General features: G+C 42.2%; 5 protein-coding genes across 7 annotated transcripts in view; 1 reads left to right on the top strand and 4 right to left on the bottom strand.

Annotated features, from left to right (window-relative positions):
• LOC310855215 (uncharacterized protein) overlaps positions 1 to 26,435 on the bottom strand; it is a 114,518-nt gene extending 88,083 nt beyond the window's left edge. Inside the window, exons 1-5 of the mRNA XM_083760136.1 lie at positions 26,356 to 26,435; positions 22,491 to 22,598; positions 21,124 to 21,225; positions 20,057 to 20,157; positions 12,706 to 12,798 (exon numbers count right to left, since the gene is read on the bottom strand). Of these exons, the coding sequence (XP_083616262.1) occupies positions 12,706 to 12,798; positions 20,057 to 20,157; positions 21,124 to 21,225; positions 22,491 to 22,591 (397 nt within the window). The 5' untranslated portion in view covers positions 22,592 to 22,598; positions 26,356 to 26,435. The remainder of the gene's footprint in view (positions 1 to 12,705; positions 12,799 to 20,056; positions 20,158 to 21,123; positions 21,226 to 22,490; positions 22,599 to 26,355) is intronic.
• A 49,082-nt stretch (positions 26,436 to 75,517) lies between these two features.
• Positions 75,518 to 103,014, bottom strand: LOC310854988 (homeobox-containing protein 1-like). Of its 3 annotated transcripts, none has more exons than XM_083759794.1 (10): positions 102,836 to 103,014; positions 94,910 to 95,428; positions 93,157 to 93,242; positions 92,961 to 93,071; positions 82,895 to 83,051; positions 81,911 to 81,993; positions 80,526 to 80,621; positions 80,227 to 80,321; positions 79,263 to 79,346; positions 75,518 to 78,750 (listed from the first exon to the last, which is right to left on the bottom strand). In XM_083759794.1, the coding sequence occupies exons 2-10, from the start codon at positions 95,425 to 95,427 to the stop codon at positions 78,370 to 78,372; spliced, it is 1,611 nt and encodes a 536-aa protein (XP_083615920.1). In that variant the 5' UTR covers position 95,428; positions 102,836 to 103,014; the 3' UTR covers positions 75,518 to 78,369. The 3 variants fall into 3 exon arrangements, with proteins under 3 accessions (XP_083615920.1, XP_083615921.1, XP_083615922.1); XM_083759795.1 differs by having other exon boundaries at positions 80,227 to 80,318; XM_083759796.1 differs by having other exon boundaries at positions 80,227 to 80,315.
• A 2,066-nt stretch (positions 103,015 to 105,080) lies between these two features.
• On the bottom strand, positions 105,081 to 115,891 carry tdp1 (tyrosyl-DNA phosphodiesterase 1). Its single transcript, XM_083757605.1, has 16 exons — positions 115,739 to 115,891; positions 113,871 to 114,521; positions 113,368 to 113,411; positions 113,167 to 113,222; positions 112,864 to 112,960; positions 112,416 to 112,450; positions 111,790 to 111,882; positions 110,297 to 110,467; positions 109,557 to 109,635; positions 109,262 to 109,438; positions 107,561 to 107,609; positions 106,787 to 106,853; positions 106,426 to 106,533; positions 106,185 to 106,287; positions 105,557 to 105,662; positions 105,081 to 105,398 (listed from the first exon to the last, which is right to left on the bottom strand). The coding sequence occupies exons 2-16, from the start codon at positions 114,517 to 114,519 to the stop codon at positions 105,325 to 105,327; spliced, it is 1,908 nt and encodes a 635-aa protein (XP_083613731.1). The 5' UTR covers positions 114,520 to 114,521; positions 115,739 to 115,891; the 3' UTR covers positions 105,081 to 105,324.
• Positions 115,892 to 120,162: 4,271 nt separating this feature from the next.
• LOC310854592 (troponin I, fast skeletal muscle-like) lies at positions 120,163 to 122,763 on the top strand (the record flags this gene model as incomplete). Its single annotated transcript, XM_083759268.1, has 6 exons — positions 120,163 to 120,170; positions 120,320 to 120,359; positions 120,746 to 120,874; positions 120,992 to 121,081; positions 121,391 to 121,570; positions 122,665 to 122,763. 6 exons carry the CDS (start codon positions 120,163 to 120,165, stop codon positions 122,761 to 122,763), a joined length of 546 nt encoding a protein of 181 aa, XP_083615394.1.
• Positions 122,764 to 126,174: 3,411 nt separating this feature from the next.
• The window catches only part of mapk8ip1b (mitogen-activated protein kinase 8 interacting protein 1b), a gene marked incomplete at its 5' end in the record, with an annotated part of 53,353 nt that continues 35,348 nt past the window's right edge, over positions 126,175 to 144,179 (bottom strand). Inside the window, 10 exons of the mRNA XM_083793354.1 lie at positions 126,175 to 126,322; positions 126,849 to 126,947; positions 127,395 to 127,465; positions 127,720 to 127,836; positions 128,128 to 128,231; positions 128,960 to 129,132; positions 130,890 to 130,965; positions 133,320 to 134,480; positions 135,994 to 136,075; positions 142,269 to 142,526. Of these exons, the coding sequence (XP_083649480.1) occupies positions 126,250 to 126,322; positions 126,849 to 126,947; positions 127,395 to 127,465; positions 127,720 to 127,836; positions 128,128 to 128,231; positions 128,960 to 129,132; positions 130,890 to 130,965; positions 133,320 to 134,480; positions 135,994 to 136,075; positions 142,269 to 142,526 (2,214 nt within the window). The 3' untranslated portion in view covers positions 126,175 to 126,249. The remainder of the gene's footprint in view (positions 126,323 to 126,848; positions 126,948 to 127,394; positions 127,466 to 127,719; positions 127,837 to 128,127; positions 128,232 to 128,959; positions 129,133 to 130,889; positions 130,966 to 133,319; positions 134,481 to 135,993; positions 136,076 to 142,268; positions 142,527 to 144,179) is intronic.

The raw sequence follows: 144,179 nt of genomic DNA, 5'->3' as shown, positions 1-144,179 counted from the left end.
CTATTAATATTTATACATTTGTAAACATGTGAACACTTTACTTTCAGTATTTAAGTATATTTTTTTAATAAGAATACTTTTGTACTTTTACTCAAGCTAATTTTGACTTTTATTAGTAACATACTCTGTTACTAATCAAAGTCTGGTATTCAAAATGTCATTGTATTTCTATTCTTCATTGTGGTATATGTACTTTTACTTACGTATACAAAATGTGAGTACTGTCTAAAACTCTAAATGAACCAAAGATCATGACATTGGTGGTGTATGCAAAGATGAATCCCTTAAAAGCTGTGTTGCATAAACACAATATTTGCTTACATTGGACCATACATATTGGTCCAAAATATGATTTAAAGGAATACATTATTAAACCATGTGATTCCAAGTGTACTGGTCAACTTGAAAGACAAGATCATCTTGTCTGGGTCACGGCCAAAGCTGTGTGAGCTCTCCGTCGCTCCCTTCCCTTAATTGTCTATGGATTTTTTTTCTTTGATAATCTTGGATCAACCTAATGCTGATGAAGTGTATTCTAGTTGTATTCTTGTACTTATGTTTCCTTTTTTTCACCTAAGTCATTCTGAGAGTTTTGTTTACTGCACAAAATACATTTTCCATATAGGTCACATTCATACCAGAGAGCTTTGCTGCGATTAAAAGAATCCTGCTGCGCATTGTCAGAAAGTGCGCTTCGTTTGGCAGGTGTGAAGGCTCATTCGAATCCTAATGCGCAGCAAATAACCGCATTTTACTCCGCCCAAAAACGTGGGTTTCGCTTCGCTTCGAATCGCACTTGACTACGATTCGGTGCAGGTGTGAATGCAATCCGCAGTAAATAAAGGAAATGAAGCAAACATAATGTGGCGGGTGAGGAGCTGAACACAGTTGGAGACGGAGAAGGCATATTTTACGCAGCGCAAAGATGTCCCGTTACTGTGGATAGACGTGGTCGAATAAGGAGACTGAAGCCCTGATCGAAATGAGGACGTGTACATTAATCAATTGCTTAAGAAAACACATAAAAACACTGCAGTGTATTATAGCCTACATACTATTCTGTCTGTCTGTCTGTCTGTCTGTGCGTGCCGTAAACATGGAGTGCTGTCACTGTGTGGGACTGGGGAGTTATATCAGTGCGCTCATGCAGCGCTGTGCTGCATGCCCAAAAGAACAGTGTGTGGCGGCTGCGTGCGTAGAGAGAGAGAGAGGGGCGGGGGGTCCCAGACAGCACGACACATGCACGTTATGAGTGTAATTTTATCACCATAGATTTCACTGTGTAGGCTATAGTTTATGAATGGAACACATTGATAAAGGTCCCCCCTGCTGCGTTTCCAATTGCTGCGAATGACAGTGTGAAGGCAAACCGCAGCCAATTAAATATGCAAGAATCCCAATTTCCCCGCCCATACGGATCTGAGTCTACCGAAGTATTAGGTGAGAATCTGACCTAAGACAAGGACCCCTGCTACTGAACAAACACTCTATGACTATATAGCAATGATGACTATCACAATATATAGAGGTTTAACTACTAAAAACTTCATCATCATTCTTCATAATTATATACACAGCAATGTGATGCCAGGGTATGAATAAAAAATAGGGAGCATGCTCTCCAGAGAGAGGATGATCAATGATTGGTCTGAAGGGACAGTCGCCATGGGAACATGCTGCCAATAGCGAGGCGGGGAGATAGTGCTGAGCGTCACAGTGTGTGACATGTGTTGATCTATGGAAGCACTCCAGAACTCATCTGTCTTTCCAACGTTCCCTGCTCTGGTTGTTCAACACAAAGAGTTGCTGATTCCAAGAGGCCAAAACAAAGGGATTTTTTTCTCTTTGTTTTTACCAAATGGATTCCCAGATTGCATAGGTGCAGCTACTGTATAGGAGCTTACAGGATGTAGGAGCATACAGGATATACAGTAGGTGCAGTTGACCAGCATTTGGACAAATATGTACAAACATGTGTTTGCACATATATATAAAGATTTCAATCAATCAACCAACTAATCAAAAAAGTCTGATCCACAAAAACACAACAACATGGAAGATTCCGATTCTTCTCTTACAGTGCAATAGCTCAGCTTGCCATGAGTATAGCCCAGTAGAACTATTATAAAAGGGGTACTTGTGTGATAGATAATGGCATTGCGCTATAAAGAGAAGACAGATGTACTGAGTGGGTATGGAGTGGACCCGGGCCCATGTGTCATCTCTAAAGCCACTTCCTGACCGTACAGTACATCACATGGACTATTACTTTCAGCCAGAGGTCAGTCATGCACGCCATCATCTGGCTCTTCTGCAGCGCACTAAGGAGGCTCCACATCGCTTAAGATGTAAAAAAAAAAAAAGAATATATGTGTGAATGGAGAAAGTATAAAGTGAGACGCTGATGTTAGAAGGTTACATCGGAGCTCCGTCTCCTCTGGGCCCAACGGAGAGCCGATGAATAATTCTTATCCATTATGTCAACTTGGATGCAAAGAATCCAAGCGCACTGACAGAGAGACAGAGAGAGAGACAGAGTACTGAGTGGAGGTCCATAAACAACCACCACTGACTGCCGGGCGGACGAGCGAGCAGGAAGAAAAGATGGACGGTGGGAGAGAGAGAGAGATGAAGAGGGAGAGAGGGGGAGAGGGGGAGGGAGAGAGAGAGGTAACAGTGGAGTGGAGTTTAGTCTTAATGGGTTATTTGTCATGAGGTTTGGCCGGTGTGAGCGTCTCTTGGCAACAGGAGGAAATTGCTCAATCAAGAGGTTTTGTGGGTGAACCACCATTCCATTTCCCTCTCATTCTGTTACACGCCGACCATTATGGTATCATATTTAGGGGGAAGAATAGATTTTTCCAAAGATGTTTTGCATATACCGAACACTGCTGATGGACCACAGAACTGCTTCATGACATTATACAGACCCCATCTGCTTTGGGACTGCAGGCGGAGATGAGAGAGATAGCCTGAGAGAACAGGCCGTAAGGTGTGTGTGTGTGTGTGCAGTGAGTGTGTGTGTGTGTGTGTGTGTGTGTGTGTGTGTGTGTGTGTGTGTGTGTGTGTGTGTGTGTGTGTGTGTGTGTGTGTGTGTGTGTGTGTGTGTGTGTGTGTGTGTGTGTGTTTGTGCGTGCGTGCGTGCGTGTGTGTGAACTGAATTGAACTGTGTGAGAACATTCCATGGCAATACAACTATTGCTTATGAGAGATGGACAGACGAGTGGTCAAGAGGTTCAAGTCAATGTTTAATCTATACTATGAAATTAGCAGAGGACAGCAACATTTTACGACAGTGATTTTACGAATGATTTTATTTTATATATTTATTTGTTTGGCTTGTTTCAGTCAGACATTTGAACACTTAAAGCCTCAATACTTAATGAACTTGACCTTTGGCTTGGTACTAGCCGATCTACGAGCTTGGAGCTTGAAGATCTGCCTCGGAATAGTGATGCAAGGGTAGAAAATGTAAAAAAAATAGATCTCTAAAAAGATCTCTAGTAGGGTCCATGTTGAAGACCCCCCTGCTTTAAACATCAAACCCTAACCCCAATTTCAATAATTTCTTTTTCTTTCCGTCTACTTCTAAAACTACTATATTTGCATGGACATTTCGGCCCTCACATCCCTCTCTGTGTACGTAACACAGTCAGTAAGTCAGTGTGTCACACAATGCAAACATACGTAGGAAGCCATGTGGGCTGTAAACTATGTCATCCATCTGGGGCTGCCATCCCCTCCCCATCGACCCGCCCGCCCACACAGCCTGAAATATGCTACAGCTAATTACTATTATTAATTGGAAATTGGAAATCAATGGGTGTGAGTTCAACCCCCGCCATGTAAGTTTGTATATGGGTCAACCGTCTCTCTCCAGATAATTAAGCTTTTTGTTTACTCCCCATGCAGCTATCTTCCTGACGCCAGGAGTTTTCCTGAAACTTTATGCACGCTGTTGGCAGCGTGCAACACACGCACGCGTTTGTCTTACTATACTGGTGACTGTGAGGGCATCAACATTTTAGGATGGTAATTGTATGAATGCCATTTAAAAATAATAATAAAATAATAATAATACTAAAGCCAGCATACATGATACACTCAGCATACACGATCTACAAGCTTGTACGAGCCTGTAGATCGGCTATTTTCAGCGTGCGACACCCGCATGCAAGCACTGGTGGAAAAAGGTACTCAAATATTTTAGTAAAAGTATCCATACTGCAATATAGAAATACTCTATACTCTAAAGTACAAAAGTATCGACATCAAAATTTAGGCTACCTAAAGTAGAAAAAATAAAAGTAATTATTGTGCAGAATGTCCCATTTCACAAGTTTTCAAATAAAATATTTTAAAATCTTTGGAAAATAGAAGATCTACAAGCTCACACTGTGTTGCATCGTGACACATTTTGAGGTTGTAGATGTTCTACTGCATTATGCTATATCCTACTAAATGCGCCATGTCTCTGCGTGCGTGCGTGCGTGCGTGTGTGTATGGTTGTAATACACGTAACTCGAGAACCGTTTGCCCCACTGACTTCATATTCGACATAAGCGTTCCACACCCCCGCAGGGAGTTCAGTGCCCGGACTCGAGTCGGTTGGACACACGGTTCTCCAGAACCAAAACAAATTGGTGCGATTTCCAGCCTCTGAGCCGACGGGCACGTACAGGTCTATAGTAGGCTACATGAACTCTATGGTTTGTAATAATAATCAACATCTACAAAGTAACTAGTAAGTAAAGTTGTCAATCAATTGTAGTGGAATAAACATATTATATTTTGGATCCGAGATACAAGTGAAAGTATTGTAGAATTCTTCTAGCACACACACTCGCACACGCGCACACTCAGCAGATGACACACAGTCGTGCGTACCGACCTCTTTCATCAATTTGTTTTGGTGTTGAGAGGTGGCTTACCACAGAGAAAGTGGCTGCTTGCTTTTCTTTTTGGGTATAAACTATCGGTTAGTCATTTATCAAGGTGCTGCAGATGCACCACGCTGCCAGGCAGCCTGCTGATGAAGATACTTTTGCTCATGCGAGCAGCGTGCTCTCTCTCTAATACACTGCTGAGAGAGAGAGAGAGAGAGAGAGAGAGAAAGAAAGGGAAAGACACTGAACATTGTTGGCCTTTTGTACTTTAAGTTGAAAGCTTTTCTCAAACATCCCACCCCACCAATGGGAAATGGGGACATCTATCATATGAAAGTATAAAGCAGATACGTTTTTACACTCATCTGCTTACAAACTCACTTTTCTTTTTGCATTCCCTCTGTATACTAACCTCTGCTCAAAAACATCTTCTCCTTTGTTGAAGAAGCAAAGGTCTCCAGCTCGAATTAACGACGCAGGGATGTAGCAATTATGTAGTTGAAATGGTTCTCAACCTGTTTCATTTTACCAAATGTACCTATATACTGTACAGTATACAGTAAATCTGTACCCACCCACCTGGACAAGCACTGCTCTACAACAGTATTTATCAAATTGTATTGCTTATTAAGCACTGGTTCCCAAACTTTTCTTTTTTTTAGACCCAAAAGAGGACCCAAGCTATAGTGAAAATAGCAGATCGGCTCATTTCACTGCTTCTTAAACATTTGTTTAATTTATGGAATTTCTTAGATTTTATATTATTTATTTATTCATGAAATTCTGTTGAAAAATCATTAAATGTGTTTTTAATTCATGATAGATTATGAATTTATCAGGATTGTTTTTGGAAAAAATACTTGCGAGTTGCAACTCACACAAATGTGTCCACGATGGGGTGATGGGGTGATGATGAGATGTGAATTTCCTCCACAAAATGTTCTTTGCACATTAACAACAAAACAAAGGATTTCATTGCTTACAGCTAATGACAATAGTCCATTAATGTATGGCAGGAAAACGCCTCAGAAATCAATGGGAAGTGTTGATGAAATAGAATCAATATTGGGTTACTGCATTGTCTTCTTTCTCGCTTCAAATGTTTTTGAGTACTGTTTTGCTGTAAGTGACATTGTGTGTTTGTTTACATGGCTGCCATGTTGGATACGGCTCAAGATCAAGCAGCGCAGATTAATATGAGCCATGCAGGTGCAATGAGTCTTTGATTAGACAGCCCAGATAGATAGACAATTTTGCCCAGATCTAGGCTACTACTGGCTGGTATGGCTCTCCGCAGGCAAGTGGTATGTGCGCCGAATGTGGGCCAGGTCTGGCAATGATGTTTATGTGACGGCACGCAGTCTGTTATTGATTTCAACTCTCATTATTCAAAAATAGTGTGAAGTGAAGTGATTTTGTGTCCATTATTTTTAAAACTAGTGAAATGAATTGCTCAGATATTGGAACTCAGGTTCCATCAACACAACGCCTGTGACATTTCCTGGCTAGCACACTCAAATAAATGGACGATTCAAACCAAGCAATGACATTTTATCCTATTGCGTTCAAAGCTGCACTTTCCTCTTCTACCCTGGATTTGAACGCGTTTTCATGCACCATTTTTACCATTGAGCTAATAGAGTCTGTCTGCTTGCTCAGGGGATACATTTAATCTTGACTATCGGGTCAAAATTCAGATCCTATGAGACATGACCTTTGTCACAATAGTAGAGACAGAGAAAAGATTTTATCCTCCAGGGTGCAACATCACTGGAGTGCCACATCTGGAGTGCCACATCATTCCAGTCCTAGCCTCTTTCCACTGGCTTGAAGTGGCTCCTGTTAATTCCAGGGTGTAATTCAAGGGCCTGGTGCTCACTTATAGAACTCTGCATGGTCAGGCCCCAGAATACTTAACGGACAAGGTCTGTGTTTTATCTTGGCGAATTCCTCATGGATGTTTTTGCTGACAACAGACTGTGATTCAACTTGATTTCAACTTGTGTTTCTTTCTTTGTTGATACTGCTGTTTGTTTGTTTGTATGGATGCACTAAACAAAGTTTTGTTGTTCCATACAGTGACAATAAATTATCTCATCTAATTCCTGCATCTCCTACATGGGCATATAGCCTGCATCTTCCTATACGCGGGCATACAGCAGACTGTATACACGGGCATACAGCAGACTGTATACATATACAGCAGTCATCAGTCAGGCGTCTGCAGTTGGTCCAATCTCGCCTCCTCCTCACTGGCACAAAATAAGACGCAGGCACATTAATCCTGTCCTGGACTCACTTCACTGGCTTCCCTGTTAATTTTAGAAATTATTTTAAGGTTCTTTTATGTGTTTTTTAAATCATTAAATAAATGGGCTGGCTCCGTAGTACCTCGCTGAGCTCATGCTACATCCCAGCCAGGGCTCTGAGGTCTGTGGATAAGTTGCTGTTGTTCCTATAGAACCAGCAGGCAGAGTAGGGGTAATCTCTCAAGACAGAATCTGTCAGCACCGCTGGCCTAAACATATAGTCCTGTTGTTAGTAGGAATAAACACAGAAGCACCCGGGAGGAAGTGGGTTAAGAAAGAGGAAGAGCCAAACCGAGTTCCTGTTACTACACAAAAAAGGAGGTGGTGCCCCAAGAGGCAAAAACAAAGGAGTAAAAAGATATATATTTTTGAGTGGTGGCAGGTGCACACCTATCCAATGACTGGCTTCGTGTGTCTCTATGTGTCTATGTCCAGATACAGTCTGTTTGGGGTATGAACTGCAATACTGCTGGCACTGTTGAGCAGCCTACAGGCCCATTCACACTGAGCACTATAACAATAACAATAAAGGTACATTTACAAAGGTGCTCTGTACAGTTCAGCACAGAGTACAGTACAGTAACTATCACAATAAAAGTACAGTTGCACCGCTCAGTTCACATGGGTGTGATGTTTTTCCTTCTTTTTTTTAACCGAATGGGCTCCCAGGTTGGACTGTGCCTTTTGCGGCCCCCTGCTGCCCCCAGGCTCTGGAACAGCCTGAATGTGCTTTGTGTTTGGTTTGATTTTATTTAAAAATCATTTTTTGGAGTGGTAAAGTATAATGAGACTCAACACAACTCATATCAGAGCCCTGGCATGGCAATGCAGAGTGCATGCAGAGCAGCCAAAACTATCTGATGTTGCAGCCAAAATATCATTAAAAGTTTGTTGCTATAACTTCATTTTGACCAAACACCAGGGCCATGCTGATGCTGCTGGAGCTGTTAATTAGACCTGACACTTCAGCAACAAAGAGTCCATTCATCAGCTTTCTGCGTGCTCTTGCGCACGTGCGTGCGTGCGCACGTGCGTGCCGTGCGTGCGTGCGTCAAGCAGGATAATCAATGATCCCTTGTGTGTGAATACTCATTTTGAGCCTAATGAAGTGCAGGGTTAAACATCCACAGCTGTAAAATGTACTTGTCCTGTTTTTTTTTGTTTTTTTTCTTCCTTTTTTTTTAAAGAGTAGCCACTTATTTCTTTACCCCTTTTTTTCTCCTGATTTATTATGCCAAATTAATACATCCCACCGCTGTTGTGCCATAGTGGTTCATCTGCCAGTGAGGACTGGAGCCTGTGAGTTCAGCCTATAGTTCAGTCCAAACATTAAAAGTTAGACTGACACAGAACTATCTAGTATTTAACACATTCTTATCATGTGTATCGACTGTTTTATAGCTGCAAATTAATTAATTCACCTTTTGGGGATCGATAAAGTCATCTGAGTGTATAACGTGACCTTTCTTAGTTTTGCGCAGCTTTCATTCATTTTCTCCCATCAATGATTATTTGATTAATCATGTTTATGTGTTGTTAACTTGTTTACTTTGCATTACACTTGTGCCCCCGATTGAACCTGAATAACTTTCACCTGACTAGCCAACCTGTCTTGTCTGGATGATGTTTGTGACCATGATCTGCTTTGTATATTGACTATATTGTGCCTTTTCTATCTCATGTTGACCGCCTTACACTTGTGCCCCTGATTGAACCTGAATAACTGTCGCCTGACTGGCCAACCTGTCTTGTCTGGATGATGTTTGTGACCATGATCTGCTTTGTATATTGACTATATTGGAGTTTTTTATTTTTTATATATATATTTTATATATTGTTTTTATAATTTTGTTGTGTTTTGAATGTTCTTTGGTTGTCTTGATTTGGAGTTTTGTTGTTGTGTGTGTTTTAGTTTTTTGTATTTGTTACTCTGTTTTTATTTCTCAATTTACTTCTATATTTGTAAAAAACTATTTTTTTATAAAAAGAACATAAAAAAAAAACTTGTTTACTTTGCAAGCTGTAGCTGATTACCCATTTATTTATTATATCAGATCATCTCTGTCGGTTGGAAATCTCATGATGCCCAAAAACGTTATTGTGATTTTATCCCTGGTGTTTCAGTGAGAAAATCCCTGATGTTTCATGTGTTTTTCTTTTAATCATGACGTCTAGGAAATCAAATTAAAAGTAGCAGATCTATAAGCTCAAAATACGGCGCAAATGCGGATCTGCTACTTTTGATGCATTTGTGTGAAACTGTAGTAGTATCAAGTAGGGCGTTAATTTATGAAACACCCAAAGTTAAAATATGGAGATAAGAGGTTTCTGCCCGACAGCAGAGTAATTAAAGACGATTCCACTGCTATCCTCAGTTCCTCACTGATTAAAATACTGTAAAGTGTTAAAATGAGAAGAATGACAATTGTACAGTTTGAGCACAAGGACAGGAAGAGAAAGTCCTCACACTGTTACATTCTGCTACGTTAGAAAGGTTTTTGACACATTTTGAAAACTTTTGAAAGAAACAATGTTGTGAAATGGAAGAGTCTGCATAATGAGTACATATTTATATTTGGTACTTTACAGTAAGTGTAATTTTGACCCCAACACTTTTGTACTTTTTTTTAGAGAGAGAGAGAGAGAAAGAGAGAGAGAGAGAGAGAGAGAGAGAGAGAGAGAGAGAGAGAGAGAGGGAGAGAGAGAGACTGGACTTTTTCAAAATAAAGGCGCTAGAGTGCCCAGCAGATTTCCACACTCCAAAATCCTCCTCTGAGACACAGAGGAGACAGTGAGTAGATAAACATTACTATGTCATTTTGACCATTTTTTTAAGTTAATTATCTTTGCCCATGAAGCTTTCAGAAGGTTCTCCTTCCATGACCATCATCATCCATCATCATTCTATCATCTCAGAAATGTTTGACATCTGAAACATTGCACAGCACAGCACAGCACAGCAATGCACAGCACAGCACAGTACAGTACAGTACAGTACAGTACAGTACAGTACAGTACAACACAGCACAGCACAGCACAGCACAGCACAGCACAGTACAGTACAGTACAGTACAACACAGCACAGTACAGTACAGTACAACACAGCACGGCACAGCACAGCACAGCAATGCACAGCACAGCACAGTACAGTACAGTACAGTACAGTACAGTACAGTACAGTACAGTACAGTACAGTACAGTACAGTACAGTACAGTACAGTACAGTACAGTACAGTACAACACAGCACAGCACAGCACAGCACAGTACAGAGGACTACAGTACAGTACAGTACAGTACAGTACAGTACAGTACAGTACAGTACAGTACAGTACAGTACAGTACAGTACAGTACAGTACAGTACAGTACAGTACAGTACAGTACAGTACAGTAATAATAATAATTGCTCAAATTTATTTAAAATGTAGGTTGGATTTCTTCCGTGGCCCAGTGGGGATGTGCAAAGTTGCATATACAGTATGCAAGCATGCAAAATTAGCTGTAGGCTACACAGACACACGGACGGACAGGGGCAAAATCATATTCTTGGACACGGCTTCAGCCTGGCAGCTTGGAAACATTTTGGAAATAGCCAATTTACAAGCTCAATAGCTTCGCGTCATACTTGACTAAAGGGAAAAAGAGGGAGACTTGCTCAACTTCAGCAAAACTTTCCCAGACAGAGAGAAAAGCGGAGACGCGTTCAATTCAATCTGACCTCACTCTCTGTGTCATTTGAGAATTCAAATGAGAAAGTGATGAGCACTTAGAGGATGTGAAGAAGGTTATGTTTGATTTTTCAGCCAATCTCTCAAAACAGATTAAAGAATTTTCTATTTAATGGAATGGTTTTCCAGATGCAAAGAATTTGTGCTTATTTCAGTCACTCCAAGACAGACAGAGACAGGTTTAAAGCTCCAATATGAGGAGGACACTTTCCATGGGAATAAAGGAGAAGAGTTTATTAACCAAACCAAACCATTTGCAAAAACATTGAGGGACATGGGTTATTCTTTATTAAAAATTGTATCAAACTTGCGTATGTCCTATTCTAGATTATGTTTCGGGAATCTGGGGGTACTAAAAGTTTTGCCATTGCACATTGAAACAGAAAGTTATATGGGTGTTGTTGAGGAGGACAAGGAAAATAAAATATTCATTCATTCATTCGTTAACTACAAAAAAATTGAGTGACAGCAGTTTCTTCCAGTGGTGAAATGGGGGTGGTGAGTTACGATTTTGTCCCTATCTGGACATAATATCGAACCGCATTGAGTCGTCTAAAGCAGTGGTTCTCAACTTGTGGGTCGGCGGGACCCACATGATTTTGGGGGGTCCCCAGATGACAGTGAAATGATAATTTAAGGACTTTTAACTTTAATATATCAAAAAGAAACAAAATAAAAAATACCATTACTGCATCAAAAGTAACCAAAAACTACTATACAAACTGGTCACAAATTGGCCAAATTTAATAACTTCACCTTTTTATGTCTTGGGATTCATTCATGGAGTGGGGAACTGAGCGGGATGTCAAGATGTGACCTACATGACTCCATGGGTCACTATAGGCCATCTTGTAAGTGAAAGTGTGTTGATCAGTCACTTAGTCACATTAGCTGTGTGAGATGAGAGCCTTTGTCAATGCAAAAGGCTTTGACCTCATCACTAAATGAAGGGAGAAATATGCAGGATTTGGGCCGGAAGGACAAATTCATATAAAACATGAGTGAAGTATTAGAGAAATGCACTGGAGTTCCAGCCAACTGCACTTAAAGATGCTAATCAACATTCTAATGGAGTCTGTGTTTATGTCAGCTCTCCTTTAGAACCACTTAAATAATGTATACTTTGATGAGGGGGGTCACCCACCGCCAGTTGAAATTATTAAACCACAATGTAAAATTTAGAATTTTACTCTTTTTATACTTGCATAATGGGAATAGCCTATATGTGATCTTGTTGTCCCTTTCCCAATGCCAAGCTATTAGTGTGGGACCATACACCATTTTTGACATAAGTCCATTTAGAGTGCACAATTCAAAATGTTAGGCTCCTCTTGAAATGGTATTTGGCAAAAGGTGACATACTGTACTGTTTACAGGCCATTCCCTTTTAACCATGTTAGATTAATTGAAAACACCTGTCCTTGACTCTGGTGACAGATCTTCTAATGGGTGAGGGGGTGGTGTTTTATATTTTTATTATTTATTATTTATTTGTCCCAAATAATATTGAGTCAACAGCACTCAACATAACCAACAAAGGACAAGTGCTTTCAATGAATGTAAAATGGAGTTTGACGTTGCAATGCATTCGTATAGGAATCAAGCAACTTAAAAACTGACCAGGTGCACACACAAAAGCCCAAGTAGACGTTATAGGAACGGTTGTTGTGGGCGCACATTGTTACAGCATCAAAATAAGTTCTGCAAAGTTTGAGAACCACTGATCTAAACATACAGGTTTGCGTGTAAGCTTGCGAGTAATCATGTTATGTATATTACTCACCACTGGAGCAGTCCACTCCACCCCAGCCTGGTTCACACTGGCAGGTATCTGGAGACACACACCGTCCATGAGCACACTCCTCTGTACACAACGCTAAAGAGAAGAGACACACACCATGAGCACACTCCTCTGTACACAACGCTAAAGAGAAGAGACACACACACCATGAGCACACTCCTCTGTACACAACGATAAAGAGAAGAGACACACACACCATGAGCACACTCCTCTGTACACAACGATAAAGAGAAGAGATACACACCATGAGCACACTCCTCTGTACACAACGATAAAGAGAAGAGAGACACACACCATGAGCACACTCCTCTGTACACAACGATAAAGAGAAGAGACACACACACCATGAGCACACTCCTCTGTACACAACGATAAAGAGAAGAGACACACCATGAGCACACTCCTCTGTACACAACGATAAAGAGAAGACACACGCATAAGCACGCACAAACACAAACACACACACACACACTCTCTCTAGCTCGTCCTCAGACGAGCCCTCCATCGTCGTTTCCAGTCATCCCGGTTCTCCATACATCCGGCCAGTTCGTTGGTACTTTGCGCTCCTGCGTCGTTCTTGAGTACATCCACGTAGCCTATGTTAGCGTGGGACGTCCTCGTGACCGGTGACCGTGTGTTGGATCCCACAGCACTAGTTTGCTGGCTGGCAGCTCTTGGTGTCTTTGGCAGTGTCCTGCTAGTCTCATTCTCCTGGCTGCTATTTTCTGGCTCACCCTTGGTAATCCCTCATACAGAGTCTTGTTAGTGACATGTACAGTCATGCTGATGTTGAGTACTGCCCGCAACATTCTGGTGTAGCACCCATCGAGAGACTTCTGCAGGGCATGGCTTCAAGGTCCAGCATTCACTGCCGTATAGGAGAACAGACTCTACCGTTGCGTAGAAGAAGCTGAGTTTGGTTTGACAGGGGAGGTTGGAGTTCCATACACACACACACACACACACACTCCTCCGAAGTTTAATTTAACATTCCTATAATTCAATATACATGAACTGTTAAAACAAAATACAAATCACAAAATAAAGCAGTACTTATTAAAATAATCACATTATTCAAACTTGGCTCCCACAGCGTTTCTGCAGGCTTTTCTTTTTGAGCCGAATGCGAACGAAAATAAAAGCCTGGGTACCGAGGCTAGTTACTATTAGTAAAGCTATTGTACCCAACACTGCTGGGTCAAGGTAGTCAACAGTGCTGGGCCACGGTAAAAAAAAACATTGTAAATAGCTCCTCCCTGATGATACAGTGTAATATTGTTGCATATAATCTGACTGTAAACAGCAACAGAGATAAGAGAGAAGTGACACCATGGCTTTACACCTGATCAGCTGTAATATTTCACTATGACGTGACCTGTTTAGGAGTTTCATACACTATCTGTAGGCCTAATAGAGATGGCTCTGTATCAGGGCATAATAAATGATGTGCTGTTTATTGTGCCTCGTTGTTGTGGCATTATCTTGTGGGGATATCGAGGCACTGCTGCCTGGAAGAAGTACTCACATTGTTTACTTAATGTAACGTATTTTCTGTACTTTAAACTCTCACGGGTCGAGAGAGTATATTCATTCATTTGTATGGTACTACAGTACATGGTACTGCATGGTACTAATCCGGCCGCCGCCCGTATTAGCAATCAACGACAGCCGCAACCTGTCAGCCGCGCCCTTTATAAACGACGCTCACACTTAGCAGTGTCACTCGCTGGTTCACTCCAAGACGCTCGGGCAGCGTATGCCGACAACTTGGCTCTGGATGGTAAGTCCACACTTCTCTCACTAATGGATCCAGCAACACGAACTAATCGTACTGTTTGATTGTTTGTACCGCCACTCAAATCTGTCTTGTATTCCGCTCCATCAGGCTTGTAGGAGTGGGGCTGAAAGCGCACACAGGAGTGTGTGCCCCCATAAATAAGTGTCGCCTGGGAAGCCGCACATACCTGGAAACCCTCCTGGCTCGATTCGGGGACGAGTAGCAGAAGACGGGACCCTCGTACCAACCGGCAGTCCACGACACGTTAAGGTCACAGTAAGACAACTGTTCTCTCACTATCACTCGTTTGGCTAAGAAGAGGCACTTACTGACGCTTGAGAAGCTAAGGATAATAAGAAGAATTGTGAATGAAGAAGAGCACCTTGTTGAAGTTTACTGAAGAGAAGACGTATAGTTAACTGTGTCACGTTAACCCTGAAGACTGTGAAAGAAGAAGATCTTGTTGATTTTTATCAAAGAAAGCATATTCTAGTTAAAGTGTCACATTAACCCTGTGAACGAAGACAGGCCCGTTGTGTTTAGTTAAACCGTTAAAAGACTTTAAGTTGGCGAGAGCCCTGCCTGACACTGGTGAAAGAAGACCGAGGCAGTGATTAGAAAGAAAGACCTGACCACTTAACACGATAGCCAGAAGGAAGGGTGGGCCGCGAACGCCTTCAACATTTTCAAGTGGGACTACTTGATCCAGACATGGTTGAGAACCACTGTATTTTTAAACCTACACTCCACTACATCTCAGAGGCAAATATTGTGCTTTATTTGTTTACAGCATGGGAGTCCTAGGAGGCGAGCTGTCTAGCTGTCACTGGTAAATACTTCATAAAAATAAAACGCTTACCTATTCCACCCAAACAGTCGGCCCATGTGACTCTGAAAGTATTTGATGCAAGAAAAAGGCGAGACAGGCACTGAATATTGATTCTTGTTTGATCTGTGTACTTTGGCCACCCTGGCCAGTGGCCACCCAAACACTGAGGAAGGCCGTCCGTTTCTCTAGAATAGACTGCTGCTGCTGTGCTTGTTCAATAACCCAAGTTCAGAAATTACTCAAGTTAATGTGGATATTCCTTCCTTGAGCAGATCTGAAATGATCACACAACTGTTTTGTCTGTTTGTGCCTCTATGGTCTGTCAAACGCCTGCTATACCGTATGGTGTCACGAAGCCACTACAGAGTGACACAAAGAGTTTGTCCCTCAGGCTATATCAGAATGCTGAACACTGACCAAAATGTCAGGTCAACTGTCTTTCATCAGCAATACTCAGTCACAACAGAGCACACGCCGATTCAACATTCTTTTTCAAGAGCATAATACTCTCTGCACTCTTATTTCTAAAGGTTAGCCAGCGAGAAAAGACGCTTTGCAGGTACAAGGCTAAATGTTAATATAGGGACATTTCACTTTAAAACACTTCTGTGGTCATTTTATCGTCTACTCCAGACAGTAAATTTAATTGCTTGATTCAATATTTCGATATGGTCATTTTATCGTCTACCCCAGACAGTAAATTAAATTGCTTGATTCAATATTTAGATTTTAATTTTTTTATCAAACTCACCACGTAAGTAATTGAAAAAGCACAGACCCCTGACACATTAGAAGGACAATATCAATCACCAGAACCAAGGACATGTGTTTTCAATGAATCAATCATAGTTATTTTTTATATATATTATTTTTATATAGGTTGGGTCTGGTGAAAGGAATATGTACATACAGTATTGAATCAAGCAACTTTAATTGCTTTGGGTGTCCGAGTATAAGTTAGAATTACCCCAGAGGAGTTTAAATGTGAAATACACCTTCAATAGAGGAGCCAAAGACATCCTCTGCTAATCCCTGTGGATAAAAAAAAGAGAGCATTGATTAATCATTAAACCTGTGAGTAAATCCTTTCATCCCCTGGATTGGGACACACACGGTTACAAGAGGGATTACAACAGTATCATCTGGCACAGCACGAATAAAAAATATCAAATTAAAAGTACAGCCGCTTAATTCCTGCTCATCAAGCTGAAACCAGGCTCAATACTCATGAATGTCTTGATCCTCTGTGGTGGATGCTTAGTTATAAAGCCTGTTTTATACTCAGTTGCTGCACCTGTATCGTGCGGCAAAAATAGCCGATCTACAAGCTCACAACGTGTCACATTGTTACCGGCAACGAACAGCTCAACTCAAACCACAGTACTGATCTCGGTTTAAACCTGGACGTCTTCATTATAAGATGGCACCTGAGTTCATGTCTACTCACTGTGTCTCAGAGGACGGTTGTGGACAGTTCAGAAACATGCCTGCCAGTGATGACATCAGGTTTGGTCATTTCGAACAAGAAGCTTCTTTTTTGAAGCTTCTTTTTTTCTTTAAGCTTCTTCTATATTTATATGTAAGGACCATGGCATCTATTTCAGCATGCCAGGAATAGAAAGGCTGTAGTTTCTATTATCTTGGAATAGTCATAGTCATCGATAATGTCAGTGGTACAGAGTAGGCAGGATTCTGAACTGTCCACAGGCCATCAATGAGACACAGAGTGAGTAGACAGAAATGGCTCCATCATATAATGAGCATGAGTGAGGAGTAATAATATTAAGCTACTGTGGTGCAGTGGTAAAGTTTGAAAACATGTTTTTTCAGTCAATTGAGGAGCTTTGCTGTGTATTTTGTAATTTCAAACACAGGAAGTAAAAAGTCAGAGACGGGTGTGTAGGCACACAATTAATTGTGTGACAATCAATCGTCAATTTAAATGTGTAATGGTGACAGCCCTAGTGAAGGGGTAAAGGGGTGCAGGAAAGCAGGTTAAGGGGCAAGGGTGGGGTACCAATGGTTAAAGGTCAAAGTTGTTAGTGTTCACCAACCAGGCAAATTAAATGATGTTGACAACATTCACAACCCAAAGACAAGACAAGACAGGGAATGGATAAAGAAAGAGAGATACTGACAACTGAATGAATACTTGATGAAAAGTGTTTGGGACAGAGATATTATGACAGATGATTTCTACCTGAAGACCAGAGCTTATTGCTAAGTTACAAACACGTCCATCGTGGTATAGACAAAAGAAAATGATTATCGCTGCCTCAATGACACGGTTCAAAATGTTGTGTGCAGTAGCTTATCGTGAGCTCACTCACTGGACCTGCACTGTAACAGAAAGAGGACAAACAAACAAGAAATCTTACACAGTCCAATGACCCCCCCCCCCCATGCATCTTGTTGAAAAGAAGACTTTTCAATGACCTCCATGCTCTGAACATGGCACAAACAAAAGATCTGTCCAATGCACTTAGCGTCAAGCAGCCAGGCAGCCATGCACCTTTAGCTGCAAGCTGTCCAGCCTCAGCAGCCTTGTGGAACGCAATCCTCCTCACACAACAGAGTCAAAGGGCATTTGTCAGAAGGCCTTCAGGACTGTAGAGGTATGCATGTTTACAAGGAACTCTTTAATATGGTTGCTGACTCGCTGCCAGGTGTCAACCTTGTATGTCACTCTTAAAAAACATTACTTTTCAGGAATAGAAGGGAAAAAATAACCTTTGTTCCAATACAAACCCATTGTAACTTCAAACTCCATTATAATCATGATAGATACACCGAAAACACCCGTCCTTGGTTCTGATGACTCATACTGCTCTCCTAATACATGAGGGGGTCATGTTTTTTCAATGACTTTTTTCATTGATTTTATTTTTAGAAATAAATGAAAAGGCTAAATTGAAAAAGGACAGCTTTTTTCCTAATGAATCTATCATGGTTAAAAGAGTTTGAAGTTAGCATGGGTTAATAGGAACGGGGCGTGTCTGATAAAATGAATATAAAATATCTAAATTCTGAATCAAGCTATTTAAAAACTGTCTGGGGTATTCACAAAAGCAGACGATAAAATGACTAAATTTTTTTTAAAGTGAAAGGTCCCTTTAATACTTTCCATTGGTTCAATATTTATAAAACCGACATACACACTTAATAGCGAAGCTAACAACGCTCTATATGTGCGAAAAATGGCTTAATTTAGGGGGAACGAAACAGCTAAAATATAGAGATGCAAGGTTTCTGCCCAACACGAGAATAAAGGAGCACAATACAGTATAGTTCACCCTCAGGCTAAGACATTCTCTTCCTCTTTGTAATAAGGAGAGTCAACAGTGTCCTATAGTGTTTACCATCTAGAGTGGATCTAATTGATTTCATTGGCTGAGCAGCTGTATCAGGCATCACACAACGAGATAATGCTACCACCGTTTTATTCAATATTTCCCATTTTCTTTTGGGGGTTCTCTCTCCTGATTGGATGAAATTGGTGTCCCACCAGAAAATGTATGAAAACTGTTTTTAAAACAACTCAATACTGCCTCATACTGTATTGTGACTATACATTGTGAGAAACTCGCATGTGTCCTGATATTAAAATATTTTTGCCGAAATCCAGCTCAAGTGGAGTTAGGAGGTTTTTGACCAGTGAATGTGGAGATAGTTGTTACTGTATGTCCATCATTGATTAGAGATAGGGTTGTCCCGATCAGATCGGGTGATTGGAAATCGGCTCCGATCTCATGATTTTCAAAAGATCGGAATCGCAGAGAAAATATCAGATTTTTAATTGTCTATTATGTAAATCTCAAAGAAAGATGAGATTTTGTAAATACAGTTGTGTTTATGCTAGTTGTTTTCCTTCTGGTCCCAGTCAGAGATCATCCAACAAAGACTAGTCACACTCAGAGGCGTGAAAGACACCTATGATGAAAATAAAGGAAATGCAACCCCTGATATGCATGATGGCGAGAGAGTTTTATCTTGACTTCAGTTCTATAACTGTATTCACTAACCAATACATCATTATGTTGCTATGATTCCATGCTTTCATAGAAAGAAAAAAAAACACAATGACAGTCATTCTAAGTATAGTCACATTTTGCCTTTCAATAATTGAAAGGCAACACAACAGACTACACTAGAGTGACATACATTAGGATATTTGCTATTGTGATATGGCAAAAGTGTTATATAAAAAAAAAATTATAATCATCAAATCAAATCATCGGAAACGGATCGGGAAAAGAAACATGAGTTTGAGTTAGATCTTTTGACCAAAAGTTTGAGGCACTCAGTGTGTAAATCGTCATGGAATGAAATATTCTGTGGTCTTGAAAGGTTAGTAAAAACACGCTGGCAAAGGCTGCATTAGGCTATGTTTGAACTCCTGCAGTTAACGACCTTTTATTAGTTCAATATTTGTACAACCCAGACGTAAAGGGTGTTCAATAGCACTGAAAAAGATTAAAAACTGAGATAGTGGCACAGCATATTTGGAAGTGTCACATAGTGTACCCTTTCTGGTGTAGGGTACTTGAATAAGAATTCCTTGAGAAATGGGTGGGATGCACACTGCCCCTGGATCTGCGGATGTGTGCACGAACTAAGGGTGAGGTTGCTTCTCGCCCTCAGGGCGTCTTAATGTTATAGTATGGTACACAAATGCATGGTAGACACAAGTTAATGAATAACCAACTATTAAAATCACTGTTACTCACGGACACACAGATCTGCACTTTCATAGAAGCCTGGACAACACTGGGACCGTCTGCGATACATGGTCCTAACTCCCCTCCTGTATGCTGTCTTGTAGCTGATCCTACACACATACACACAAACGCACACACACACACACACACACACCACACACACACACACACACACACACACACACACACACACACACACACACACACCCATCAATTCCAATTAACCTGCTTATTAACAGTACAGCTAGTCAAAGGTTTTGCTAAAAGGATAACACAAAAATCCCCAGGGAGCATATTACTTGCGCAAGCAGTGCGCGGCGCGGAAGTATTCTGGTCGGCTGGATCAGAAGTGGTATGTATGTATGGTGGTCGTGGTAGTCAATCATATTCTATAACTTATAATTGGCTGTTGATGGTGATTGTGATGGCAAAAGGTGATGTATGTACTATGTATAGTATACATTGTATACATGTATGTAATCTGAGACCTATCGTAATTACGTCATCAACAGCCAATTATAAGTTATAGAATATGACCACCATGACCACCACGACCACCATTTTTCGGTCCAGCTGACCACAGTATACTACTTTCAAATAACATACATGTATACAAGTTAAGTATACACTTCTAATTGGCTGTTACCCAACAAATATTGAAACATATCTTAATTACGTCACCATCGTTCTAGTTTCCATTGTGGTCCTATAGTACTCAATTCATCAATACATGAAGTGAATAACAATAAGCTGCCCCAGACTCACTGAGTCACTGTGATGTTCTTACTCCAGTCCTCCCAACGTCATCAAAGTAAAGGTCCCGTCAAGGACATGTGCTTTCTTGTAGCATTTCAGAATAAAAGCAGTGACTCTCTAAAGTGTTGAGCATAAACTTTAATGTGCTCATTAAAACCAACCCACTGGCATGCTGTAGCCACCAACATTAGCATATCACTGCACGCACGCACGCACACGCACACGCACACGCACACGCACACACACACACACACACACACACACACACACACACACACACACACACACACACAATGTCTGTATGGTAGCACAGTACGTACCTGTGTCTGGTGCATTTGAACCAGTTGAGGATGTCCGTACATCTTGTGTAGTACACCTGGTCAAATGGATGGGAGTAGGACTCCTGCACGGTCACTGCATAGCTGCGCGCGCACACACACACACACACACACACACACACACACACACACACACACACGAACAATGATGAGCATGACAACACAACGATAGGATTCTTCATTTAACACAAGCTTTTGTGTTAGCTGCATTAACAAAGCAGTGGATTTGCAGCCTGGATTTCCCCTAACCTGACTCCACCAGATGGAAGGCGCTTGCTGCACATTTGTTTCACAACATACTTCCATCTGGGATTTCTGTAGCCCAATCGCTGATGAAAGTCGTTTTTCAAGCTACTTGGCAGGTCAACGGATGTTTGTCTATCACTGTCCAACCAATCATATTGACGTGTCTACGTGCACATAGCTGCGCCAACAGGAAAATAACCTCGCAAACGATAAAAATAATAACGAATGCCTGATAGCATTAGGTTTAACACTTAAAAACAAACAAAAAATCACAATTGTGCTATTGTGGTCATGTCTTTCCTTGCTTTCAAGAATAGAAGACAATTTTCTAATTTTAAATACAATTGCAACTGGCACTTCTCGTCACACCCAGTCTCGCCAAGATCACGTCCGTAGCTGCTGCTGATTTGACTGACTCCGGTTTCAAACTTTCAACACCAATCCCTTTGCATTCCCAGACAGATGCTGTATTGTGAACTTGTGTACTCAATACCGCCCCCTGTATCTGGCAGAGTCAGGTTACATGTCCCCAACATGCAGGAGGAATCCAACCTTTATTCCGTTTTGATTATCGACGAGCCCTCAACCTTGATTTGTGGTGGGGAGTCCAGTCCATTAGTGGCGACTGTGCACACATGCTGCTGAGTGCTTTGATGTCAAGGAGCGCTGCAGACCACAACTGATCTCAGCTCAGAGGTGAAGGACTAGCCCGTAAGCAGTGGTTGGAGAACCACAATGTAGACATAAAACGTATTATTGGAGTAAAAAGCATACGTTATAAAAGGAAAAACGGACATACCCAATTATTAACCACTTAAACCCTATAGCATCTTCATTGTGGGGAAAGCTTTTCGTAGAACACACAGTATAGCAGATCGACAAGCTCTCAATGTGTCGCAACACGCTGTGCACTTGTCGATCTTGCCATTTTCAGTGAAAGCTTTCCGCACAATAACAGAAAACAGAAAATACACTAGTATAACTAGTACAGGGCCTCCGCTCAACCATACAGGGTTTAAGTGGATAAAGTATTGCAAAATGGACATGCTCATGTAAAGCAAATAATACTCCAGTAGAGTGCTTGAGTAAATGTACTTAGTTACCTCTCCCAGTGGCTGCAGACGTTCGGGTCCTCTGGGTTGAGGGTCCATGCTGCTGCCATCAGGTAGACCACCATGACGCACAGCACCCCACCCACCCCCATTCTATACCTGCACCATTGATAGAGAGACATAGAGACAGACAGAGACAGAGAGAGAGAGAGAGAGAGAGAGAGAGAGAGTGACAGAGAGACATCAGGTAGAGACCACCATGAACCACATAGAGCCAGAGGAGACGGAGAGATTGACAGAATTTTGTTCATCGGGCAAAGAGACTCTGAGCCACTCTGCTACTGTACACATCCAGCCATTTGCATGTCCACTGCTTATTCAAAGTGTGCTGGCATCAGTTACAGTTATAGCAGAGAATCGCACACATCTTTCTCCCAGTGGTTGGAAAAAGTATTGGTATCAAAATGTACTTAAAGTACCAAAAGTAGAAAGTTTTCAAATGTATAACATGTATTAAAATCTTTTGAAAATAGCCGTTGTGACGCATTGTGAGCTTGTAGATCTGCTATTTTCAAATGGCCGAAATGTATATAGGGCTAAAGTGTTATTGCATGTTTTGTGATAATAATCATCAACATCTACAAAGTAAGTTTTCAAATAATTATAGTAGAGTAAAAGTACAATAATATGTAGTGGAGTAGGTACTGAGAACTGGAAAAAAAGTAAAAAAAAAAAAAGAAAAGAATAAAAAAATTGTAAAGTACTTGAGTAAATATAATGAGTTACTTTACACCACTGTCAAAGTGTACTGGCATCAGTAACAGTTCCAGCAGAGTATCCCAGACATCTCTCTCCCTGCCTGGCCACATCTAACTGGGAGATGCCGGGCATTTATAATCCTCCATCATGGTCCATGGTCTGTCCTGTGATCTCTACCCAGCTGCACGTGCCTGGAAAACCTCACTGAGTTCTTACCATGTCATGATGTAACTATATAGTTCAATTAGCGACATATATCGCTCTGTTGCACAGTTGATTATAAAATAGAGTACCAAAGTCCTGACTTCACTCACTTATCCCCTGGGTTGACAAAGTAATTTCTCTAACATTCGGTAATCTTAGAATAACCAGTAAGACGCCTTGAGGGCGAGAAGTGACCTGGCCGTAAAGGACGAGGTCGCTGTGTCAGAAAACGCGACACATGGGTAGGATGCATAAATTACGTCAGACTTCGGTGCTCTAAACAATCCACTTAATACAGCAGCATCAGCTGCCACTCTTAGATCTCCATATATGGAGCTGACCAGTTCTGACATCCCATATGTTGATCTGACCTCATCAAACCCTGTACACTCAAGACACGCTCCATATATGGCCAGACCTCATCAAACCCTGTACACTCAAGACACTGCCCCTGCTCAATTCAATCTTGGAGTTGAATTATGAGTTTTGAATGCAGTTTGTCCATTATGCCACCGAGCTCCCTCAAATATCTTCCAAATCTTTAGACATCTGCCATCTGAGGTTGGGGTTGTGCTACTGAAGTAACTACGGTAGCGACATATATCGCTCGGTGTCACAAAAAAACATGTCTAATTGATATTCCATGTGCGATGAAAAAGCTCTCAAAGACAACTCTTTCAGTTTTAGCACATAAACAAACCCAAAAAAACCTGATTCTGACAATACATAACAAACCCCAGTACAAACTACACTTCAGATTCTTCTTTCTTTTTACAGAGAAAATGATTGGTTGAGGCACTGCACGAGGAAGACTTTGGCGAAATAATCCATTTCATGATGTCCTTGAGTAAGACTTTGAACGCAGGACAGTTACTTACTTACACAGTGGTATTTCTACTTATTGTCTGCGTTGGCTCGAAATCTCATGTCCAAAACGGTTACTTTTCAGGATTCAAATCTAAAAGTAGTAAAAGTTGCATATTTACAAGCTCAAAGCGTATCGTTTCACGCCGGCCCACGTTTCGAGCTTGTGGATCTGCTTTTGTGTGACACTGTAAGTGTGATCAAGTATAGGGCATTCATTTACAAACAATTATATGAAGATAACAGGTTTCTGGAAACTTTCTGCCCGACAGCAACCGTCATATACCCAAGCCACGAATCCGAGTATACTAACTTCCTCCAGGGCTGTTAAACAGTGTCTGTGCTCCATAGTGTCTTCAGTCAGTCGCACTAAAGTCGTAATGAGACGCCTTCAGCAATCATTCTCACACAGGGGAAACTAACATCACAATGTCACTCCTTCTCAGGTACAGTGTGGGTGTTTGGGAGAGGTTTGGCACGTGGCACAGCTGCTACTCAGCGGACTATTCATCATATTCCTGATCGGGTACATGGCTGTCACCGTGCGACACAGTGTGACAGTGTGCAGGAGAAGTCTCCGCAGCAGCAGCACTACCACGACACCATGCAGAGCACACAGGCAGCTGTGTTTAGACAATGTGAGATAATGGAGCCTCAATGGCGATGTTGGGGCCAATTAGACCAGCGGTTCTCACACATTTCCGTGTGAAGGACACCGGAATAAACATGTATATGGTGCCAGGGACACACACCCCCCGGCAAGATTTGTACAGTATTATTACACTTTTTTGTGTTACATGTTCCTGTTGGCAGTGAAGTTTCCTTGGCCCTTAGGAGGAGGGGCTAAGGGGGAAAGCGATCACTGCAGTTAGGTGGAGCAGGGACATGATAAATGTCTAGCCTGACAAAGTCTCAGGGGGGCAAAGAGCAAGTAAGGCCTCGCCTCAAAAGAGGAGAAGGAGAGGAGAAGCTGATCTCAAGGAAGAAGATGGCAGCAGAGTCCAGGGGGCAGAGAAAGGACATCCCCCGCAACACCTGGGGGGATGTGCCAGACAAGACGAGAAGATAACACCTAGCAACTATGACGAGGGCATCGCCAACGTCACCTATAGGATCATCTGGAAGACATATATTCGGAGAAAGCTGGCAAAAAAATGTTACTCTGCCATGGACAAGTTTAAATCATCATACCTTTCCAAGAAATGGACAGTTTTCTAAATATACCCTTTGACACCAAAGTGCATAAATTCAATCATGCCTATGTTGAATTGTTTTGAATCCCCCCTCCCTATTCTGTTACTCATCCCCCTCAGGTGTTTCACCCCCTTTCACACTAGCAGGGGTCTTGTAATGTTAATGTTAATCTTTGTTAAGAAAGAATGGGAATGTGTTATTTTACCTCTACCGTATGTGCTCTAGTTATATGTCAGTAAAAGAAAAGAAAGTAAATAGTACTATCAATGTTCTTATATAGGGTTGCTCATGTTTTCATATGACAATATGTGGTGTAAGTCTAAACATGTTAAATGTAATACACGTTTTAATATAAAATATAGGGATGATGATATTTTAGCCTCCCTAGATCCTTAGAAACAATATTGAGTTTTAATTAGTTTTAATGCCAATAGGAGTTGGCATAAGAATGTTTTCCCCTCACTAAGCAGACAGTGAGTTATTTGGCGCCAGCCATCTTCAAATAAATCAAGGCATGGCAAAAAAAGACAACAGTTACCTCACCACCAGTAACATAAAACCCCTCAGAGCAGAGTGGAGGTCCCAGTTTTTCAGACCGGAGGAGAGAGAAGAGGTACCAGACCGCGGATGATGATGATGACGTTAAACATAGCAGATCCACAAGCTCACACAAGCTAGATCAGCCTTTTTTTGTAAAGGGACTTGGTGTAGACAGAAAAACATCGGCAACTCAACTATGTAACTCAAGTCTGTTTCACTAAGACCTAAAGGCTATAGTTGTTTAAGAACAAGTGTGTAATACAGAGGTACTGTTGGCTTCCCTTTAAATCAAATATTAATATATATTTTTAAAGACAAATCAAACTGAAATCCGTGGATGAAAAATGTTGCTTACCTGGTAGAAAGCTTGTAGTAAGTAAATGATGACTGCAGTTTAGATGAACAGTTACATAGGACAGGGATTCCACCCTGAATATACCTGATGAGAGGAACACACAGAGGAATTCATTCATTTATCAATAAACATGAATCTGACATGATCTAGTGCTGTCATTAATACTGTAGGTCTATGAAGCTGTCTAACCTGCAACACAATGTTATTGCGACGGGAGGTCGCTCTTACTATGAAAACGTTAGTCCGTTAGTTAGTATAGTTAGTCACCCATGTGTCCATATATGGTATCGCGCCACGTGACATCTCGTGACATCATGGAGACACTTAGATCTCCATATATGGATCTGACCTTGTGACATCTCATGACATCACGTGACATCATGGAGAACCTTAGATCTCCATATATGGTTGTCAGTCCATCATATGTCAGTCTGACATCATCACACCCTATACACTCAAGACACGCTATATATGGCCATGAACCCATGACCATGAAATATTGGAGCTGACCTGTTCTGACATTCCATACAGTATGTTGCCATCCCTGCTTCATCTCTCTCTCAGCTAAGTGGTCCTTGGCTTGCTGTAAGGTGCTTTTAATCAGTGGTATTTTTGTACTTAATAAAAGTACAGTATCAATAATGCAAAATAGAAATATTCGGTTACAAGTATAAGTCCGGAATTCAAAATAATAGTTGAGTACAAAAGTATTGGCATCAAAATTATACTAAAAGTACCTGTTGGGGGAAATACTGATATTATCTGTACTATATTGGTTATGACTAATCTCACATGTGTTCATTGGTTTCTCCCCACTGTACTCATTCATACCTATGTGTGTATATATATATATACGTATGCTAGGGAGGGATATTGTATTCACTCCACTGTGTCATCCCGGCTATTATGGTATGGTGTCCACTTAAGAATGTCCATGCCCCAAGGACCCGAGGTCTAGAGGTCTAGAATGTTGTACGGGTCACTGTGTGCCTTTGTTGTCTTGTATTGTGTATTGTCTTGTATTGTATTGTATTGTATTGTATTTGTATGCTGCAGAGCGGGTCCTTGGGGTCAAAGACAAATTTCTCTCTTGGGAGACAAAATAAAGAAGCCTTGAACCTTGAACCTTGAAAAGGTTCATGGGGGTCTTCCTGTCCTAACACAGGAAGACTCTGAGTCGGCCTACGTGGTCTGGTGAGCCGATGGATTGTGGGATCTGGCAGGCCTGTTAATATAATGTTGATTACAAGGACCCGGTATAATGAACTAACAGGCCACAGTGTTCGTTCCCATGCCAAAGATCCCAAGAGGGGCGGAGGGTTTCCGAGAAAGGGGTCGCAGCCCTAAGTTTAACGACATCTCCGCACGCAAGTCTAAATCAGGGGTCCTCAACTAGAAATGATGAAGGTCCACAATTTTTTTTTGAATAAGACCGAGGTCCGGTCCCATGCGCGGCGTCCTTCGGAGAGCGGGGCTCTATGCCCGTTTAGTATGGTCAAGCCAAGCTTATACAAATCAGATCCCCTTCCACCCAACCAATAATGGGGTGCAGAGTGCAGGCCCGGAGTGGAACTCCAAATCAGGCCGGGAGTTATACGCCCTGGCAGGCCACACTGCGCGCGCGCCAGAACTTTGGAGGCCCTTGGGGGACATTTTGGGGGCCTTTGCAGCAATTTCACATGAGAAATGTACCATCTGATGTTATTTATATTATTAACTTAACTTTTTTTTTTTTGGGTGGTCCGCAAAGAGGTGGTCCGCGGTCCGGTCGCGGGCCGCGGTCCGCCAGTTTAGTACCCCTGGTCTAAATATTGGGGAACCATCAATATACCAAAAGTAAAAGTCCTCTTTTTTAAATAGCCGATCTGCAAGCTCACAATGCATCACATCATGGCGCATTGTGAGCTTGTAGATTGTCTATTTTCAAATGGCCAAAATGTATATAGGGCTGAAGTGGTTAGTGTATGTTTTGTAATGATTAATGATTAATAATCTACATTACAAAGTAACTATACTAAAGTTTTCACATAAATGCAGTGGAGATTTTACTCCACTACATTTATGTGAAGACATTTATGTAGTGGAATATTTGGATCTGAAGTAGAAGCAGGAGTAGAAGTAAAAGTATTGGAAATTGTAAATACTCAAGAAAAGTACAAATACCAGTACAGTACTTAAGTAAATGTACTTAGTTACTTTCCACCACTGCTTATAATGTGTAGTTTATGCACTGTGCTGCAATGCAGCTTGACGAAGGTCTTTCTCCCAAAGTGAGTCAGTCCTTTATTGATTAAAAGAAAAAACATTCTGAATTATTGTTTGACTTTTGAGGACAAATCATGCTGTGTCTGAGGTCCAGGGGTAATAGAAAAACATTTCTTTCTGGACAGTTGTTGAACAAATGTACAATCTTCTTCCTCATTAGCATATTCTGTACCAAAGATTAAATCTGAATATTTTGACTATCAGCCAAAAATGGTGACATTTTAATCTGTCTCTGTACCCTTCAACAGAAGTAACGTTGGTGTTTAAAGCAATGGTTCTCAGCATGTGGGTTGGGATCCCCACATGATTTATAAATGCACCATTTAGGTTTGTGATTTTCTTCTACTGTGTCGTGATTGCTTTGTAAGTATGCTTACATACGTGTGTGTGTGTGTGTGTGTGTGTGTGTGTGTGTGCGTGCGTGCGTGCGTGCGTGCGTGCGTGCGTGCGTGCGTGCGTGCGCACAGTGGCTGCTGTTTCTCATAAGCAGCAATTGACAAGGACAGTAAATCAATAGAAACACTGTTGTTGTTTGTCAAACAATATTTTCTCTGTCCTGTCGGATTTCTTTCAGAAGTGCTGTCTAACATGAATTAACCAACATATTCGCTTGCTGTCAGGTGGAAACCCTGTATGTCCGACACCGTTCCTTTCTTATTAATAAGTAAGCCTTGCAGAGTCATGAGGCCCACAGGGCTCCTGTTTCTGTAGCGTGAGGCAGCATGATGTCCAGGTACAGCCCTCTGGCCTGGACATGATGCTATTATGTCGTGGAGACTAAAGCTGGACACATACTACACTCTTACTCTTGTCGGGCTGTCGGGCAAGAATTCAAACTCCACCATCCGAATCAAGAGAGGGTCAGCCAAAAAGCGTATGGAAAACTGGTCTAACCATTTAAAAAATCTTCTTGGTAAGGAGGCCAAACTTCCAGAAGACTGCACTCTTCTGAGTGTACAGGTTTCAGATACGCTGACATACACCCGCCTTCTAATGAGAGCGCAACATCTAGGAAGAGCCACCCATCGACTAATCTAATATACGGCAACCTTCCCCGTGTTTCTTCACTAGTCCGATCCAGAAGAACACAGTTTGCCGGCCACTGCTACAGAGCTGACAATGAGGTTATATCTTCCCTTCTTCTCTGGAGTCCTGCCTCAAAGCAGACCAGAGGTAGAAAACTGTCCTTCCCTGATGTCATCGCTAGGGACACAGGCATCAGTAAGCAGGAACTGGGGATGGCAATGAAGGACCGGGAAGTCTGGCGTAATACTGTGAAATCCACGACCTCGACTGCGGTCGGAAAACGATGATGATAAACAGGTAAACAAAACGACAGTTAGTAAAAACAGAGAGATGTGTTGGGATGAGCTTATCACCTCTTATCACCGCAGCTTAACTGACGTCATATTGTAGTTTTCTAACCATGGTGGTGAGTAGGTTATCACCTAAACTAAAAGTAGGAGTATATGCGTGGGCCTTTACACCCAATCCAACCCTTGATGCTGAGTGACAAGCAGGAAGGCATTGGGTCACATTTTTATAGTCTTGGGTATGACCCGACCAGGGAATCAAACCGCCAACCTCCCAGTCTCAGGGAAGACACTCTAAGCTCAAGGTCACTGAGCTGGTTATACTCCTTTATTATCATTATTATTATTTGAGAAACATTTTAAAATAGTGAAAATAGAGCTCTGATCTTGAGCATATTAACATAAAAAAGTTGAAATATAGAGATACAAGGTTTCTACCCGACAGCACATAACTGTTGCGGTTTTGTACTGAATCGTGGTCTCATGTCTTGACGTGAGAGGAAAACCAGACAGCACTAAAACAATTGTATATGGATATCTTGTAAGAAATCTTGTATCTTGTAACAAATCAAAAGAAATGTTCAGACAAATATTTTATATGACCCTCATGAAAATACATTTTGCCTTATTGCTGCTTGCAGAGTGTAGAAGCTTCAAGATGACTTTCAGAAACAGAGTGGATCTGGTTAGCTTTAGTGGTTCCTATACCATTCAATTCACAATTTATCTGCATTTATCTGACGCCTCCCATCTGGGCGTCACTATCTCACATGAACACATGTGAGATTAGTCATAAACAAACTGCCTCCCCCTGATGGAGGGTAAAGGAACTGGTTGTAATAACGTGTTCCTTCCACGCGCTACTACCCAAAGAAATGAGAATAAGCAGAGTAACCATGGACTCTAGTCAACAGAGGAAAATGGTCACATAAAATCTGAATAAGCAGAGTAACCATGGACTCTAGTCAACAGAGGAAAATGGTCACATAAAGACTCTAGTCAACAGAGTCTCCGCCAGGTCAGGTAGGTTATTCTGGGCCAGCAATGTTGATGGAATATGAAGAATCGGACAGATCCATCTTGATCACATGACTATAAGAGAAAAATAATGTGTACCGATTTGTGTATGTTTGGACTAAAATGTAAATAAACATGTAAATGGTGCATTTATATAGTGCCTTAATTTATCCAAGGCGCTTTACAGAGATTGTGCAGTACATTCACCCATACACACACCCATTCATATAACGATTGCGGAGGAAACCATGCAAGTCACCAACATGCTCATCATATATATATAATATTTTTATATATTTTTTAAGCATTTTGTTCAAAACCAGCCACTCCTGCAAACGTTAGATGTCAATCTTAGCCAATCATAGTAATGTGTACCGATTTGCGTGATGTTTGGACAAAATCTGTAGGAAGTAATGCGAGAAAATGTTTTTTGAAGAAATCGGCATTAGTCAAACTAAAGTATGTTTTGTTGTCAAACATTTTGTTTAAGGGTAAGTCATTGTTGTACTCATTGCTATAGTGTTTGTTCAGTCTCCCTGTCTCTCCAGTACTTTATTAATACCAATTTGATCAGGTTAGAGAACTCAGGATACAGATTACAGAACGGTAATTGGAAGTGACAAAATTCGGAATATTAACCTTTTAACTAAAGGTTAACACTAAAGGTTTTTGTTTTAATTAAAACATATCGCATACCCTACTGTACCTTTAAACTGGTAGTATGGTACAATCATTTTATGAATTTGAATTGAAAATTATTTGACTTTACATGATTTCTTTGTTGTCTCCTTTCCAGCTGGCCTTTGAAAACGACTTATTTTGTTGGTGTGAACCACTCAATACAGTCTTGTTGTTATAGGAAAATATGACATTTTCCAACATTAGCACAGTTTTTATCCGACTACACACCACGCAGTGGGCGTCGCAATCGTGTAATGAGCACTAAGCAGTAAGCACTCAGCAAAGGTCATTCACCTCTGTGTGTCCAATGATGTCGATCTTACTTTTCCCTGTCCACACGATCATGCTGACCCATGCATACAGTATGTAAAACCCTATACTGCCTGCTGACTGCCAATATTCCAATAAAACCCACATAAAGCCATAATCCTTAAGAAATGCAATATTGTTGCTGTCGGGCAGAAGCCTCTTATGTCCACACTGTAACCGTTTGTGTTTTTTCGCACTTGACCATACTACAGCGTCACAGGCATCATCGTCCAGACGGAGTCTCCTGTCCAGGACACTGAGGACAGACTTCAGACGCGTCTCCTCAAGGAGACTCAGATCTGAACACGTTTGATTTGGCGTTGAATTGGGAACACGTAGTGACCGCCCGGCGCTGCCCTTGCTGATGCTGATGTCGACCCCAGGCACGGTTCGGACCAACAACCTTCCACATGAAGGGCGTTTGCTCTATAATGGCTACACTAGGGGGGAGACTACTACAGAGCTACATAAAAGCATCAAAAGTAGCAGATCTGCAAGCTCGAAACGCGTGGCTTTGTGCTGTGTTTCGAGCTCGTCGTTTTGGACATATGAGGTTTCCAGCTGCAGTCAACAGAGATGATATGTGACTCAAAGCTCCATTGAGCAGTCAGTCTCCTGTGGCTGACACTCAGCTCTCCTATGTTCAGTCAGACAACTCAAGGAGGATGTAATATATATATTTATTGAATATAAGATAATCAATGCAATATATTTATTATGGTTTGGCGATGTATTGGATCTGCTTTTTAGGTACTCAGGTCAAGCGCATCAGGAGGATGAATGCAAAACCTTCGGTTAAACTAGCCGGTATGAGATTGGGTGAGCGTGTGATTGGCTGAGTGAATCATGTGGATGAGAGCCTGATGCTGCGGTGGCCCAATTAACGGCCGGCGCGCTGACTGAGGTTCCCTGACTGAACTTGCTCTGCGCATGTCTACGACAGGCGCAAATGCTCATACTGTATGTCTATGCACATTCAGCAGACAGCCTCAAAAGCACCTTTATTAATCTTAACATTTGTACAGTAAATCTTCAGTGATCTTGAACAATGTGATGATAAAGTGAATGCTTAATGCAGTTTATGCTGGTTTAACCCATTAGAAATGGGAAAGCATATCTGTCTCATTCTAGATTTTATGTTTATATACAGTAGGCCTAATAGCAACAGAACTTTTTCTGAAAACTCTCATGCCCCTTTTCCACCGGTTGGGAACCGGTTCGGTTCAGAACCCGTTTTTAGTCCATGAGCCAGACCTCCAGAACTGGAATGTTAATTATCAATTGACTGGGCAATACCATATACCTATATTAAATTGTTTATAGGATCAATATAAGTAAATTAATATATGATATACAGGAGTAGCTTTTTCATATTTATCACACATTTTGTAATTTTCACCTATAGTAGGCCTATATGTGATATAGGTGAATAGGAAAACATTTAATTAATAGTTAGTTATCACCATGAAACTTCCCAAATTGATTACTTACACGAAGACAATGATTTATTGTATTACACATTTTCTGAAATTGCACATTTAAATATGCAAATTAGGCATTATGTAGGAAAATATGCATATTAAAAAGCTACCACTGTAGAAGGGTTATCATATATACATTTACTTATATTGAGAATTTAATATAGGTATGGTTTTGCCCACCAATATACAAGCTCACAGCGCATCACTTTGTACCATGCTGTGTGCTTGTATATCTGCTATTTTACATTTAAAAAAAATCTTGACATAATTCTTAACTTCTGGGGGTCCCTGTCACAAAACATTTTCAGGTAGGGGTCCACGGCCAAATACATAATCTTCAATCTTCAACATACATCTTCAAGACTAACATCGATAAGGTTAAGTATGGGTCGAGAGACATAGTAAAAGTGCGGTTTTGAAGGAAGAGTGTCTTTAATCATGGTTGTGGAGTGCATTCCAGAGGCAGCACCAGAGAAAGCTCCATCCTCGATGGAGGAGGTCTGGGAGGTCAGGGGAACCAGATTATTGAGTGCTTTACAGGTGGTGAGCAGGAGTTTGTAGTGGATTCTTTGTTTGTCAGGAAGCCAATGTGGGTCATGGAGGACATCTGTAACATTCCTATAAAATATACCTTTTCATCTTTTCATTTCAATATATCCGAGGCTTTCTATTATGATGTTGAAGTTTGCAGTCTGTGCAGTGCCACAAGAATGGCCTCTCTCTCTCTCTCTCTCTCTCTCTCTCTCTCTCTCTCTCTCTCTCTGTCTGTCTGTCGGTCTGTCTCTCTCTCTGTGTCTCTCTCTCTAAACGTGTAAATTGCAACTTAGGAAGCAAACCAATTGCATACAAAACCATACAAGGTGTACTATGTGCTATCGGAAATAGTTAGCCTGCCCTACACGAGACAAATTACAGCACTATTTCCTTGTTTTGCACTCACTTCACTTGGCATAAAATCTTTGGGACAATTTATTTTTCTAATGTGTTTACAGGTAGATGCTCTGATTGGTTATGTATCGAGGTCACTCGATACATAACCAGACAGTGCAGGAATAAACATAATCAGTGGTCTTTATTAGGTGGTTGAATGCCATTAGACAGCCTCCTCCTCTCCTGTGTCATAGAGAGGTTTGCTCAGTAAGCAATGCAGCAGTCTGTGAAATCTCCTCATCCTTTTGTCTTGACTCAATCAATAGTCCCACATGGGTTAGGGCTGCATGGACTGTGTGGGGATAAGTTATTGATAGTCACAGCAGTCAGAGCCTGATCAATACATGGATCTGGTTCAGTCCCTTCTCCCTTAAAGACACACCGCTCATGCTGATGGAGGGCCCCCCTGCTCCCTCCTCCCTGCACTAATGTGAGCTCTAATAATTGCCCTGGATAACAGCCCTGGCATTTCTGCAGGTGAATCGAATATCAAGTGGGAGCTATGAACTGACAGTGGTGGAAGAAGTACTCTGAACCAGTGGTTCCCAAACTTCTTTCATGTCAAGGACCCCATGTTTAACCTGAATTATGCCATTTAATGGCATTTCTATATTTGGGACCCCAATGAATATTGTAAAATCAAAGTTAATTTAACTCTCTGGGTTACAGACCCATAAGGGTCCATTTGGTTCCTAACTATAATTTATCTGGGGACCCCCTGGAACATCATCAAGGACCCCTGACCCCACTTTGGGAACCACTGCTCTGAACAATATCATTCTGTAAAGTTTGTTGGCTTGTTTCTATGTTGTAGTTGCTTATTTGGGCTTGCTTCTTATGTTCAAACATTTTCATAAATTAGTACTGTATGTATTTGTTTGTAGATCCCCCAAACTGAAGATATGTTGTGCCAGGACCCCAAACAAGATTTGTGTATTTAAAATGTTTTTCTACAAGCTCACAATGCATTGTGGTGAGAATGCACACGCTCTCACTGCTCTCCCAAACACATCTCTCTTGTTTTCACCTTATCACCTAAAATGGTATGAATAGGCCTTAAGGGTCTATTTGGAATGGTTAAAGGGAACCGTTAAGGAATTTAGCCGTTAGAGAGAATATATAACTGGAATCGTTAAAATCCTACAGCATCACAATGCTATTGCCGTGCAATAGCCTCAAGGTTGAGAAGCGCTGCTCTATTATTGAACTGGATCAGAGTCTTGCCATCTTCACAGGTGAACAGAATATAAAGTGGTAGCTTAAAGCTAGAAGCTACCTGGCAATGATGTACGTATCCATCATCTTTATCTATCCGCTGCTCCAGGTGGTCTGGGAGCTGTTCCATTCACTCTCATTATGGTAGAAAAGGTTTGCATAAACAAACACTAAGTGGATTCTGCAAGTATCTACCTAGAAATCCACGCGTGTGTGTGTGTGTGTGTGTGTGTGTGTGTGTGTGTGTGTGTGTGCACTCTCATTCAAATGCTAAAACAAAACTCAAGTTTGTCTACTTATCCAATCAATACATCAGCTAATTCATCACTCAGTCAAGTCATTGTATTATTTAAAAAGAACACATATTTTCTGAGTCAACGCTCAATCAGCCAATTATCATTATTATTATGATTATTAATCATACTATGATTAATTCCTCCAGGTGAATTGTAATTTAGTGTTATTTTTAGTGTTATTTTATTATCGGGTGGAAACCTTGTACCCTTGGAACCTATCATGTTCCAATGGATCCAATGTAGTTATTATTTAGCTCTTGTTAATATATTTTTTATTGCTTGTTGTGACTTGAACGCTTTCACTATCACTTTCAAACCCTTTTTTTACCCCGTATAAAATTGCTGATCTACAAACTCACAACACGTGATGATGAGACACGTTGTGAGCTTGTGGATCGACTATTTTCACTACTTTTGTGCGACACTGTCCTACAAACGAAGTATGGCATTAATTTATGAAAAGCTATATACATACTGTATATAGGTGTACAGGGATACAAGCGACAATGTTGTACATTAACATCTCATCTCATAGCATATTTTACTTGAAATGTGTCTTCTTAACAGTGTTAATCATTCGTTTACTACCTATTTTCACTGACAAACTAAATAAAAACTAAATAAAAACAAAACTATGATGACTAGAACTATAAGACTAAATATATTGACAATTTTGTCAGCAAATAAAAACTAGACTAAAATGTTAGGGAGGGAGTGGATAAGAGATCCAGTAGAACTAAAAGACAAGTGCATGATTTTATGTTTGCGCCCTGAAAATATATAGCAGATCTACAAGCTCACGTGTTGTGAGCTTGTAGATAGGCTATTTCCAGTGTAAAAATATATCGTTCTATTTTGGCAACCAAAATATTTTGTCGACAAAATCAACTGTAGATTTTGTTGACTAATTTTCTCATATTTAGTTGACTAAAACTAGACCAAACTTTTCAGAATAGGACATTTAATTCAAAAGACTATGACTAAAATGAAATGGTGTCGCTTTTGGGTCCAAAAAAGGTTAGAGACTCCTGTGCTCGGACAGTGGTCCTCAAACTCTTTCAGGCTATGACCCCCTCAATATGATCATATTGGAATTTTTGCTTGATCATTTCTTTGTGTCCTCACCTCCAATTTCACTTGTTTAAATCTGTATCCTGTCTGAGTTCTTTATACTGATTGGATAAAATTGGTATCCTGACCTGACAATGCGTTTTCATGAAAGCAGTGGAGACTTCAGGCAGGAATTCAGCCTCAGAAAAAAATCAATATCTCAAGATAGTGAAGAGAATACAGACAAAATAGAGTCCTGTAGAGTCCTCCACTAGCCTCTTATAGTTATACAGACAGAGGCAGACAGAGAGAGAGACAGACACAGAAAGAGAGACAGAGGCAGACAGAGAGAAACAGAGGGAGAGAGACTGAGACAGAGAGACAAATCTACTTTAGTTACAAATCTGTGTTGCCCTCTAAAAACAATGTTAGACCATATAGATGCACTTTATACATTTTGTACATTGATTGATTGATTGATTGATTGATTGATTGCTTGATTGATTGATTGATTGAATGCTTTATTGGAAGAAATGTGATCAGTACAGGGTACAGTCAGGGGCCCTTAGGAAGTTAGCGCCCTAGGCTGCATCTCACAGGGCCGCCCTTCCCGACTCGAGCAGTTTTCTTTTCACAGAACGAAACACAAAACGAACAGCAATGATGTCCATACCATATAGATCCATACATTATTAGGCTATCTTAATCAATAAGTCCAGCTCCTCAAACGAAAAAGCCTTGGTACCGAGGCTACGTTTGTGCCCCTTCTTCTAGGCAATCTGCCGCCCTAGGCCATTGCCTATGTGGCCTATATATATACCGGCCGGACCTGGGTACAGTCAAGCAGAAAAGTACCGGTAATCAGTACAGGGTACCGTCAAACACATAATCATGACATTGGCGAACAAAGAAGGGGGTTATAAGGAGGTGGGGGTAGTCACTAGACTAAATTTGAAAAAAAGAAGAAAATAATTTTAATTACAGTACAGTAAGTTTACTTTCCACCACCTTAGAACTACTGGTTGTATTGCTGCAGCAGGTGAGAGAGATCTCAGTGACAGGAGATCCTGGACACATGGACTGCAACATGCTCAAGCAGCACACAACCAAAAGAGAATAAATCAAAGAGTATGTTTTGTGTTTGTCATCGTGTCGGGTCACAAAGCACATTTTGTGCAGAAACAGTTTTAAATTCAAATTCGACATAGGAGAACTACATGCCATGCAGAGCTGTAAACCTCTGTAGCCTGAAGAGAATATTCCGTAAGTTCAAGTACCGAAGCAAGGACGAACAGTTAATTTACAAGCTTGTTTCTAAACCAGTGGTTAAAATGCAGAAATGTAGTATAAGCCTATAGGCTTAGACAGAACCATAAAGGCGTTCTGTTGTAATGGTGTTAAAGCCTGTTAACATAATAAGATAAATATCCCCTAGTGTACAGCAACAAAACGTGTTATACTACTCCTACAGGCCAAACATGACATCAAGGCATTTAGAAACATAAATATATCTTTAAATCATCAACCAACCAATCAACCAACCAACCAATCAATCAATCAACCAATCAATCAAGTGACTAACAAGGACAAAACAGGTGTAGATCTGTCTTAAATGTAGCTGACAGAAGAGACAGGTGAGCGGGAGTTTGTAAAGTGTGCTTGCGTTCGTGCGTGCGCTCATGTGTGTGAGGGATGTTGTCGAGACTGAATTTACGAGCACGTTTTAGTGTCTTTAAACATCTTCTTTCTCCCTGTGGATTTATTGCTGCGTGCGTGCGTGCGTGTCTGATCGATGTACCTGCTGCCATACATCCTCCAGCAGTGAGTGAAAGAAAAGCCTTCTAGACACTTTAAACTACTTGCTGATACGTGGTCACATGGTCCCTGTGGGGAGTAGCTCTCCACAGACAAACTGTAGAAAGGTGATACATATGTCACCAAGATTCAATATCATCATAGTAAAAACAACAAAGTCCGTAACAACACAGTAAGAATTTGTCAGGTATGCGGGTACTGAGGGCATTAAGGGCAAGGTTGCATTACAATTTTGAAGGTCGACAAGCTCATTTTCAACTGCTTAACTCTGTCTTCTACCCGGAGCTTAGAAGACAGAGTTTAGACTAGCAAAATGGGTTAGTAAGAGATGGGTCATGGGCACCAGGCCGGGAAGTAGTCGAATTAGTTTGTTTTAGGAAGCTTAGACTTAAGTGACATTGTGATGCTTGCAAACCAGGAGGTGGAAGCATAGTCAAAGGAGGGCTGAATTAGAGCACCCGCAAGAGTCTTGAGAGCAATCAGAGCACTTCTGTTGACAAAAGAGGAAATTCTTCCCAGGTCGGGAGTGGCTTATTGTCGGTATCAGTCAGTAACACACAGTTACAATACTGAGGTGGAGTGCCACCATCAGCTCCCAGTACTTCCCGCACGACTTGCCGCACCCGAGCCTGCTACTCAATACTGAGTTGGTGGTGCTCGGGATCGAACCCATGAACTGGTCCAAAGACGAGAGATCTACCGACTGAGCTACCCGGACACAAATAATAATATTAAATAAAACATTTAAAAATAATCACCAGATCTCTCTGTAGCTTATTGAAATATAAATTAGGATGTGATGTGTATATATTTAACAGAGGTGCTGGTGCTCTAGGCTACAGTTTATCCCAGCTTAGATTATATTAGAGACAGTGTGTACTTTGATCTCCCTTCACAATTAAATTCTGTTCAAACCATCACCACATAATCATATTTAAATAAGCACACTACATTCCTATCAGCAGTTAACCTCTGCTAATTAGGACTTCGTTGCTGTCGGGGGGAACCTTGCGTGTCCAAAACCGTGAATTATGGGTGAGCCGTGGTGTGATTTTATAGCATTTGGTGACATTGTTGTCTGTAGAAGAACATAGTTTTATTTAATGTTCTGGGTCTGGGCTTCAAGGTTAACGTCAACATGTTGCGCCTGAGTGCAAGACCATTTAATAACTGCTGAGTTATAAGCGTCACTTGACTTTTAAAAGCTTTCCAAAAGGAAAGGAAAAGTGTAGGTGAGTGTTCATGAGCTATCCTAATATCAGTGGTTCTCAAAGTGGGGTCTGGGGACCCACAGGGGTCCTTGAAGGGGTTTCAGGGGGAAACAAGCAAAATGAGTAGCATCAAAATCAGTTTAACAACTTTATACATCAGCTATTTGAAAATCTCTGATCTACAAGCGTCACATCTGAAAGAGTATGAGAAATGTTGAATATTCTTTGCAACATCTTTTTTTAAGCTCTTGTTAATACTTTTCATTGGTTCAATATATAGGCTACAGAATATAAAGCCAGCAACAGCAAAAACACCAACAAATAGCTGATCTGTGTGACACGTTGTGAGCTTGTAGATATTCTATTTGTGTTACTTTTGCATGACAGTCGACTTATACGACGATGTAGGGGGTTAATTTAGGCTACGAAAAACAAAACAAAGAAATCTAATCCCTTTAATAACTGACCTGCTTTCCCATATAGCATATTGAGTATGGTGCACTGCTATGAGTCAGACCTACTGAACCTTTACATAAGTCTATGGTGTTAATCCATCTTTACGTATGGACGGACAATGTCGGAAACCTATGTCCAGGAAACAGAAGAAATAACCTGTTTATTATTTTTAGTCATGCACAAGATCATTGGTTCAATATTTATAAAACTTACAGGCACACCTAACCACTTTCACTTTGTTTCATTTTTACCAGCTGACCGGCCAGCTGTTCTTACAACTCTTATTTAAAATTATCCTTAATTATTAATTATTAATTAAATTCTAAATTATCCTATGATTTTTGTAACACCCTTTTTTATTTAGTTTTTTTACCCAGTGCCAATTGCCTAATCTGTAATCCTAGGCGCTACTCTCCCTAGTCTGCCAACCTGGGGAGAGCCCCGAACTGAGCTTGTGCTTCATTCAATGCATGAGGAGTGATCAGCCCGCATCTTATCACCTGACAGGGGGGAGTTTCCCCGGTAGGACATACTGTATTCCAACCAGTTCCTTTCCCCTCCATCAGGGGGAGGCAGTATAGAGACCAGGATTACTGCATGTTTTTTGCGAGGGTAGGCCTAGGGCCTAGGGTAGGTACCCTCGCAAAAAACATGCAGGGGGACACGAGGAGAACATGCAAACTCCAGAGTGAAAGGCCCTTTCGCCAACCCCACCTAGGGTATGGGCCCTCATGACTGTGAGGTGTGAGCTGTGAGGCGACAGTGCTACCAACTGTGCTCTATTGTTACGACTCAAGAGAGTCACAAAGAGAACAGTTATAAAGATTGGTGTAGCACTTGTACAAGGGAATTTGTTTGTGACGCCAGAGAGGTTAAAAATCACACCAGTGTGAACCAAGTGGTGCAACTCCCGTCTATTGGTTCTCTGTATCGTTCCAATTTGTATCGTTCCAATTTCTTCTCTGTATCGTTCCAATTTTTTCTCTGTATCGTTCCAATTTCTTCTCTGTATCGTTCCAATTTCTTCTCTGTATCGTTTGCGTCCAGCAGGTGGCAGCCATGTCACATACTTCTCTCGTTCCAATTTCACGTATGCGCACACCACTCGTGCTCACACAGGTCACAGGTACACACGTACACACGTACACAGGTACATGGACATTGCATGCTGGATGTAGAAGTGGTTGCACCACTTAAAAATAGATAAAGGATAAAGATCAATTCCTGACAGATGCATTGATTCTTCCTCCATCTCTGAGCAACAACTTCTTATTAATAGTAACACAAAATGTTGTGTGATGCCAACTGTAATGTGACAAAGTAGAACAATCATTGACAGAAAAACAAACAAAAAGCACACCAGTGTGAACCAAGTGGTGCAACTCCCGTCTATTGGTTCTCTGTATCGTTCCAATTTGTATCGTTCCAATTTCTTCTCTGTATCGTTCCAATTTCTTCTCTGTATCGTTCCAATTTCTTCTCTGTATCGTTTGCGTCCAGCAGGTGGCAGCCATGTCACATACTTCTCTCGTTCCAATTTCACGCATGCGCACACCACTCTTGCTCACACAGGTACACACATCACAAACAGGTACACAGGTACACGGACATTGCTGGATGTAGAAGTGGTTGCACCACTTAAAAAAGATTAGGTTTCAGTCCTGTGGTGTTAATCGATGTACAAACTGGTAGACATTGTAGGAGGTGAGAGAAGGATCGATGTACAACACACTGCATAATGAGCACAAGCTGCCTGTACCATCGCTACTGGAGAGACACTGCTATTGGCCCTCCTCCTGCCATTATATGTCTGGAGGAGGAGGGTCTATTCTGGAACACATTCATAGTTGATGTGGCCTGAGTCTCACACAAACACGCAGCGCATGTAGGCACGCACACACACAGGCCGCGCATGCGTGCGCACGCACGCACGCACGCACGCACGCACGCTCCACTTCAGTCCTTTGGGTTCCACTTCAGTCCACTTTGGCAATTTCACAATAGCAGATCTACAAGCTCACAACACGTTGCAAAGTGAAACGTTGCAAGCTTTTGGTACTGATATATTGATGCCAATACTTTTGTACTTTTACTTTTAAGTACATTTTGAATATCTGACTTGTACAGACTATTTCTACAATAGGATACTGATACTTTTACTTAAGTAAATAAATTGGAGTACTTCTTCCATCACTTCTTCCATCACACACACGCACGCACGCACACGCACACACACACATGACACATGCACACGCACGCACGCACAGTACACTTCAAGGGTGTTTTTTGAAGAAGGGGTGCGCCAGTTTGTTTGTATTCTCGGCCTCTCTAGGGTGCAGATATGGCCTGGGGGGCTCATGCATCTATGGGTGAGAGATGAGAACAACAAACCAGTAATGAACTGGCATTAACCAAGATTTCTACAACTTTTAATCTAAATTGAAGCACTCAACAGAAATATCCATGTACAGTATGTCTGAAATGACAATATTGTCTGAAAGCAACGGGAAACAATTTACAGATGTGAAAGCTAGGATAGGCACAGCATTGCTAGTACTGCTCAAGAACATATGGTGCTCTAGAGAGATACAGCAACTAATGGCAATGAAGAACCTACGGATGAAGACCAAACAACTACAGTACAGCAGCAGACGAAATTGGACGAAGATGGGGATGGATCAGATACACACTAATATGCAAACCAGTGTCAAATACCATCAGACAGACAGGCTCTGAGGGAAGAGAAACTTAGGCCGGCTCCAAAACACCTAGTGGCGGGATCTCCAGGCAGACACCAACAGAAAAGAATGCAAGCGACCGAGAACTCTGGAGGTTCCTAGTTGACGGCCACTGACCACCCAAATTTAGAATAATTTCACTATACTTCACTATATATATACTATACCAAAATGTGTAATGCCCCTGACATCCATTGAAAGATGTGAATCACTGGTTTCTTTCAAAACGTGTCTGAAAAAACAAAGCAAAAAAAACACGAGACCAAAAGGGGAGGTACTGTAAATGTAATTTTCCCATCAAGTCATGGTACCATCTCAAGATAAGCTTATGCTGAAGGTGCCAAAAACCAATTCTAAGCTGGGAGATACTGCCTTCAGGGTGTATGCCCCATGTGAAGAAAAATTGAAGTTAGATGTCCTTGTTCCGTGTGCTATTCTTGAAAGATTTTCCGATAGGAAACACTCACGTCAGAATAGATTAACCATTTATTGCAACAAATGTTCTCGGAATTTTGTCTCAGCAGCATAACCCCCAATTGGTATACAAGAACAGGCACATACAGTACAGGTATCAAGACAGTTAAAGAGATTAACTTGAGTCATGGGAACTTGAATTCATTTTAACATTAAAGCCATAGAACATTGAATCAGATTAGAGCTATGCAACATTGAATTCTAGTTTACTTTAGAACCATGCGCACAAGAAGTTCAGTTCAACACTCAGTTTGCACATTGAAGTAATCAGCCGGCTGACAACGGATTAGAGCTGATGCATTCAGACTAACGTATCCCCATATGATCTAACGCAGGCTCCATTTTAGCTGACCTCATACTGGAAGAAAACTTATGCACCTGCTTTTTGTAATAATTTGTTTTAAGTTATTTGTGTTTTTGTATCATATCTTTATGTACCTTGTTGTGTATGTCATGTATGTAAAATCATTGTTGTAAATGTTTCAATGAATCAATATAGTGTTTTGTATTCGTTGATGTATTGTGTGTTATTTTTTGTATGCCATGTTGAACTGAATACATAGGACTAGAAAATGGAAACAAGTCCCCAGGACTTTTTTGCGTTATCCTCTTAGCTTTAATGTCTGACTGTGCCGTACGTGCCGTTTACATTTCTGACTAATAAGGTATTCAATAAATCAATCAATCGATGCAGACAGCAGTCAAAGCGTGTCATTAGTCAGTGGGGGTCCATCAAGCTGCCTCCCATCGATTGGAAACTTCAGCCTAGCTGCTGATGAGGCAGAGTTCACCCAAGCTACAACTACAGCATCACTCCACCACCTTCCTTCCAGCAGGCTGGGGTGGGTTTGTCGCTGTCGGGTGAAAACCTTGTATGTACAAAACCGTTCCTTCGTTTCATTAATTCATTTATCACTCCAAACCAATTGAAATTGTGAAAATAGCCAATCTGCTATTTTCCACTACTTTTCTGCAACACTCTTGTATGCTTAAGTATATGGTATTAATCTACGACAAAACAAACGAAAAAAGTTGAAATAATAAGGTCTGCCTGACAGCAATGGTTTTATGTTTTTTTGGTGGGAGAAGTAGGACTAGGACTAGGACTAGGACTATAACACTAAAACTAAACGAAAACTACTTCACTACAACTAATAAAAACTAAACTAGAAATAAGCCTTTTCAGGAAACATAAACTATAGTAAACTAGCAAGCTAACTAGCAATATATGAACTAACTAGCAATATATGATATATGATATGATATGATAGGATATGATATGATGATGATTAGCGCCCCTCACTTCACACGGGTGTGATTCTTTAAACTAAATTTGCGGGAAAAGCAGCGATCACCATGACAGCAGCCACTATGAAAACAAGCATAAATAAGCACTTTTTAAAAAACTACTGTCGCAGCACATGGTCATTTCCATAACTCCAAGGCTGCCAAAAGCCTACACCACACAATTTTAATATGCATATTAATATTAGTTCTGATGACCTTGAATATTCCTTTGAAAGTGCTGACTGATAATGTTTATTCCATAACACTTTGATACACCAAGTAGTGTAAAGTACATTTACTAAAATGTTGCACTTAAACGGATATTTCACTTTCAAACATGTTTGGGGTCAATACATGACCTTTTTTCCATTAATTTTTATTGTATTGTTTTTATTATTTATTTATTTCATTTGTTTTTTCCAAAACAAGTAATAAATAAATAAATGAAAAAGTGCTGGCCATGTCACACATTAGAAGGCCAATATCAGACAATGGGCAGAATTTCCTCTTTTGTCAATAAAAGTGCTCTCAAGACTCTTGCCGGAACTCTTTCAATTAAATTCATTCAATGCCACTTTTACTATGCGTGCACCTCTTGGTTCGCCAACATCTCAATGTCACCAAAAACTAAGACCATGACCCACCTCATTAATTTAGCTAGTATGGGATGGCTCATGGTATAAGTATAACACATGGTTAAGCAATTAATAAAATCACACCTGAGTGAAGTGAGGGGCGCTAATATTATTAAAGATGGAGTGCCACAATCTTTTTATTTTTCCAGTTTTTCATGTGTCTATGAGGTGACAGTACTTCATTAGACACCCTGGAGTCGTTTTTATGTGCAATGGTGTATTAACCTTGTATTTAGGGTTTCTTCCTGGAGGCTGAACCCTTGACAGTCAAACAGGCCTATTTCTATGGTTTTCAACCAGTGGTCCTTGAGGGGGCTCCAGGTGGTCCCCAGCTAAATGATGGAGAGTTGGTACAACCAAATAGACCTGTAACTCTTGAGAGCGTAAAACAGAAACCAACATTTGGTTTCATTTTACGCTCTCAAGAGTTCAATTATTGTTAAACTTCTGCATTACTAAATTAACAAGAAGTCTACACAATTAAAGAATGTAGAAGAATTGTTATTTTGATCAAGTTAGCCTGTTATCTCCCCTATGATACCAACATCAATACAGCATGGGATTGTGGACAAAATCTCATCCAACGACACAAAATTGTCTAAGTCTTAGGTCTGAGAGGCTAAATGTCATCAAATGGTGGTCCGTGGCTCAAATGCCGAATAAATGATGGACCTTGATATGAAAAGGGTTGAAAACCACTGGCCTATTTGATTGTTTTTGTATTGTCTGTTCTCGGTGCATGTATCAGAGGCACCTGAATGTCAAATGACAATATTCATATTCAATATTCATTCACAGGTAGGCCTACTTTACCACCGCACCAACCAAGAGCCCTAGCTTCGCAAGCCCTGCACCCGCGGTGGCTAGTGCCACGGCGCGCTCTTTTCCCGAATGCACAAACGCACGCGCACATACACACACACAGCAAAAATCAAACCCTGTCCTGCATTTAGTTGACAAATAATCAGTAGGCTACAACATGATTTAACTAAAATATAAAAAAATGTAGAGGAGCGCTTTTTTTTGCTATTGACATTACTCTTCATCATGGACAGTTCTCAATAAACAATTCCCACAGTCTGCTAGAGACAGCCAGCTAGCCTGTTTTCGAGAAAGTCCAATACACACAGGCCACACAAAGCAGTTTAAAGCCTCTGATCCTGCTGGCCTTATACATTTATGCAACCATCAGTTATTAGTGTGTTTATGTGAATGACAAGAGGGCGGCCCTACTCTGTGGAGCTGTGCACAGTGACTCTTTACTAATAATGCTGATAGATGTGTGTGTGTGTGTGTGTGTGTGTGTGTGTGTGTGTGTGTGTGTGTGTGTGTGTGTGTGTGTGTGTGTGTGTGTGTGTGTGTGTGTGTGTGTGTGTGTGTGTGTGTGTGTGTGTGTGTGTGTGTGTGTGTGCCAGACAGCCGTCCTCAATCAGGAAGGACAGCAGGAACCTCAATCCTAACAAACCCACAGACCCAACCTGCAGCTTGAACCTTCAGGCCTGATGCAACCATCATCCCGCTCACTTTTAGATCAGTGTTTCTCAAACATTTTTCATGTCAATGACCACCACAATTATTATGTAAAAAAAACAACAACAACACTGTCGGAGGACAATGAACTCTCTGCTAGGGATGGCACAAGTGCACCCTCATACAGGTGGGCAGGGTATAAGGCCTGTGGCGCAGTGGCGGGCTTAAATGGTTAGTTCACCCTCCTGCTAGCATAGTGATACTGGACAGTGGACACAAAAAATAGTGTGACAGAGGGGTCAAAGTTGAACGAAAGTTGTGCTACTGAAAAGCTTTAATTATCCTCTTTCTATCTGCAAAGTGTTTGTTTCATAAAAATCCACGGTAGACATGTTATGAGCTACTTCACAAACTGTCCAAAGTAGGCAATCTACAATCTCACAACTCGCCGTGGCGTGTTTGTTGTGAGCGCTGTGAAATTCATCCAATCTCCTAATTGGATGAAATTGGACCTGGACCTATTTTTTCTGGGACTTGTTACTGAACAAACACACAATGACACATGCATCCTTCGGCCTGGTGGCGACAATTAGCATTTTTGAAACGTTGAGATCCAAGGTTTGTGGCTGACAGCGAGAGAGGAAATGCAGTTGTCTCAGCTAAGCAGCTTTGACAGGCTGACTGTGTGAAGGACCTTGCAGCAGGATTACTGTGAGTCCAACAGAGCACAGCATGGCTCACTCATGACACAGTCAGTCATCTGCCTTCATCTGCAGCCTGGAAGTTTTCACACAACATAATCACTGTGCTTATTTATCACAACCGGGTGGAAGAACTACTCGGTATACTTTATGTAAAAGTGGGCAAGTGGCAATGCCACAATGTAGAAAGCAGTTAACCGCAAGAGTGGCCACATGATAAGTCTTAAGACCATGATGCAAACATATATGCTTTATAAAATTAAAGTAAGGTAAAAAGTATACGTGATTTGGACATGCTTGAACGTTCAACACTTAATGTCAACACAAATTGAAGGTAAATTTTGATCTCATGAATGAGATGTTTATGTTCAAATCACACTCTTTTCGGACCATTTTTCAAGCATAAATGTATTCTTTACTTTTCCCTTAGCCTCGGTACCAGGCTTTCATTTTTGTTGGTGCAAAAATTGAAAGCCTGGAGGAACGCATTGGCCGCTCTGGTCTAAAAGTGGGAGTCAACCCTTCCGGGTGGGCGTCGCTCCAAATGATGTAACGTAGCGCTGCACTAGGGGGGAGAGGAGGGGCCGGGGGTGACGGACAGATCGATGAGATCCAATCAGGGCGTGCGCAAATCTGAGCCGCGACCCGCCCCTCTAGACCAGAAACCTAACACGTTAGCTCAGGCTACTTTTCCCTCAACTTTATTTAAAAAAGAATACCCTGGGAAAGTTTAAGTGGCTAAACTTAGGCTATACCTACACGTAAGGTATAATATTACGCACTTAAACACCATATGTTGTTGAGTGGAGTCACTGAGGGTTTTCGCTCTACATTTGTGATTGATTGATTGATTGATTGATTGAATACTTTATTAGAATAGATTAATACATGAATAGTAGAATACATTGCGGTCCTATTCAATTAAATATTTACATTAAATATCTTCACTGAAAGTAGCCGATCTACAAGCTTACAATGTGTCAGCGTCACAAAGCAATAATTGTGTTTAGGAATAGGGGGTGCAATGCATACATCTATGTATCCATCTATCCACCTACCTACCAACCTACCTATACTGGATCTACCTAGTACCTACCTAATCTACTTTACTACTGGATAGCATGAGGTAATATCTTCAGTCTGATGGGATGGGGTGGGTTTGGGTTAATGCTCATAATCCACTTTTCTCAGAAACTTGCACTTTTCCCTGATTATTATGGGTCTGAGTGTTTCTGCTCCACTTCGAAGTTGTTTTCTACATCGTTGTTCTGTGGCTGAGCAGACACAAAATTTACAACTTTATTTCCAATGGTATTAATATTTGATCCTTGCCCAAGGGGATGGCCGCTGTAAATAGGATGTTTATTATTGAGGAAATGATTTATTTGGACTGGTAATTCATGGCTTGTTGCATTCATTCATGTTCTGTCTTCTCTGCCATCCTCTCCTCAGCTTTTCTCTGCTCTCCTATCCTCTCCTTCCCTCCACTCCCCTCTTCTCTTCTCTCCTCTCTTGTCTCCCCTCTCCTCTACTCTGCTCTCCTCTGCTCTGCTCTGCTCTGCTCTCCTCTTCCATGGGACATATTTGCAGTAGAATCATATTGGTCACAGCACAGATTCAAAGTGATGAGGAGTAGGTAGGAATCACAATGATCACATCACACAGAAGCAGCAGTGTAAGTCCTAAGTACATAACTCAAGTACATGGACTTGAGTAGAATTGCAGTGATGATGCAAATAGCCTGCATGAGGTTCAAGAACATACAGTAGCAGCAGTTGTTTACTGTACATGATATTAGACATTAAGGTGCAAATTGAGTATCAGTGCATTGTCCCGTTCAACCACAAGAGTCTGTAACTTCCACATGGCAGATCCACGGGGGAAAGAAAAATATTGCTATACTTTTACTGAAGCAAAACATTCAGAGTACTTCTTCTTCCACCAGTGGAATTGTGCTGGTCACAGTAGAGTAGAGATTATAAGCGGTGTGGAATATACAGTACCTATGAATCACAATGATCACGTCACAGCTTGGTTTGGTCTGCATCAGGAGTGGATTATAGTAACCTGTGGCAATCCTATCAACACTACAAAACATGGTTTCACTGTGAAAACTGCAATGGACACCACTGTCAATGTCATACTGTACATGAATTTGACCAATGGACAACACACTTCTGTCATATTGGTTCTTATTTTCTATTTCATAAAATGTAACAGTTAATGGATGGACATAAAAGGTTTCCACCCGACAGCGATGATATGTGACGCTAACATGTTTGCACAGCTAACATAATTAAGAATTATGCTAGTTTGTTCAGCTTGATATCAAATTATATAAGTGACCATTATATAAGTGACTCTAAGAAGAGAGTCATATGGAGTCCAGCCACTCTATGGCGCAGACGCACAGAGCTTTGCATGTACTCACAAGCAAATATTATTGGATCGCGGAGCTGTCGCTCAGGCGAGGTCACTGACCCAACCCCTCAGGTATAACCCTGACCCTGTGTATCAGTGAAGATGACTTCCTTTCATGGCGAATCCATTGGGACGCACTGCACAGTTCCCACTGTGCTATGTGCCTGGCTAGGGAGTTCTTCGTTAGAGGGGCCCGCCCCTGCATGGGGGTGGTTCCCTCTAGTAGACCAGATTATTTGGGGCGTGACCCATCTCCCCAGTGGCGTTTAAGTGGTCAGAAAGGTTGAGAACTGCTAGTATACAGCAAAGTTGAGCGAACATTAGCAATATGCCAGACCTGGCCCCTGGACCATCACAAGCCAGCAATCCAATGCCATCCTCAAAGGAAAGGGGTCGGGGCTACTGTGGCTCAAGAGGTAGAGCAGGTCGTCCAATGATCCATGGGTCGGCAGTTCGAATCCCGGCTCCTCCTGTCTACATGTCGAAGTGTCCTTGGGCAAGACACTGAACCCCAAATTGCTCCCGATGTGCTGGTTGGTACCTTGCATGGCTTCCGCCGCAATCGGTGTATGAATGTGTGTGTGAATGGGTGAATGAAATGCACAATCTATGTAAAGCGCCTTGGATAAAAGCGCTATATAAATGCACCATTTACCATTTTTTTATAGATTAAAGGGAACTGGGAAAATTGTTCCAAGTTTATTTATTTACAATTTGAGTCCATACCTGCATTCCACTGATGCAGGTGACTGTACAGTATGCACTCAAATGTTTATAATTGTGAAACAGTGTGCACTTGAGTGCATAATTATCTAAGATAATGCAACAGTGTCTCATCAATGACCTAAACTGTATGAAGTGGTACATCAGACAATTGACAACAACATTTGAATATGCTAATGTAAACGGTTGATAGTGTGTCGAAGTGGATTGTTTTATGTAATTAAGCTTTCCATCGTGACCTGTTGAACATTGCAACTGACACATAAGCCTACAGCTGTAAGGAAAAAACTAATAATAAAGAGACAGCATTTTGTGTCCACCAAATTAATATCATCTCTGCAGGGTGAAAACTGTTACTTTTCAGGATGTAAAAAATAACAAAAATAGAAGATCGACAAGCTCAAAATGCAGCCTGTAGATCCACTATTTTGGATAATTCGGTGTGACGCTATTAAAATATAGAGATAAGAGGTTTCTGTGCGACAGCAACAATATAATTCACTATATGTTTCGGTCCTTCGCTAACTTTATCAGAGACAGTATGGTCGACCATCTGGAGAAAAGACGCCGCCCACCATGTGACCCAAGGAATGCATTCATGCATTTTGTAATGTTCAGCTCTCTCTCTGGCCTCTGTCTCGTTCAAAATGCCCAACCACTTAACAGTCTCTCATGTTGCCTTTCACTCTTTCTTCCACATTTCTCTGCCTTTGTAGCAGCATGAATAAAAAAGAAAAAGAAAAGAAAAACACTGAGAAGTGATGGTCGCCTGCCTTAATGGTGTCCCTCTCTGGTCTCCACCTCATGAGCTATTTGAATTTCAAATGTTTATCGTTCCCTCTGCCAGTCGGAGAATAGGGCCGCAACTTCTTGACAAAGTCATTCCATAATTCATAACGTCCCACTCCCATCTTCTCCACTCCCTCTCCACCAATGACCAGCGATGCTGCCCATGAAATAAAGCAAACACAAGATATTCATCTCTGTGTGTGATATGATAAACAACCTATAAGCAATGCGATATCTCGCCGCAAGAAAGATAGATGCCGAGAAAAATAACCATTTGAGCATAAAAAAATTACATTCCACACGCATTATGGTATAATGCCTATATTATACCATTACCATACCATGATATATTATCAACGATGTCGGGTGGAAATCTTGTACGTCCAAAAATAACCAATGTTCCAATGGAGCCTATCAATGTAGTTATTATTTTAATCACAAGCTCTTGTTAATAATATTAATAAACTCCACTTAACTTCTTTCAACCTGATCTCGATTTTGGGCATGGCAAAAATGATACATAACATATCATAAAATAAACAAAACAAAACAAAACAAAAACGTTTTAAGAGTAACGAAAATAGCTTGTAGATCGGCTATTTCTGCTACTTTTGCATGACACCGTTATATATACAACAAAGTAGGAGTCAGGATATTCATTTACACAAAAAAAGAAGAAACAAACGAACATTAAAGCATCAAAATATGGAGATACAAGGTTTCTGAAACAGCAACATTATACAGTGCATACTAGTGAGCTACTTTGTTTGTATGCTAATATAGCGGCCCCAGGCGAGGCAGGGCAGCCATTGGACGTCCAACTTGTCCTTGTGTGAGAAACTACAGCGAGTGGGTGTCCCATTAATCAACACTGATTATGTATTGATCTGACACAACATGTGTTGTAGGATTCCCAGACACACTGGAAACAGTATATAGGCTACTACTTTGTTTACGTATAGAATGAGCATGCTTTCTCTAACGCCATGAACATAAGTGTTTAATAGGGCTGAACGAGTAGGAAGAACATGTCCAATTGTTGATTTTTCTGACTAATAGCCTTAATCTTGACAATTTATTTAAGTCAAGCTTCAATTCAGTTTACTGTTAAAAACAGATCAAATAAGTTGATATTTAAAAGGACCATACATTGACTACTATATGCATACAGTACCATACATAAATGAATGCATTTTTTACTAATAATAATAATGAAATAGTTCAAATAGCCGTCCTACATCGATACATTCAGCTTGATGATCGACTATTTGAAAAATAATTGTCATCGAAATAGTAAGAAAATGTCTAAAAATGGGAAAGACAAGATAGGGGATGATTAACCCTGCACAGCATTCTTAACCTGGAAACCAGAAGATTCTGCTAGTGCAAAAAAACAAAACATCTCTCGCCAGATTAGTCTGGCCCTGCTCGGTTGTGATTGGATTTCCCTGTCCCTGAAGTTGTGGGGCACCAATCAGGGCCCAGTATGCAAATATGGGGCGGGTTTATCACCAGAGGCAAGAAATCAACTAATCAAATGATTTCCGAGTGCGGCACGGCTGCGGCTCACTGCTCCAAGAGATGGGTCAAATGGGTCAAATGGGTCAAATGTGGAGAACAAATTGTGTGACAAATCGTACGACTTTGGCTTTGAAAGTGGGCATCACAAATGAGCAGAAATGCTACATATATTTGCTGTCATTTTTTAATCATTCAGCTATTAAACGTGAATGTTGTCTGACTTAAAGACAAAAAACAAAAACAAAGGTGACTTGAAGAGATAACCTAGGGAAAAAACATTATACTGTTTGAATATCAACCGTTCTAAACGACTTCTTAACAAGCCCTAATGAAAAACGAACATTTGGAGGCAGTGCACAAGCTTGTCTGCTGAATTCACAGCCTTAAGCCACTTGGTAAACTAAAATAAACTAAACTAATCCTCTTGTGATTCAAAGAATACAACAGGCCTCCGCATTACATTACAAACATAATAACATATGTAGCGCTTTGCACTATTACTACAAATACTACTATTATGTATACTATACTGTACTAAGCAACTCACTCACGCAGAGGCGCAAGACGGACCGAACGCTAGGGGGGGACAAATAGCGGCGCCGCAAAGCGGCGCCGCCGAAAAATCCGTCCCCCCCGTCCCCCCCACCACCCTAAGGGAGGGGGGGATGGGGGGGTCTAACCACAAAAACGTGGGGTTATGGTTAGGGTTTGGGGTCGGGGACTACAGAGAGGTTGTTCCAGTGACTCAATGTACATACAAAACTGCGTTTTGTCAGTTATTATTATTATTATGAAATACCTGGCTGTGATTCCTCCTCCTCCCATGTGTCCCAAAACGTAAACGTTTAACCACATTATCAGCAGTGCCTCGAACAGGTCAAAACTCACTGACCATCTGTAAGTTAGCCTATTCTACATAAAATGTACAACACCTGGGCAGTTTTCAGGAGAGGAGAGGGTTCGCATGTTTTAAAAAGCCTTACCGGGTGTTGACAGTTGTGGAGCTTTCTCTAGCGGCGTCGATCTCCTCCTTTCCCCATAAATCCCAAAATGGTGTAATATAATAATATAATTCCCAAAGTGGGGTCCGGGGACCCCCAGAGGTCTTTGAGCCGCGAGTTCCAGGGGGTACAGCTACATGATAGTTTGGAACCAAATGAACCCTTGTGGCATGTCATGTGGACGCAGCGGGGTCCTTGAAATTAAACAGGTTGAGAATCACTGCTACTGCTAGAGCTGTATAAATCTTCTCTTATGGGGGTCATTCTCTTCTCTTCAAATGGGGGGGGGGGTCCGCGGGCTAATACGTGTCCATTTGAGGGTCCTTGACACGAAAAGGTTTGGGAACCACTGTACTAGAGTAGAGGATAAAGTATATTCATTCATCTCCTATCGATCTAGTCAATACACGTTACCAAAAGTGGTGCGTGACACCAAATGTGGTGACCTATTGAATCCTGTTCCTGTATTATTAGAATCATTACGCAATCACCACAGATTGCAAAGCACATTGGGTCACTGATGGCGGTGTAACAACTTCCAAACAACCGAACACGGTAGATGGGCCAAACCATTTTGGGATTTATACAGGGGTGGACCAAATATATCCTTCAAAATATATCGCGTTTATGAACGCAGGATTTCAAAAGTATTACTCCTAAGATAACTTTGGAGCCACGGGGGATAAAGGGGGGGACCCCCCAGCCAGGGGGGGACCCCCAAACTCATTTGGGGGGGACCAATGTGACGCTGGCAGGGGACGAAACCCCTCCGTCCCCTACCTTATTGCGCCCCTGCACTCACGCTGCAATAATAATAATGAATGAATTGCATTTTTATAGCGCTTTTCCAAGTGCTCAAAGCGCTTTACAATGGTTCATACATTGGGAGGTGAAGCGGCGAACAGTCAACACCAACGTCCTCACTTCCCACACCAATGGTGGCAAGCTCACACCGACCAACTCATTTGAGGCAATGCAGGGCCCTTTCTGAAACCAGTCCCTTGACTTGAAGTGCTCTCGGGAGGTTCCCTCGTCAGAAAGTGCCCCTCCAGCTGAATCAAGTTCCCTTGATTAGGGTGCTGGGTATAAAAAACTGTTTGGAGATACACTCACCCTCCTTGTGAAGAAACAGGAAACAGACACCATTCGTTGCCATGGTTACCATCATGCAATTGTGTTACCTGTTATTTTGTTTGTACAGTTATATTGCATTGCATCGTGTATGTTTGTGTGACATGTGGATTTCATTAATATGGAAAAAGGAAATACAGCATGACTGTCAAAAATGACATATACATCCATGGTGTTTATAAATCATTGTGTTAAAAGTTGTTTTGTTTGTGTGGTTTCATTTATAGTTTTTCACAGTGGGGTAAATAAAGAGCCCTTGTTGAGCGTTGTCTATTCTGCATCAGATGAAGATTGTTTAGGAGGAGTTTATTTATCATTTATTTGTAGTGGTACTTCCATTTGTAGGTCGTGGTTTCCATGCGGACAGAAAGCAGGGCTGCACAAGGCAATCGAGTCTAGATCGGCACAGACTCGCTCTTGAGGGCTTTATAAGCCACTTCCACTCAAGGCTGCTTGGTTTCGGACGACACTTAATATGGCGCAGCCTCGCGTGAACGCGCATATCGAGGGCAAGTGTGTAGGGCAAGTGGCGAGGAGCTGGTTTCAGAAAGGGGGTAGGGTTCAGTGTCTTGCCCAAGGACACTTCGACATGTGGACAGGAGGAGCCGGGATTCGAACCGCCGATCCAGGGATCATTAGACGACCTGCTCTACCTCCTGAGCCACAGCCACAAAAAATAATCCACTCCTTGTCGTGTAACCACAACAACCCTAGCATCAATATTCGGGGCATGCCATAATTACTCAACTGTTCTTGGCTAATATGACCGCTGCGAACAACTTAGGAACTGTGAAAAATTCTCTACCCGGAAATGACCACGCCCTATTTAAAATAACTGCCACTTAAAACATGCCTCTATCTTCTAAACCGTTGGAGCTACAGATGTTCTGAGATGCTCAAAATGTTCAGAATACTCATGTTTGAATACTCAATAGACAATATGCACACGGCAGTCATCTGTCCATAAGTTAATGGCAGGGTGGAAACTAGCCACAATTTGCCAATGACCGCCCATACATCAAACAGACAAAGTCTATTGTATTAAATTATGTCAAACTCACCAACATTGCAGCTGTACGAAAAGCTTGAATGATGCTCTTTCTATCTGCAAAGTGTTTGTTTCATAAAAATCCACGGTAGACATGTTATGAGCTACTTTATGTCAAGAAATTCTTTGCAGGTGATTTTTTTCTAAGTATTGGAGTTTGGAAGCGCTCATTGTATAATTACTCAGCGGCCCTGCATACCACCTGTTTTGATTTTGCACATAATGCAGGAGGCAGCAGGATGTTGCGTTACTGAAATGGAGCGCTTCCAAACTCCAATCACCTGCAAGGAATTTCTTGACATAAAGTAGCTCATAACATGTCTACGGTTGTGTTGCTTTATAATGTCATTTATATTGTATGCCGTTCTAATGTTTAGAAAGGCTTTATTTTTTAAAGACTTATTGACCCTTACATTGAAAGGCCTTCTTGATTAGAATAGATCACTGTGCCCAGGCGGTGGCGTAACCGTCTGGGCACCCGACTGGTAATCCAGTCGTGTGCACGGGTTTGACTCCCGAGCCCGACACGGCCTTTACTGCATGTCATCCCCCCATCTCTCTCCCGTTTCCTGTCTGTCCCTTAAAAAAAACAATAAAAGGCGTAAGCCGCAAAACAATATCTTAAAAAAAAAAGAATAGATCACTGTGACCTTTGGCCTAGTTAAGGCAGGTGTGTGAGTTTAGATGATTGCATTGGATAGTAATCTGAACCATTATGCAGTGGTTCTCAAAGACCCCTTTACCACCGGTTCAGTTCTTTTTTTATTTTAGTCCATGAGCCAGAACTCAAAAATTGGAACTTTAATTATGAATTAACTATACCTATATTAAATTGTTTATAGGAAGTAAATAAATATATGATAACCCTTCCACAGTAGTAGCTTTTTCATATTTTCCTATATAAGGGTTAATTTGCATATATTTTTTAACATTTTGTAATACAATAGAGCATTGTCTTCGTGTAAGTAATCAACTGGGGAAGTTTCATGGTTATTTAATAAAGGTTGAGTGGGCAGTTTTGCACACTCAATTCATAATTAACGTTCCAATTTCAGAGCTCTGAATTGGTTATTTTTTTTCCCCGCCTAATATTGACCCAGTTCAGAGTGTTTCCACTGCAAATGAATTGGTTCAGAACTCTTAAAAGTTGTTTTGGAACTGGAACCAAGAATCTATAATGGAACCAAAGTAATTTTGATGGAAAAGGGGCCTAGGGGGACTAAATTGACCCTTACAAGTCTGTAACTCTGACAGTACAACCAAATGGATTTGGTTCCATTTGTATACTGTGAGAGTTAAGGGGAGACCTTGAAACTTTCAAGTTTGAGAACCACTGCATTACATAAATTGGATATAAAATGTATTTAAAAATGTATATTAAACACACCTCTCTGTGGCAGATTGTGCCGCTCTCGCCCAGTGAGTATACAGCACATGCAGCAGCATCTTCAAGGGGTGTGACCCTTTCAATTAAGCTAAGAGCTTGCATTACTTTTATTGCTAAGGGCCAAGGCACACTGGTGACAAATGTCTGTGTGTGACATCCACACATGTGGGTACAAAACTATTTCAAACCAGCTGAGTCTCTCAGCTCAAGTCACTGAAAGAAAATATACTTGAATATTACATTTCTTTGCTGTCGGGCAGAAACCTCTTCAATCCATATTATAACGTTTTGTGTTGCTTTTATTTGTTTATAATTATTTATTTATTTATTTTCATAAATGAATGCTCTAATCCTGAAAAGTAACAGTTTTGGACATATGAGGTTTCCACTCCACAGCAACGATTTGTTTGACGTATTTATGTTCACATGCGCCACATGAATGCTACACTTGCACGCGCTCGCACACGCACGCGCTCGCACACACACGCACGAACGGACGCACACACACACACACACACACACACACACACACACACACACACACACACACACACACAAAGGACCACAATGGAAATAAGCTCCCGGGTCCCGGGACATTTGTGTTTTATCCTTTTGACAGATGTACATGTAGCAACAAATGTGATTGCATTGTGTCAATAAAGGCAATCAATCAATCAAGCAATCAATCAAACACCATCCATGGGGGGGGGGGAAACAAAATAAAGTCATAAATTCTAACACTGGTGCAACGTTTGGTCAGAGGTCTGTAACTGAGAGTGTACAAATAACTTAATAACCAAATGGACCCTTACTGGTCTGTAACTGAGAGTGTGCAAATGTAATCAAATAGACCTGTGGCAGATACATTAAAACTGAGGATTGTACAGTATGTATTAGGGTCCCAGAGATTACAAAAAGAAAAGAAAAAGAGAGAAAGAAAATAAGGGTATACCAAATGGATATCAAACTGGGTGTCCAAATTAAATAAAGAAGGTTGAGAATGACTGTTCTGGTCTAAATCAACTTAAATCCCTAGTGAATTAACTCCCATGTCTCCTCTAGTCAGCATCAAACCCCCTGCTTCCTTCCACCCAGCAAGCTGGGTCAACATCAGAGACAAGAAGCATGGGCAGACACGGACATGCAAACACAATCACTCACTCACTGTACACTGCTAATTAAGCATACTTTGTAATCGGATCGATAAACACACGTTTTGTTGATCATTCACTCTTTTCAGAGTAGTAGCTATAGGCCTACTGTTCTATGCCTGTGTGCTAAATCTAATAGCTCACAACAATTCTTTCCATGAAGAAATTAATCCTTGAACATGAACATTTCATTTTGGTGTCTCTCAGCCCACATTTAACATTATGGCGTCATTTGTTGAAGATGTTGCTTACAGTACAGTACAGTAGGCTATATATATAGGCTATATAATATTTCTGGCAGATCACTATAAAGTCAAAAATCAGAATGTCAAAGCAGCGATAGTAGTCTACAATTAAGTCAGCAAGCATACATTTGATCTGCTTGTTAAGATGCAGCATTCCAGTCATTAAATAAATAAATCTGAAATAAATAAATAAAATAAATCTGTGCAAAATAACAATTCATCAAAACAATTCTTCTGTGACTTGACTGACCAGCATCAATAACATACATCCATGGTGAATGAAGACTTACCTTCACGAGTTTCCACAAGACAGCAGCTCCTAGAAAAAGTTCATGGTCCCACCACGCTCAACACACGTCGCATTAACTTCTTGTTGGAAAAACATTCAAACAATGACTATGGTCTGTTGTTGTCCAGGGAAGAGGATTGTAGGCCTATTGTGAGAAATGAACAGAAGTGTAAAGGCATTATTGTCCTCCTCGGCATCAGAGAAGCAGTGTGGGTGCTTCTCTCTCCTCAGCAGTCAGCCTCAAGTGGCCTGCGTCTCATCTGCTGCTCTGTGCATCGCTTCACTGACTCACTCTCTGCCACTTGGCACCCCCTAGCGGTCGCATTTCCGACTCTCTCCAGCTCTGTAATAAACATAAAATACATTTTCAGTAACTTGGGACACCCAGGGCTGTATTTTTGCGTGTCTTAAGTACCAGGTCTTATTCAATAACTTGAGTAAACTAAAGACCTGGAGGCGTGGTCAATGCTCTTTGGCCACTCAGAATAGCCAAATGGCATTGATCACGCCTCCAGGTCTTTAGTTTACTCAAGTTAGGGAATAAGACCTGTTACTTAAGACACGCAAAATACAGCCCCCAGTTTCATCCGACCAGGAGACGGAACCCATAGCTTTAATTAAAGACAATAAGGTAGGTACTTTAGCCCCTTTCGGGACCCTTGTTTACCTTTTTGGGGACGTCACCGAGGGCACCTTGATCGGTGTTAAATTGGCATTTTCTTTCCCCCAAAAAATGGAACATGCTTAACAATTCGACAATTAAGGTCTAATTATTTCTACACGTGGTGCGTATGGCTACATAGACTCAGAGCAAGGCTCCAGACTTCCCAAAACAAACTGGGCACTGGGCAGGCTTCTAATTGGCCTCACTCCCCGAACCCAACTCACCCCTGCCCACTTTGACAGGCTGGAATAGTTTAGGGTTGATGAGTCGTACAGCATCTTGCAATGGGTATGTAAATACTTCCTTAAAGTCAACGAAGTCCACACCCACAACACCAGAGTGAGTTCAACAAACCATGGTTTGTTGTGCAATGTTCAACAAACCATGGTTTGTTGAACATTGCACATGCATGTGCTACCCAGATTCGGCACTAACAAGGGACTAAATTAATTTCGCTCCTATGTCACCAAAATGTGGAATGCCCTACCAACAGTCATTAAAGGGGCATTCCACTCATTTTCAACATTGTAGGCTACTATGTGACCAACTTATTATTATTATTATTTATTTATTTAAACTAACCCCGGGTTAGCACAGACATTACAGGAGAGGGAAACAGCAGTGATGTATACGTATAACATAATACATGTTTATTTTTCTAGCAAAACAAATAAAATGGGAACCAAAACAAAACGTGACAAGACAATGTTGAAACAGACAAACATGGATGGATCAGACTTTGTTTGCAGGAGTACAGGTATTCAGTCTAACGGAGTCCTGATTTAACCTTCTGTAGGGCTTGGATAGAATCTGTCCTTGCTCCCTGTGCTCGAGCACTGGAAGCCTCCAAACTCAAGACGTCATAGAAGGATAACTTCCAACGGTGGATACTGCAGGTTATGGGCCGGTTTCCATCTCATTACCAGCATCTTTTTTGCAGCCGTTAAACCGGCAAATAGCACTCTCTTCTTGTGGAGTGTTTAGTCTGGATTTTCGGTGGTGAGGTGACCACCGGAGCTGAAATAACGTTTAGCAGTGGTGAGTAAAAACAGAGAGAAGGGCTGGGGCGGTGGCGGTGGTTTGCTCTTCACCGCGGCTCGTGACGTCATGTTGTAGTTCGGTGGTCACCTCACCACAGAAAATCCAGACTATGAATGAGCCTTTTAGGCTTAGAGATGAATCGTCATTTAGTAACAGAATGTGTGGTAAGCATGGTATGTTTGTCTCGAGTATATCAGACAGGAATAATTTGCCCAAAAGGCTAGTACTTTGGCATTCATTCCCACATCATGTGTACGAATGTTACGATGGGTTCTAGTGAGCATAGAGGGCTTTGTAGTATTTTAATTTGGCAGAGTTTCCTGGGTGTTGAATAAAATCTTTTAATCAATTTGTAATGGGAGATGTTAGTGGAATGTTATTCCATACGTTCTGCCAATTTATGCAGATATTGTAGTCCTTTAGATCTATATTCCATACTAGCCCAAAAATATTTTTTCCGATTCTGACGAATCTCTCTACGAGAGATCTATCTCGTATGGCTAGTTCCATACAGTGATATTACCTGTAGTAATTATTGTCTCCACCAGGCCGAAGGCATGGGGGGAGAGTATGTTTTGCACTCCGTCCGTCCGTCTGTGTGTCCGTCCGTCCGTCCGTGTGTGTGTGTGTGTGTGTGTGTGTGTGTCCGTGAGCAGCTAATCTCGGCCACCGTTAACCCGGTCGATGCCAAATTTTGCACACACCTGGATGGCAACGATGAACCTCTGCCCCAAACTTTCCAGAACGGCCTGTTATAGCGCCACCAGGAGGCCGCTTTGTGCAAAACAAGTTTTTGCACAGTACACCTACAGATTTTGTCCAAACATCACGCAAATTGGTACACAGTCTCTCTAGAGCCATTCAACGAAACCGGTCTTTCAGATTTCTCAGACTCCATCCTGATTGGTTAAGATTGGCTTCCAAAGTTCACAGGAGTGTTCAGTTTCAAACAAAATGCTGCAAATCATGAACACATCGCGTGATTTCCGTGAAATGGTGCACCCACATTCCCACTAGGCCGAGGACGAAATGCCACATGAACAATTTCAACTCGCTATAACTGGCCGAAAAGTGTTTTTACCTCTAACTGCACGGATCTGTGGATAACTTTGTATGCCAAGTTGCCAACTCCCTAGAGGCCAAGGAAAAACCTTTGCCTGGAATTTTTCACATCTGCTCTTTATAGCGCCACCAGGAGGCCGACATATGTAAAACACATTTTCTATTATTACTCCTTCAGATTTTATCCAAATTTCACGCAAATCGGTACACATGATCTCCATAGTCATGTGATCAAGACAGGTTTGTTTGATTTCTCATATTCCATCCTGATTGGCCACGATTGGCTCCTACAGTTTTCAGGAGTAGCCCGCTTTGTACAAATCGCCACAACTCCTCAACGCAGCGTCCGATTGCGATGAAACTGTGCACTAGGCTGAGGAAGAAATGCCACTTGACAGTTTTCAACAGCCTGATGGTGGCGCTACAACAAGCCAAGTCGCGTCATGCACTCGCACACACACAGTCACACACACACACACACACACACACACACACACACACACACACACACACACATGCACACGCCAGGGAGCAGGGCTAACTAGACCCCCCACTGGTCAAAAACTGTGCTTGAACAACCTTTGGCAATTCTCATTTTAAATCTATACATTTACACTTAATACAATATTTGTTTTGTTTACTTTTGTTGCCCTTTTATCCAACCACCAGATGAAGGCAAGCTGCAATGTCCTACATTCCTATCCTGGTGGAGACCTGTGCCCAGAAGGGCACTTTTTCTAGCCCCAGGACAGCATTGGGCATTCAGCAAACAAGCATTTTCAAGACATTAAACCACGTTCATCCATGGGATGCACTCGTGCCCAAAGTTCTTGCCCTCTGCTCTGGGCCAGAACTGCAGCAATCATTGTGAGCAGCTGGTGTGTGACGCATAGGCTACATGCTCCAAGGTTGTATACACTACTCAGTACAAAACTAAAGAGCAGAGGCTGCATGAATTATGGATTATGTGCAGGAGGTAATTTGCATAGTGGAATTCAATTAATAGACTATATGGTTAATGATATTTTAAAATAAAAAATCCTTTCTCTCTCAGACTTGTGCCAGTGAGCTAGTGATATTACCCTCCCCCGTGCCTAAGGTTCTCCACCCCTGCTACAGGGTTTTCATTTGGGGTCCTAGGGATGGGAGACGGGAGTCTCTTTTTTGCAGAGCCTGGGTTTCGATGGGACGCTTGTTTTACAGCGCCAGCTACTACTAGTAGGGAGGGGTTATATAATCTCACAAAAACTATGCCTGATTTGATTTGATTTGATTTGATTTGGTTTGATTTGATTTGATTTGATTTGATTTGATTTGATTTGATTTGATTTGATTTGATTTGATTGACAAGTTACATCATGTTCATCTAAGAAGCGTGGATAAAGGATAAAGCATACAATACAGTCTTCCGACTTATTTTCATTGTGGTCCTTGGTCTGGGACAAACAACATGGCAACAAAATACATACAGTCAGTAAATCAATAAATAACACAATCAAGAGCTACACTGCCTACGTCATGTGATCTCGTTGATAATATAGTTAAACATGATACTATTCTGCAACATTTTCTAAAAGCTATGCTTTGACCCTTATCTTAAAAAGGAGATGGCTGCTGATGCTCTTTGTATTCAGGGGTAGCGAGATTTATGATAGAATGTCTGCTACTCCAGTTGAGGCTCGAACCCACAACCTCAGCATTGCCCAGCAGGTTACTGTCATCTAAGTACCATGCGCTAACTGATTGCTCCACTAGAGCTTCTGCTTGGCACATCAGAGTATTCAGTCTTATTATCGACCCTGCACGTACACTCTTAGGACCAAATACAAGATCTCTCTTCTGACACATCAGTGCATCCACGGCAATGCCCCCCCGCCCCTCCCCTCCCCCACCCTCAAAGAACTCTTCGCCCCACAACCCTCCACTCGAAACCTCTGCTCTTCCAACACCAACCATGTCCTTGCCCCCATAATCGTGCCTTCTGCTTCTACTGTCCCACATCTGTGGAATGCCCTCCCAGAACAGTTTTTAAATGGACCCTTTACCTAGTAGGATCCCATTCCCATGTAGTTAGGATTAAAGGGATATTCCACCATGCCTCAAGCAAATCAGACTGATCCGGTGCGTCTCAGAGACTCAGACACTAACGACACATATAACTGTATAAAGAAGGCGCTGGAGCAACTCAGATGATTGAAGCCTTTATATTTTAATAGCAGTGTGCAAAGCACAGAAAAAAAGCAACGTTTTAGATTATAGTCAGGGTATTTTCTTCTGTGCGTTGCACCCTGCAATTAAAATATAAAGGCTCCAATCATCCGAGTTGCTCCATGCAGCGCCTTCTTTATTCGGTCCATGTAGTTGTTTGGTTGCCGTTGCCGTCGCAATTTTCTCCTGGCAATTTTCAATTGGCTCCTGGTCACCTCCCTGGGGAGGTTTATGTCCAGCTGGGAAGAGGAGGAGGAGGAGGCCACAGGACAGACCAAGGACCAGATGGAGGGATTATATATGTCCACACTGGCCTTGGAACACCTCGGGATCCCCCAGCCACAGCTGTGGAGGAAGATGGATGGATGGACACAATACTGTATCAAGAGGTGACTTTGATTGATTGAAATTGTTATTGACAAACCTTTAAAAGTACAGCAAGTACAATGAGTTAAAAAGACAGCGAATGGATGAGATGCCAAAGGCTTTGATTGTGGTCATTAAACATTCAACACTCAAACAAGTGGACAAGCGCAACAGACAGTTCTGTTCTTTGGCTATATAGAAGTGTAGAAGTTTGTACGTCTCTAAATGTTTTGATGAATTGAACAAGGTGGACCCTCTTGTAAACAAGTGTAATGCTTTATTGGGTCGTCCACTCACAGTTAACAGTCACAGTCTTTGTATTGAAATGTACTGTAATTCTGCAAACTGTTAATAAATATTTCAATCAATCAATCAAAAAACAACGATGCAAAAAAAGAAAAGTCAATACAGTTTTAAGTAATTCATTAAAATAACATAGAAAGGAGGTGCCAGGGATTCGATATATGGATGCTCACGAGAGACATGAACTAAAATCTTCTTATTGTAATGTACAGTATTAACCCTTGGTTAAATTGACTTTGTTATGCAAGGTTATGTATTGTAGGTAAAGAATACATGCAGCTCAACTTCATTATGTCAGAGGATTGCTGATGAAGCCAAGTGAGATTGCAGCCTTGTGAATTTAAATATATCTCGCTCACAATGCAAGTCACTGTCGGGTGGTAACCTTGTACAGTATGTCCAAAACTGTTACTTTTCAGAAAATAACTATCTGTGTGTTCAAAGTAACTTCCAAAGGATCCAGTGTAGTCGTTATTTTAGTCACAAGCACTTGTTAATACTTTTCATTGGTTAAATATTTATAAAAATCCACAGAAAAGTATGACAAAGTAAGGCAGTAATTTAAAGAAGTAAAAAGTTTAAATAAATATTTGAGACGCTCTCTGATATTTTGAGTATTCATATTGACCCCGATCCTGTACTAATAATTCTGGGTTTGTCAGACTCCATGCCTATGTTGACGAGAGCGCAGAAACAACTCTTCTCATGGTCTGATTACAGCGAAAAAAATTCTGACACACTGGAAGAAGGAGGAGGCTCCTGCATTTAAGCACTGGTTAAATGAAATGACACTTCATCTTGAGAGAATAAGGTATTTCCTGAGAAACAGGGAGAGACAGTTTGATAAGGTTTGGCTGCCCCTTGTCCATTACCTGAGTAGAAACGATTAATAGACAGGATACCATTGATATGGTTGACTGTACGCCATTTTCTTTTCAGATGTTTTCCATGAGCTTTCTATCATCTTATTATATAGTATGCAGTGTCACTGAGCAGTATGGGTGGGAGGGTTAAGGGATTTTTTTCTCTTTTTTGTCTTGTTTATTTTTTCTTTCATTTTGTTTCATAAAAAAAAAGTATTTCATATAATAATGTTTGTAATAATTTATAATCTGTTCAATAAAAACATATTTGACAAAAAAAAAAAGTTTAAATAAGGATACAAGGTTTCTGCCCGACATGCGATCAAGACTCTTTAACAGACTTGATGAATAGTGCAAACAACCCCCCCCCCCCCCCCCCCCCACCCACCCACCCACTGTGACCTCAGGTTACGTTCCAGGTTGTATTTTATTTGTGCTTATGCTGCTGGTGTAAGAAGTGCCATCATTAATAATATGACAGCGCTTCACTCTTCACATCGTGGCTGATATACTCTGCTGATGCCTCACTGCTGCTAATTGCACTGCTTTATTCTCAGTAAATCACCGGGGAGGCCTCTATGAGAATCACTGAGTCAGTAAACACTGTGTGTGTGCGTGACGTGTGTGTGTGTGTGTGTGTGTGTGTGTGTGCGTGTGCGTGTGTCTGTGTGTGTGTGTGTGTGTGTGTGTGTGTGTGTGTGTGTGTGCGCGTGTGCGCGTGTGTGCGTGCAATGCATGTGTGCATGCTTGCAAGTGTGTGTGTGTCGCACACACTTGCCCAGACATACACTTCAAGAGGCGGCAAGAAAGCGCCTAGAGCAGGCGTCTCTTCCTGGTTTGTAAACAGCTGGTGGATGGAAATGATGCTCGCACGCGGGCTTGGCGTTTCTTGACGCCTCTTGACATCTGAATGTACCCAAAGATAGACAAAACAGACAGACAGACAGACAGACAGACGTTTGCCAGTCTTAAAAGCAGTCTAGTTGTAACAATCTGTTAAAGTGACTCGTCGCACTAAACAAAGGAAAATGACTTGCTGCTTGCACTCACTTAATTTTATTTATTCCATGTGTCACTTCTGAGCAGGCGGTTCGACCGTCTTCCCACACTGCCTCCTGAAGGTTTCTGCTCGTCACAACTGTCCTCTTTGTCAACGGACGGTCAATCTTGTTTCTACTCTTATTGTCCCCGAGAGAAGGGACGGGGCAAGGGCAGGTGACATTCTTAATCTTATTCTCCCCGAGAGAAGACCAGCTCAGTGGCCTTGTGGTTAGAGTGTCTGCCCTGAGACTGGGAGGTCGGGTCGGGGGTTCGATCCCCGGCCGGGTCCTACCAAAGACTCTGAAAATGGGACCCAATGCCTCCCTGATTGCCACTCAGCATCAAGGGTTGGATTGGGGGTAGGTCCCTGCGACATACTAGCGTCAGTGGGTGTACTTGTACATCAAAGCTGCCTACAGAAACAGGAGATAGGCTCCTGCCCTATGGGCCTACTGGCTCGGCTGGGCCTCATGTCATCATGGCTCGTTTAGTCTTGCGGCTTACTTACATACCCCGAGAGAAGGCATAGAGCCAGGACAGGCGACAAGTGACAGAACAGATCAATGCTCTACCATTGTCCTCACTAATGCTCATTATAATATGGCACGATTTCTGCCTATTCACTTCTGTGTCTCAGAGGAGGGCTGTGGAGAGTTCAGAAACCTGTCTACCAGTGATATCATAGATGTAAAAAAAACTACTTTCTGGCCTGCCTTTGCCATTGGATATGCCCCTCTCTTTATACATGCGCATATACCCTAGTATATTGTATGAAAATAGGTTGAAAATGGATGAAGTTGTCCTTTAAGCACAGTACTTTCCATCACTGCACAGAGCTGTTATAAAACTAATGCTAAGGAAAGAATGTTGCTCACGGAAGTGAGTTCAAACTAGGAAAAGTTTGTTAGCAGAAGCTGGCTGGAGTTTTGATGAAGTGGCTGCAGATTGTGGAGAGCTATAGGGGAGATCCATGACAGATGTGACATCACAGTTGATTTGCAGAAACACTGCAGCATAACCCGATTCACATTCTGCGAGCAATTTATTCTGGGAAAAGGAAGGAAGCAGAAATCTATGTAAGTCTGCAGCCCAACAATGGCCGTTGAGAATGAAATGGTGGGCTATTAATCAACATGACTATATGTGGCACCTTCAGAGCAGGTTTAAGTCAACACACTCACCAGCCTTGTACAAGTCGTAATGCTTACAAATGTATCCAAACACTACTTGGAATGTTTACCCACTCGAACACTGACGTCCAGAGTTTGAACATGTCATATTAAATACAAGCATTTTTAACCCTATAGCCCTATGCCTGAGTTATAGCTTAGCAACAAACTTGTCTGTCTCACACTTATGCCAGTGTGCCAGTGATCACCCTCCTCTGTGCCAATGTTGTCACCCGTGCCTAAGGTTGCCTCCCCCTGCTGTAGCGTACTTTACTGTAGGCCTACTGTACCATACTGTAAAGTACTGTATCATCTGAAAGTGATGTGCGTTTTCTGCGTGGCATGATGTGTGTTTTTGGAGGTGATATCGGAGTATTCCCGTCCAGTTGTTGGCGGTGGCAAGCATGGGTCCTTGCTGTGTGATTCTAGTTTGTGGAGTGGGCGATTGCATTGTGTGTGCATGAGGTCACACACAGCAGCACAGTAAGCGAGGGGTGAAAGGGGGAGGGACCTTTGAATGGCTGTGCTCTGTGCTGGTGGAGTCTTTGGAGAAGGTGGTGTGGAAAGTTGTGACGATTTTGAAGTCATAGCAAGCTGGGCAGTTAATTGGATCGTGTTTTGATCTTAAACAATATTTGTACAGTAAATATGACAGTTGCGTGGATGCAATGTAGTGCATCTGGGTTCGGGTGGCGTGCAGATTTTAGTGCATCTGGATTCGGGTGGCATGAAGATTTCTTTGTGCACGGAGAGATGTGTGCTGACAGAGTGGTTTGGTAGGAGCAGGAGGACGGATAAACAGCCATGTGCTTGTGTACCCCTGTCCATTAGGGTAGAGGTAGAAGGATGCCCAGAACATTACCAGAGATGCTATATAGGCTATATTTGGTTAAATGAATTAATGTGGTTTGCAGCGTGCAGAGGTCCACAGAGGCTGTGTGGAGGAGCCGCGTCTGCACAGAGCTCGGCTCTGCTCTCCAAGTGACAGGGTCATTTCATGAGCTACAGAGTGATCATGCTTAATGGATACTAATGGCTATACTAGTACTAAGTTGCTTACAGTGGCCAGTTGGTTGGTCATTAGCAACAGGGTCACGATCCAGAGGAGATTGGGCCCTATCTGGGAAGGATGATCATCAGCACATTCACAGCTTTCATCCATCCACATATAATATCTCTGCTGTCGGGAAGAAACCACCTAACTCCAAAATGTTCATTTTTCAGGAAACTAAAAATATATATACCGGTATACATTTTTCAGGAAACTAGGAAAACCTTATATTTTGGAAATAAAGCAATACTGCCACATCAAAGTTGGTACTTGAGAGGGGGAGAGGGGGTGAAGTTAGTTGATTTAGCATACAGTTTGCGGTTTGCTTGGTTCTATATATATCACCCTTTATGTCACACTCAGACATAAAGGGTGTTCAATAGCACAGTTAGGTGGTTTCCTCTCGACAACGATATGCTGTTTTAGTGTATACTAATTCAGTGGTTCTCAACCTGTGGGCTGGGGCTCACTGGCCCTCAAGAAATGTATCCCCTCCTACTGTATGTCCATCTTTGAGGGTCTGTGTAAACACAAATATTTAAGACAAAAGTGATGATGCAAATTGTGATTGGCCGAAATGAGATGATAAGGTGATTTTAATGATAGCATAAGATTAATATTAAACTGTGATACCAATAAAGGAGAACTTTTAAGTATGAAACGTTAGTTCCATTGATCCAAGCCGGAACACAACTCATTGATTAAAATCATTATAATAAACATGATAAACTCAGAAAATGCACACAGCCCACATCTGACCACTTAACATGGCAGCCTTATTTGAAGATATTCAAAGATGTTGGGCCCAGATCCAGAAGAGGATAACAAACACTGGACTAAGTAAGGTCTAATTGGGGGGAATAATTGTGGGGAATGCCTTGGAAAGCCTCAGGATCCCCCAGATGGAAGTTACTATTAAATATTGCTCTGGACAGGGAAGTCTCTGGAGCTCTCTGCTGGAACTGTTGTTAATACACAATATTTACCATTTGAGTAAATAATGTTTACTTGTTTGTACCAGTGTAATGCTGGTAGGGACATTAATTGTAAATATGAATTGTCAATATTTGAAATCAAGTAATTTTTGCCTCAAAATCTGCTGCCTTTTATAATTAATACTTTTGCCTGATACAGTAGGACTAGGAACTATACTGTGTAGATGTGATGCTATGCTGCCACCTAGAGGTTTCTTCAAGCACTCAGGATTCAGGAAATGGTTCACCTTGTTGACTAAGGTACCCCAGGGTCTGTTTCTGGTGAATGTACAATGGAGCTATGAACATTTGGGGTGATGGATACACTGTAAACATGAAGCAGCTTGAGTTCCTCTTCCCTCTATCATGATCCGATAGTGGATATAGCGCTCTGTGTGTGTGTCTGTAAATAATATGTATATTGCTTTCAAATCATGTTTTTTTAAATACTTTGTTATACACAGGTTGGGGCCTTTGGACTTCTCCTCCTATAGCACTTTCATTATCTTTCCTTACTTTAGTGGTGGCTGTTATTTTTTAGCTGGACATACAGCAGATTTGGATTCAGCACTTAAAATAAGCATATTTTCTGAAGCGTATAATATTTTGGCTTCAGTTGTTGGTTCAGATGTGATGCAGCCCATGCAGATTATTTTATGCTTAAAAGTTTGAATAAGGCCTCACTCACACCTTTCGATCTAGCATACAACATTGATGCATGCTAGATGTAAACAAAGGGTAAGTGTCATGGCCGCCCCAATGCATTTCCAATGGAAGTCACATGGTTTGACACATTTTTTGTTGTTGTACGGCTTTCGGCTGTGTTTCGACTGCCCCCCTCCCCCTCATACAACACAAATGTTGTGTCAAACCATGTGACTCCCATTGGAAATGCATTGCGAGCTTGCATCAGTAAACAAGGCTCATGCATCAGCTATACATCAATCTGTTGTGAAGGTGTGAGTCATGCCTGACTCACACCTTCACAACAGATTGATGTATAGCAGATGCATTGGGAGCTTGCATCAGTAAACAACTCTCATACATCTAGCATGCATCAATGTTGTATGCTAGATCGAAAGGTCACACGGTCACAACAGATTGATGTATCCACACTTTTCCTGGGCTGTGTGTGCTCCAGTTCCTGTCGATTTGATCCAATAAAAGCCAATGAAACTGGTCAGATGACCAATGATATCCAATGAAATCAACAGGAACTGGAGCGCACACAGCCCAGGAAAAGTGTGGATAGCTGATGCATGAGACTTGTTTCATGGTTTGACACATTTTTGTTGTATGAGGGGAGGGGGGCAGTCGAAAGACAGCCGAAAGCCGTACAACAAAAATGTTGTGTCAAACCATGTGACTTCCATTGGAAATGCATTGACACTTACCCTCCCCCCCTCAAAAAAGAAAAAAAAAACACCAGGACACACAACGTTCTTGGATCAATGTTTATTCCCTTATAGATATACTAATATAAACACACCTTTAAAAAAAGACAAATAAAAAAAGGTTTTTTTCTCCTAACTGATGAAAAACAAAGTAGCTCGTTTCATTTTATTTTCTACATAGCTATTACAGAACAGTCTACTGTCCAAAAAAGGCACTAATTCTGAAAGGGAAGGTAACAGAAGTGATAGTAATATATTTTAAACTCATATGACAGAATTAAATATTTACTTGGATATTGGTAGTAGAGTATTTGTTGTGGTATAATATGTATTCACAATATCAAACAAGGTACAGAAGCAAGGTAACTCCTTCTAGACAGAAGTTTTGTTGTTACAACACATCACATTCATTAGTAGCCTGATAACTGACTTTCAGCAAAGATGGAGTAGAGTAGATCTTTGATCCAAATCACATGGTTTCATTTTAGAACAGTAAAACTAAGTGAACTCTGATGCCAAAATAAGCATTTTCAATCAACATGTTCTGTGTATCAAAAGCAAAGTTTGTCAATACTTAAGGAATCAATACTGTCAATCCAATTCTAACTTTCTTTTAAACTAATGGTTAGGATAAGGTCGCTATTTGTTATTTATAAGGTCGGATAACATTTACAATCTGAGACGTGTTGCTTGTACATGTAGGCCTATATGAAATGTCCACCAAATAGCATGTGTATCGTTCAAGGCATGGACACTACATTGCTGGGTCCTCTGAAAAGCTCATTACATGGGCTCAAGGATAAGGCCAGAGAACACATTTCTGAGACGTACATGGCCTGGATTCTGTCCACAGACTGTGGCAGCTGACCTGAGACCTCATCAGTCTGAGTGGAGTTACCGGTAGTCCAATTTGAACTGAGTTTAGGACTGAATCAGTCATCTTATCAGGAGGAATGTCATGAATACAGTTCCTGAACAGCAGCTAAGTGGAGGGCACTATCCTGGCCCTGGGATGGGACAAAGTGTATATTGGGGACATCATCATGAACGCCGGGGGAAATAATATGGAGGGAGAGCGAGTGCATTTTCCGGCAGCGGCATCAGCCACAGAGTCTCCGCCAATTGCAGACAAGACCCGCGGCAGCGTTTCTTGGCGTCATCAGTCCGACACCCTACCCCAAACCCTAACCCTAACCGCAAGCATGATGCAACGCATGTGGGACCAACACACTGCTGTGGAAGCGAGTGACATAATCCCCCCACCTTCCCCGGCAGCGTCTGATTGCCGCTGCCGGAGAATGCACTCGCTCCTTCTGTAAATGTGCGTTTATGGTGAATCATAAGACTTATTAATTATCTATCTATTAATCAAGATTAATTTACATGCAGGCTGCAACAGCTCAAGAAAGGCCTGTAGTCACATTTGGTGAGGTATGCATGTTTGTCGATAAAGTAACTTGGCATGGAGTTGCGACATTCAATCCTATACAAACAGAAAGAGAGGGACAAGTACACACATGGAAGGTGCTAAAATCTCTGACTTTGAAATATATTTGTAGACAGAAGCTGTAGAACACCATTGTGTTCATTTCAGTGACTAAATACTGTACAGTATATAAACAGCTGCTATTCCAAACACTAGCCTACCAGTAGTACAGAAGCTAATTTGCAATGAGGTTTTTAATCTACTCTTCCATATTGTGAGGTGAAAGTCTGAAAGACAGACTAGAATCCCCTCTTGTTCGGGGGAGATATTGCGCTTATTAGCCTGAGGCAGTAACACTTGTCAACTAGTAGGTGTCCTGTCTGACACCACGGTCTAAACTACACAATGAAAGTGTATGGAGACCACCTCCTACAGCTGCAGATGTACTAATTAATGTATTAATACTCGACTGTAGAGATTGGTTAAAATAACATTGTATTAATTAAAATAAGTTCTGGATTGCAGCTTGGGCCAAATGAGCCCTTCTCATTGCTCACTAAATTTGGATTCCACTGAGCTCAGACCAGATACAATTGGCACCACAATGCATACATGGAATACACACTGATGGGCGAGAAAACGGGAAAATCTGTAATTATCTGTACCCACTGTTAAGTGTTTATGTTCCAAGAGTGCACACATGTAACCAAATGGTTAGATTAACACTTAAGATTTTACTGTTTAGCACAGGTTGTACTTTGAGGTAAAGTGAATACAAATCCATATGGTAAGGAAGATCTCAATCCCATGTGGAAGTGGTCAGACATTGTTGCAATCTGACCATTCAGCTTCTCCTGACAATCATGGGCCAGATCTTACCTAGTCTGAAAAAGTAAGGACCACACTGAGTGTTCACTTAACCCATTTAGAGTAGACCGACCTATACGTAACTACTGTATACCTTTCAATCTGAGAACCCGGCTTTTGGGGTTGTTGTTGTTACCATATATAGTATATACCTATATAGCAACATACATTTTTCAGAAAGTTAAGGTCAGGATTTAGAATCAGCCTCAGGTCTAAATGGGTTAAGATGTACAAAAATGTAGACTCCCAGAGTTGCTAATGGATACATTGACAATGAAGATTTTACTGTGCAGGTATTCTGCCTAGCACATACAGTACTGTATACACACACGGCTGTGTCTCTGTGTGTGTGTGTGTGTGTGTGTGTGTGTGTGTGTGTGTGTGTGTGTGTGTGTGTGTGTGTGTGTGTGTGTGTGTGTGTGTATGTGTGTGTGTAGGGCATTGCTAAAAGTGAGCAGTTGTGCTCAGCTACTATCCTGGGTAAAAAAATAATAATAATCGTTTCAAATCTAAAGTATGATAATGCATTACAAAACAAAAAAGACGTGATTTATAATCATGAAATCAATCATTTACAAAAAAATCTTTCATGAATCATATTATGATTCGCCTCAGAAATGTTTCTGCTTGGCAGACAGCTAAAAAAATAAAGATATAAAGTATGTAAAGCGAAGCATTTATAGAACAGTATTGTGTTTTTATCATATAGGAATACATATTTGACACACAAGACAGAACTATGCTACTAACTAGAGACACCGTAGAGTTTCTGAAACTCAGAATGGCTATGAGCTGAGGAAGACAGCTTAGCTGCCAGTCAAACATACTCAAATAAAACAGATATCAAAGGACTCGTTCTGCCATTAAATTCAACAGATATCAAAGGACTTGTTCTGCCATTAAATTCAAGTTCCATTCAGACATTTTAAGCCTTAACCCGACAACCCTGTGGAATTCTACTGGTACAGTATCCGGGCAAGGGCGAAAGATTGATTTAATTTCCGTAATTCTTTGGTAAAAAAAAAAGACCTTTCCTTTCTACCATTTGGAAAACCAATGGCAAAACCGAATTCTCTTTGTGTCTTTCCAGACAATGCTGGATGGGATAGACTTTGATATTCTACATAGCGTAATAATATCAAAATGTTGCATTGCAGCATGCATACAGAATTGTAAAATCGATTGCAAAGTCACCTCAAATTTTGTGAGCAAAAGCTCATTATTTTCAGTCTCCAGTAAATCTCTATCTATGCTCAGAAACGTATTTCACATTGAAGCGGTTGAGTGAGTGAGTGACTGAAGGGAATTAGCTTATAGTTGAGGTGTGGTGTGGATGAGGTATTTGTGTCGAGTTTAGAACTCAAGCTTGACAGGTATTTAGCGGATGATCTGAAATCGATCTTACTGTACAATTTCAGGCCATTATAGAAGTCCCTGGTCATTTCATGCATTTATCTCACCGCGTCTGTACTACATTAGCTTCTACTACATATGCTTTTCTGGGCATAGAGGGCTGGAAAAAACTAGCGCTGGAAACCGACAGTCTTCCTATTGGTTCACCAACCTATGAGCCCGCCTCTCCCCCCCCCCCTCACACTTCCCTCCTCCTCCCCAGTAGAACACAGTGGACCAAATTTGGAGAGACGCCCCTCTGCACCGTTATTGGTTTAACAAAATACAAGGTTCACTCCCACTTCTATGCCACTTTTCCTGCTGGGCTAGCTCAGGCTTTTTTTCTCCTTTGAAAACAAAAGGCCTGCGGTTTCCGAGACTAGTACTGCATTGATACAATGATCAGATATTATTTTCTTAAATCCTCCTTATTTACTATGCTAGTAGTAAATAAGGACGGTTTTAAGTCTTATTTCAACGAACCAGTTACCAGGCCATTGCTGGTACCCTCCAAGTCCTGAAAAGAAAGCAAGGTATTGTTTTTCCTATAACACTTTGTCGTTAGGCAGCCAAAGTGCACCGGCAGCCAAAGTGCACCAGTAATTCAATAAGCATGGGACTCCTACAAATGACTACATCTATAGATAGATTTGATGTTTTGTAAAGTACTAATGCAATTAACCCAGTTTTGATTCATGATCAATTTAAAGTTTAAAGTTTAAATTTAAACTTTTGCCTGTGTGACCTGTCAATCACTCAGACAAATGAAAACGCCTTGAGGGCGGGGAACGCTAGCACCATAGTAATGAATCCCTTAAAGTGTCATTTTAAATGGAAACTATACAATTAAAAGAATAACATAACATTTTGTGTTCATAACACATTATGGCATATCAAGCAAATATAGACACGTTGACAAGTAATATATGTGTTTCTTGTCATCCTATGTTTCTCATCGAATGAAGTGACACATTTGATGTGTCTTTTCATTAGCATATATCTAAGGCAGGGATATTAAGCCATCGGGCGGCATTTGGTAAAATAAATGTTCATCCATCAGGCACTCAGACTCCTCAGATCCTTAGCCTGACTTTAACCAAGCCAAAGCCATTAGCCATGTTTTTGGATTGACTTTAACCACACCAAAACCATTTACCTAAATACCTAAAAACTACCACTAACACAATTCCTAAACGCCAGTCCATTAACCATACGTATTTGCAAAGGAAATATTCATACATCCCCTTTAGCGCAGATGCATTGGAGTCAGTAACAAACAACCATTCAGATAGACATGCACTGCTCTTGCTGAGAAGCATACATACGTTTCAGTTGATGCTGCTGAGCAGGAGCAGTTTCGTCATGAACGGTCATAATCATAACTATCTGTGTATAAAATAAATCGCTAAGGGAATCAATCTCAGGATCACCAACCTAGGTCTTAATCTATAACCACTGGTTATCCACAGTTATCCACAGAGCACAAGGCAGCCGATTTGTCAGTAGGACTTGTACTGATCAATCATAAAGAACAATGGCTGCATTTCTTTTACCAATACCATCTGATGGCTGAATATCCACCACATATCTAAAAACCTGGCCTACTTAAAATACTAGTCCCAACTATGATTATCATACAGCCAGTCAATATACAAGCTTAATGCGTTGGATAACATCCAATATCAAGCACAACTCCCTCTCACAATCATGTTTGTCATCCACTCTCTAATTCTCTCGGTCTCCTTAGATGGGGAATGAAGCACCATGGAAAGTGCTTTTTTCTTCTGATACCATTAGCCCAAACAAAGAGCACATTTTAGCAACATACTGCACTGTCACTTTTAACTCAGGTCCATTTTTACACTCACAATTGTGCTTTGTACACCACCGCAGTAGTTCAAATATTTGAAGCTGTTTTCAGTAACCCTTCTCTAAATTACAACATTTGTACGGTAATCTACATGCAGGCTTTCTATTTATGCGCTCCATCAACAGAGCGGATCCGCACCGCACCCAGTGTGGCCTGGGCGTAACGCTGAAAACTGTCTGTTGGTGGTCAACTGTTACAAATCAAATCAAGAAAACACTAAATATGTTTTAATGTTATGATGGTAAAATTACCATTATTACTTAGGTAAGTGATAACAGTACTTTTAAGGATAGGGGGACATGAGGGGTGGGGGTGGTTGGCGAGGCTGCTACAGTGTTCATTTTAACTTAACTATGAGAATGTAAAAATGGACCAAAGTAATGACAAGATAAATGAACACTCCAGATGTTGTGTATAAGAAAGAAACCTTCTCCCTGGAAATTGGGATTTTCAGTTCAGTTGCTGATTCACACGTCCCTCGCCATCTTCCTAAATATCTATGTTTACATGCGCACATTAACCTGAATACGGAATCATATCCTGGAGTCTTATTCAGGATATTTACAGTATATGCATCTTTAATAACCGTTATCCAACTATCCAACTTTGCTCTCTCGATAACTAGCATTTTAACTTAAGGGAAACGTCCCATTGGTCCAACTGGCCCCATTATAACTAACGCTCTAATGGTCGGAATAATGGGATGTCAGAATTATGAGCAGACCCCCATTTTAAGCTAGTTACAACAAGAGAAAACTATTGTAACTGGCCATTTTGTTCCTTGTTATTTTGATGCTCCTTTTTCATAACAGTCGTCTGCAAACTGAGCATGTGCACCCCATGATGCCCAACAAAACAGCTTAGCATGTCAACATGCTTCAGTGTGATAAAATCAGGATATTCCAGGTACCTTATCCTGGATATAACCGGAATAAACCTTATCCACGTCACTGAAATAAGAGTCAAAACCCTCCCCAATTTAGCCGTTATGCAAATTAATTCCTGCTGTTCCGCCCCCCAACACTCTCAGCTGACAGGTGCTGCCCCCCAGCCCGTAGGAGTAGGTGCATTGACAAATATCACCCAGCCTGTCCTGCTTCCTTCCCCCGAATACGGACAAATTGTGTATATAGACGATCGACAAACCGGATGCACAGCAGTGGAACTATCCTGAATATTAGGGAGATGTTGTTGTGCATGTAAACGTAGAAAATCTACAATTATCCTCTCCATACCAGGTCTCTCTCTGCCATTGTATCTCTCTCTCACTCTCTCACTCATCCTCATCCTCCAGGACCTCTGTCTTGATTTCACCGTTTCCTGTTCTAGCCGCTGACCCTGCGACAGCTGCTGCTACTGCTGCCTGGTTGGCCAGAGCCAGGATGCTATGGTTGACCGCTGCCATTTCTACGGCCAAGCTGATTGGGTCCTGGGGCTCGGTGAGTGAACTGTGATTGGTGCTGGTGGGGTCGTCCTGTAGGGAGGTGGGCGAAGGGGGAGACCAGGACACACCTGTCAGTCTGGAACCTTCTGCGTGATGCTCCGCCCCCAATGTCAGGGACCGGCCTATTAGAGAGCTGCCCCTCGGCCCCACCAACCCACCTCTGCCCAAAGCAGGCCACGCTGCCAACCAGCTGGGTAAGAGGCTTGGGACCTGAGAGGAGAGATTGTCAGAGAGAGGAGGAGAGTCAAGCAGAAGAGAGAAAGACAATAAAAGGGTTTGCAAGGAAAAGCAGAGAAAGGGCACAGGAGTAAAGGAGAAAAGGCAGGGAGACAATACTAATAATAATGTTTGGCCCAGTTTACAGGTTATTTTGTATTTCATTGGGGAAATATAAAGGTGAAATAATCTATTAAGATAATTACTGTGTGTTCAAAGTGAGATTAGTATTATGTGTAATTCGAGTTAAGGAGTTAATGGTAAAGTCACATATCTACACATCAATGGAACTAGAAATTGAATAAAAATATACCTATACCTTCAGTTGGATATATTGAAGGAATTAATCCTGTTAATTCATTCAGGCCAGGCTAGTTATTTGGAAATGATATGTAGTTTCTTAGAGAGAGGTTTTCCCGGTGAATTCAGTGAAAGGTTTATTGTCACAACCTCTTGATCCTTTAGTGATCTCAAATGAATAACAGTGTATTGTGTACCTACTGTACCTGTGTGGGAGAGGACAGGTCCAGTCGACTGAAACCAAATGCTCTGCCTGTGACCCTCTTGTCAAACAACGTCACCTCACAGCCCTTTGTAAAAAACAGGAATGGAATTACGAACAGGAAACCTCAGTGTACAAATGGAACCAAATTGGACGGTTAATTTGCGAAAATTTGTGCTCTCTTGGAGTTGCAAATGGATAAATTGACACTGATTAATTATTTCACTGTGCAGGACAGTAACAAAAGAGCCCTGACTTTCACATAAGATTGATCTGAAATTAACACACGTATGTGTGTACGTCTGTAATGTAATCCACGTAACTCGAGAACCGTTTATTTTTATTATTCGACACACACGTTCCACACCCCCACAGGGAGTGCAGTGGCCGTTGTCGAGTCCGTCGGATAGCCGGTTGTCCAGAACCAGCACAAAAGCCTCTGCCTGGGATCTGGACCTGATCACCCGTCCCCTATATCTCCATATATGGAGTTGGCCTGTTCTGACATCATTCTGACATCTGCATAGACTCCATATTTGGGCTTGCCTGATAAAGAACTCCATATATGGGCATATAAGGGACATAACTGGGTGGGGCATTCATTTCCAACATCGTTCAAAGTAGGCCAGTGCCAAACAGGCACCATTCTAATTTAACAGTTTGACTGCAGAACTAAACCCCACAGTGAACCTTATATCACGGTAATAGATTTTCTGATTCAAGGTCAAATACAATGAGTAAGCAGGAGGGATAGAAAAGAGGTTGCACAGCCTTGTAGTCGCGATGCAAATACTTTATTTTCAGGGTATGATACAAACAGCGCAGCATGCAAGTGCGGGGAGCTTGAGCATAAAACGCCTTCAGAGGAAGTGGGACCAGAGACGAGGGCATGGCTGCACGACATGACAGTTGGACATTTGATGCCGATACACGAAACAATATCAGGGCAGTGTGGATGGGTGGGTTACCTGGTCAGGAAAGTCATTTCCATCGACCTCGTCACTGTTGGAGTGTCCCCCTGGACTCTGGACCTCAATGCCATGGCTCTCCAGGATTGCTGCTTCTTCGAAAAACACAAACCTCTCCATAACATATCAATGCCTACTGGCTACGGTTCAGCTTCAACATACACAGGACTAGTTCAAGACAACACATTCTGGGTCTGTGGTGTGGTGTCCATTCAAGAAACTACTGTAGTTGCAGAACCTTTAGTAGAAAGGGGTCTAAAGACAGACACACAGGCGTTACGAATGGCAGTAAACATTACCTATGTTAGCTCGTCGCTTGATCTCTTTACGTCGGTTGGCGAACCAGTTGTAAACCTTCAGAGAGGTAACCCTCTCCAAATCAGACAGTTTTTTACCTGTTGCACGCGCGCACGCACACGCACACGCACACGCACACGCACACGCACACGCACACACACACACACACGCACACACACACACACACACACACACACACACACACACACACACACACACACACACACACACACACACACCTTAATTGTGTGAAATTGTGTACAATTTCTATAAAATTCTATGCCCCCCCCAACTCTTCCTCTCTCTAGCCAAATTCCAATACCCCAACTTTCACACTCGCTCACTTCCCTTGCATCCTCCACTCGCTCCTTAGGATTAGATACGAGGACGGAGTAATCAACAAGGTGGGCCTCAAAGGATTGGAATGCTCCATCTACGCTCAACCAATGTACTCTTTAAGCGACGTCAAATTCAGCAACTACTACACTACACGCATCAGTCGGACTGTTGAAGACTCTGTGGGGAAACATTGGCGAATCATTTTCATGTATTCTGGAGTTGCCCTTCTGTGGTTCCATTTTGGAGAAGTATCCACAGTGTCCTGGAAGCAGTCTTTGGTGTTGACATTCCTTTTGATTTTAAAACCATGTATCTTGCAGATCTGGGAGGACTTCACTTTGCAAAGCAGGATCAGTATCTAATGAGGGTATTGCTGGTGGCATCCAAAAAAGCCTTAACAAAAAAGTGGCTTACAAATGTTATACCAACTATAAATGAATGGATTGATTTAATCTATGGTATATTTATTATGGAAATAATTACATTCAGCTTTAGAGGCCAGGTTGAAGTCTTCACAGATAACTGGTTTAGATGGATTGCTCATATCTCGACAATGAGACCTGATTTTGTTTAAATTCATTTGTTTAACCTGTAGAAGCAGATACACCTGTTTGAGGTATTTATGATCATCAATAGAGAAGAGAGGCAGTTTTTTCCCCCTTGTGTGTATTGTATGTATATTGTCTTGTTCTGTATTGTCAATTGTCAGTTGTTTCGTTTTCATGTTTGTCTGATTAAAATTCAATAAAAAGTCAATTGAAAAAATCAGCAACTACTTATGACGTGTCACACAGCTGGATCACTGGAACACACATGTGATGTGCAAGTCTTCCACGAGGAGACATGAAACACGGAGCCTACACTTTATGTACACTCTGTGTTAGCCGCTCCAAGTGGCTTGGAGAGCCCACTCGGCTCCTCCAAAAAGCAAATTACCAATTGGGACAGAACTACTACAAAATTAAGCTCAAGGGTGTGACTGAGTGAGTGTGCAGAGATTAGAGGGGTATTGGAATTTGGCTTCTCTGATCCCTCTCTCATTGTTTACCTGGTTTTTGGATAACAGCATTGCACGCATTGGCGATCTCTTCTCTCTTAGCTTCATCAGGATACTGGTTGTCATTGAAGTAGCTGAGCAGAGAGAAACACACACTCAATACAAATAAACAAACCAAACACATACATACATAGTCTAAGTGCAAAATAGATTGAGTGCTCTGACAAAATACAAATAAATTTGTGTAGTGATGGTAAAATATGTATATATATATATATATATATATATATATATATATATATATATATATATATATATATATATATATATATCAGATTTAGAGATAATTCATACTTTCTCGTATGACTACATCATGCATGCCCGCCCATACCTCTCTGTCTCAGAGAGAGAGGTGAACTGCCTGTTTAAGAGACAGAACCCCCGGAAGGCGGCCGGACCGGACGCTGTCTCACCCTCCATCCTGAAGTTCTGTGCTGACCAGCTGTCCCCTGTGTTCAGTAACCTCTTCAACACCTCACTGGAGCGCTGTCAGGTACCAGCCTGTTTCAAAGCCTCCACCATCATCCCTGTCCCCAAGGGACGTAGTCTACACTACGTCCTGGAACATCTGGACACTGCGGGGACCTATGCCAAGATTCTGTTTGTGGACTTCAGCTCGGCGTTCAACACCATCTTGCCTCCCATACAAGGACCTTGCTGGTTAACATCTATACTGCCATCATAGAGTCCATCATCACCCTCGCCATCACTGTTGTTCACATGGTTCCCCGCTGCAGCGGCCAAGGACATGGCCAAGCTGCAGCGGGTCATACGATCAGCAGAGAGGGTGATTGGCTGCCCTTTTTTCACTTTAAACTTTCCCAAAAATAGAAGATCTACGATCATCATCTTGCAGATGAGCCATTTTGCTACTTTTGTGTGACACGGTAGTGGGGCACGCATTCATTTAGAAAAAAATAAAATAAGAGATGCAAGGTTTCTGCCCGACAGCAACGTTATGTGATCTGTCCTCACCTCTCCATGACAGTCAGACATTCCTTCCTCCAGGTGAATCTGCTTCCTCTTCGCAGACGGAAGCTGCCAGGGGTGGAGCTAATGGGGGGTGGGGCCTGGTGCCATTCCACCATGTCATCCAGAGCCAATGGGGCAGCTCTCATGGCCAGAGTTGCACCTAAGGACAGAGCAATGACACAAACGTTGTGTGATTTTTTGTGTCTTCCAAACACATGCAATCATTATAATTTATTCCGTATCTTTTCACGCACTATCCTGACTAAATGGCTGCTCACTATACTGTAGTCTGCTGGCTGGATAATAATAATAATAATAATAACTAGAACTGCACTCTGTCGAGTTGCACTAGTGCACGAGTTGCACGAGTTGCACACTAGTAGGCCATAAATGGCCAACTAGTGCGCAAGCAGAGCGCGCAAGTCCTTTCGACCGCTGTAAACTGTCAAATCTCAGTATCTCTGTGAAGGAACGTTTGAAATGTATAATTTTTAGATGTAACTATTTGCTACCTACCTACTTTATGCATATAAACACCTAGTATTATTAAGTATGATTCTAGTTTCTATCTATATAAGTTTGGGTGAAGAGCTTATACACATATACACACCACGTACTCTGGTCCCAGCAGATCAGGCAAAACTTGCTATTTTATTTTTACTGATTATGTATATAGTATACGTATGACTAGCTCTAAATGATGACGTAAGAGATATGGTCATTTGTGGTCGTTTGGTCCCAGCAAAGCAGGCATATAGTATATAGGCATATACTATATACAGTATAGTATATATATAGTATATAGGCATATACTATATACGTATACATATATACTATATAGAGTGTGTAGTTGTAAGTTGATTAGCGGTATACTGTGGTTACTTTGCGCCAAAAACCGTGACAGCTGTCCCGCCATTTGATGTTTATGCAAGAAAACAGCAAATCTGTGCCTGGTTTGCTGGGACCAAACGACCACAAATGACCATATTTCTTACGTCATCATTAAGAGCTAGTCATACATATACACACCACGTACTCTGGTCCCAGCAGATCAGGCACAATTTGCCATTTTATTTTTACTGATTATGTATATAGTATACGTATGACTAGCTGTAAATGATGACGTAACAAATATATATAGTATATATAGTATATAGGCATATACTATATACGTATACATATATACTATATAGAGTGTGTAGTTGTAAGTTGATTAGCGGTATACTGTGGTTACTTTGCGCCAAAAACTGTGACAGCTGTCCCGCCATTTGATGTTTATGCAAGAAAACAGCAAATCTGTGCCTGGTTTGCTGGGACCAAACGACCACAAATGACCATATTTCTTACGTCATCATTAAGAGCTAGTCATACATATACACACCACGTACTCTGGTCCCAGCAGATCAGGCACAATTTGCTATTTTATTTTTACTGATTATGTATATAGTATACGTATGACTAGCTCTAAATGATGACGTAAGAAATATATATAGTATATATATATAGTATATAGGCATATACTATATACGTATACATATATACTCTATACTGTATAAAGTGTGTAGTTGTAAGTTGATTAGCGGTATACTGTGGTTACTTTGCGCCAAAAACCGTGACAGCTGTCCCGCCATTTGATGTTTATGCAAGAAAACAGCAAATCTGTGCCTGGTTTGCTGGGACCAAATGACCACAAATGACCATATTTCTTACGTCATCATTAAGAGCTAGTCATACATATACACACCACGTACTCTGGTCCCAGCAGATCAGGCACAATTTGCTATTTTATTTTTACTGATTATGTATATAGTATACGTATGACTAGCTCTAAATGATGACGTAAGAAATATATATAGTATATATATAGTATATAGGCATATACTATATACGTATACATATATACTCTATACTGTATAAAGTGTGTAGTTGTAAGTTGATTAGCGGTATACTGTGGTTACTTTGCGCCAAATACCGTGACAGCTGTCCCGCCATTTGATGTTTATGCAAGAAAACAGCAAATCTGTGCCTGGTTTGCTGGGACCAAATTACCACAAATGACCATATTTCTTACGTCATCATTAAGAGCTAGTCATACATATACACACCACGTACTCTGGTCCCAGCAGATCAGGCACAATTTGCTATTTTATTTTTACTGATTATTGCGAACGCAGTGATGTATATAGTATACGTATGACTAGCTCTAAATGATGACGTAAGAAATATGGTCATTTGTGGTCATTTGGTCCCAGCAAAACAGGCACAGATTTGATGTTTTTCTGCATAAACATCGAATGGCGGGACAGCTGTCACGGCGGAAGAGACCGGGCGAAAACATTACTTGCGCGCTCTGCTTGCGCAAGTAATAATAATAGCTCAAAAAATGTATATAGCGCTTTTCTAAATACCCAAAGCGCTTTACATGGGAACACTAGGAAAAGACTTTATTAAGAAAAGAAAACAAAGCAAAACATAACAGGGTTAAAAAGATAAAAGGATAAACGAGACCTCAGCTGGGGAAAGCTATCCTGAAGAGGTGGGTTTTGAGTGAGGTTTTGAAAGAGAGGAGAGAGGGAGCAACTCTGAGATGGTTAGGGAGTTCATTCCAGAGTTTGGGGGCCGAAACATAAAAGGCCCTGTCCCCCCAGATGCGGTACTTGGCCTAGCGGACCTTCAGGAGGTTGGCTTCACTGGACCTGAGGGAGCGGGGGGGGGGACATATGGTTCGAGAAGATCGGATAGGTAGGGGGGAGCCCTAATGTTGTAGTCTACTGTCTTAATGTATGGCCTGGAATGCTGCTGTTCTAATGTGAGTCTTTTGTTCATGTATTTTACAGGCCTTGAATTCACGTTTTGTCTTTACCGTTTCGTGCATTGCATCATATTGTGAGCTTTTAAAAACATTTTAACACAGATCTTGTAGGGTGTCCCTGGCACAAAATAGTTTCAGATGGGGGACTGTGGCGAAGTCTGAAAATATTAAATCCGGGGTCCTTGACATGAAAATGTTGGAGAACCACTGAACTACACAAGACACAGTTTTCAGCGGTTTCTGTTCTGTTCCGTTTCCATGTTCAGGAGAGAAAACTAGTGATGGACCTACAGTACAAAGTAGAGAAACAGATAGCAGACAGCCTGGAGTCAGAAATCTAACCCTGAGAGACTGGCACAAACCTTAACCTTTGTCTACAGCAGCTGATCAAAGCGCCACTATCCGTCCAACTCAATCCATGTCTCAAATTGTCTCTATTCAACACCCGATCATTAACAGACAAAGGACTCATACTCAGCGACTTTATAACGGACAATAAAATAGATATTTTCTGCATTACTGAAACCTGGCAAAAACCCCTAGAATACATCTCACTCAACCAGACCACACCCCAGGATACATCTACATGGACAAACCACGGCTTGACAAACGCGGAGGTGGTTTAGCCATAATACATCGTCAACACATAAAAACCAGCCCAGTCACAATTCCAACCTCCCCCTCATTTGAACAACTGGTTTTTAAACTATCTGGCCCCAAACCCCTGGTTATTGCAGTCATCTACCGCCCCCCCAAACCCAATCCTTCATTTCCCTCTGATTTTTCCACATTCCTCACCCAGCTCTGTGCCATCTCTCCATCTGTCTTATTACTTGGTGATTTCAATTTTCACGTGGACTCACTCAACTCCCCACGTGCCATTGAATTCCTGGACATTCTAAACTGTTTTAATATAACCCAGCATGTAGATTTTCCCACACACAGCAAAGGTCACACACTAGACCCGATATGCACTACCGGAACCTCCATCAGCAACCTATCCAACTCTGGCTCCACCCTCTCCACCTTCTCTGACCACCTGGCCCTCACCGTTGACATTGACATCCCCACCCCTGCCATCAAGCATAAACGCCTCATCACATTTCGCAACCTCAAATCCATCCAGCCCCCCGCTTTCTCCTCCCTCCTGACTGACTCAATTTCCGACCACTCACTCACCCAGAATCCCTCCCCGACTGAACTAGTCAATAACTATAACAATGCCCTCTCCACCTGCCTAAATCAGCTTGCTCCTATAAAAACAAAACCTGTCTCCTATACCCACTCTGCCCCCTGGCACACAGACCACCTCCGCCACCTTAAGGCTGAGGGCCGCAAGCTTGAACGGCTAGCCAACAAAACCGGTCTAACTGTTCACTCTGAGGCCTACAACTCACACCAGCAGCAATATAAGGAAGCCCTCAACAGTGCGCGCACCTCCCACTACTCCTCCATTATTCAATCTGGCAGCAATAACCCCAAAACGCTCTTCTCCACCGTCAGCAACCTGCTCAAACCCATGGACACCACCACCTCCTCCTTCACAACCAGTAAATGCGAATCATTTCTCACATTTTTTCAAACTAAAATAGACAACATTCACTCTGAACTGGCCATCCCCTCCTCCACCACTCCCCCGGATCCTGAACCTACCCCCCCTCTGTTCTCTGGTCAACCACTCACTACCTTCACCGAGATCACCACATCTGACCTATCCGCCATAACCTCCGGCATGAAGGCATCCACTTGCGTCCTGGATCCCATGCCCTCCTCCCTAGTTATGGCCTGCCTCCCAGCTCTCTCCCCAACCATCACCAAAATCATCAACACCTCCCTGTCCTCTGGTTTCATCCCACCTGCCCTTAAACTGGCTGCTGTCACCCCAATTCTCAAAAAACCCGGACTAGACCCTGACACCCCCAACAACTACCGCCCCATCTCCAACCTCCCCTTCATCTCCAAAATCTTAGAAAGAGCAGTCGCCTCCCAACTGAAATCACACCTGGACTCAAACAACCTCTATGAAACATTTCAATCTGGCTTCCGCTCAATGCACAGTACAGAAACAGCCCTCCTCAAAGTCACCAACAACATCCTACTCTCCGCCGACTCTGGTTCCCTCTCCATCCTCATCCTCCTGGACCTCTCTGCCGCTTTTGACACCATCAATCACTCCACCCTCATCTCACGCCTTCAGTCCTCCCTTGGAATAACACACACTGCCCTCTCCTGGCTGAAATCATATCTTTCTGACCGCCACCAGTTCATCTCCATCAACAACTGTCACTCCTCCACTGCCCCAGTCACCCACGGCGTCCCCCAGGGCTCTGTACTTGGGCAGATCTTCAGTCACCACAACCTCCAGTTCCACTGCTATGCCGACGACACACAACTCTACCTCTCCACCAAGACCATCACTGCTGCCACCCACTCCACCCTCACCACCTGCCTCACAGATGTCAAAATTTGGATGCAAAATAACTTTTTAAAACTAAACTGCAACAAATCAGAAATCCTTCTTATCGGCCCTAACTCTCTCACTAGCTCCACCCAGAACTTCACCCTCAATATCGATGGCTCCACAGTTACTACCTCCCCCCACATCCGTAACCTTGGTGTCATATTTGACTCCACCCTCTCATTCCTCCCCCACATAAACCAGATCACCAGAACCGCCTTCTTCCACCTCAGGAATATCGCTCGCCGCCGGCCCTTTTTGTCTTTCACTGCCGCCGAAACCCTCATCCACGCATTCATCACATCCCGGATTGACTACTGCAACATCATACTCAATGGCACCACCTCCAAAGTCCTCAACAAACTACAACACGTTCAAAACTCCGCTGCCCGCCTGCTCACCAGTACACGCTCCAGAGACCACATCACACCCGTCCTCCACGACCTACACTGGCTTCCCGTCAAACAAAGAATTAACTACAAAATCCTGCTCACCACCTACAAAGCTCTCAATAACCTGGCTCCCCCCTACCTCTCCGATCTTCTTGAACCATATGTCCCCCCCCGCTCCCTCAGGTCCAGTGAAGCTAACGTCCTGAAGGTCCGCAAGGCCAAGTACCGTACCTGGGGGGACAGGGCCTTTTATGTTTCGGCCCCCAAACTCTGGAATGAACTCCCCAACCATCTCAGAGCTGCTCCCTCTCTCCTCTCCTTCAAAACCTCACTCAAAACACACCTTTTCAGAATAGCCTTCCCCAGTTGAGGTCTCGTTTATCCTTTTATCTTTTTAACCCTGTATCTGTTATGTTTTTTAGCTTTGATCTTTTTTCTTAATAAAGTCTGTTCCTGGTGTTCCCATGTAAAGCGCTTTGGGTATTTAGAAAAGCGCTATATAAATCTGAGCTATTATTATTATTACTGTATAAGGACCAAAAATAACAGCAGGCATGTCATTTTGTTTCACGACTGTTTTCCATCATAAAGTTTATGTGAACATTATGAGATGGCTTTGGCATTTGGGTCCTAAACCATCTCATGAAGTTCACCGTCCTAAACCAACTTATAAAGTTCCGCTCAACCAAATCGGTTAACCTGTACCGTGACATGAAGTAAACCTAAACCATGTCAAAATGTTACCCAGTGAATGTCTCACACACACACACCAAAATCACACAGGCAGTCTGGCAGTAGTGATGCACGATATAGATTTTTTGAAACCGATAACTTCATGCTTCTCGAGTCCGATCGATAATGAAAATATATAAACACATACAAAAAAAGACATTGAGTAAGGGTACATTGTGAATATAGAGCTATGACCTAAAGCAAATACAGTATTATGATACCTACTGAATGACACGCTGGGTGCGTTGTCAGCAGCAAACAATCAGCAGATGAAACAAATACATCATTTAGCAGAACTGCAAACATATGAAAATATATAAAATAAAGAATATATATACTGTGGGGTCTCGCGAGCGACACCCCGCAATGGTAAGTGCGTTGCCAGGGCAACCAGACAAGCTGTCAGACAGAAGACGCCTCGGATCGTGAGACACGCCCTCGGCCGCCTAATAGGGGATGTCTACGTCCCGAATCTCCTCCTCCGCCAGATCGAGCTGATGGATGGACCGCGCCCAAAGCAGCAAGCGGCCACACCCGTCATATAAAAGGAAGACTTAGTAGTGCGTCTGACAGCGGCTGGTTCACACACACGCTCACGGAGGCACGCACAAGCAAACCGTCGGGGGGTAAGCAGACACACACACTTCCACCAAACACACACTCATGTGTATAGCTCTGCATGTCTTAACTGTCACTCTCCTCATCACAGGCTTTTAGGATCGGTCCAGGAAATGTCCGAGGGGCAGAAACCACGGACGATATGAATGAAGTATAGGAACCGGAGTTCCGGTTCTCACGTATCGCACTGCAGCAGGGGGGCAGCCCTGCCACAACGGCGAAGACGCGGAAACTACTAATAATAAGGTCGGAAGGAAACCTATAATTCTAAAGACATTGCATTGAGAACTGTCTAGCAAACAGGCACTCATTATATACGCCGGATCGGCTGGACGGCTGGTGCTCTCTCGGAGCTGAACCCCCGCTATGGGAGAAGACCCACTACAGTTAAGGATAAATACTGACGACGTCACGAAGCAAGACCTCGCCGTCACCTCTTATCATTTATTAGTAACCATAGCCCTCCAGTGAGGAGAAGAGCTATAAGGGACTGCATAACCTAAGTTGAAACTAACGTTTGTTCTCATCCTTCTCCAGGCTGTGGATGACGCCTGTGAAGCAAATAATACTGTATGGACTATAATTTGCCCGAGAGACCTATGTGGGGCTTCTCCTGTCTGTGACGAATGCTATCATTTATTGAACTGCAATAAAACAGCCGTTTTCAAGTGCTGCAATTCCCTGTTCCGCCTGTTCATTCCACACAGAGACACCACAATACACAATATATTATTGGAGCTATTAATAATGTTATCGGGCCGATAATTATGGTGTCATAATTGTGCATCCCGATCTTAATTTCAAGGATCTCCTGTTGAATTTTATATCTTTTTATCCCCAAACCTGACATTCAGAACCTGCGTACTAGATTTGATTTTTGTTAAAAATACATTAAATACATTCTCTTTTATTAGTTCTGTGCAGAGACCTGAAATAATGTCCACGTGATGAGTGTGTGATATATGTTGTCTAAGTGTCTGTCTGGACATCACTGTATTAATCCATTTGAAAAGGAGCATGACATCCATTAGAGGCTGGTACAACATACAGTAAAACATATGCATGCATGCATGCGTACATCCACTCACATTCGTATGCACACCTCTCACTCTCTCTGTAGCGCGCACGCACACGCGGGGACCGCATGTAATTCAGACAGGGCATTAGTCCGAGCGTCTGCTCCCATGCTTGCGGTTATGGTTAGGTTAGGAGATGAGGTGGGTTGTCATTTGTCGGACCAATGACTACCTAGTCTGAACAACGTACTGCACCCGCACATGCACGCACGCACGCTCTTCCTCATTAAACATTTATGGAGCAGACGGAGGAATGTTTGGCGATGTAATCAAATACAGCATCCTTTCAATGTTAATGTCTGATTCCTGCTGTTGATTTGATTAAGGACTCATTCCTGTTTCATGTGGAGGAAAAAAAGCAGGAATAGGATACGATGTACAGATGTAGATTTGGAGCAGTGTTCATTTTGTCGACTAAGACTAATACTAAGGTTTTTGATATTTCTTCGACTAAGACTAGACTAACAAAAAATAATTTCAGAAGTCTAAAATGGGACTAAAGACTAAATGTGCATCTTCAAAAGACTAAGACTAAAGCCCTGTTCAGATCAAAAAAAGCTGGAAATTAAAAAAAAGCAAAACTCATTTCCACTCAGCTTTTTTTTGAGAAAAGTGGGCGTGTACAAGGTACCTGTCACTCAAGCTGCCTGGACTGGCTTTGAGATGCAGGATCACTTCTACCCAGAAACCGTGACAATCCACTGGGAACACGGAACACAACCTGTTTCCACCGATTCGACAACTTGTTTCTCATATAAACTTTCATTTCTATCGATAAAATCTGCTACGGTCTTGCCAAATATCCATTCATATTTCATATACAGCCCATATTTAAAAAGTTTATTTTTTAATTCAGAGATTCGGGTCGCACAGCTTTCGGAGAGGCAAATGGTTTTGTGAAATGATCTCAACTCCGCCTCCTCAAACCACGCTGTGCTCTGATTGGCTACACGCAGCTTTTAAAAGCTCCAGATTTTCAAAGCTGCTTTAAAAAAAAAAGCTGTTCATTCCAAGCTTCAAAACGCAAAAGCTGCTCTGCATAGAGATAACATGGGACCACGAAGCTAAAGCAGAAGCTAGCTTCTGCAATGTGAATGGGGCTTAAGACTAAATCAAAATATGCTGAAAAAATGTACACTGATTTGGAGGCTGGTCATGAGAGACAGGGATGCATGCAGTACTGGGAAATTCACATCAATATGGACCAAACAATGATGTCTGCAAATTATCCCATTTTCTCTGAACTTCATTAATGACATCATTTAACAACGCTTAATAAAATATGTGAATAGAAATTGATGGGCCCAGGCCGTAGCGTAACGGTCTGGGCACCGGACTGGTAATCCAGTCGCAGTGTGCCGCGGGTTCGACTCCCGGACCCGACACGGCCTTTACTGCATGTCATCCCCCCATCTCTCTCCCGTTTCCTGTCAGCCTACTGTCTGTCCCTTCAAAAATCAATAAAAGGCGTAAGCCGCAAAAAAATATCTTAAAAAAAAAAAAAAAAAAAAAAAAAAATTGATGAAGGGGAAGCAACACAGCAATAGATATGATTTTAATGAATGATTTTCCCTTTACACTGCAAAAGAAAGAAAATCCCACCCAGTGTGAAGTAATCAGTGCCTTTTTTTATGTTTTTTTTGTGGCGTTCGCCTTTATTTTATGTTCTTTATAGAGGGACAGACAGTAGGTTGACAGGAAATGGGGGAGAGAGATGAGGGGGTGACATGCAATAAAGGCCGGCGGAATCGGGAGTCGAACCCGCGGCACACTGCCAGACTTGGACTACCGGCCAAAGTGCCTGGACCGCTGAGCCACGGCCCAGGCCTAATCAGTGCCTTTTAATGAATTTATGTGTGTGTACATTGTGTGCAGAAATACACACAAAGCTACTTATAGAAGAAGCTGGACACTTTAAGTTTAATGGAGCTCGTCACTGGGTTTGATGTCGAGTTGTTGAAGAGAAACAGGGAGGTATTACCTGGGTTGGTCTTCTCCAGTTGGTACCAGCGAAAGAAGGCCCTCTTCTTCTGTTCACTGAGGTCTGAACCCTGCTGGAGCAACCAATGAGAGATCCTACTCTGACTGATGCCTGGAGAAGAGAGGAGAAGTTGTTGAATGCAAATCAAATTATTATGTCACGAGTCAAAGTATAAGGGAAGGGTGCAGATACTTGCCTGTTACCTGAGCGACCACAGCCTGCGAGATTCTCCTGTTCCCCAGAAATGCCTTGATCTCCTCCTTGATCATGGAGCTGTCCCTCCTGGAGGATAAGAGGGATGGAGCAAGAGACGGACAGACAAACAGAATATGGCTTAAATATTATTATGAGCATTATATATCAAATAAAAAAGCACACACAAGCGCGCACGCACACACACACACACACACACACACACATACACACACACACACACACACACACACACACACTTGAGCAGACTCATTTACATATATATTGATATGGTGCTGAGGTTCAATGTGTGTAGAAATGAAGGCCTGCACAGAAGCAAGCAGCTAGGATATTTCATGTGCTGATCACTCCTCCTGCTCATCTCACTTTTCACAAAATGTAGGGTTTTAGGCCTCTAAATATGTTTTATATGGCTAGAGCACAATGGTTACTTTTAGTGAATAATTATTTGTCACAGACGGTATGTCTAATAAATCAAATTATAATGAATAAATACATTAAAAAACGCTTTTTTAACATCTTTCAACCTTGTGTCCCTATTTTGGGCATATGTCGCGATGCCAACTGTCTTGAGCTTGTAGCGCGGCCATTTCAGAATTTGCTACTTTTGAGAAACTTTAATCAAATCTAAGTTTGATCTAATTGATTATGTATACATTTTGCAGTTTTGGACTAAATATTGATGGTCAAAACATCGGACAGGATCACTCCAAAATGGGGATCAGACCCAAATATTATCTTTTGTACCATTGAAAGTCTAGTTGAGTTTCGGGCGCCTATCAGCCTGTTGTAGTCTGGTTTTAGCAGAACCGCATGGGGAATTTACGATTTGTGTGCCAAATCAGAATCAGAATATTCTTTATTGCCAGGTTGTTTGCACATAAGAATTTATCTTTGTGTGCTAGGTGTTTACCCTGAATAACAACAACAATAACCGAGCACCAAAGTCTGGAATAATTTGCATCCTACCTGGGTCACGTTTTTTCCCCCCATTCTGAACTCCCATAGAGTTGTTTAACCGACTAAAACGACTGATTGATTTAGAAGGCAATTTTAGAATCGGCTGTATAAAAAATGAGTCAGTGATTGACTATCGTAAACGATACAGGGCCACCTCATTGACAATATCGCCACGACAATTTGTTTATTTTTGGACCACAATTCTCATATGAGACGATTCTAAGTTGACCCAATGTAATTCTCCATAGAGAAATGACTTCTGTGAGCCAGTGGATGAACGAGTGATGTCAGGACTTCGGTACTCTATTGAAACAAACAACTCAATTATTTACAACTATTCACTCAAAATGTTAAGATATAAGGTAAGCAGCAGAGATGGCTAGAAACTATACAGTACTTTATGCAATATTGTATGTGCACCATAGCAATATAAATAATTAAATGTGATATTCAATGTGTCATCTCTAAACACCCTTTATGACTCAATTGAACAGTTGAGACGAATAACAGTCTAAGTCCACACTAATTATATATTATATATCCATAATGTATAAATTATGGATAAGGGGTCAGGACAGCTAGGCCTTTTCGGGGAGGGGTAAGAATAAATTAATAGACTGTTATTCGTCTCAACTGCTCAATTGTACCTCCATGTTTTATAGAAGACTATAGTGTTCTTCTGAGTTAGGCCTCCATAGTTCATGACAAGGTAGCTACACAACCCAAATCTCTACAAAAATGTCTGTTTTAAATGGGTGTATTACTTCTGCTTTTACCTCATCAGTTCCTCCACCTTGTCATCCACATCCATATCTTCTTCACTGGTGTCGAACACGTAGGCCGGTGCTGCCATGCCACTCCCGCCGCTATCCACGGCAACAGGAAAACGCGACGCTGGTGGCGACAGCCTGCCATTCGTCACAGCGACCAGGCCATTTGGAGGACATCCCACAATGGAGACAGGCGTGGACATGGCCGTCGGGAGGAGGGGAGGCGAGGCGTCATAGCCATTTGCGGGCGGCGATGGAGAGAGGCCATCCGCCAGGAAGGTGGTCTGTGTGGCCGTGGAGGTGGTGGCGCCGATCCGGGACGACGGGTCAGAGGAGCAAGGCAAGGAACCAGGGGGCAGTCTCTGAGGCCGGCGGCCATGCTTGTGGCCATGCTGGCGGTCCAGGCGGTCCAGGGTGTCGAGTGCGTGGAGGATCTCCGGCCGCGACATCCCGGTTCTCCGGAGGCGCTGCAGGAGGTCTATCTGCTCTATGGTAAAACGAGGCTCCTCGCAGCGCTCCGACATACTGAGAGGAGGGGAGAGGAGAGTAGACACTTTAGTTGGCGTAGCTTCAGCGCTTTTAAGGATGAGGAGCTGTCCCATCAGTCCATTTAACATTTTGCTCACAAACAAGATATCTCAAACACTTGCTGGATTGCCATGTTGTTGTTGCCATTGTTGTACTCTAGTAACTCTACTGATTTGATTGACTCCATGGCCTTTAGTCTAGTCACCCATAGGCCAAAAATCACCTTGTAGCTTTCTAATTATGGTACTTAATTTTATTTCACAGTAAAGCATTGCTGTTTACAAAATATCCTAATGTAAGCCCACCAATTCTGGCACAAATAAAATAATCTGGAAATATAGAGCATTTCATATTAGTGCCACTCCTGCAAGGGGATGTTGGGCTTAGGTTAGGTCTCATACAGAAATCTACATGTTTACTGTCAAAACTCATTATATGCACAATTTGAGTTATGACTAGCAACGCAGGCCAAAATCAATCAACTGCATGTCATCAGTAGTCACAATGACATTACTTATGTTATTTGTTATTGTTTAAGATTTCAGCCCTACAATAAGAGATTGGGGGCTGTATTTTGTGTCTTAAGTACCAGGTCTTATTACTTAACTTAAGACCTGGAGGCGTGGTCAATGTTCTTTGGACACTCAGAATAGCCAAATGGCATTGATCACGCCTCCAGGTCTTAAGTTAAGTAATAAGACCTGGTACTTAAGACACGCAAAATACAGCCCTGGGGCTCTAAAGCGCTAACCACACCAAAGGGTCACCATGCAACTCTTTGGGTCCAAATGGTTGCAAGGAGTTAACGCTACAACCATCTTGAACCTTTGTGGTTCAAGATGTGGTTTGGGCCATTGAATTCCATGCGTTGAATCACTAGGGTCAACGTGCAACAAGACATACTGTATCACACCGCAGGGACAACGCTGAAACCGCCTTGACCCTTTGGTGTGGTTAGGGCTTAAGGATGCCAATGTCAGTTGGTTCAAACCACTGAGGATGGGTGTGGCTAGCAAGGCTTGACTTTAATCTTATGTTTACATGAGAAATTCCCTGCTACCATAGTTATAAAGTAATTTGTGTGTATAAAAGTATGGTCCATGAATGAAGATTGTTATGTAATCTTTTCAACAGTTTCCCATTTAAATAATAGCAACTTGTGTCACATCAAGAGCGAACTAAGTGTGTGCATAGTCTAGACATGTTTTCAGCACCCTCTGGTGGAAGGAATAATGATCTGCAAGCAAAGTGGCACAGACTGAGGGATGTCTATTATAGATCATCGCAGATAGATAAACAGACAGCCAAAGGGAAACCACCTTATAAATATAGCAGAATCAGGCAGACACCAGACATCTCTTAATAATTAACAATCACTACATTTTTTGGAACCAGAGAAAATCTATCCCTGAGCCCTGAACCAAGCGCTGACACCAGAAAGAGTTCCTAGAGTCAGTTGGAAACTTCTTCTCCTGAACAGAAATAATTAACAGTTACACCAACATTGCTTTCACGAAAACCAAATTATAAAGAGATGTAAGGAAATTCAGAATATTAGAAAAGGGAAACTAAAAGACAAAGTAGACTACAATGTTATCTGACACTAAAAGTATTGAATGTATTGAATGTTATCTGACACTAAAAGTATTGAATGGTAGTAGTGAATGGTTAGTGAATCTCTCTCTGCAGTCAGGGTTACTCATAGAAAACAGACAGACCCTGACTCAACCGTCCGGGCACCTAGGCTGCTGACAAGTCAGCCTGACAGCGTGCCACGGGTTTGACTCCCGATCCCGACGGCCTTTAACGCGTGTCTTCCCCCCAATCTCTCTCCCCATTTCCTGTCAGACTACTTTCATCCAACCAAAAAGGCAGAAAAAGCCAAAACAATATCTTAAGTAAAAGGTAGATAGTGGAAAACATCATAACCATCCACAATAACAACAGTGGCCCGGGAAGAAAGGCAATTGGGGGGGGGGGGGGGGGGGGGGTCACGAAAATAGTAGGCATCTTGATCTTGCACCATATCAGCCAATACAGTTCAGAGCAGTGACGTTTGTGTTTGTTTCAAAATAGATAAGCATGCACATTTGAGTTGATAAAGATTTATTTTTATTACAACAAATCAGTAATTTAATCACTGATTTCAAGAACTGCTCTTAAATGAGTGTTAAGTATTTGAAATGTAAAATATGGTAAACAATAAACATGTGCGTCCACATGCATGTGTGTAAGAGACAGACAGAGAGGAAGATGTGTGTGTGTGTGTGTGTGTGTGTGGTGGGGTAGAGCGACTTGGGAAAATGCCAAGGAAAATTTCCATCTTCCGCGGCCAAGGCCCCATATTTTCTCCCTTTGAAGCTGAAAAGGGGAGGAGAGATGAGTCATTGGCGTATAGCATATCACACACATATCTGCTCCTCGGGACACAGCGTACAGAGGAAGACAGGATGCACACACACACACACACACACACACACACACACACACACACACACACATCCCTGCAGCAAGACATTCTGAGACTGACAATGAAATGTATTATATTCCGATTTCTGCTCAGGATTTACTGTGTGTGTTAAATGACATATCCTCCAGTCTGACATTTTTACACTGCACCAGAATGCCTGTAGGCAGGCACAGCCCGCAGTAGGTGTGCATCTGAAAAAACACCTTTTCACTCTAAATAAAAAGATGTAAGAGCATTTAATTTACAGGCACACACATTCATGTCCCAATAGCCTTGCCCTTGACCCTTAAATGACCGTAATTCCAACACTAGATTTACTCTAACCATAATCTCTATTGAAAAGGACGGAAAAATGGCCTTACTGTTGAGGATTTCTCTTTCCAACAACTGCTTATCATGCTGCAAAACGAGACAGCGTTCACACACAGCTCTGTGATATATAAAGACAAGATGCATTAAACCCATGGGAGACATTAACCGTCTCCTATTGTCTACGGGCTGAGCTCCCATTAATAACCCGCCACCACGACATTCATTTTTCAAACACATATTCTGCAGCACTCCTCTGTCATTACGTAGTTCCATGCATTCCACCACATAAATCGCTGCATTTCAGCTAGCATGAAATCCGAATGAAAAAGGCGATAAACTTTGAAAGTATAGGATATAAGGTATGACATAATCTGTCAAAAACTGAGGCATGACAAAATTGCCATGTCAACTATTGGATTTTCACTGTGTTAATGTATGTAAGTGCTGCAGTGTATTAATCACTATCATAAGAACATATTTGTTTTCAGGGAAGTACTGACATAACAGTGTTCATATCCCTCAACTCTTTTTAGATCACAGCCTGCGGCAGTAAAAACACTAGACTAGTCTAGACGAGAATTCCAGTGATAAACATGAATACGCTAATACCAGAATAGTGTAAAGAAAGAAACTCTATTCACCTAGACTAGAGCGTGTGTGTGTCCATGCAACATGGAGGCATAGGGTAAACCCACGTGAGTGTATGCAGGTTTTCATTCCAACCAAACACTGATTTCACTAATTATTTACCCGCTCTATGGCTGAAGATGTGTTACTTAGAGAACTCAGCCAGAGTAGTGCTTGGAGAGCTTGGTTGAAAAATTAAGTCTTGCCTAAATGCAATGATTGAACCAGGGGGGCAGTCAGACAGATATTTTGTGAATCCACTAAGGAAATCATAGTTCATATAATGGCCTGTTGTGGCGCTGTCATTGGACCCAGAAAAACCCATAGCCCCATAGAAGTCCATGTATTTGGGCCCAACTTCACCTAGACTGTATTACCTTAATAAACATGGTCATGAATACTTTCTGCTTCCAGTCACTAGTTTAAAGTCTCATTTCTAATGTCATAATATTCTTTTTGGAAAATTATGGTCCCATTAATTAAACAAATTACCATAAAGTCGCGTATGTTCTGAGGGGCGTGGCTACCGTTACAGTCTATGATCGGGATTCCCCTCCAACTCGAGTCTAAATAAAAACCAACGGAGAAGAAGGGGGGAAGTCCCGCCTCGTTGTCTGGGCCAGCCAATGGCCAGCTGGGCCAAAACGGAGCCAGCCAATGGCCAGCTGGGCCAAAACGGATCTAGAAAGATGGCGACTTACAGTGCAGGAATTACAGGCTTCATTTTACGTCCATGTTAGACCCGGGGAACGCTTTGTCCATATTTTTTACAGTCTATGGATTGAACACAACACCACACTGACATATATTCCACAGCAGCAATGCTCAACTCAAATAATCTTCAAGTGTCTTAAAACAGATTGAACACAACACCACACGGACATATATTCCACAGCAGCAATGCTCAACTCAAATAATCTTCAAGTGTCTTAAAACAGTAGAGCTGTCCTCTCCCCATTCAACAATTCCTATTTCCTGGTGCTTTAATTAATGCCACAAATTTTATATAATATAAAAAAGCAACATGTAAAAGAGTTGAGGTGTTGATTGATTCCATTACCTCAATCAATGTTGCTGATGCTACATGTTTGCTATAGGTACGGTCCCGCCTATAACGCAAGTTATTCAATTCTATGTTTTTGTGACAGAGAGACAGACAGACAAAACAACCGACAGTTTCAGTTATACTACTAGACAAGTGGTTTTCAACCAGGGGTCCGGAGACCACCAATGGTCCTTGAGGGGGTTCCAGGTGGTTCCGAGCGAAATGATAACCAAATGGACCCTTATTAGATCTTTAACTCTTGAGAGCATACAATTATTGTTAAACATCTGCATTACTTTGAGAATGTAGAATAATTCTTATTTTGATCGTTTGCCTGTTATCTCTCCTATACCAACATCAATATACAGCATGGAATTGTAGACAAAATCTTATCCAGTGATAACAAAATATTCAAAGTTTTGGGTCCGAGTGGCAAAATATCATCAAATGGTGGCCCGTGGCTCAAATGCTGAATAAATAATAGACCTTGACAAAGGGTTGAATGAAAACCACTGTACTAACTAGACCATTGATATGAAACCCAAGGGGACCGCATGTAATTCAGATAGGGTGTCTGAACAACGTACTGCACCCAAAAGGATGAGACCTAAAAGTGTGCTATGACATGAGAGAAAAGCTTAGGACCCAGGACAACTTACATAGTATAATTTGGAAAATGGACATCATAAATAATGACCTGATCACTTGTTCAGGTCCATTATTCAGTCACATTCAATTAGTGTCTATTAGACCAAAGAAATTACAACCTGACGAATTACGCTTTCTCCTAGATGGACAAAAGATAAGGTCGGCACACTGACGTTTCGAGCCTCAAGGCTCTTCATCCTGAATCTTCCTGATGAAGAGCGGTCATGTCCACTATGGTGTAAAGAACCGTAATAAATATTTTAAGCTTTCAGTGTGCAGACCTAATCTTTGTTTCTATTATTAACCTCTGCCTGGCATTTAGTTATTGGATGAATGTGTATGTTTCCTCTAAGATGGACAGCATGCATTAGTGCTAATTAGACTAGTAGTCTAATTAGCACCATGCAAGCTGTTGTAGTATGTAGTCTAAGACTACATACTACAACAAGGAATATAAAAGTGTGTATGCGTGCTCCATTCTCTGCTGCAAAGCCAGCCTTGGTATTGTGGTGAAACTAGCCCTCCAAGCAGAACCCAATGCTACTGAAGTTTCTGACATTTGTTAGACCCAGTGCATTGGGTCCTGTTGCATCAGTATCCTGCCACCTGGTACGCAGCCATACTAAAACATAAACAACGTGTTTATGGCTTGTCTGCGCTCTTTGACGACATTTTTTCGTGTGAGGGTTTCTGAATATGTGAAGTATAAGTACCCATACATGCCGCTGCGAATATCTCCTGTGGCGCGGAAGCGTATTTTTAATTTGTTTGACCGATTTGGTCGCTTTGATTCTTCTCTTCCTTCCTTGTTTATTGACACCTCATTGTACCGCCTATCTGGCTAGCTAGTGGCGCTATAGCTATGACAGAGCAGATCAGAGGCAGGGACGTAGCCGCACAAGCCAACCGCACACCGGGAGGCGGTACAATGAACGGTAAACAAACAAGAAGAAATAAAGCGACCAAATCGGTCAAACAAAGATTAAAAATACTTAACGGCTTCCGCGCCACAGGAGATATTCGCAGCGGGATGTATAGGTACTTAAAGTTCCCGAATTCAGAATAACTCAAGCAAAAAAAGGCCGTCACACGCCGCAGATAGGATCTTAGAGAGCATGTTTACGTCCGCTTTCCAGAATTCCCATACGAAAATATAGTCATGAACAGGGACCCAACATAAAACTCATCAAAATGTCAGAAAAGCTTTATGTAGGGTTCCGAGAGGGGCTATGGTGAAACAAACTGCAAGTAAAATACTGCTGAGTACCATGCTCAGCAAAAATAAAGCAGAGAAGAAAAACACAGGAGAGAATGAAAGAAGGCATATAAACTAATAAACTTACGCCCGTGCAAACGTAGACCTATAAAAAAAAAAATCACTAAATTTCAAATGGTACAGTTGAACTTGAAACTCTCTGGATATAATAGTACTGATATTTATATGTGGAATGATGTGGGCTACCATGCTGTCATAAACTGGAAAAGGTTGCAATGGAAAACAACATGTTTATATCGTTTGTTTGTTTTTATGTAGGCTACACGAGCAAGCCTACTTGCGCCCGAAGTTTAGTGTTAAACTGTTACACCAGGTTTGTTAACCTGTACGATTCTGTGACTCCATGGGTGGCTTTTTGCAAACACGCTGGCAGCGAGGATGCTGAACGGTACCAACCAACCAACCAAAAACATGTTAAATATCCCAGGTATTGTTGAGCCGAAGAACAATTTTACATGTGATTTCAAAAGGCAATAGAATTATTTTTGTAACCTTGGCTGACTTCACTGAAAATGTCAGCATTTCACATGCCAGAAATGATTTGACATTCTGACTATAAATGTGCACATCCTAAAACATAAACCACAACAAACCAACCCTGATGTAGCGCCATCCCCCCCCCCCCCGCTTCTCCCTTGTCTTCACGGCAGAAAACACTGCGACCTCTGGAGTCGCAGTATTCCATGGGTCACCAATGTCGGCGTTACGCACTTTCTGCGCCGGGCAGATGTTGCAAACAGATGTTCCAAGTCGGAGAGAAGAGCGCACAAATCAGAATAAAGACAATTTGGGTGTTTCGCTGTAGCTCGCTGACAACATGCTACATCTGAGTTACTATGTGCCATCCCTGCTGGACTGAATGAAAGGCAGCTCACTGCACTAACGTGTGCGGCTGTCAAGCAACCACAAAGTGGCAATAGGGTGCCAATAAGTGCCAAGCCTGCGGGGCAGGCTACCAGCAGCTAGCCACCGTGTTAGCCTTCTTCAGCCAAGTTGTAAAGCCTGCTGCTTCGAGACAGTGTTTACCTGAGCGTTGTTGTCTGTGTCCTCCTCCGACCAACACAATATTTAAAACACACATAGATCTGCTCCCCCGCGCTCCTCAGGCCAGCATGCACCAGCCCGTCTTATTCCAAAACGCGGTCTCCCCTTTTCCCTAATTTGATTTCATCTCGTAGTGAGACTGATTCGCCTTTGTCCGACGGACAGACGCCATATTGACGATATGACGACGCGGGGTGCGACGGGACTTGTAGTCGTCTGAAGTAATTTTTTTGTACCGCAAACAACGATCGGCATTCAAAACTAAACCACAGCTGGCCTGGAGGAGACACATCAGTCCTGTTTAGTGTTTCCTGTGTGTGTGTGTGTGTGTGTGTGTGTGTGTGTGTGTGTGTGTGCGCCCGGTAGTCGTAGTCGTACGCGTGCGTATTGTTTATAAGAAACTTCCCTGGCAACTTTTTAAATAACTACTCTACAGCACAGATAAACTTCATATGGCTGAGTAGCCTAGACCAGGGTACACACTTGCCAGCCAAAATCTTTAAGTTTGCATGGATTGATTGATTGAAAATTGTATTAACAATGAAACTTCCCAATGTTATAGAAAATCCCACTACAGAGACATGGAATTAAATGAGACAAAATTAAGAATAAACAGCAAAAAGTTGATAAAGTAACAAAAGATTTTTTTTTATTGTTAGAATTGTCGTTAGAAAACGTGCGTCTACGCTACGGACGGTAAGGTACAAATATAACATAACTAGAAAATGCTGTCCTAAAACGACACAAAGTAATAGACAATCATAACCTAACTACAACATGTCGATATCAGATGCCGTTTGAGCCAGATGCTGCACAGAGAAGAGGAGACTCGCTCATCCTTCCTCTGAGCAGCACCTCAACAGAGGACAGAAGAGGGCAGACGGAGTGAGAAATACAGAACCGAGAGATGTACTACATAAGTGAAACGTTTTAATTTAAAAGACCACCATAAGGGACCCACAAATGGACTCAAATGGACCCATGCATCTTGTGTCTGAGCTTCGACAGATTATTAATACCCAGGGCTTCCACACAGTGAAGCGGAGCAGACATACTCCACACCAGGCATACAGGGACCCACAGGCCAGCGCCCCCAGAGCCAGAGACGCCCTGCTCCAAACCCAGCGGTGGCCACTGATAAATTCCAAATGAACCCATGGATCCATTTGGAATTTATCTCAATTTTGGCCCCTTATCGGTCCAATTGGTTCCATTTGTACACTCTCAGAGTTACATGCCTGGAAGGATCTATTTGGAATGCCCTCAAAGAAACGAGAGAGAACTGAGAACCACTGGTCTAAAACAGACAACAGAGCAAGACACAAATACAGAGTGAGACGGACTGGAACACAAACAAACAAAAACAGAGATGAGACAGAGGGACAGATGGTAACAAATGGAGAAATTCATGACAGAGTCCACATGACAACGACAGATGAGAGGGACAGGAATAGAAAAGACACGAATGGGAGCAGACAGCTGGTCGTAGAGATGTAGCGACTGTAAATAATGAGTTAGCATTAGGATCCATGTTGGACTGGCTCCCTGCAGAAATAAAATGTTAAAACCATAGTACAGCCTTCAAAAAAGCTGGAGAAAAGGAAGTGATGTTATATGACAGACTGACATACAGTACATTATGTACAGACAGCTTCTTTGCGTTAGTTACAAAGACAACACACACACACAAGTAATTGAAGTAAATATAGATGGGGGTGTGCTCACAGGCATACAGTTATGCCTAGTGAGGTAGTGGATAATGAGCAGTAAAGCTGAAATGGTGATTGTGGGGTTGGCCTTGATAGAGTCTACACACTGCAAGACCTTTGTCCTTTTAAAATGTTCATTACAGTAAGGATTATCCACCAAGATGGACACGAGTTGAACAGCATCTACATGTTACATGACAAAACTACGACATATTCCTTCCAGGGCAATATTTACCTTGAGAAGACATTTTGTTTTAAGGACGGCGAAAGTTTGGATTCTTGCACATGAAACCTAGTTGCGAACGCAGTGAGCCACTTACTATGACAGCAAGGGCTGAATGTCTGTGTGTGTGTGTGTGTCCCGCTGTTACACCACCCGCCCGCCACCAGAGGGCGCAGCTGTAGCACACACACACACACAGGGCGCAGCTGTAGCACACACACACACACACACACACACACACACACACACACACACGAGCTGCGTTCGCTTCCCGCGTTTGCGCGTCTTACTTGTATCACTACTCTGAGCATGTCATAATAGGCGAACATTTGGCGAGAATAGATGACAATTTGATCAAACTAGGTTAACATTCAGCACAAATAGCTGATCTACAATTCAACATGTAACAACATGTTGTGAGGATTTAGAGCAGCTATTTTTACAATTTGACATAAAACAAAGATATATATAGAGTTTAGGTGGATAAAGAATCCATCAATAAGTTGTTTATCTGTATTCTGTGTGTAGCAGTATGTGTTTCAGGATGGGACCCAGGTGTTGCCATGCGTATCAGGGGCATGGGTGTAGGGAATGTTCCACATCCATGGCTGGTCTGAGAACAGAAGAGCACAAGACAATGTAAAGGCCCAAAACATAACAGGCCTTCTTGGAATGAATACTAATACAGCGTATATCATACTACCATTGTTAATAATAAAGGTCCACACACGCACGCACGCGCGCACACACACACGCACACACACACAATACCTTTCTCAGAGTAGCGTTCTGGGGGCAGATCAAAGGGCACAGGGAAGGCGTTGGTAGAAGACACGATAGGATATGGGTTCCTCTGAATAGGGAAGGTTTGCATGTTCTGAAAGACATGGACAATCAGTGGGGCCTTCTCTTTCTTTTCGATGGACAATCATGCACACCACCAGACAGCCTTTCAGAGAAACATGTAAGTGCTCAAAACACTATGGATTAAGTATACAGTACATTTGTGCTCTCTACTGAGCAGGTGGGTGGGATATCTATCTAGTTTACAATGTCATTATGTAGATGCAACTTCCAGATGATTCCTTGCATATTCCAACCAAATTATTACATTGATGTAACGTTACGTTTATAGTCCATTGCCGAACGGTGTTGCTTGATTGCCAAAAACAACAAATCGTCCAGGTCTTTTTTTGGGAGGTGATGCAGCAATCTATTAAGTGATGTCTCTGTACTGCTTTTTCCCCTACTGCGAATGATCTGTCTAATCCTGATCATCATTGGTTTGCTTCATTGTTAACATGATCTCCCCAGTGTACTGTGTGTGTGTGTGTGTGTGTGTGTGTGTGTGTGTGTGTGTGTGTGTGTGTGTGTGTGTGTGTGTGTGTGTTGATCTTACATGAGCAGAAGGCAGGAAGAGGACTCCCAGCTCATAAGAGCGAACCATTATCTGAGTGTTGTTCTTTTCCAGAGCACCCCATGCCGCTTTAGACAGGTTGGAACTACACACACGCATGCACGCACACACACACATACAGGTTGCTAGGTGTTACTTTATCAGTACAGCCTGGGAATTGAACTAGCTAGCAAACAAGAAAGTAAAAAAAGAAAGACAGAATATACAGATTAGCCAGACACACCTTGTGATGAGGATCCAGGCTAGCTGGGTGAAATCTGGTGACGTCCTCATGTAAATCTTGATGTGAGGCATTGCATGACTCCTCCCAGTGGTCTCTGCCTTCCACCGGCTTGAGTGTGCACATATGTAACAAACAACACACACACACACACACACACACACACACACACACACACACACACACACACACACACACACACACACACACACACACACACACACACACACACACACACACACACACACACACACACACACACACACGACTTTGAACTTAAATGCAAATATTAATCCAAGTATGCAGACGTGTGTGTGTGTGTGTGTGTGTGTGTGTGCGTGCTGTCACTCCATTAGCCACTTACTGGAAGTATGCATGAAGCCAGAGCTGTTTCTGAGCCGTCTGGATGCTGTATGGCAGGGAACCTCCAGCTACAGTACATTAAATAACAACAACAGAACAGGACAGTTACAGTCACATGTGCAGTACTACTGTACATGCTGTTAATAAAGTCCAAGATAGACGAGTAAATGAGAGAATTAACTTGTCAGTGTTGAGCGTCTTCATGCTAAGTGCTATGTGTGATTTCTGTCTTTTTGGAGTGGTTTGGTTATTGAAAATGATCATACATGTTTGGTTTCAGTTATTATTACACTGTACTTATTCACCACCTGTGCGCAACCTAACACACACACAAACACACACGCAAATATTAACTGTATATATGGTGATTCCGGGTGTGCCAGTACAGTACAGTAGAGGGTACAGTAGAGGGACCCCACACGGTAACTCTATCATTTCTCAACCGTTTCTGACCCGGTGCGGCTTGCGGGAATCTGGTCTATTTGGCAGCCCATTACCGCCACCTAGCGACATTATAGCGTTTTCATAAAGTGTGCGTTCTCGTGCAAAGGGTCAATTAAAAATGAGAACGCAACAGGACTTTGCCGTTTTATCTGGAGACGGTCGCGTCTAAAAGAGGCCTAATATCCACGCAGTGCTACTGGAACACAGCATCAAACACTGTAGCCAATCTTTCCATTCTGAGTAATAAGCATGCTCCGTCGGTCTCTCCCACAAAAGCGTTTGTGGTCAAAATTACTGCATAGTTTTTGGCTTTATATTATGTGTTCCTCACCTGGGTATCCCTCCAGACTGGTTCTTACATCCTCCACTGAAGGATACACCTGCAAAACACAAACCAGTCTTTAGTGAAATTTAAAAGGTAGGGGAATTTGTTTGTTACAATAACTGTTGAATAGCTTTATATTCTGATACCTAATGTACCTAATGTAGTACCTAATGCTATAGACTAGAGCAGTGTTTCCCAACCTTTTTTGTCCCAGGGAACACTTTTCATAGCCTAAGAATCTCGGGGAACACCTAGGGGGGGAAGGGGGGGTGTGTATATATATATATATAAAATATACATATATATTAAATATATATATATTATAGTAAAAGTAAATATATACGTAAAAGTAATATAATAAAATAAAAACACATGACAGCACTCATCAAATAACGAGAATGAAAAGGACAGAGACAGTGCCTCAGTTTAAAAAAATTGCTCATATGCAATGCCACCTAATCCTAATCAGGTGCAATGCCACCTAATCCTTTTCCTTGTCTTTATTATGGGCCAACTTGTGAAAGCTGCATGCTTTTATTGTGAAGGGTCTCAGTTCTCACAGCCTGCTTATTTTCACGTGCTGAAAATAGCTGATCGACAAGCTCACAACGCGTTGCGTTCGCAACGCGTTGTGAGCTTGTAGATCAGCCATTTTCAGTATGCAAGCATAACACGTGTACGACTAAATCAGGCATCACTGCGCTTCTGTGGAGGGAGGGAGATATATTTTGTTGGCCGAACGAGGCGATCATGTTTGGACATCTATGGACAGCTATTTTGGACAGCTATTTTTCGTGGCACATGGACTGTATGTGTCTGCTGTCTACGTGCATGTGGCTGCGCTATGCGCGCTCCAGTCTTTCTGGAGGGAGCGAAATGTAGCCGCTTCTGCATGCATCTAAGTATTAACATTTCAATGGCCGAGGGTCGTTAGTCTATTGTTCCGTGTTGATGTTATCGCACGTCTAATGGTTAGACGTGTGACAACAACGACGCAACTATAAGAAGCCTGCAGCCCAGTAGCTATAATATTGCTTTCGGGGGAGAGTTAGTGTGCCGCCTGATTTGACAGAAAGTAACACTATAACTTAATTTCGGTCAAATTACGCGGAGCACTTGGACACATCAAACGGAGCACCAAAGCTCAGCGACACACAGGTTGGGAAACACTGGACTAGAGTGTTTGTTCATTAACAGGAGACTCTCTCTCCAGCTCTTTAGTAAACACTTCAGATTTTCAGGTCAAGATACCAATTCTATCCAATTACGAGAAATAACTCAAACGGAGTGAAATTGGAATTTGGAAGTGATGACAAAGAAATTAGCAAAAGTAAATTGGAACTGGAACACTATAAAATGTAAGCGGATAAAGCGCTGCAAAGAAGGGGAGATCCCTGTTGCTGAACAAAGGCTAGCAATGATTACTATAAAAAATATAGTGCTTTAACCTTTTGCAAAAATACTTTTAGTTTGAACTGTTACTGGGGTTTTTTCTTCTCTCCCTTAGCCAAATATTGTGGTCTTAGAAACCATCTTGTGCTGGGAAATGTCCCAGTACGTATTAATGGTTTTATTGTGTCTTTTATCTAAATCTGCATCCTATTACTGGCTGCTCTAGCAACCCTCGGGTGTCATCAAAGTCCTACAGTATGTAGTATCCAATTGTGGCAGTGGTTGCATTGTTGCAATAAGGCGAGTGGAACGTACCAGGTGCAGGGGGGGGTCTGACCGGAGCGAGGTTTTACCCAGTGTGCTCATCGTGCGCAGGAACTCCCCTGTCAACCATTTGGTCTTGTCCACTCCCAAGGAGCCAATGCTGGAGAACTGACCAATGACAGGCCAGGTCTCTTCATTGGGAATGGGACGTGCGTTTTCATACAATAACTTTTTTTTTTTTTAAGAAAGAGAAAGGGAAAAGAAATACAAGTCATGAAATGTCTGAATAAGGCAGCCATCAGACAGACAGACAGACAGACAGACAGACAGACAGAAGGGTCTTTACCTTCCTGAGTCTCAGGTGTCCCCAGCGGTCCATATCTTTACCAACATATCTCCCTGGAGTAGAACCAATCACATAGACTCTGGCAATAGACAGCAGAATTATTAATGAGTTGAGTTAATAACAATGAACTTGAAGTATCAGTAGAATGAAAACGTTGAAATGAACCTGGAGGTTTATAAACCACGGGGTGCCTTGGACGTGTATATGTGTCTTTAAGTCCTTTTTATTGATATCAAACCATATTACAAAAATCTGTTTTTTTGTTTGTTTTTTTGCCTTTCATTCTTCAGCGAAGCTGCGATCCTAGACCAGTTTCGTGCATGCACACTGCCGTTCACTTCCTTGTTTACTGGCGACAAAAGTTGCTCATAACTCTAAAATCTATGGCGCTCCCCATGGTTTTGATCATAACGCAGATGTTCTGTGGTCATTTCTGACTTCAGCAAGCACCTCATTTCGAATATTAACGCTTCTAGAGAGACATAAGACGAGGTAGCGTGAGGTACTAAGGGAAAATTATGCCTCCCGGTTTTGGGGGGTAATGGAATGGCGGGGCTTTTCAGAGTAAAATCTGCCTCATGTGCATGGCACTCTAGCGCCTTTATTATGAAGAATTCCCCGGCAAAAAAAGTGTTTTAATAATTAACTAAACGGATTAGTCTGACTAACCACCGTGTATTATACTTTGTTTCAATGTACTTAGATCTTGCACATTGTAAGTCACTGCATATAGTACCCACCTGCTTTCAGACAAGTCGTGCTCTTGGATTCTCTGCATCCAGTCAGTGAGCTCGGGTGCACGATATGCTGCAAGGTATTCCAGCAGGTCTCTCTTGAAGAAGGTTGGAGACTCACCGTCGCTTGGTGCGCTGCCCTCCGGTAAACGTGGAAACAATGGGCTCATCCACATTCTGGGAAGAGGACATCACAGCCAAGAAACTCATTACACCTCAAATTTACATTTATTTAATCGTCTCAAAATAACGTAAACATAAAACATAAAAATAACGGTAGTGGGTCGCACACTCCAAGACTTCAGTTCAAAACATTCATTTTTGAATGTAGGCAGTCACTCTCCACACCGATGAAGGCTGGATAGCCGAAACGTTTGTCCCTGTTCAAAAATGAAATAAATGTTTTGTCTTGGTGTGTGCGACCCACTACCGTTATTTTTATGTTTTGAACGGGTAGCGAACCTAGAGTCAGAATGCGCGGTGGTCACATGAAGAGTAATTTAATCGTCTCAAACAATTGAGAGTGACATTTGGTATGTTGCCAACACCAACATGTAAAAGGTTGTCTGTCTCTTTGCCTGCACATTTGTCCACAAGAGAGCAGTGACAATGTCAAAACTAACATTAGATCAGGCAAGATAAACATTAGAATGGGCAGAAATAAGATTCTCCACTTGGATCAATAAAATATATAACATAACCACACAGCACTAAGAACTAGAGTAACTACTAAAGATCTGAATTTGTTTTATTAATTTGCCAGGCATGTTTGTCTCTGTGAGGTTGTTGCATTACACTGAAAGTAACAATATAGAAAAATATTAAAATTATTTAATACTATTTACTTAAAGATAAAGTTAGAAACTAAAAAAATATTCAATTCCAGCACAGTACTGTCCTTTAAGGCACTTTATTATAAACCTTGTGAAGGAGACTGACAAGAACGCACATCCGGTTGGACAAAGAACCATGAAACTTGGGATGACATCAATGAAACGTTCTGTCCAAGGAAGCTTAGGTCACGACTTTCCAACGTTTCCTGTCTGTCAGTCAAATCTCACGATACCTCCGAGCCAGAAACGTATCCTGCTGTTTAGATCCTCAAAAAAAATCGCTGGCCGATTATCGGAGCATCTCTAAAATACCGGTATGTATTGAAAATTATGGAGTTGCTCCTTTTATTAATGGTTATCGAGACGAGGCCGCAAATTAGTAAACTCTGCAGGCTACTATTTGTCCCGTTGTCTTTTGTGTAGATAAAATTATGATTGCATTTTTGGTTCTGGTTGGCTGAATGTTGTTTGTATCGGCACGGACAGGGGAAGGTGTCACACCTATGGACACTATAAATGTGACATATTTGTTGTTTACTGCATGCAACGCTGACGAAGACTATAAGCCGAAACACGTACGTTGTGCTGTTTGTTCTGCAGCATACTATAACTATGCCAATTATAATAATGATATAAGTGAATGAAGAATTGTTCAGGTGGACTAACCCCTGTGACTTCTGGTACCAGTCGGCTCTAATGAGGTTGGAGGTGGTAATGACGACCCTGAAGCCCTCCTCATACCACAACAGCATCATTTTCCTGAACCAAGAACAAAGATGGAAGATGAACTACAGCAGTATCGATACAAAGGCATGGCACTAGTATACATACCATGACTACACTGTCTGCTACATTGGTGATTCTCAACCTGTGGGCCAGGGCCTACTGGTCGTGAGGGTACTTCAAGTGGGCCCCTGTCGTGAGGGTACTACAAGTGGGCTCCTAAATAATTGGTATCAGGAATCTCGGGAATATTAGCATACTGTTCCTGTGAAGAGTTTGTTAATGGTTAATTTTGTGGCTCAGACCCTTGTACTCTTTCTCAGCTTCCCCACTGTCTATTTCAGCTTCCCCACTGTCTGTCTCTCCTACACTATTTCCCAGGAGGCACAGAGGTTTCTCTGTCACCCTAACATAGAGAAGCCAGGGACAGGCAGGGTGCGATCGCCTTATATTCGACCAGTTTTGAAACTTTTAAGACAATGCCAGGGAAACAGATTAATCAACATGTCATAGTTGACACATCAGAAGAACTGACAGACATGGCACACAGGAGCAGAGAGAAGGCTTACGTGTGATGAGTTCCAAAAGGAATATCCAGTTTAGCCTGCAAGGACAAAATATATCCCATTAACTACTTTAAACTTGGCACGTCTATTTTGCGCATGTCATTACAGGCAACAACTTTCAAACATTTTAAATTTTAAATAAAAAAAAAGTGTCACTATTTTCACTATTTTTGTACGTCATCATTGTACAACAAAGTATAATACAATACAGCCTTATGTTGTCATTAGTCGATAATAAACTAAAGATATATTTTCTTCATGTTGATTTGTTGATATATAAAGAATAAATGCTTCTCGAGTATTCGATTAACCTAATGAGCAAGACGATATTGGTTCTTCTAAATATTGGTTTAGATGTTCGGTAACTTGGCCAGCCCTAGCACATCCCATCCCATCCCAAAAATGTGATGGGAGTGTTTCCATGTGGTGTGTGAGGTGAGCTGTGTAGTACCTGACAGAAGCTGATGTGACTGTAGGGTTTAGCCTGCTGCAGCAATCGAGCTTTGGCCTCCCTCTTGTCTCCGTGGACTATCAGAACTGGCTTGTTCCTGAACAATCAACATCACACTGAATGCTTTACTGCTTCACCACCAGAAAGACAAGACAGACGACAGTATACACAGTGTAGGAGAGACAGACGGTAGGAAAGCTGAGAGGGAGACAGTGTAGGAGAGACAGACCGTAGGAACTTAAGGCTGAGAGGGAGACATTGTAGAGGAGTATTATGTGATAGCTGATAAAGAACAGGCCTTACCTAAATTCTGGTGGATACTGCTGAACCATCCAGGCAATATCAAAGCAGTAGTTAAACTAGAAAAGAGCAATGAGAACAATTCAACTCGTTTTTAATTAAGGCTATACCTTACAGAAAAAATACTTTTAATTCTTATCATAAAAACCTGCAAAATGCAAAAGAGGATTTTAAGATGATACAACAGCATGAAGAATCTCTTACCTGAACTGACTCCTTCAATGTCCCAAATAATGGAGACAGGATGTCTGATTAAAGATAAATCCATGATTAATTGTTAATGTGTTCTTTATACAAACTTACACACAAAAGAAACGCCACTTCTTCCATCTTTAGGCTGGTTACAGCCATTTTTTAACTTTGTGTCAGAGAAAAACAAAAGTAGGGATTTGAAGCAATTCATATTCAGCTTTCAACCAGTCACCTAAGCTCACCTTCCATCTGCCAACACTTTCATATATGCATGATTTCCTATATTGTCAATTAAGCAAAACTACATGTAAATGAACTGAACTAATGTAAACACATCTAAACCGAGTTACAAATGTCACTTTAAAAATGCTTGTACAATTTTGCTTTCCTTCAACTGTCAAATAAACATTACAACAATAAACTTTTACAAAGTAAACTATAAAGTTAATAAAAAACAAAACAAAACAAAACCAAAGCCAGGATGAGGACCCCACAGCTACATGGTAGATGCTCACCTTTGATATGCAGAGCCCCAGTGTTGTATTTCTTGTCCAGCCCAGTCACCTTGTTGAGGTAAAACCTGTAAGTGTCGTTAGAGCAAGGTACACTTCTCTCAAAGAAGTCCTCTGGCTCATCTACGTAGTAAACTCTCCCGTGGGGACTTGGAGGGCGCTCTTGCTTCGACTCCACCTTCGGCTTCTTGGCTCTAGGAACTGGACTAGACCTGTGTGGATCTGAGGGTAGATCTGAGCTACGTTCCTTTCCATTCCGACCATCATCATCGTCACTATCCGAAAGAGCCCAGCCCGAGTCATCCGTCTCCGTCTTCTTCCGCTTTCCGGCTAGTGAGGGACTGGATTCGTATTTCACCGGCCTCAACTGGCTGGTATGGGCCAGCTGCCTCGCTTCAGAGCCGATGACAAGAGTGGATGGGGCTGTCCTAACCGGTGACAAATTGGATTCTGTTTTCACGACTGTCGTGGGTGTGGGAGGAAGGTTGTGTCTGATCGTGGAGTCAGCCAGGTGATGAGAGGTAGAGGAGACAGAGGCCAGGTGATGAGAGGTAGAGTCTGCAGGTTTGGAAGGCTGAGCTGAGCTGAGCTGCTCATCATCGTCATCACTGCTAGAGACAGCCCACTTGCCATGTTGGCTGCCCTGAGACATGGCTGAGGAAAGGGGGAGATTAGAGAGCCAGTTCAGTAAACATTAACTAAGCCACATCTGAAAAGTGAAAACGTCACTTGACAATGACTCAGAAGTAGCCTGGTAAACCATCCCGGTTGCATGAATTCACATTATTCTTCATTAGTCTTCTGCAGATCAGTCAGGCCCCATAGCACTCACACTGGACAAGACCTAAGCTGAGAGGCTATCATTTGTTTTGGGCGTAAGTTGCAGGATTTTGGCGGAAGTACCGCTCAAGGAAATTACATTGATGCTTTACAAATCAGTTTACATTCTCCATGAATGAAACAAGTGTTGTGATTGGTCGGAATACTATCCGGGGGAAATAAATCTGACAGATGTTCCGGACAGACACATCCGCTTATAGCGTCTCTGCCTTAGGTTGTGACCAGGCTTTTCTCTTTGCAGATGAGTAAGCCTGGGACCGAGGCTACATAGCACTGGGCGGGCGTCTTGCAGAAACCATAAACTGGAAGTCAGATTCAATTGGTGTTTGTGAATCACTGTGCAATGTGCATGCTGTTTGGCTCTTCCACTTTTTGGTTTTCTGCAAAACGCCCACTGGGATGATTTACCAGGCTAACTCAGAAGCACTTTGTGGATAGGTTACTTACAGTCAGTAATTTTAGATTTCTGTAAGTTACAGACATGTTTACATGACATCCACTCCCCCTTTTCCCCCCACTATATAGGCTATGTTTCTTTTCCCTTTTATGATGAATTCCTGTTCTGTTTTGTCTATATAGAAGTGTCTATTTGTACGTCTCTAAATGTTTTGATGAATTGAACATGGTGGACCCATGGTGGATTACAAGTGTAATGCTTAATTGGGTCGTCCACTCACAGTTAACAGTCTTTGTATTGAGTTTGTGCTTGAAATGTACTGTAATTCTGCAAACTGTTAATAAATATTTCAATCAATCAATCAAAACAGTCTTTGTATTGAGTTGTGCTTGAATTGTTCTGTAATTCTGCAAACTGTTAATAAATATTTCAATCAATCAGATGCAGATCAGAAAGGGAATTTGTTTGATGTTGTTGTGGTGTCACGCGCGCGCACAAGCACGTGACGCACGCGCATACACACAAGCACGCACAATAAAACAGATAAGTCTGGAGTACAGCCGAGCCAATGCTGAATTATTACACGTAATAATAACCCAATATTCTAATCTGGCACTGATTTATTACTACTTACCGATAGAAGTGAAAGCGTGTGTGTTATTCAATCAATGATCTATTGTCTGCGAAGTTGTTCTTCCAACGACCCAGTGCACTCAATGTAATACATGCATTCTGAGTTTTCTGACGCAAACATGCACATGGATAAACAGCAAGACACCTTGAATATTACTCTATATAATCTTTTCCACATGCATACAAGTTAAATATATTAGATAAATGCCTTAGATAAATACATATCCACCGCTGCAGCAAGTTGAATTTACTGATGCACAGATATATACGTCCGATGTGCAACGCGGATACTTGACGATTGAGGTTCCGCGACCGTGTTCTGTACTGGCTATAGTTCTGCATATAAAAAAAGTATTTTGACCATTTCTGTGTTTTAATATATTTAGCATTGTTAATGTATGCCCTACTATAAAAACCAGGAGGAGATCTGTTGTCTGATCAGATGTTTTTAGTGTAGATAGAGACGTATTGCTATTGGCATTTCATTTCCTAATGTTAATGTACAGTTCGATGCTTCAGTGACTTACAGCCGAGTATGAGCTTACAGCGCCTCCCTGTGGTGAAACCAACTCTCTGAGTCAGTGGTGGAAAAAGTACTCTGTTAACTGTATCAAATTGGCCTACTGCAATGTAGAAATACTGTGTTTTATGGAAGTAAAAACATGACATTATTCGGCACACATATCCGTGGATATGCACGGCTTGGGATATCCGTGGATATGCTCCTGAGGAGGAGGATTCTAAAAACGACTTATAAATCCTAAAGCCTTGTTTATACTTCACTGTGCAACGGTCCTATGCTGGAAAATAGCAGATATGCGTGTGGAGGAGAGGTGGGCCGGCCATTGAGTGGGAGAATCAAAAAATTATTCAACAATGCATTATGGGACAAACCTCTGTTAAAACCTAAATTACTGTTTAAAAGGGAAAACGATGATAGAACTACATTTAACTTTGTCAATGTTATTTTTTTGTTTTGTTTATATTTTTGAAATAAAATATATTTTGACAATAAAACCGTGGGTGATAGGATAGAAAAATACAGAAGCACATATATCTGGGGGATGGATGTTCACTGTCGGATGTGAGGGTGATCTGTGGCGGCATCTGTCTGGGTTGATTCGGCTGATCTGGCTGGTTAGGCGGTTGTTCCCATCTCCCTCACCATTCCAAGTGTGTCCACTCCCGAAGCTCCGCGCTCGGTGTCAGAGAGGACCTTCCTTCACCCTGGTTCATCGTTGATGGTAGCTCCACTCCCCCGCTAGGACTCTCAAATAAGCCCAAGGCCCATTTGTAGGACGTAGGGCGGTCGAAGCTCCACAACTCCAAGCACATCCAGAGCTGGCACTGCACGTGGCAGTCTGCCTAACTTTTATTTTAGTTTGATTGATTGATTTTTATTTTTTATAAAGTATATTTATTGTTTTTTTAAAGACAAACAGACATTACACAACAAGAACATAATAACAAACAACAAAAGAAAATAAAGAAAAGAAAAGAAAAACAGCTCAGGCACAACACTATTATAAATAAAAAGATTGAATATACAAAGACATGACAAGGACAATGAACCATAATGAACCATAATCCGAATTTTGATAGACTCCCATTCAGGAAATACATCCATACAGTACATAAATACATATATTAAAAAGGCAGACAATAGTTATCATATAGGCACCAAATCATTGATTGATTGATTGAAATATTTATTAACAGTTTGCAGAATTACAGTACATTTCAAGCACAAACTCATTACAAAGACTGTTAACTGTGAGTGGATGACCCAATTAAGCATTACACAGGGTCCACCATGTTCAATTCATCAAAACATTTAGAGACGTACAAATAGACACTTCTATATAGTTAAAGAACAGAACAGGAATTCATCATAAAGGGAAAAGAAACATATACAGTGAGGGGGAAAAAGGGGGGGGATTCAGATTTTACAGGGGCCAGTTTCGAATTGCAGCCGTCCGTATAGGTGCCCTTTGAGAGTGGTTTTGAACATTACAACAAGAGCAGACCCAGCCAAAGAACAGAACAGGAATTCATCATAAAGGAGGTAAAAAGAGAAAAGAAACATATACAGTGAGGGGAAAAAGGGGTAGGGGGGGGGATTCCGAATTTACGGGGGCCAGTTTCGAATTGCAGCCTCCGTAGGTACGGTTTTGAAGGAGTCAAGGGATTTGCATGTCTTAATGACTGTTGGTAGGGCGTTTCACATTTTGGTGGCATAGGAGCGAAAATAATTTAGTCCCTTGTTTGTGCCGAATCTGGGTTGTACATGGTTTGTTGCACTCCCTCTTGTGTTGTGGGTGTGGACTTCGTATTTAGACAGCCAGGTTCATGAGTATCTTGGTGGTGTATCGAATCTTGTGGACCAGATTTTTAAAATGGCCCTTAAGTTGGTGCTAAAGGAAAGGTTAAAGGGGTCACCAAATTCAGTAGTGCTCCTATCCCTCAGGGAGGATGAATAAGATAAACGTGTCTATTTCAGATATGGCTGACTGTATCTGACAGTCACCCCCCTTTCAGCATCTCTGCTATGGGGGGGATCCTGACCATTTGCTTTCCTTGCCTCTTTACTTTCATCCCCCCCCCCCCTCTCTCTCTCTCTCTCTCTCTCTCTCTCAATGTAACCTCGCATCACCAGGCTTTCCACCGCTTCGGAGGAAAGCCTGGTCTCTGTTTCAAAAGTCTGTATGATCCGGGCTGGGGCCGGATAATGTGGTTACGTCATGTTGTAGTATTGTTTTGTAGTCGCCAGACAGGATGAACAGGCGGCGGCAACTTCCTTTTCCCTCTCAATAAAAGCTCTCGTAAGCGAGAGCTTTTATTGAGAGGGAAAAGGAAGTTGTCGCCGCCTGTTCTTCCTGTTTGTTGTAGGCAAACCATTGCCTACAACATGACGTAAGCATATCATCCGGCTCCAGCCCGGATCATATACCGAAATGAAATGGTGCCCAGGCTACTCTCAATGAGTTCTCTAATTTGTCATACTGTATATGTTGTATTATCCCGTAATATTAATCATCATCATCATCATCATCATCATCATCATGACCATGGAGCACAACTTCAATATCAACAACCTTCAAACTCTCTCCAACTGTTTACAGGAGTGCATGGTTCCTAAACCTTTCAGGTCGAGATCCAAAAGAGCGCTCTCTCTTTTGGACGTTTGCCTAGTGAAAATAGCAAATCTCCAAGCGCACAACGCTTTGCTTTGCGCCATGTTGCGAGCTTGTAGACCGGCTATTTGGTGCATGGTTACAATGGTACAGTACTGTATGATTGTGAATGTACTTCTGTTTCAGTGATCCAGCCCTGTGGGGGCTCCTTGACCACCTGTTGAGTCAGAAGTGACAATAAAGAGAGCCACCTTGATCAGGGCAGCTGTCGCACGCACGCACGCACGCACACACACACACACACACGCACGCACGCACGCACACACACACACACACACACACACACACACACACACACACACACACACACACACACACACACACACACACACACACACACACACACACACACACACACACAGCACCATCACCCACTGGCACAAGGAACATCAGCTGGTGGGGGACCAGTCACCTTAAGGCTTAAGCCATTCCTAAAGTGTAGGAATTCAGGGACAGGCTATGAAGTTAACATGCTGTAAGCTTTTTAACCATTCCCAATTGAAATGATTACACTAGCCAGTAGTTATGAATGACAGTACATACTATTATGCTACTATAGTATTAGCCTCAGTCTTATAGAGTTTAAGTGAAGTTTCATTAAAATAACTAATTATGTGTTTTATAGTATATGCATGACCATTAATCAGCATTTGAAAAATATAAGAAATCAGAATCCACTTCTTTATGCATGGGAGCTGCTTGGAAGGCCCCATGACAAAATATCAGAATATGAAATATTATTTATTAAACAACAATAACATCTGTAAAACAACTTATCACTGTTATTGGCTGCCAGTAGGCCTATAGCTAATGTAATCTAAACAAGAATCTTGCAGTGAGGTATTTAAGAGTTTTGAGGTATTCTTATTCTCGTATCAAAGGGAAATTACCGGAAGCAGACCAGCTACAGTGTCAGCTGTTAGATGCTTGGTTTCGGGGGTATACTGTAAGACCACGCCCCCGAGACCCCCCTCTGGAATGCACAGAAGCAGCAGCATCTGAAGACACCTGGTGGCCTGTTCACCGGTCAAATATAGAAAGACATTGTGCTCCTCCCTCAGAAAAAGGCTGGACTATCTGACTGCAAGGCAGGCAAGTCCTCACAAGGCTCAGATCCTGTTGTGATAGCTAAGGCAGGTAGATCACTGGGCAAGGAGGACTGATCAGAAGCAGCTACAGTATAACTTCTCTTTCCCCAGTCAGAGGGTTGGAAATCAGCTTTCTGGTCAAGATGTCAGAGTAAGTGCTATTTTCTTTTTCATGATCATTGTCATTTTAATTGATATCAACGCAGCGGATGAGTTCACATGTAGTTGTGATTAAAGTTCTAAAGGCCATTCTGCTGAAGCCATGTTTCTTACTCCCAAACCTTTTGTCTTTCTCCACAGCAACAAAAGGATGTCATCAAGCCGCCGTTATCAACTGAAGGTATGTTGAGACAGTGCTGATCATGGCACTCTACAAAAGGTGGTGTGATATGCTTTCATTCACCCCATTCACCCCTCAAGCTCACAATTTGCGTGTAGATCAGCCATGTTCCGCAAAGAGATTCTGGTGTAGAATGCATCGCGTTCACAACGCGATGCATTCTGAGCTTGTATATCTCCTATTTGCACTGAATGTTCACTTGTAGATCTGCTATTATTTTAGCTATTTATGCCAAATGCTTGCCTATTACAAGCACAGAATAGGGCTGCTATTTCACGTGGTCAGAAATCTAAGTGGAGCAGAAGTTAAAGTTGAATTTGATTTGAATTGAATTGAATTGAAATGAATCTAACTTAAATTAAATGTTGATCATTTCTCTCTGGCAGAGCTTGATGCTTCAGGTCGGTGAGCAGTTGGTGGCCCAGGCAGCACTGGAGCTGGTGGAGGAGGAGAAGAGATACATGGAGGAGAACTGCCCTCCACTTTCTATCCCTGGTTCTCAACAGGAGCTCCAGGTAATGAAATGAGCACCATGCTGTCCTTGTATAACTTAATTTCTTTCTTTCTTTCTTTCTTTGTGCACCAAGAGTTTTTTTAATCTAATGTGTATCTTCTCTTCCTCACCTCGGCAGGAGCTGTGCAGGAAGTTCCACAAGGAAATTGACCTAGCTGACGACGAGCGCTACGACTCCGAAACCAAGTCGACAAAGAACAATAAGGATGTGAGTAGGAGTCTCCCCCCATTGTCATACAGGACAAAGATTTTATGAAATTCTGAGTGTATATGTACACGTAAATTGGGATCATGCATTGTGGTTTTTGTAGCGTTAAAAAGTAGCATACCAATAGTACAAAGTAATGTAGCCTAAACTATTTCACTGCAAAAAATTTAACTCCAGAGACAGAATTCTGTGTAATAGTACAACACCAACACGAACAGAAAGCATTATCTTGAAATATACAGAATGTCCATGCAGGACAAAATGCTATAAGCAGGTGTGAGCGGTCGTTGTTGTTGTCTTGTCTGTCAGATTGACGAACTGAAGATGAAAATCCGGGACCTGAATGGGAAGTTTAAGAAGCCAGAGCTGAAGAAAGTGCGCATGTCGGCCCAGCAAATGCTGGCAGCGCTCCAGCTGGGCTTCAAACAGAACACAAACATGGATCTGAGGTCCAACCTCAAACAGGTCAAAAAAGAAGCTAAGGAGGAGGTGAGTGGAACCATAAAAGTTATTCTGATTTCATTTCCTAAAGCCTGATTTATATTTATGTCCTATGGCTACGACAGTAGGCTTATCGATCACCAGGAACCAAAATAGCTGATCTACAAAGTCATACTCATCATGCTTCATTATGTTTTAATCATTTTCTGACAAAAATGACCCTATCACATTAACAGACAACACACAAAACAAGAGAGTCACAATAAAAATCAACCAAGAAAACATTCTTCTTCCTATCATACAAGTCATCATAATGCAAGGCATATTAGGCCTTGTGTTTGTTTCTGTGCACCGTAGATTGTGCATTACATTCACCCATTCACACACCAATGCCGGAGGATACCATGCAAGGCAGCAAGGCACCAACCTGCACATCAGGAGTAATTAGGGGTTCACACTCACATTAGGGGTTTACCCAAGAACACTTCAACACTAATACTTTGGGGGAACCCGGGATCAAACTAGGAACCTTGTGTTTCCCATCCGGCCACTCTACCAGTACCAGCCACCCTATACCTGAGCCACTGATGCAGTTAAAACATGTATGCCATCCAGTGCAGCAATCCTGATTCTGGAGGTAGGCTGTGTCTTTGATTTGTACATGGACCAGGCATTTCAAGATAAACATTCCAAGTACCACTACCAACCATTACTTAGAATCATAACAATCCTTTGGTACCGATATAGATTCGCCATACTGACATTTGCAAGCCTGGGCCATGTACATAAACTGAACTGTTTGGCATGACAAAGAGCCAAGCCAAACAACCTGCCAATTAAATACTGCTCTGTTTCGGCTGTTATAGGCAGTTTGTCTTTGTGGAGGAGAAGGTGCCCTGCAGCTGTGTATCCTTAGGTGCCCAAATAAATAACTGAAATGTGTGTCTCTGTGTGTGTGTGTGTGTGTGTGTGCTAGTGTGTGCATGTGTACGTACATACACCATGAAGCAAATTAATTATACTTGTGCTATGCTTGCATTGCTTGCGTTAATCAAACTCTGTGAGAGCACAACAATTGAGGTTCATTTTGACACTTACAGTGTTGAATTAACACCCCAGAGTTTTATTTGTGTTCCCCCCAGGAGGTGGCAGGTGACTGGAGGAAGAACGTGGAGGACAAGGCTGGCATGGACGGCAGGAAGAAGCTGTTTGAGACAGAGACCGTCTCTATAACGGCCTGAAAGTGTTCCATGTGCAACCACTGGTGGAAGAAATGCTGATCATTCATTGAGATTTTGTAAAAGTATCAATACTAAAATATAAAGATACAAGTAAAAGTTGCAAGTAAAAGTCCAGCATTCTAAATGCATTTGAGTAAAAGTAGAACAAGTATTGTCAACAAAATATACTTTAAGTATCAAAAGTAAAAGTAAAGTAAAATATTTGGCTCCCAGATGTATAGTGGAAGTAAAAGTATTGAAAATTGAAGATAGGCCTAAAGTAAAAAACAAAAACAACAATGACTGACGTATCAAACACCATCAAACAATGTTTTTAGGCCACCACAATGTTTTTCCAATGGGAGTCACATAGTTTGACCAAACATTTGTTTTTGATTGCTGATTGCTGGTGTTCTGCCCCTCCCCCCACCAAACCTTTGTTTGAGGCCGAGCTGTAGCAATTAAGCCTCCGTTTATGAACTGCTATAATCAGTTTGCATGCCTCAGCCTCATGGCTTCATGTTGCAGCATTCAGAGAATGGGTTTTATGCCGTTCAGACTCCAGAGTCAGACTATGGGTTTTATATAGGTAAGCCTGAGCCTCCCATTGGCTTAGGAGGCAGCCAATGGTCACTACTAGGTCACTACTAAGTAGAGGTAGATCAACATGCAGCTGGCAAAAAAGTAAAAAACTGTATTTTATTAAATGTACACACTTACTTTCCACCTGTGCATGCACCCCTTGTTTCTGATGCAACGCTATCTGCTGTTTTCTAAACAATTACATACAAAATTACTGTGTTGTTCACTATTTAATTCATGTTTATTTATCACAATGTATCCTTGTTGTACTGTAAAGAATTTATAAATTCTAAATCATTGGATGTACTAAATATTTCGTTTGTGTGTTTTGTGTGGCAGTATTTATTGAATTCATAATTTCCTTGTGGAAATGGAACTGCATCGATTACATCAGCCCTCTCTAGTCCACGTGTGCACAGGGACGACTCCAGGGGGGGGGGGGGGGGGGCAAGGGGGGCTTTAGCCCCCTCTGGTGGAGGCATAGCCCCCCCCCCCCCCCAAGCCCCCCCTCAAAACAAGCACATTTGACTGACTTCTATGTAAACCAAGATTCATTAGCCCCGCTCTAAATAGCCAGCACCCCCATAACACCCCTAGTCACAATTTTCTGGAGCCGCCGCTGCATGTGTATACTACGACATTAACATAACAATGAATAATGACAGGACACAATATTCAGCATTAAAAGTTTTAAATAAAGAATAATTCACACATCAGAAAATAATAAAATAAGAGAGAATTTCACATACTACAGATTGATTCCATACAATATCTGTAATTACAATTATTAAATTATTTATTTATATATGGCCTGTCTGTACACCATTTTGTCAAAGCTCCTGCTGCATAACATTTCACATACGTCTGCCTGATTTACTGGGATAAGATACAAGATAACGGCTGCAATCAGTAACAATGGCTGACTTCCTTGTAGCCTTTAGGAAGCTGTCTTTTGACAAAGACCACTGAAAACAACAAACAAGGGGGAGGGGTTTGTGATATGACTGCGCTGAGAATGTTTTCTTTCTTTTTCTTTTACAGAAATTCCATTTCTTGTTAGCAGTAGATCACATATTTCTTTTTGCTATATACTTCATTAATGTTAAATCATGGAGAAGGCAGTAAGAAGTCCCCTTTGTCAGCCATTTTGCCTTTGTCTTTGCCACATCAAACACACACCCTGCCGGAACGCAATTTGTTTCCCATCTCTAAAATGCAGCACACACACTTTGTGGTAATTGCTTGAAAATATTGTAATAATGTTAACTCTGAAAAGTTACAATAATCAGATGGTAAGAAAAAGAGGCACTACTAGTGAAGATCTGAAAGACACCAAAGTCTTCCTCGCTTTTGCTTCCTTATGAGCACCGTTTGGACTGCACAGAGGGTAATATCCTCTCATATGGTCGCATTCAACCCGTGTTAGATTTTTGCTGTGGATATGACAAGTAGAATGTCTATTTGTTTCTGGTGTTGCAAAAATGGAGGAGAATCTGATCACCTCATCAACCAACAATCTTCAACTAGTTAGGGAAAATATCTACTCTTCTACTCCAAATTTGTTTCAATAGATTTCAAACCCAGACTCTTCGAGTTCCTAACGACTTAAACCCCTATAATATATTCTATGTTGATGGAGTCCATGGGTCTGTACTGTGGTCCCTTTTCAACCCTCTATTCCCCCCTCTATATCAAATCTCTTAGCCAAAAATGTTAAGAATGTAGCTATTTTCTGCAAATGTTTGCCTATCTTTGCCAAATATAGGAAAACAAAATAGGGTTGCTAGGGTTCATGTGGTTGAGCCTGGTTGCCTGGTCTCTGTAAGGGAGACAAATAGCTATTAATGGAGGCCGTTGTACTTGCACTATTGTAGAAATAGTGGCACCAGTACACCATTCACCATAGAGAAAGGTTAAGGTCAGGTTAAGGGGCACAATGGGCTATGCTATTTCTGAAGCCATTTAAACCCTTTTAACTGAAACTTTGATTTCATACATACTGTAGCTATGCATTATTCTGCTCCCAGGCCTATGGTCCTTTGTCCCATTAAGTCTAACCATCACTGTGGCTGTGTTGACATGATAGTTGCTTTATTGTGGACAGTCTGAGATTACCACCTCCCTTGGGATTTAGCATAATGTTTCATCATGGCTCTTGAGCTCTTTCCTCTCTCTGCTGAATTCTTATCAACATCTAAATTCTGCAGCATACTCCATATGAAGGCTTCAGCAGGTCAACAAGAACACAATTAGGTCATTGCAGAGCAAACAAACGCAGTGCCTTGTTCAAGTTCGTTTCTAACTAGCCGAACGCCACAGCAGAGATACCGAAGCGTGATTTGGTCAGACACTCAATGCGCTCGTCATTTATACTGCTTTATTATCGCAATCTGCCAGCAATGGGCAATTTTGAGAAAGAAAGGTTGAGTCAGGAGTTTAGGAGGTAGAAACTACAAACCTCTCCAATCCCTGTCTGATGGCAATTCATTAATGCAGAGAGATAACACGTTGTCCACTGTCTGTCTCCAGAAATGTCAACATCTCCAAGATAATTTATGTCAAAGCACTTCGGAGGTTGATGTAAACAAACAGCAGAGATCCATAGTCCAATCGCTGTTCCAGCACTTTATACAGTGGGCGGGGTGTAACGTTAAAATCGAGTATAAAACAGTTTTGTCTTCGAGAGAGCTTTGGCTCAGCAAGACCTGCCAAAGCCGAGATAAGTTTAACTTTGTTTGCACTTTGTAGTATGCTGCAGGCTTTAGTCTCGAACAAAGCATCCTAACACCACCCATGTCTCTCCTTCTGCTTATTTTTCAGAAGTATTAGTTTGTGATTTATCTTTTCTTTTAAAGATATGTTGGTCCTCCATGCAACATTATGTTATGATACAGTGTACTGTACAGGGTGTAAGGCAGGGTGGAGCTATTCCAGGTAGATATCCTCTGTTGGGCAGGAGAATTCCACAAACTCCTTATAGTATAACTGGAAGGCTTTCCTGGAGGTCAAGAGAACGTTTACAGTTAGTCTTAGAGCTTGCAGTGATACTCAACTCTACAGTACCTGTAGGTAGGTACGGACCAGTATAATATGCAGGCAGACAGTTATTCCAATGATCTTCAACCTCAATTTAAATGTCTAAGTTACCTAGCAAACATCTACAGCAGTCAAAAGAGCTAAAGTAAAACTGGTAATTGTGTCAAATGCCCTAACCAGTTTGAATTTGAGCTACTCTCTCTCAGTCCCACTTTCTGCCTTTTATTACACCTATGAACATTATGGCTAAACGTGGATAGTCAGAGGCAGCATGCACTATGAGTATGAGTAATGTACAAAACCTTTGTGGTTTGGTTACTTTGTTTACTTTGTAGTGGACTGTCACGGTCCATTTCGACCTGTTGGGATGCTACCAGTTTGTTGTGCGGGGTGTTCTAAATAGTAAATGTGGCTCTAGAATTTCACTTTAAAACATGCACAAATGTATGTCAAATGAAGGTTTGAAGCTGTGAGGAAGCCAAACTCACCCTACTGACTCTGCCATGGGTTTGGTGGAATTTTCAGAAACGAAGACATGGCAGGCAAACCTCTGGTCTGCTGGGTGCTTGGTGATGAAGCCAAAATACCTGCAGACAAGACATACAACTTATTTGACTCCAAACAGGTTCATCAGCACGATAAAATATGTTCTCAACTCTTCTTGATACACAACCAGGCATACCATGAGTTATTCAACTTAAACAAAAAACCAAAGAGTTATAGGCCACCATGGGGAGATTTCTTTTTGAGCGGTACCTCCACTCCATTACGCAGCTATGTTTGTCCCTATGCATGACGCATGTTCCTATGTGTTTGTGTCTGTCCAAGCACGGAAAGCGGCAACACGGTAACTCTGACATTTCTCGACCGATTCGGATGCGGGAAGGCTCGTTTAAATGGGATGGAGGTTGTTCCTTGGCTTTGTGGGAATGTGCATGCATGATGTGTGGCATTATGTCTATATATACAGTATGCGCACACTCTCTCTCTTTCTCTCTCTCTCTCTCTCTCTCTCTCTCTCTCTCTTTACTCACTTGCTGTTTTTGGGGTGATAGCCACAGAAGGAGACGTTCTTCAAGTGGAAGAAGTGACTGCACTCATTACTCTGTGGGCAGAGATAAGCAAAACATAACAGTTCAAACAGAGCGTAGTCTGACATAAAACCCTTACTCCAGACCCCAAAACAGACATTTAGCACCTGACTCCATATTTTAATACGGTGGCATAGTGCTTTAATAAAGGCTTTTAGCAACTTTCCTTGGAGTACCCTAATAATGCCCACAGGAGGGAAATGCACTTTTAATGGTCTGACGGGTGCGTGCGTGTGAAAGACAGAAAGACAGAAGTTTCATGTCTCACCCTGTCACAGGCATAGTAATCATCCTGCACCGCCAGCTTGATGCCTTTCACGCTGATTTCCACAATACAAGTAGAAGGTGGGTTGTACTGGACTGTCATCCTCCTGTTGGTGGCGATCTGTGGGCAGTCACACAGATGACAAATACATCTCATGTTAAAAAGTGTAAGTGTTAAAAAAATGTACTGTAATTCTGCAAACTGTTAATAAATATTTCAATCAATCAATCAATGGCCAGACCGAATCAGCCGTTGGCAAAAAATAATTGCCATACCACACGACAGTGTGATTTGAGTCTGGCTTATTAGCCAGGCTATTAAGGAAGTGGATTAGGCCTGCAGTAATAAAGTATGGTCGAGTACTATGTTCTTACATTTGCATTCACATAATGTAAGTCTCGTACACTATACCTTCTGCATAGCTGCGCACAGAACATCATTTCCTTTGTGATAGGGCACCTGGACTGAACCCAGAAATTTAAGTCTGTATCCATCCATCCATTCACTGCTCTTTACTGTAAAAAGGGCAGAAATAAGCAAAACAAGGACGGTTAATCCATAACCTGATACACTTGACTTTTGACTCTGACTCACATGAAGGTGCCAACCGCATTTTTACACCATACAGTGCTCAACCACTGCACTGATGGATCATGTCACAGAATTTGTACACTACACTGACATTAAATCTCACCATTAATTTTCTTGGTTCAACTCATCAATCTACAGTATTCTTCATGTTTGTAAAATAGGTATTTAACCATACTGTATTTCATTGTTCCTTTTTGGTTAATTTATCATCATTTTTAACCTTGGTGAGCATACAGACCCCCACAATATGTAACTGTTTTTAGATCATTTTGAAATTTGTTTTAGCTTTTTATTTGTAAACCTATGTAATTCACATGTATACCTTTTTTCTGATCTTCTGATGTATTGTGATGTTTTTTTTTCTATGTGATTGTATTACTCGACGACACTGAAAATGAGTTTGATTACTCAGTGTAATTTCGAGAATAAATTAAACGTAAATTAAATGTTGCCGATTAAATCTGGGTGCTGAAATGTAATGCGCAATCCTCCACTGCCCCTGCCTCCCCATTAAATACCATCTGTTGAAGTGCTCTTCAACAAAAATAAAAGAACAAAATAAAAAGAAAATAAAAAGAAACGACCCCCTGTAATAAATGGCCCACCTTTTGTGTCATGGGTTCAGGGAATAAAACAGACAGTGGTAACGTACCATTGTAGTTGTCTGAGTCCTTGTTCACCTCCATAGCGTAGTATGCAGGAAAGACGCCGCGGGAACCCGTGCGCATATTGTAGCCCTCGTACCAGAAGTCCTCTGCCTGGACCTCTACCAGCAGCGGGTCATCCACCTCTAGCTCTAACTCGTCATCATGTCGGGGAACAAACCTGCCACAGCCACAAATGAAAAAAACATATTCTGAGTATTTCACTTTGATTCGGTCGCATACTGAGAATACAATTTCACAGTCCCAAGATACAAATTGGAATAAATTTGTACTGAATGCTTGAGCAGTAGAGGTCTGGTTTCCCATGGCGAAGACCCTTGTGTAATAATTGTTTACCATTTGATGAATCTTACACAACACACCATTATCTACACGTATGACTGTATATAATCTAGCCTACTGGCTACGTATAAATACAGCCAGCACAATTTGCACCCTCACATGCACGCACGCACGCACGCACGCAATATTTCAGACAAAAGACGGATGAAGTGAGTGTCAGTAATGTAGTGTAAGAGTGTCTGGCCGGGGAAGACCAAAGCCTGCAAGAAATAACTGTTAAAGTAAATCTGGTGTCATCTGTAGGCCTATATTTCACATCAAGTCAATGAATGAAAGTCCACTGTTATAGAATTTATATAAGGCCAATGTGTACATTAACTGTTAATTACCTGGTAATTTCTATTGTATCTGATTTGGACTGTAAAGTGTTTAACTTCATGAAAGGGGGTCTCGTCACAGGCTCCTGTTGTTTTTTGTCAGCAGCTGTTCCAAGGGCTATTTTCTCCTGTTGTCAGTTTGTTGAGATTTGGTAACATCTGATTCTGTATTCTTGACCTGTCAGCATCTTTGTTGTAGTGTCTCTCAGTCCATACCAGCCATAAAAGGTGTCTAAGATGACACCTCAGGGGGCTTTGGCCCACGGGTGTTTTGCCCTACTGGGGCTATAGGGGTGTGGAGCCCAGGCCAGCTAGCTCCTGCTGTGATGATCATCTCTGAATACATTTTGTCAAGCCCTGACCCTTCTGTGGAAACATTGTTTTCCCATAACAACACTAAGCATTAACTGACTTTAATGTCCACAGGCGGGAATTGTCTCCTGTGACAATGAGCGGTGCAATTTGCCATGAGTCTCGCACTGAATGTGCTCTTTCTGTGAGTTCAGCAGTATTACCACAACGCCTTTCTAATCAGTTTCTTGACTCATGCTGAGTCTGTTGGTACACAAAATGGTTTGACATAAAACTGGAGGCAAAGGGGGGAAAAACACCACAAAAGAAACAGGATTGTCAGCCACATGAGGAGGTCAGAGCTTTGCCAAGTTGTCCACATTGGCCAAATTCTTAGAATTGGCTGGAATTACCCTGGAGAGATAAAATGTCTGCCAAACCAGCTAACTACATCAGAGGGGGTGGTCTGCAGTTAGCTGGTTAAGGCCTCTCCTCTGCATAGCAGAGCAGCTGCAGAGGCGGGTACAGGCTTTAGTTCCGACACACCAAAGGGCCGACAACCTACCCCAAACCCTAACCTTACCCTAACCGCAAGCACAACGCAGCGTGTCGGGAGCGACGTGTGATTTCCGCATGTCGGACCTTTGGTGTGTCGGATAAGCGTGCGCAAACTGCGCACCCCACCACGGCCTGAATTAGCTTGGAAAACCATTGTCAGCTATTTTTTATCAATTATGCACAAAACCTCCTAACTCCATTTGAGCTGAAAAAAGTTACATTTTGGAGTTAGCTGGTTTCTGCCCGACAGCAGCTAAATGTTAGTTTGCTTGGCTCATGCTTGATAAATGAGGGCCACTGGCCACTGCACTGAAAGAACATTGATGATGGTGATGGTGAAGATTTAACTTTGAGAGTGGATTTGACTGATTGCTGATTTGACTGTGCAAGGGTAGTTCTTCTATCTCACCTGTACACAGCTCTGTGAGTCTGGTCTCTCTCTTCTCCGTTGACAAGACAAGAAAACAGACCAAAAGACTCTGCGCCTTTAAAACAAGCAAGGAAAAAAGGGCAAGGAATTATAAATAAATGAAGAGTTGTGATTTTTCACTGTCAGGCACCGTAGCATGCTAGTAGGGAAGATTAACCGATTGAGAACTCAATAAAGCCTTTCACTGTGCAACGTTAAACTCATTGGGCAAATTACATTCAACTCAATACAGAGATTTCAGTCTATTAATCAGCTTTATTAAGGCCTTGTGCATTTCTATCTATGGCCCCAAGGATGCTCTGGCCATCTGATATACAACGCCTGGGTGATTCTAATGACTATGTGATCGCTGCTTTCTAACAGCCTCTTAAGAACATTGAGCACATCCAAGATAAGGACTGTTAGAGGAAACTACAACCCACACATCTGCCTGCCTGCCTGCCTGTCTGTTGGCCTACAGCCTGATTGGGGGGTTTGAGGCACTAGGCACCTTAACCACACCAAAGGGTCGCCCGCCGTGCAACTCCTTGCAACATGCATCTACTTGCGCTGACTTGCGACAGAATGGCGCTTGAACTTGCAAATACAAGCACTACCGACATGCCACAGGACATATCACAACTAACACCGTCTCAACCCTTTGGTGTGGTTTGGGCTATACAGGTTGCTTTCTAAAAATATATATATTTTGTAATATATTTTGTATATATTTCTCAAAATCTCCCTCTCTCTCTCTTTCTCTGTTCCATTTCTTTCCGTCTATATCCCACTTTTGTTTTCACTTCTCTCAAAGTTTTGTTCTTGGATTAATGACTCCTGCTTTTCTCTGGCACATTTGCACAAGGACTACTGGGATGTACACTAAATTACTAATAACAGATATCCTGCTTAGGAGGATAACTGCTGCAAATGTTTTACTGCTTACAGATTGTAAATTCATTATATACAATCTATCTAATATTGTATATTCATCAGTTATCCTACCATCTGATTGGATCGAACCTGATAATCCACACAGCGCTCAGCCTGTCCACAGTGCAAGCAGTAAAGCTGCGGTTATTGTATCGTAAATCTATGTAAATATTGCAATATTCTGTGAATTATGCAAACTAGACCTGTACGTGCACGTCACAGTCGGCCACCGGCCTACTTGGGAACGATGCAACTTGGGAACCTAATGATATACGTTGTCATAGCACCCGTTTTAACTGTCAGCCGGTGTCCCACATGGATATCTGTGTATGTGACTGTGTGCCTGTGTGTGAAGACTGCAAACTGAAAAGTATACTTTGCAATCAATTCGGCCCACTGGCAGAGCCTGATTGGTTGAGCCTCAATTGGCTGAGGCAGAGGCTGGAAATTGCACAGGTGAAAGGAGTTTATATTGATGTGTCAGTCAAGTCCCGGATGTGAGAGGACGCTGGCGCTTGTTGGACGCCGCTTCTCCATCCGAGTTTTAGATTAGTTTTAGTTTTCTACGTTATTTAGCAACTATTTTTGCTCTGTTTTAACGACCCCACCCTTTCATTCCTCCCCCATGTTAACCAAGTCACCAAAACCGCCTTCTTTCACCTCAAGAACATTGCCCGTCTCCGACCCTCTCTGTCATTTTCCGCAGCCGAAACACTCATCCACGCCTTCATCTCATCCCGCCTTGACTATTGCAACAGTATCCTCTACGGCACCACCTCCAAAGTCCTCAATAAACTGCAATATGTCCAGAATTCAGCTGCCCGCCTGCTCACCAGTACCCGTTCCAGAGACCATATTACACCTGTCCTCCGTGACCTTCACTGGCTACCGGTTAAACAAAGAATCCACTTCAAAACACTCCTGACCACCTACAAAGCACTAAATAACCTGGCTCCCCCATACCTCTGTGACCTCCTCAAACGCCATGCCCCCTCTCGCTCCCTCAGGTCTGGTGATGCAAACCTCCTCGACGTCCCCAAAACCAAACGCCGTACGTGGGGGGATAGAGCTTTTGCCTTTGCTGCCCCAACCCTGTGGCACTCAGAGATGCCCCTACCCTTCAAACCTTCAAATGCCCCCTCAAAACCCACCTCTTCAAAATTGCCTTCCCTAGCTAACCCTTTTCACTGTCTTTTAATGTTCTTTAGCTTTTAGTGTTATTTTTTTTCCTTTTTCTATTAAAGTTGTTTTTAATTTGTTGTTACCTCTGTAAAGCCCCCCCATGTAAAGCGTCTTTGGGTACTCAGAAAAGCGCTATATAAGTTTGAGATATTATTATTATTATTATTATTATATAATAAACTGGAATTACAATATGCCTGCTGAGCACTGATGCTTAAAATAGAATAATTAATTTCTATATATTTCAAGTTATATATGTGCAAACATTGCTCCAGCTGCTCTAGTAGCTACCATGTCATGGGGGCGGTGACTTACTGGAGGATCGCGAATGTCCGTTCATGAAGACATTGAGAAACTTCTTGGAGAAGCTCAGGTCCGCCTCTGGGGTGGAGTCATCCGACAGGCAGGCTGTGGCCTCCCTCTGCACGCCGCCCAGCCTCTCTCCATCCTCGTCCTCAGCCTCGTCTTCCTCCCCCTCTTCCTCGTACTCCTCCCCGATGGCTGACTCATAGGGCGGCGACACGCAGTTGTCGTACACGGTGGCGCAGTCGCTGTCGTCGCTGTATCCCTGGTAGCACTGCCGCAGGCTGACCAGCTCCAGCTGGGAGTGCGAGTCCACCACCAGCGTGTACTTGACCGAGTCGTACGACAGCCCACTGGCCTCCGAGCTCATGGAAGTCCGTGGCGGGGCGGACTCGCCCTTCCCCCCGCCCCTCCTCGCCATCCCGTCCATGATGATCGTGTCGACGTCCTCGTCCTCTGGCCCGTAGGCGTCGTCGCTGGCGTCCACATACTCCACCCCGGTGCCCGCCCGTAGGACCGCCCCGGCGCCCATCCCTCCTCCTCCTCCCATTGTCCTCAAGCTGAGGTCCAGGGCCTGGGAGGAGGGGGCCGGAGGCGCCGACGGCGTCATGCCGGCCGGTGGGGTGATGAGGGCCTCCACGCAGGAGGCGTAGGAAGGCGGGGGCACGTAGACCTCGTCGTCGTCCTCCTCGTGGATGGAGGGGTTTGTCCGGTCGGGCAGGGGCGGCTGGTAGGGCGGAGGGCCCTCCGTGTCCGAGCTGATGGACATGCGCCCCTGCTCCGCCTGCTGGGAGAGGAACGGGCGGTCCTGCTCGCACGGCGGCTCCAGCGGGTCGGCGGAGCGCTGCACGGGCGTCAAGTAGATCTCCTCGGTGGGTTCTAGGCGCACGTCTGTGTGGTAGCGGATCCTCTCCCTGTGGTGCCCCCCATCCACCTTCCCCGCGGGATGCAGGGGGGCTGGGGTGTAGTTCTGGGGTGGCGGCGGGGCAGGGGGCCTCTCCTGGACTTTGGAGCGAGTCCCTGCCGCAGCAGAGGAGCCGCAGTGCGTGTGTCCGGAGGAGTGCGTGTGTCGGCAGGGGGCGTCCGTGGAGGTGCCGCGGTCTTTGGTCTGCGCGCCGTGCACCGTGTCCTCGTCACTCAGGCAGCTGTGCTCATGGGGAGGGGTGAGTTCGCCTGCGAGGGGAGGTGAAGTCACGCAGAAGGACAAGCATTCCCACGCGCAAACGCACACGCATGCACAGCAGCACACGCAAGCGAATACCAGGCAGACACAAATACAGAACAAGCATGCGTACAGCGATAAACAAAGACACAAGCAAACATGGAGAGATGACAAGCAAACAGACACAGAGAGACATATGAAGACAGACATGGTCGCAGATGTGCAGCACAAAGATTAGAACAACATTTTAACAGAAAATTTAAACCACACGGGACACATTCACATACGGACAAACATACAAGACACATACACACACACACACACACACACACACACACACACACACACACACACACACACACACCATATACCAGGGACACAAACAGACAGATGGAAATAGGAGAAGAGAGATCAGTGGTTAGGTAATGAACATAGGGATTATGCAGATACATCTCCATTAGTCATCACATTTGGTGGACAGTTAGCAAGGAAAAATTTATAATTGTAGTATTGTCATAATAGACCAGATATACCTTCCACAAAAAAAATATTATGGCAAGGTGGCAACTTCAATCTCTGTAATATCTCAAAGTGACTTCACCATAATAAAATAAAATAAAATAAAATAAAATAAAATAAAATAAAATAAAATAAAATAAAATAAAATAAAATAAAATAAAATAAAATAAAATAAAATAAAATAAAATAAAATAAAATAAAATAAAATAAAATAAAATAAAATAAAATAAAATAAAATAAAATAAAATAAAGATTCCTGGTTATTTTTGCACTGTACTATTATGCAGTATGCATTCAATAGAGGTACTATGTATACATTATGCATTCTGATGGATAATTACTGTACATATCAGCTACTGTACAAATACGGTATACTTTAGTTTACACTGTATATTGTAAATTAGACATAGGCCTACAGCACGCACGCACGCACGCACGCACGCACACACACACACACACACACACAGTACTTGTATAGCTTACTATCATATCACACATTTTCTTTGCAACATCTATAAATGCTACTTTTTTATTACCGTTACCTATGTTAATTGAAATGACCTCTATCTTATATAGCTTAAAAATATACGTGTATGTATTCGTTTTATTTTATAGCTATGTGTAGCCTACTGGCAGTCAGCCTGGTTTGTAGAGTCAGTCTTTGTGAGGGACTGTTCAAAAGAGCTGTGGCAATGAATTGTGACAGCCAGGGAGCTATAGCTAAGCCTCAACGGGCTACCTACAGCCCAGCCTGGGCTGCTAGCTTCACTTAGCATAGCATTGTACTGGATACGAAAGCCTTGAAAACAACCCTGAGAGTAATCATAGAAATCAATTTTTCTGTCATAAATAGTGAATGACACCAGAGGAACAGTACGCTCAGTTGAAGTTGTAAAATCCTTACACAAACCTACTAATTCAGCTACACCCCTAAAGACAGTGAACTAGTGGTCTGACCCATGCAGCAGCCTGTAAACATTACAAATGTTGTGAGGAACAGCTCACCTGTTTTGAGTGGGGAGGATGACCGTGATACCTTTTCCTGCCAACTGTATTTCTTTCCAAAGGAGTTGTTGTTTAAAGTGTCCTGTGCATTGGCAACAAAGAGAGGAGAGATGAAAAACTGCGATAAGAATACAGTGACACAGAGACGCTGTCAGAGAGAAAAACGAATGAATGAAAGAAGGTTAGGTTAGCCTTTTGGGAGAATTCAGGATACAGAAACTCTATGTACAGCTCCCCTCTACTGACTCTTTCTCTGTATGTCAGTCCACACACACACACACACACAACAAAGCTTTTATTCAGCTGAATGACCAGGGATTCTTTTGTCTGTGTTTCGTGGTGTGCATTTAAAAGGGAACTGGGCCTCCTACCAAGCTACTGGGCACACACACACACACACACACACACACACACACACACACACACACACACACACACACACACACACACACACACACACACACACACACACACACACACACACACACACACACACACACACACACACACACACACACACACACACACACACACACACACACACACACACACACACACACACACACACACACACACACACACACACACACACACACAGACCACTTCCAGAAACCCATTCAAAATCACCTCTACCTCAGTTGGAACTAGACTTGCCTATAATGATCCTAATCTATCTTTCTCTGTGTGTGTGTGTGTGTGTGTGTGTGTGTGTGTGTGTGTGTGTGTGTGTGTGTGTGTATAAATTGATTAAATTCTACTTTTTTATTACCGTTACCTATGTTAATTGAAATGACCTCTATCTAGTGTCCTGAGCATGACGTTAAACTGCTCCGTTGTAACTACCACCGTTAATGTAGTGGGTGCAGATTTAAGATGCATTTGCAACCTCTGTGGACTGTGTGCTTCAACACCATCGCAAGCTTGCATACTACAAGACACCGATGGAGTATACAGACAGCCAGTGCTGCTTGGTGGCCCTTCCCATGAGCAGCTACCAGGAAGAGAGGTGTTGTACCTGGCCTTCTAGCTGTCGGAACAATAGTGGGTGGAGTTTGGGCCCATGGGGGTCAGCTACAGTTACACTACAGAGAACGATATGACAACGGGCGGCAAAGCGCACTGGGAAATTGTTTCCTCTGGTGGTCCAGCCTGGGACAAACCCACGGACTGGTTGTTGGAGCGGGTTTCGAACTTAGGATGCCTACACTACTTGTGCCCATGCAATGCTGGATGACATGACATGCTTGTTGTATTCATGACTGAGGACACATGCCTTGATTTTGTGGATGTAACTTTGCTGCACCTGCTCATGTGCTGCCAGACTGCAGTCTGTTGCCGCGCCAACGCACATGATGCAGCAGGTGGGCGAGGCACAGGTGCAGACAAGTAGAAAAGCCTGCACATCCCATATATGCCCATAAAAGGACCGACAGATAGAGATCTCCATATCAGTTGGATCGCTGGTGCAACGTAGCTGTGAGGGCCGTAACGCAGCCCGATCTCTAGATGTGAGGGCGAAATCGCAGGCCGATGCTGTAGTAGTCTTAAGTTAACTTTTCATTGTCATTATGAAAGTTTCTTGAATTGTGACAGTAAATTAGGCTACTTGTGTGCATTGTCTTCTCTTGCCTGCCTTGAGTGTAGTCTCCAAAGCTATTTAACCATCAAATGTGGCCAGGCCTATACGGACCTAACTAAATGTATTTCCGCTCTGTGTATGAGTCATAATATTGACATGATACTGACATACTAACCATGACATCGACATACGGACCATGATACTAACCTACTGACCATGATACTGACATACTGACCATGATACTGACATACTGACCATGATATTGACATGATGATACTGACCTAATACCGACCATGCTACTGACATACCGACTATGATACTGACATACTGACCATGATACTGACATACCGGCCTTGATACAGACCATGATACTGACCATGATACTGACATGATACTGACCATGATACTGACATACGGTACTGACCATGATACTGACATGATACTGATATACTGACCATGATACTGACCTGACCATGATACTGACATACCGACTATGATACTGACATACTGACCATGATACTGACATACTGACCATGATACTGACCATGATACTGACATACTGACCATGATACTGACCATGATACTGACATACTGACCATGATACTGACATACTGACCATGATACTGATCGGTGAGGTGCAGCAAACTCTGCATGAGGGTTAATTATAATTATTTATAATTATAAATCCTTCAGCTCTGAGAGTTAAACTAACAATCAGAATTTGGCAGTGTATCGCCTATTCTGATCATAGGTTTTAGTTTTATGTCTCCACCTAAAGGCCTACAGTTTAGCTGATTTGCATTTCTATATTAAATCGTACTCAATCTGAGAATCCCATCGTCAAATATTTTTTAGAGGTTTGGGTTGTTTTCTTACCTTATTATGAGCTAACCATTAGCTAGTCCATTCCTGAATTATTTCGTTCCGTTGTGGACGGTGTTTATTAGCAATTTAAGAAATAAAGAATAGGGTCTCATTGACTTCCATTATAACGGGGAAAGAGCTCTCAAAGTCACTCTTTTAGCACATAAACAATTCAAACGAACGCAACAAAAGCTGATCAAACGATCTGATTGGTCCAAATCTGTACACCCACTCCTGAAGCGTATTATTGGAATGCCGTTGAGCCACTATATGGGGATGTAAACAAATGTCGTCCGCTTGTCGCAAAAAACATTCACAATGGACGTGTTTGAGAGAGACACTTTAGAAGACACTTTGGAAAAAGTCAGAATCAGCTTTTGTTGCTTTCTTTTATGTGCTAAAAGAGTGACTTTGAGAGCTGTTTCCCCGTTACAATGGAAGTCAATGAGACCCTATTTTTAATTTCTTAAATTGCTAATAAACAACGCAACGGAGCGAAATAATTCATGGAATGGACTAGTTTGCCCATAATAAGGTAAGAAAACAACCCAAACCTCAAAAAAAGTGGTCTCACCCTTTAACAAAAGAAAAGAGCCCCCTGGGGACAAAAATATAATTTAAATTTTAATGTTGGTGTCCTACTGTGGCGAGCCAACAACAAAGCTCTGAGCTAGTCTACTGTGGTGAGCCAACAACAAAGCTCTGAGCTAGTCTACTGTGGCGAGCCAACAACAAAGCTCTGAGCTAGTCTACTGTGGTGAGCCAACAACAAAGCTCTGAGCTAGTCTACTGTGGTGAGCCAACAACAAAGCTCTGAGCTAGTCTACTGTGGCGAGCCAACAACAAAGCTCTGAGCTAGTCTTGAATAAAGATATGTGATGTCTTTCCCTGCCAACTAATGCACTGACCTGGAAAAAGCCATTTGGCAGTCCTCTGGCGGTTTCTCTGTCTCTCTCTTGGTCTCTCTTTCTCTCTCTCTCTCTCTCTCTCTCTCTCTCTCTCTGTCTGTCCCTCTCTCTCTCTTCCCCCCCACAAGAGGCAAACATTTATTTTTATATTGGGACAATGCATCGGAAACCTCCCTAAAGTCAATATGCCATTGCTTTTAAATAGTGGGCATAACAGGCCATTAGCAGTCCCCTGCCCCAGAGGTTTTGAAACTGTCCTCAGCACAAAAGATTGTGATTCTGTACAGTACACCAACTGATGCCTCAGACGTATATGCCAGATCTTTTGGTCGAATACAATTGTACAAACAAACAGGGAGCCAGAGCACCACCAAGGACATTACACACAGACGCCTGAGATGGCTAGGACATGTACTGAGGATGGAGCAGGACTGCATCACAAAGGTGGCCTTAAGATGGACACCACCAGGCAAAAGAAAACCTGGGAGGCCCAAAACCACCTGGCGCAGAACTATAACGCAGGAGCTGGAACAGATGAACCTGTCCTGGGGAGAGGCGCCAACATGCTGCCAGGGATCGGATGCAATGGAGAGCGCTCATTAATTTGAAGCCTTATGTCCCATAGGGGACGAAGAGGAGTATAAGTAAGTATGTACCGCAGTACTGTACATACGTTGTGATATTATCATAACGCAGTATTTAGCAGCGCACGAATCAGAAGCACAGCATGATGATGATACTATTACTGACCAAATATACATGAAGACACTGGCACTGTTCTGATGGTGAAGGTGGGAGTTGGACCCAGGTCCCTTTTTACATGTCCAGAGTTATAGATGGAGTGCCACAATTTTTGTATTTTTCCAGTTTTGTATGTGTCTAAGATGTGACAGTACTTCATTAGACACCCTGGAGTCGTTTTTATGTGCAATGGTGTATTAACTTTGTATTTAGGGTTTCTTCCTGGAGGCTGAACCCTTGACAGTAATATAGTGACACCACACTATCAGCCCCTCCCCTAACCCCTCCCCCTTTATCATACAACTACAGCTGTGGGTGCAGCTTCAGTTCAGGTGGATCACCACCCATCACCACCCACCAGGCAAACCAGGCATACTTAATGAACTGGTGGGCGTGCCCACATAAAAACAACATTTTAACAAATACTGTACACTTTTTTGAAAGATATATACCTCCTTATATAACAATAAGAACTGATGATCATGTTTTAGGGTGGAAAAAAATCACGGCACTCCATCTTTAACTCTGGATTTTACCCATCAGTGAGTGAGAGGAGACCCAGGGGTTGGTGACAATAACTGATTGAGCCACCAGGGTGTACCACATATTAGTTGGGTTTTGTTACACTCTTGTGCACATATATTAACTGAACAATCAAATGACAATGCAACAAATGTATGCAAACCCATTCCATTTTCACCATCTCAGAGATGTGCTCAGCTGACCCTGTGGTGCTCAGCTGACCCTGTGATCTACTAGCGTAGCGTCCCACTGCTAAAGGCCATTATGTAAAGCATAATCCTCATGTCAGCAGACTCAGCACCATTCACTGAAAGTTATTTCGAGGAAATCTCTCTATGAATGTAACATCAACAATAACCTACGAATTATCATTTGGATTGGATACACATGGTGAAGTTGCTACTACGGCCCGCCACACAATTGTGCCAATTAAAATGTTTTATTTTATATTTTTTATATTTTGACCAATGAATTTCCAGAATATTTAACCCTGGGGACCCTGTATAATTATGTTAAACAATTTTTCGAGAGGTTGGTAGTTTGAAATCCCACCTGGCCGAAACGCGCCCGTTGTCTCGTCAGAGGTAATAAAACATGTGAAAAGGACATATGCTGTGTGCTGGCGCTTCCTTTTTTCAATAGCCTCTCTCTCTCTCTCTCTCTCTCTCTCTCTCTCTCTCGTACTACACATCAAGATCCAGAGTGTTAATTTAATGCAGTGTAACAATTGACCTATTTCTGACACTCTTTCCTGAGCACCAGAAATAACAATACGATTGATATAAAAATAGGATTGTTATTTTTGTTTAAGATTGTGGCGTTTCATCTCTTTGTGTCAAAATCACTTTGTTCACTCTACCGTGACAGGAACTCCTCACCAGAGGTTGCGTAACATATCTTAGGGGTGATACAGAGCAATTATTTTCTTTGTATCCACATAGTCATGATGACACACACGCATGTGTATGCAGGCAGGCAGGCAGGCAGGCAGGCACGCACACACGCACGCACGCACGCACACACACGGACTGATGCTCACAGAGACAGGGTAATCCATCCGAGACAATCAATGACAGCAATGCTCAGAGTGCATGCACCTTGACTAAGACCTCTGTCAGGTGAACAACAAACCCACATACAGTGTCTGTATGCACAGAACCACACACACACATACACACACACGAGTCACGAGCTAACGGAGACGGGCACAGAACAACAGCTCTCCGTCTCCCTTTCTTTCCGACTTACAATACCAGATATTGTTCAAGCAGACAAACACGTGTGCACACTGCACTGCACTGCACTGCAATACACACACACACACACACACACACACACACACACACACACACACACACACACACACACACACACACACACACACACACACACACACACACACACACACACACACACACACACACACACACACACACACACACACACACACAGAGGAATATTTGTGGTGATATACTATAGTTTTCATATATTCCTCTGGCAGAAACATTGTTTCGAACAAACGACACAGATCGGTCCCGTCACTCCTCTCATTTCCCTCCATTAACAGCCTCAGCTATAGGGAGGGTGTTAGTGTCAACGAATGTGCCAGGGGTCAGAGGGGGGAGACAGACAGGGCGGTAGAAGCATATACGAGGGCTCACCTGAGTGCGTGGCACAATGGAGATGAGGTTAAGGGTTGTGGGTCTCTTGGGTCGGTAGGTATCCATGGTGACGGGCGCCGTAGGATCTTTGGTCCCCGGCGCTGGTACGACTGCCAACGCCTTGCAGGACTCCTTGTCGTCGTGGTAACTGTCGTCTCCGTCGATGAGGTCCAAATGCAGCATCTCAGCCTGGAACTGTCCGACTGCACCTAGCTCCGCCCTCCCAGATAGGCTATTGGTCCCTCTCCTCACCTGGCCCTGCGGCAGATTGGAGGATGAGCGAGTAAGTCGTGAGAGGGGCGGGAGTGAGCGAGTGCCAGAGAGAAAGAGAGAGAGAAATACAGACAAATCAGCCCCTATAACGCTATAGCTGCTGACGCTGAACCGCTTGGAGCATCAATGAGAGAGTGACAGAGACAGAGACAGAGAGAGGGAGAGTGGGTAAAAGGAACAGATTGTGGATGAGAGCTTGGCAGAGAAAGAGAGAGGGGGCAGGAAAATGGCATCATTCTGTGTACTGAATGTGACGTCATTAACCTACATTACAGTCATAGGCGGTCAGTATCCCAGGCGGAGAATGAATCACACATACCTTTACTCTTAAACACCAATGATAGCGCCACTGGTGCTCAAGCTATATCGTTTAACCCAGCTCAAGTTAATGCAGTAAATCAGGGGAAGGCAACCACTGGCGCCAACATTGGCATGGGAGCGTGATCACTGGCACACTGGCATTTGAGTTCTTTTCATTAAATGAACATTACATATTTAAAAAAGGTTTAGTAAATTAAATTAAGTCCTCTCACATATATAAATTACATCCTGCACATAATTTTACATTCATTCAAACTCCTAACTCTGGGAGGGAGTCTGGGAGAGAGGTCGAGTCTAATGATCATTTCATCCTGATATATTTCATATTACAACTAAATGGTGTGTCCAAAAGTAGAATTGGCTGTCAAAATTAACAGACTAAGACCACCACACACACACACACACACACACACACACACACACACACACACACACACACACACACACACACACACACACACACACACACACACACACACACGACAAATAATAACTAACAATAGTAAATCAAACTTAAATTGTGTTTCAAAGTGCTTTTCATTCTTCCTCTCTCACTCTTGGTCTCACACACACATCATGTTTCCTGGTACTGCTACATATATAGCAATCACCCTAATCCAACACTCAGTGGAAACTACATCATCATGAAACCTGTATAATCCTGAAATCAATCATGCAAGCATGGCTGAAATAGACTGTATGAGCCCAGTGCAGCTCGTAGTGTGCACAGCACACAGCACCAACATTATGGGTTGAGTAATCAACGTTCAAAGTAGACATGTCTGCTGCCTGAAATTAAACACTAATCAAGAAAACACATACTCACATTAAGAGCCAATACTTTGTCATAAGACAAAAATGTCAGTTCTCTTGTATGCAGATTGTGTAGAATTCTTAACAGCATACTCTGTCAACACCACTGTCCTGAACATGTAGTGAGTTCTTAACAGCATACTCTGTCAACACCACTGTCCTGAACATGTAGTGTCATACTCTGTCAACACCACTGTCCTGAACATGTAGTGTCATACTCTGTCAACACCACTGTCCTGAACATGTAGTGTCATACTCTGTCAACACCACTGTCCTGAACATGTAGTGTCATACTCTGTCAACACCACTGTCCTGAACATGTAGTGTCATACTCTGTCAACACCACTGTCCTGAACATGTAGTGTCATACTCTGTCAACACCACTGTCCTGAACATGTAGTGCTGTTGTTACTAGGAATAAACACAAAAGCACATGGGAGGAAGTGGACTAAGAAAGGGGAGGAGCCAAACCGAGTTTTTGTTTCTACACAAAAAAGGAGGTGG

This window comes from Protomyctophum parallelum (assembly GCF_964188405.1).
Source record: "Protomyctophum parallelum genome assembly, chromosome: 2".
Taxonomy (NCBI): domain Eukaryota; kingdom Metazoa; phylum Chordata; class Actinopteri; order Myctophiformes; family Myctophidae; genus Protomyctophum; species Protomyctophum parallelum.
The sequence above is the reverse complement of the archived record's forward strand: the minus strand, read 5'-3'. Positions and strand labels throughout refer to the sequence as shown.

Excerpts from the sequence above, each read along its gene's own strand:
- tdp1 (XM_083757605.1), bottom strand. The coding sequence starts at position 114,519 with ATGTCTCAGGGCAGCCAACATGGCAAGTGGGCTGTCTCTAGCAGTGAT. Across the intron at positions 113,223-113,367 it reads CATTGAAGGAGTCAGTTCAG|TTTAACTACTGCTTTGATAT; the intron begins GTAAGAGATTCT and ends GCTCTTTTCTAG. Across the intron at positions 110,468-111,789 it reads TGGTACCAGAAGTCACAGGG|AATGTGGATGAGCCCATTGT; the intron begins GTTAGTCCACCT and ends TCCTCTTCCCAG.
- LOC310854988 (XM_083759794.1), bottom strand. The coding sequence starts at position 95,427 with ATGTCGGAGCGCTGCGAGGAGCCTCGTTTTACCATAGAGCAGATAGAC. Across the intron at positions 93,243-94,909 it reads AAGGTGGAGGAACTGATGAG|GAGGGACAGCTCCATGATCA; the intron begins GTAAAAGCAGAA and ends CTTATCCTCCAG. Across the intron at positions 80,622-81,910 it reads TGCTGTTATCCAAAAACCAG|GTAAAAAACTGTCTGATTTG; the intron begins GTAAACAATGAG and ends CGCGTGCAACAG.